This window comes from Thermobia domestica, chromosome 8 (assembly GCF_964235325.1).
Source record: "Thermobia domestica chromosome 8, izTheDome1.hap1.1, whole genome shotgun sequence".
Taxonomy (NCBI): domain Eukaryota; kingdom Metazoa; phylum Arthropoda; class Insecta; order Zygentoma; family Lepismatidae; genus Thermobia; species Thermobia domestica.
In genome coordinates, this window is record NC_137461.1 from 56412663 (window position 1) to 56538729 (window position 126067).

General features: G+C 36.1%; 1 protein-coding gene and 1 long non-coding RNA gene across 4 annotated transcripts; both read left to right on the forward strand.

Annotated features, from left to right (window-relative positions):
• Nucleotides 1–25947: 25947 nt before the first annotated feature.
• On the forward strand, nt 25948–95614 carry LOC145692913 (uncharacterized). Of its 3 annotated transcripts, none has more exons than XM_081768467.1 (19): nt 25948–26050; nt 29651–29732; nt 31338–31512; nt 36339–36514; nt 45077–45294; nt 50578–50718; nt 54440–54704; nt 55433–55684; nt 60122–60271; nt 63462–63697; nt 65583–65759; nt 67688–67841; nt 70415–70642; nt 72028–72155; nt 73887–74058; nt 76177–76335; nt 77190–77353; nt 83383–83515; nt 93770–95614. In XM_081768467.1, the coding sequence occupies exons 2-19, from the start codon at nt 29672–29674 to the stop codon at nt 93832–93834; spliced, it is 3054 nt and encodes a 1017-aa protein (XP_081624593.1). In that variant the 5' UTR covers nt 25948–26050; nt 29651–29671; the 3' UTR covers nt 93835–95614. The 3 variants fall into 3 exon arrangements, with proteins under 3 accessions (XP_081624593.1, XP_081624594.1, XP_081624595.1); XM_081768468.1 differs by lacking the exon at nt 25948–26050 and adding an exon at nt 26118–26147; XM_081768469.1 differs by lacking the exons at nt 25948–26050; nt 29651–29732; nt 45077–45294 and having other exon boundaries at nt 31373–31512.
• Nucleotides 95615–109197: 13583 nt separating this feature from the next.
• On the forward strand, nt 109198–115817 carry LOC145691752 (uncharacterized). The gene is made up of 3 exons (XR_014132532.1): nt 109198–109626; nt 110087–111650; nt 114143–115817. It is a non-coding gene; the product is annotated as an uncharacterized LOC145691752 (long non-coding RNA).
• The last annotated feature ends 10250 nt before the right edge of the window (nt 115818–126067 follow it).

Here is a 126067-nt window from a genome sequence, read left to right on the forward strand (position 1 = left end):
GTTCCGGTTTTCAAAAACCGCTTTGGCGGTTTCGGTTTTGAAAACCGCTTTTGCGGTTTCTTTTCCCCAAAACACCAAAACCGCTTTCGCGGTTTTATTTTTAACTTCTGCAACTTCGGTTTTCAAAATTCGCAAAATTGCTTTTGTGGTTTCGTCAGAAAACTATTTGGCGTCGGTTTAGAAAACAGCTATTGGGTTTTCGTACTTCAAAACCGCATTATGATTTCCGAAAGTACTTTGTCGCGTTCGGTTTTCAGAGTATGTTTGCCGTTCAGCTATTAACAGGGTGATTTGGGATTTCAAAGTTTCATTTTAGTCTTCATTTACTGTCGATTAAATAAAAAAAAAATGCCTTGTTTGTCTAATTTTTCAAGAGCATCGTAAAAATTATATTTACAACACGTAAATTAAAAACAAATGGTCTCTTGCCAGATGATATGTGAGGCGTACGAAATTATTATCAATAGTCAACTGAACATGCAATCTTGCGAAAACGTGTGGTAACACGATTTATGAAAGAGTTTTCTGTGTTTTAAACCACAAGTAATAAAATATATGTAGATTCCTCTGCATGCATTAATACGTTTTGTTTTAAATGGTAGAAAGAGAGAAAAGACGATTCTGAAGGTTGGTTTGGTTTAATTACCGTCGCGTATTTATACCGTTAGGTTAATCATGTAGAGGAAAATGAAAGGATAAATCCGGAAAAAAATGAACTATATAGTGAAATGGGAGAAAGTATCCGTTGCCTTCATTCAAGGCGCAATTCCAGGATTTATCTGGAATGACAGAGGAAAACACAGAAAAAACTCAGTCAAGATGCTCAGTCCCGGGATTTGAATCCATCGCCCTTCTTAACCTCGCATTCTTGCGAAATTAGAGGACAGATGATCAGAGCCGTAGCTAGAGATTTCAGCGCCCGGAGCGAAGTAGAATTCGGCGCCACCTACACTAAGATTTTCTTTCCTCTCTCTCTCTCTCTCTTTTTCATATACGAGAAGCGGCTTTTATTGTTATATTACGTTATTTTTTTTTTTATAAATCTGCTTGGACATATCATTGCAACAGCCAAAACCGATCATTATGTTGTTGTTGTTTTTTTTAAAAAAAAACAAATAACAGCTGTTTTTAAGAAGCGTATTTTGGACTTTTTGTTAAACTTGACAAAACTTTGCTTGGCATACAGATCCACTTGGAGACCAGTTCTGGAAATTTACAGTACAACTATTTGTAACGTTTCATACTATCGATAAGAAATGAAATTTCAATACATAAGAAACCACGAGCTTTTAAAATGTTTGAAATGGATGACAGCAGTAATTTCCAGTAATTGTAAACTATTGTAATTTTATTCTGAATATGACCACATAAATAGCATTTTAATTTCGGTTCTTGTAATATCAGCAATTTAACCGGTTGCATTTGTTAATGATAAACTTTATTTTACTAGTCTTAAAGGTGGCTGGTGAGATATAATTGTTTTAAATGTGCATGTCCTAACATAAGATATAAAAGACGATATAAAAGACACTTTTTAAGAATAAGTATCACGGGGTATTCGACCAACTTCCACGATACAATATGAAAATTCTATTTGAGGATTTCAATACGAAGGTAGGACGACATGATATTTTCAACAGGGGTTATAGGGAAAGAAAGGCTGCAAAAGGAAATTAATGACAACGGCGTTAGTTTCGTGAACTTTGGAACATCAAAAAACCTTATCGTGAAGAGCACAAAATTCCCACATCTCGACGTTCATAAATACACATGGAGCTCACAAGATGGAAGAACACATAATCAAATTGCTCACCTTTTATAGAAGATAGTCTAGCATAATCAGTTTTTCTTCCAGACACATTTTTTGGGGGGCACTGCCCCCTGGAGCTCTGAGAGTGATTATAGACGAGACCAAAATAATACGTCTATAATATAATAATACGAGGGCTATCCAGAAAGTAGATTACGTTTTGGAATAAAAAATCAACAAAGTATAGGAAACAAATTTTATTATATACAGATGAAAGCCACACACAAATACTACTTTTCGACATAGTCACCATTCAAATTAAGGCATTTATCGTAGCGATGTACGAGCTTGGAAATTCCTTCGTCGAAAAATTCGGCCGCCTGCGACTTCAACCACTTCGTTGCTTCTTCTTGCAGCTGTTCGTCGTCATCAAAACAAACTTCGCGAAATTTGTGGAAAACTCAAAGAAAGTTCCGTTATTGTGAACTTTCGATTTTCACGGACTTTAACATCGACTTTTTCGACAAGTTCGGCAGTCACTTTGCTTGGTCTCCCACTTCGATCTTCGTCGTGAACATTGGTTCGGCCATTTTTAAATCTTATGACCCACTGTCGCACTCCACCTTCAGTGATAATGTTGTCCCCATACACTTCACACAGCTGCCGATAGATTTCTATCGGTTTACAGTTTTTTGCTGTCAGAAACCTTATTACTGCACGCACCTCGCAGCTCGCGGGATTTTCAATTAACGCAGACATTTCAAACCGTCACAGTATCTTAACGGAGCACAGCACGAACCTCTCACTAGCACGGCTAGATGCCGACTGAGCTGCGCAACGCTCTGACCCCAAGATGGCCGCGCTAGCCCCGCCCCTAGCGGACACAGACGAAAACGTAATCTACTTTCTGGATAGCCCTCGTAAATAAAATAGTACCACTAGTGTCCCCCAGAATACTTCGTGTGTCCCCCCGAAACATTTTTTCTGAAAGAACGACTGAGCATAATAGATGTTTGCTTGTTCAGAGGACAAGACTGTGACACTGATCACCACTGGCGGCGATTGGACGTTAAAAGTGGGGGGGGGGGGGGGCAAGACATGATCGGGATATTTTATATCAATCGTAGTGTCCATGGTTGTATAACTAATAGGATATCTTTTTCGGTTAAAATAGTGTATATCGTATTTCATATTTTATTAAGTAAATTGACAATAGCAACGCAAGTAGGTACTAACCCCTTGTACTTTTAAACAACGAAGGTGCAAGAAGATATTTGATTCCTTGCACATGAACATCTTAAAATTATGTCTGGAAAATTGTGTGATCAGATAATTTAATTACAAATTTGCAAACAAATAAATAGAGAGGATAATATTAATCATAATAATGAATAATGAGGCTTGTTTTGCAAAAGTTATATTGAAACTGGGAATTAATGATCAACTTAATTTTTAATTCCACACATGTTATTAAATGTATGTCATTACTCTTAGAAAATGAAAGACAGTAAATGCTACAAGCATATGCTACGACAATTAAAAAATACTTGTTTTTGCAGCTTCCCGAAACATGTTCGTTGCCATTAGGTGCACTTTTCGTTTTCTTGGAATACACCAAAACACAATAGGATACTAATATGCCGAAGAGACCTCGCGATCGAGGTCGAGTTTTCAGTCGCGGTCGCACCCTCGATACTGGCACAAACCCATTGAATCAAACGAGTAAGCGCATGCCGAAGATGTACCCTGTATCGCAACCTAGAGGTCGACCGTGATTTTGAATTAGAGGTCGCGAAGATAAACAACCGAGTTTTTTTTTACATCGATGTTCAGCGGAAGCATCGCTGTGGCTCGTATTCTCATTGGTTCTCCCTGAAGCTCTGCACGTAGTAAAGTCTTCATTTGTTTAGAATTTCGTCTGCAGGGGATTGTGTGTGCCTATGCTCGAGAGGTTTTGCTGCAGTATTAAATTCGATTATGAAAGACATATTAACAGAACTAGTGAGGAATGTTCCAGAAATATGGGATAAGAAACTCAAACATTATAATAGGCACGTTTGAAATAGAGAATGGGAGAAAATAGCAACTGAAATGGGAATGTCAGATAAGTTATTCATATTTATATGAGGATTGTACTGTAGCTTATTATTATATAAGGCAGTGGCGGTTAAAGGGAGGGGGCCTTCGGGCTGAAATGTCCGTAAATTGTGAATTTGCTAAAGAAAAAAAACGCTACTGTTAATCATATCTATACTTAAAAACTCCATGTCCTCCCCCTCCCCTCAATTCCGAGATTATACCCTGGCCGGTGAACAATGATTTCTGACAGATCAGCTCGCGAGGACGACTGAAAAGTGCGGTATTGCCATATGCTTCTCGCGCAAGGGGAGAATCCTGGTTGAGGGTAGGACGGGTGAGTGAAAGTTTGGCAATGTGCGGTGGTTACCATGGAGAGGCGACAGGTTCTGAGCCTAAGGCCGTGTCCAAAAGATACAAGTGCACATTTGAAGTACGCTTATTTCCGGAACTGACGTCACCTAGTGTGCGTCAAAAGGTCCAAGTTCACAAGTCTGCGAGTGCATAGTGCGTAGTGTGCGAGGATGTACACTATGTTAATATACTTGTGTGCTTAACATGGCGATATCTAATAAAATGACCTATTAAAATTTTAAAAGCCTTATTTCTAATATTTTTGTTGAGGTGAATTTATTTGTAGCTGATCTAATAATAATTTACTTGATAAATATACAATTTAGTGATATTACAAGTGAAATATAAAAATGTTACACAAATAACAAGCCTATTTACGTTGTTCTCAGCATGCAAAGGGAAAGCAATCAAATAGTTTGTTTAATAATGCTATAAAGACATTTGTGTTCAAATTTTACATGGTTTATGTAGCTTAATTGAGATAATTAGACTATCGGTAATATAGCTATTTGCACGCAAACGAAAAATATTAATTCCGTATGAATTAAAATATTAAGCTCTAGTATAGAATAGCGATAATCTAGATTATTCATTTCTCTATAGCTACAGTTACAGCTGCAGCTGCAAATGTAAATTCGTAGGTAGATAGGCCTAATTTTCTAGTTTTGATTCTAAACAAATTCTATTCAAAGCTACCCTGTTTTCTTGCACTTGTGAGAGACTAATATGCCAATTATCGTTCATTTTGCATTTTTGACAGCTGCCCAAAAGTGAAATACATATCAAAAATGTCTTTCCATACATTTATCAATGATTTCACAAATTCCTCTTGGTAAGTTTTTACTTTGGCCATTTCATTCATTTTTTTTTTTTTTTTTTTTTGGTTCTTCGATTCAGTGATTTGATCTTCCGGTACTGGTTTTGAGAACTTGTCTGTTAGCTCATACATATAGGTTAGTAGCTAGGTTGGTTCCTTTCTGTACCAAAGTTTAATATTTAATTCACATTGTATTGCCGAGCGAGCGTCAGCGAGTGAAGGCGGATTAGAGCCCCGGAGAGCACGTTATTTTCTGTCTCCGTTACGAATCGGTTCATTGAACAATTCATTGAATGAAATGGCCAAAGTAAAGACTAGTCTTCCTCTTAATTCATATCATCCCATTACTGTACCCACTATGAAGCGATTATGAACAAATAATTACTTCCGTATAGTTGAACAATGAGAGCGATTAGATAAGACATACTGTATTTTTTCATAAAACTGTTTCTTAATTTTCATAGCACCCAAGAGTAACATCTAAGGAACTTCATTACTAGCGCAGTATGGTAGAAATAGTCCAATCAGTATACCTGTAACTGGAGCAATACACTAGAACTACGACAACTATGTGTCATATTCCGTACAAGAAGCATTTATACCCAATATGAACTCTCTCCCAAAGTAGTTTTGAGCCATATTGTTATAAATAGCGCTTCCCTCAGTACTTTCGGTGTCCTAACGCTCTTGCAAATTGCCTACTTTCGCTTGCAATAAAATTCCTAAGCTACTTCGCAATAGTGTTGTCAGCGCCCTAACCATCAGTGCTACTGTTCTTCCGGGAATTAATAAATAGAACATCGCCAACAGTTTAGTGGTTTCTATGCTGTTACGAGTTTATTGTGCACATACGACAACACACACACACACAAACATATATATATATATATATATATATATATATATATATATATATATATATATATATATATATATATATATATATATATATATAGGTATTGGATTTACGCTCCGCTTTTGTTAATCTGCGCTTGAAAGTTCCGAAATGACAAATGTTTGCAGGTACGGTTACCCCATATTGTCTATCTGTACGATATATTTATATTTGATATACAGTGGACTCTTTTTAATTCGAAGTCCAAGGGGGCACGAAAAAACTTCGAATTATCCAACAACAATCATTTTCACATAGGCCTATATAACAACAAACAAACCAAACTACTGTGCATCAGAAACATATTCATATGATGTAGACTTTACCTTTAAAGCAGCTTATTATTTGCGTGATCGAATACCGCAAACTAACAAACGACATTGACTCCACATAATTCAAACTCGTGTACAATGGAAAATATATTTACGCACGACACTATAACATACATTGAATAGCCCAAACAATTAAACACCAGTAACAATTTGAATATTCTGTTCTCACTTTTAAGAAGTCGTAAATCTCATTTGCTTAAATTTGATTGTTTTTGTACGGTCAATAAATCTTGAATTTCATGTATTGCGTGCAACACGATATTAATAACATTTGGTTGACTTTATCAATAATTCATGTTAAATTTTCAAGCAATTCTAAAACAAAGTGAGATTGGAACACGTTCTCTATCTTTACTTCTTCCCCACCTCACCTTCATCTTTATCATTACATAGATTTTCTATTTATCTTTTGTATTACTCTTCCCTATGGCTGCAACTGGATAACTGAAAACACGTTAAAACTGTATTTCTCTGTTTACATCTGTCAAACATTAAAAATTTTCAACTGTATTTACTTCGAATTATCCAAAACATAGGTTCAAAAGTTCGATTTATCCACGACTTTTTACTATTGTTTTCAGTACAGTTTTCAAGGGGAATGGACTTCTGTTCGAATTATCCAATATTTCGGATTATCCAAGTTCGAATTAACGAGACTCCACTGTAACTGGAAAATCATCCATCTAAAAAAAAAAAGCATGCTTATTTTTTCTAGTACGCAAAATTCTCCCTTCTTTTGTTAGCAATATTCAATGTTCCACCACTATGAGGCGTTGGAATCAAGTGCGGATCAAAAGCTAATTTGACGAAGTGTACACTATTTAGTGTGCATTCCATTTGTAGACTTCGACTGTGCATCCTCGAAGTGTGCACTATGTACTTTTGGACACGGCCTTAGTTGACCTGCTGTCTTCTGCTCGTTCGCCGTGGCCTTGTGCAAAGCTGTCAGAAATCATCGTTCACTGGCCAGGGTATAATAGAGAAGAGTTTCTACTAAATTCGTTACTGATATAAGGTAAAGAAATACATGTAAAGACGCACGTATCAATAGGGAGGAAACGTCGAAATAATGGAACTGCAGTGATGAAACTTCATTTGCTGAAAATACCTCCTTCATCTCGAAACCTGAAGACATGCCTTTTTTAATTTTACAGGGAAATAATTGCTTGCCTAAGTGTTGAAAGAGGGCATTTTTACACAGAAAATTGAAAAAAATGTAAGTCTTTGATTTATTGATAGAGATGGGCCAAAGATGAGACTCGAATATTTTTGCGAAACAAGAGACGAGACTTTGGCATTCCTCATGTTTCGTCTCGCGTCCATCCCTATTTATAAACTATTTGGTAGTTTCAATTATTCATACCTGTTGTTCTGTATGATTGCGAAACATGTTCGCTTACTCTGAGGGAAGAACATAGACTGAAAGTATTTGAGAACAAGATCCTTAGACGAATATTCGGACCCAACAGAACCGGGAATGAGGAATGGCGTAAACTTCATAACGAGGACCTACATAATTTATACGGTTTACCAAACATTGTTAGGCTCATCAAGTCTAGGAGACTTAGGTGGGCAGATCATATAGCTAGGATGGAAAAAAGTAGAAACGCTTTCAAAGTCTTGACTGGAAGACCAATCGGAAAACGACCATTAGGAAGACCCTGGCGCAGATGGAAGGATAATATTAAGATGAATCTCGCAGAAATAGGAATACAAAGTAGAAACTGGATCTAGTTAGCTAAGGATAGAAGTCAGTGGAGAACTTTTGTGAACGCGGCATTGAATCTCCGGGTTCATAAACCATAGAGTTAGTTAGTTAGTTAATGTCGTTTTGCAGTGGTTTTTATGCAATAATTTCACACGCGTCACAGTAATATTTCTCCTCAAACTGAGAACGTACAGCGAGGGTGCGAACTCTTCGCTATGTGCACCCTTCAGTTATCTAGTCCTAGACATCGAGATAGCAACCGCGACTTAAACCTCGACCTCGATCGCGAGGTATCTTTGGTATGCATTTACCCTAAGAATCACTCCATACTCCAGTTATACAAAATAATCCTAAAATCTAGAATTATGTTGAATTCACTAAGTTTCATTGTATATACACCCGTACACCCCTAAACACACCACTTCACTCGTATATTACACTGCAAAACAATGGAAAAACTAGTTGTTTCTTGTTACTCTCTTCTTAATCAATATTTTTTACTATTAGAAAGAAGAAAATACATTCTAGGAACTGTCGATTTTTGTGCAATTAAAGAATAAGTTGTGAAAGACATCTTTTTTGTACGAAATGTTCTTTCAATTAGTTTCAAAGCGGCTGATTAATATATCAAGCCCTTGTAAGGAGAAGTGAAAGTATGCTGGAATTGTTGTGCTCGAATAGGTTAATTTTTGAGTTTTTTTCGTGACAATTAAAACACAAATCCTGTAGCTTTTTTTAACTCCACGGATACGGCAAATATTATATGGCACCATTTTTTGTATGAACTAGTAATACATACAAAAACTTTACATTTCCAAATGAAACAATTCATTAATGGGTTACTTAAAAAAATATGGGGCAACTGCCCCCTTTGCCCCCCCTAATAGCCGCCCATGACTGATCACTATCTGTTAGCAACAATAGTAAGAGAGAGAGAGAGAGAGAGATTATCTTTGAATAAAGAGAATATTCAACATCTGAAAAAGAAGAGGGTTAGTTTAATGAAATTAGAGAAGAACCAGGCGAGAGGGGAATACCAGATTGAAGTATAATAGATTTCCGTTCTTATTGTGTTTTTCAGATGTAAAGCATCACGGGCAGTAGCCAATGCTGTGCGATATTCCGCGCGGTGTTGCCGGATTTCGGACTCCCCTTTCCCTTCTCGCTCTTCCTCTAGTTAAGATTATTACACATACATTGGCAACATTATTCACAATGTAAATATACTATTCCAGCCAACTCAAAGATTTTTGCTGTGTATCCTAGAAGTATATATAGCAACTGAATAACCTACCTATTAACTTATTCCAGTGGAACTGCTAAACGTTCGTCTTCAACACTACTTTCACTATCGTCTATGTCAATTAATATTTCGCCATTGTCTGAATCTGACTCTTGTAAATTTTTTATTATGAGTTCCAAAAATTGTAAACACAAAAAATAGTTCTTCCAGCTTCACTTCGTAGCACTTTTTTTTTTTTTTAAGAAAATTCCGCACTTGTACTCGGTTTCCTTAAAGACATTGTCAACTATAATTTTGGAGAACAAATGAACTACCACGAAAGAAAGCAACCTAGACACTGATGAATTCTGTTTATGCTAGAACAGAAGTTGCGTTCCTACACACACAATCAGCTCCTTTGCTTCCATGTCTGTTCCTATAATAACATACTCTTATACTTGATGTAGGTCTCACAACAACAATCCATCTGATTCGTAAGCAACACGATATGGTCGAGTTTGTTTTGGGTTACAATAATTTATGACACCACTCAGACGCCTGGTGCTTTTGCATCCCTGCTAGAGGAGTAAAGAAGGAGTACGTAATTGGCCACACATACGTAAGGTATTGAAACGAAGAAAAAAAATCATACTGCGTTTTTTCTGTCGAATAAGGAAGAATCTTGCATGAAGGCAATTTCAAAACAATATTACGAATGTCCCATACCTTCTGTTGTTCTACATGAGCTCCCGCCGGGAATCGAATATATATATATATATATATATATATATATATATATATATATATATATATATATATATATATATATATATATATATATAAAAGAGAACGTACAAAATCCTTTGTCCGCTCATCACGCTAATACGGCTGAACCAATTTCTTTCATTTTTGGGGGGTTATTAGGATTTGGACCCTAGATGGTTTTTATCATATCACTTTAATTTTTAATTACCAGTGTCTTGAGATAATTGACCATTCAAGTGTCCATAACGTACAAATCCTTTGTTATTAGTTCATCATAGGTAAAAATAAACGTATTTATATGCAACCCGCATGACCGTGTCACTCGGCGGGTTAACATAAATGACAGGCGATATAGAGCGGAAAATAGCTTGAATCTTCTGTTTAAAATTTTTTAATTGATTTGCTTATTTTTACAGACACTTTTACAATATGCCAGCACCGGGATGATCGCAGCGAAGCGGGGCGGGTTAACATAAATGACAGGCGATATAATGTTAAGATTTACTGCAATCTTCTATGGTTTTTATCATATCACTTGAAAGCGAAAAAGTAAAAATTATCTAAGTAACAAAGTTTATTGCGTTCCGGGGTGACCGCAGCGAAGCGGGGTGAACGCTGCTAGTATATATATATATATATATATATATATATATATATGAATCAAATTGCAGAGGCTTGTTATTTAATTCGATCGCTTACTATTCTCAAGGGTGTAGAAACGGGGGAAAAGAGGGCCTTGACTTTCCAAACTATTTCCAGCCCCGAAATGAGGGAGGTTCATCTAGTATATGTTTAGTAAACTTATTTAATAGTTAATGCAAATTAGGAACGTTTATAATAAAATACGATTTTTAAAAAAAAGAAAAAAGAAAACATCATCAATACAGTTTGTGTACCTAATTACAAGGACGCTGATTTCTCTGTAAATTGGGGGGGGGGGGGTGCATTCAGATGCAGAAAGCATATATGATGATTTTAAGACAAATTGCATTCAAATTATGCCTAATATTGCACATTTACAAATAAAATGAGGGGCCCTGGCTCCCTCAGTCCCCCCAGGATCTCTCACTACTATATTATTGCATAATAATATCTGAGTTGATATTTTTTCGAGTTTTTTCCCTTTTGTATTTTAACCTACATAAACACAAAGTCGGATAAACAGACTGCTAGAAACAGCATTTGTTTTCTTATGAATACCTTATTGATTTATTTCTTACAATCCGCTTTTCAACTTCAGTACTGTCAAGATCCGTCTTTTGTTAAGGTAGCATCGAGAAAACATAATATGTGTATAGTATACATGGTGAGTTAAAATGCTTTCATATTCTGAAATAGGTCATTTGTTCTGTTTTTAATGTGTGAAAAGCTTTCCTCCCCCTGAAAGTAATGTTCCCCTAGAACAACCTGTTGGTTACACCCCTGATTATCCTTTAATAAAAGTTGAGTTCCATTTCCAAATCGAAGAAAAATCCACTGGAAATTAGACGGGACTCAACGCTCGTTTTACTAATTGTTTTATATGGAAACCTTTCAAAGCATGTATCATGACAACCAGTTGTCATAAAAAGATGCAGTTTTCACGTACGTGTTCGTAATTCTTTCCTCTACTTCGTAAAGTGAGCAGTTAATGTGCTAAATCAATATTTCTAATAAGCGCCTCTGCTATTGTCAAGATTCGCGGTAGCGGGAGAAGTCAGCGTGCAGAACTGCTTGTCGCGAATTGTCAACACCGCTCAAAGCCAATTGGACGCCGCGTAAAGCCAACTCAAGGCCATGCCGCTTCTCATCTGAAATCTGCTTTAGGTTTTGAGAGCACTAATGTTGAGGATACTTGGGTTCAAATTACGGATAACATTAAAATTTCAGCGGGCACGCGGAAATATGTAGGAACAGTGGCGAAGGGTGGTAAGAGGTCCTGAGGCCCGGCCAACCCACTTACTTTCAGAAATATTAATTAATCCTTTTTTTTTTTTTTTTTTTTTTTGCACAGAATGTATGATAATTTTCTAAGTTGAAAAGATATTTTATTGTTCGATAAAGAAATCGTGGTTAGCACCACTGCTGGGATCGAACAGTGTCTCAAGCGACAGTAGAGCTACCACCAGGCTACTCAGAAAACCCCGCGAGAGAACGTGTTGTTAATAACCTGCGAATGAGACCGGCCTCAGCGCAGGACTAGCTCGGGAGAGTAATGCTCCCGGAAGTAGAAACGAGAAACACAGTTCTGATTGGTTGGCGTTATCCACTTCTTGCCACGTTGCATTAAAATAGCAGAAAACAAACGCTTGCTGCTGTCCTTGGTGGCCGAGTGGGCTAGCGCTATATGTTAGTAATGAAAGTCTCTTTTGGTGAGTTCAAACCCGGCCCGAGGAAAGTTTTTTAAAACATTTGTTTAATATTTTTATAGCACTTATTAAATTAAAATAATATGAAAATAATACTTAAAAAAGTGATTTATTTACTTTTGTGCAGATAAATAGTTGTAGTACTTATGCCCTTGTACTCCATGATATAGGGCTCGTTTTGTTCCCCTTGTACTTCATGATATAAATTTTGTGACCAACTTAAAACAACTGGCTAGGATAGCGCGTAGCGCGCGGAAAAAACGTACTTCCGGGAGTATTACTCTCCCGAGCGGGTCGTCTCAGCGCTTACCGACTTTCGTTTCTATATAAAGCGTTTTTCTCGAGATCTTCGATTTCGATTCGATATGTCAAACAAATAAAGATAAAGAGAACGTGGACCCCTTTTCGTACCAACTTTGCTTAATTTTGTGGACTTTAACGCAACGAAATACTGGAACAAGGAAAGGTGTTACTGGTGTTGGGGTTGGAGCAAGCCCTTTATTACAAATTCCCCTTTTACGCAAATCCATACGAAATCAGACTCGTTGTGTTCATTGGAATTGAGGCGAGTGTGTATTTTTGAGATAATGTGACAATTTTCTTACATTTGCAAAAGTGAATGAGAAAAATGCCAGTACATAATATACAGATACATCCTATTAAAGAATTATCTGTGTCAGTGGTCTTTTGAAAATTAATGTGTTATTAAGGAACGAAGACCAACGCCTGTGTTGAAAATAGAACAAACAGAGGGCAAGAGAGTTCTGCGTGCATTGGTAGAAAAAACTATTTGGGAGTTGCTGACATATAAAGAGCAGCGTATGAAAAAATATTTAAATCTGATTCTGTTTATAAGGAGATTCAACTGACATATAAAATAACTTGATTGAATGCTTAAAGACGAAATTTTACAAGCAAAGTTGGTTTCAGTACAAGTAGACGAAATAGCATATGTTTCTTGTGAAGCGCAGGTGTGATAGTCCATCTTCCCAACCCGATCAAGCCCAATTGAAACAATTAAATTGCATCACGGCGAATTAAGATCAACTAACTCACATAGCCTACGTGAATTTCCTTGATTGTCCTTTTTGGAATATGTAGAACTACGAGGCCTGTCTAAAAAGTATCCGACCTTAATTTTTTCCACGCAAAGTAGTGATTCTCAGGCGGCGCCATCGTGCACGGTGGAAGGAGGAACCTTAATGCGCATGCTTGAATTTTTTCACCGCGTTCGCGTGTGCCAGTCGTGAGCGAGCTGGTGGTCGCGAAGTGAGGTGCTGTTGGTAGTGTTCGTCGGATTTAGTGTTTCTCGCAAGATGACTGAACGAATTGAGCAAAGATATGCATCAAATTCTGTCAAAGGCTGGGTGATTCTCAAAGCCAAACAATTCGTAAGATTCAGCAGGTGTTTGGAGAAGATGCGATGGGTGTAACACAAATTAAACAATGGTTCAACCGATTCAAAGATGGCCGCACATCAGTCGAGAGTGAGCAGCGTAGCGGCAGGCCCCAAACTGCTCGGAATGCAGCTGTTGTTGAGCGGGTGCGAAATTTGGTGATGGCAGATCGCCGTTTGACAGTGCGGGAGATTGCAGAAGATGTTGGAGTGAGTAAAGATTCTGCACATGCAATTTTGCGTGACGATTTGAACATGAAACGAGTGGCTGCTAAATTTGTACCCAAGTTGTTGTCTCAGGAACAAAAAGACACCCGTTTTGACGTTGCACAGGACCTTCTGGACACCACCAACACTGATCCTGGGTATCTGAATTCCGTGATAACTGGAGATGAGTCATGGGTGTACGGGTACGACCCAGAAACAAAACAACAATCGTCTCAATGGAAGCATCCCGATTCTCCAAGGCCGAAGAAAGCGCGGCAGGTGCGAAGCAAAATCAAGGTGTTGCTGACTGTTTTCTTCGATGCTCGTGGAATTGTGCATCACGAGTACGCACCGGAAGGACAAACAGTGACAAAGGAGTACTATCAAGATGTTCTTAGGCGACTCCGTGACGCAGTCCGGCGCAAAAGACCAGACATGTGGACAGCGAAGAACTGGCACGTCCATCATGACAACGCCCCAGCACATTCATCCCAATTGATCCACACGTTCTTAGCCAAACATGGAATTACAACCGTTCGCAAACCTCCCTACTCTCCAGACCTGGCTCCTTGTGACTTCTGGTTGTTACCAAAATTGAAGACGCCTCTGAAGGGATCCCGTTTTGAGAGTAGAGAAGACATAATGCGGAACACGACGACTGAGCTGAACAACATTCCAAAAGAAGACTTCCAGCGGTGTTTCCAGCAGTGGAAGGATCGGTGGGCTAAATGTGTGGAAGCACAAGGGGCCTACTTTGAAGGGGATTAGGGTCCCAAATCTGTCAGGTATTCGCAACTATTTTTATGGCCAAAGGTTGGATACTTTTTAGACAGCCCTCGTACTTGACTGTAAACAGTTTCAGGATTACAATAGTGATTTTCTTAGGAAAAGATAACTAGAGAATATTTTAAAACTGTGTCCCACTTTCGACGGTAATCAATTGCGGAATGAACTGACAAACATCTTTTACTACGAAAATCAGTATTTTAGACCTACTAATTTACTTCAATACATCTCATCAAATTGCCTGAAAGAAGTATACCCAGGATGTCTTCGCTTGTTACATGTGTGCTTAAGTATTGCACTTACTACAACACCATGTGAGATAAGCGCATGGGTGCGCTGAAGAAAATTAAAACATTCCGGAGAAATGTAATGAGTAACGATAGACTTAGTGCATTAGCTTCAGTCGCTACAATAATGAACTCCGAAACATATTAGCCAAGGACACAACTTTCAAGAAGAAAATAATATACATATTAATGATAAGAAAAACTGACATTTCGAATTAATATAAAAGATGATATAAGTAATGCAGGTATTATCATCATTATTATTAACATTGGGCCTACCCTCTTGAAACTATCACCCTTCGCCACTGTGTAGGAACAAATCATGGTTCGACCCGGAATGCACCAAACTAACAGACAAGGGAAAATAGGCGAAACTGAGTTGGCTATAAAATCTGAACCATACAACTACACTAAATTTCGTTGATATCAAACGTGAAACTTCCAAAATGTTTAGAAGAGAGAAACGCGATTTTTTAAAGCTGAAATTAATTAACTTGAAGCTGAAGTAAAGTATAAATTAATGAAGTAAAAAATCGAGACATGTTCAAGGGCATCAACGAATTTAAGGAAGGGTATAGCGCGCATATATTAAAGACAGACGACGGAAGAATTCTTACTGATACAGGGAGCATCTTGAATAGATGGAAATATGTGAGGAACGTTTTTTGAAAACTCGATAAAGCACAAATCATCTTTTTACTGGCATTGAATTTTTATTATTACTGTACATAATCTCTATCGAGTTCTAACAAAATGCTCATGATTTATTATTCTATAAACATGGAACATTTCGAGATTTGCCAGTTCTGACTTCACAGCTCGATTGATAGCATAACTAGCATACCTATCCCATATATACCCCCGTTTCTCAAAATTCACTCTATCGAGTTTTGAAAAAACAGTCCTAATATATTTGACGATTTGCTTAACACGCAACCAAAACTAATCTTCGTGGGAAAAGGGAAATGCACAACAGAACCATAAATTTCAGAGCCTAGCCGACCAGAAGTAGAAATTGCTATAAAGAAAGAAATACAAATTTCTGGGTGTAGACGAAATTCGGGCTGAGTTAATTTTAGCTAGAGGAGAAACTTGTGAAAAATTACACAAACTCATTCTCCTTATCTGGAATAAGGAAGATTTGGCACAAGCGTGGAAAGAATCAATCATTGTTCCATTTCACAACAAAGTTGACAAAGTGGATTGTAATAATTATCGAGGCATTTGACTTGTGTCAACATCTTATAAAATCCTCTTAAATATACTATTAGCAAGATTGATCCCATACACGGATGAAATTATTGGAGATTATCAGTGTGGATTTAGACGAAATCAACCAACTATGGACCAGATATTTACCATTTGAAAAATACACCGAAAGAAATGGTAATACAATACGCCGAAAGGCTTACGACTCTCTCAGCAGATAAATATACAATATTCTTGCAGAACTTGGAGTACCGAAAAGCTAGTTAGATTAATTAAGATGTATTTCAACGAATCCCAAAGTAAAGTCCGAGTAGGAAAATTTTTGTCCACGAGCTTCCTTGTCGAGAATGCCCTGAAACAAGGAGATACGTTGTCGACATTATTATTCAACTTTGTTCTGGATAAGGAAAATCAAAGCAACCAGGGCCTAGAGCTGAATAGTATTCACCAGGTTGTGGTATATGCTGATGATGTAAATCTGGTATGTGATAGAAGAACAATAGACAGAAACTAAATACATGGAAGATCACTGGGATTGTAATACTGCAAATTACGGATGCGTCAAAGTATCCAATAACATTTTCGATAAATGGATACTTTCAAGTATTTAGGATCAGTATTAACAGACCAAAATCATATGATCGAAGAAATTAAATGTCGGCTGAAAGCAAGATTCGTTATTATTCAGTTCAAAATATTTTGTCGTCACGAATTCTGTCGAGGAGTTTGAAGCTCAAAATATATAGAACGATAATCATGCCTGTTGTTCTGTATTGTTGCAAAACATAGTCGCTTATTTTAAGTGAAGAACGCAAATTGAAAGCATTTGAGAATAAATTTCCGAGACGAGTATTCGGACCCGAGAGGAACGGCAATCAGGAATGGTGGAGACTTCATAACAAGGAACTGCATAGTTTACACCCTTTACCAAACATTGTTAGAGTCATCAAATCTAGGAGGCTCAGGTGGGCAGGTCGGAAATCCAATCGGAAAACGTCCATTAGGAAGACCTAGACGCAGATGGGAGGACAAAATTAAGATGAATCTCGCAGAATAGAGATACAAAGTAGTAACTGGATTCAGCTGGGTAAGGACAAAAGTGATTGAAGAGGTTTTATGAACCATTGGGTTCCATAGCCCATAGAGTTAGTTCTTTCACGGTAAAAAATATTTTGTGATATACAACGGAAATTCAGAAGGTCTATATTATGTCTGTATGTAGATAGATAAAACAGAAAACAACTGATACATATGCACAGAAAACATATCCTGGCGATACAACTAGTTCATGGAGAAATGATCCCAATAAATTCCTTTAAATTGGAAGCATTTCATGTCAATGGAATTAAACAATCACTGGTAGTACTGAGACTTTGAAAAAGACGAAATTCGTTGGGTTAAGCTTTGACCCTTTTAACCCCTATTTGAATATGCTATTCCGATTGTTTACCTTCATTTTTAATATTCCCTCGCAAACAGCAGCTTCCGTGTGTCTCTTCACTCCTCTTATTTTTTAAACCTTCACTCTCACCATCGTGATTAGTTCGATTGGGTAGAAAAACGTGATTAACTAAGCAAACTCATCACCATCACAACGCTGAACACGTATTTCAGACTTTGATCGTTTCCGATTTTGAAACGGCTTTTGCGCACACTATGTCATTACTCAACACCTTGTGTGTCACATAGTCATTAACAAATCGTATATAATAACTTTCTTTGAGCAATAAGTAAAAACTTGTTGTGACTCCGTGAGCAGAGCGAGCAAGAAAATTTTTAACAAATGTATTTCTTTGTAAATTGACAACAATATAAATTTAATAGCGCGCCAATTCTTTTACGGGGCGCCACGTCGTTAACTTTTTCCAACACTTTTTCTTTCTTCTTGCTCCTTTGTCGCCACCTTCCTACCAGCGCCCGTGGCAACCGCCACGCTCGCCCCCTTAACCGTAGCTATGGCTCTACAGATGACAGCGCCTCATCCAAATAAATGAAAGTATTTGGTCTCTTCAACAACAAATTGTGAGTTGCGGGTTGACTGGTGTCATTAGGAGCTTCTGATTGTTGTGTCTTTATACAGAGTAATCTCGTAAGAGAGAACTTAAGGAAATGAAATGAAATATTTAGTTAAACGTCCAACGATTATACACCAAGGCTAAGGGAGACGGTGATGATGAGAAATGAATGAAACGGTGAAATGAAGGAACTGGAAGGAAACCCGAGAACCCCGAGAAAACCCACGCACACGGTGTTTGTTCACCACAAACCCCACTTACCACGAGCTGGGATCGAACCAGGGCCCACACGCATCAGAGGTGAACACTACCACGAGCCACCATGGCAAAGCTTAAGGAAAGACTTGGCTGAATTGACATTCAATGAGTATATGATTCATCTTGGCAGCAATATCCCGCACTGTTACTCGCCGGTTCTCAAGAATCATTTGCTCAACACGTGCGATAATCACTGGTGTGACTGTAGTCGGGCGAATGTGTCCATGCGCTTCATTTGTCACCAGCTCCCGTCGTTAGCGAAGCTGTTCAAAATATTCGTACACTTTTGTCCGTTGATAATGATGAAAATTCAACTATAGTGCTGGTTAGACTTAACTTGTACAATGGACAATTATTAAATTATATATCTCTAATTACAATTCAATCTTTGATTATATCGCACGTTTATTATTACCAATAACACTTCTACAAGCACTAAACTCTCTCTTAAATTGAGGATAACTTATTCCGTCATCTTATCATAAATTGCTCAGCTCCTAACACCTTAACTTATCTTGAAGTCTTGAAGTTCACCTCCAAAGAGGTGTTTTATACTGGCGCAGATGCTAAATCCGTCTCGCCAACAACACTAGATAGTTGCTTCCATTAAGTTGATCAAAATTTCCACACTTGTTAAGTATCCGGTGAAATAATTACATTATATTGTTATACCTAATTATAGGATTGTCACCATAGATTTGTGGTTAAGGTATTATATTTTATGCATATATGTATATATTGCAAAATGATTACTTTTATTTTTTCCACCGGATTGAAATTTACACCAAGTACAATGTACATAAAGATTAAATTTACATGTTTTTATTGTAGTTTCCAATCTTTTCAATCATTTTTTTTATATATTGACATTATTAATTTATAAGAAAGATATTATAGCTTTATTGATTTTTGCATTATTTGATGACAAAAGATTTTGAATCTTATGTGGGCCAATTCCTTGATATTTCGTGATTACATCAATTAGAATGTTTCTATATTTATTGGTGGAAGAGCAGTTAAAGATAATATGATCTATATCGCCCTTTTCATTCCCACACCAACATCCAGGGGTGTCTTTTTTATTGATTTTATATAATTGAGCTGGGGTTAGTTCCGTATGTAGCCGAAGCTTATAAAGATTTATTATTTCTGAGCGTTTCCAGTGTTTAATTTGATCCCACGGTTTAGTAATTTGTGTATCTGTAATGTTCCAATAATATATACCGGGCCCCATCCTGATTTTTTGTCTATATTGATCTAAGTATATTTTAAATTTTTCTTTGATAATAGGCATAAAATTGTGGTATGGGAGTTTTATATTTGCAGATAAGCCGTCTCGAGCTGCTAGTTTGGATGCTGTATCAGTTAGTTCATTAAAAATTATGTTGTTATGAGCTTTCGTGTATATAAATTGAATTTCTACTCCATGAGAGTTGAGGGAGAGCATGATACTTTTAATTTGTAATTGAAGCCAAGTTGATTGTTTATTCCAATGTATGGAGGATAAGCTGTGCAAAACACTAAGAGCATCAGAGCAAATACAAGCTTTATTAAATCGGTTCGATTTTACATAAAGTAAGGCTTGCCTGATAGCAAATGTTTCTGCTTCATAAATAGATGTGTATGCCGGAAGTTTATATTTTATAGTTTTTTGTTCTTGTGGTATGTAAATAGCTGCACCCACCATGTTTTGAGTTTTTGAACCGTCAGTACAGATTATCATAGTATTTGCTGGAAGTCTGTCAATGTATACTTGCCAAATTGCTGGTACTATCTTGGATGAAAGATCATGCGATAATTTGGTAGGATACCACGGGATTATGGGCGCTGTTCTTGATGAGACAGTGTTGTATGAAACACAGAAGCAGGGTAATAACGGTACTTTTGATATTTGATCTTGTAGATGTCTTAAATTCATATAGGCCTCATAAATCCACGGGAGCCTTTTATAATATGGTAAGTTTTTTGATTCATTATCATTTACCATCTGTTGTAGCTTTTCTATGATCGGTAATCCTGTTACTGCAAGTCGTGAAAGAACAAACTTATAGGCTTGTTGCCTTATTTGTAAATCTATTGGGATGGTGTTGGCTTCTTCTAGTAATGCATTTTTTGGGCAGAAACTTGGTTGTGAGAAAATTAATTTAAGACCTTTATACTGAATGTCAGTTAACAAGTTAATATTATCTTGTGGTATGGGGGATAAAAAAATCGAACCATACATTAATTTCGTTTCTAAACACTGTTTATAAATTGTGTACAAAATTGATGGGTGGGCACCCCATTTTTTGGAATTTAGGCCAATAAATAGTTTAAAGAATTTTGAGGCCTCATTGTTAAGATGTTCTATATGAAGTTGCCATTTTAGCTTTTCATGTAAATGTAAACCTAAATATTTGATATGATGTGTTTGTTTAATAATAGTATCTTTTAATTGAAGATGAATGGGAGGATTATGTTTTTTTTCGTGTACAATTAATGAGACTGGATTTCTGCCAATTTATCGAAAGACCATTTTGATCACTCCAGTTAGTTAAAATTTTAAGTCCCTTTTGCAGGTGTTGTAGACCTGATTGGATGTCATGTGTTTTGACGAAAATAATCAGGTCATCTGCAAAGATATTGAATTGGAGGTGTGTTTCTTGACTTAGAGCATTAATTAAATCTAGAATGTATATATTAAATAGCGTGGGGCTTAATTTACTGCCCTGAGGGATTCCCCGTGAGGTTTCTCTGGGTGTACTAATATAATTTCCAATTTTTATGTAAATTCTTCTGTTTATGAGGAGATTATGGACTATACGAATAAATTTTTGGGGGATGTTGAATTTATTCATGTAAAAAACTAAATTTTCAAGTATAATAGAATCATATGCAGCCGAAAAATCTATTGATAATAATATTAGATATTGACGCGCTTGGAAGGCAGACCAAATATCTATTATTAAATTTCCAAGTGCATCTAATGTTGATAAGTTTTTTTCTAAATCCACATATCGTTTTGGGAAATAGTTGATTGTGTTCAATGAATCAAGTTAATCTGTTTAAAAGTAGCTGTTCAAATACTTTTTGAACGCATGACGCTAATGCGATGGGACGATAACTATCTGCAGAGCCTATAGGCTTTTGAGGTTTTTTTATCGGGACAATGGCATAATTTTTCCAAATATTAGATATATTAGACGTGTTCCAAATATAATTAAAAATATCACACAGACGACTTTTTCCTTTATGAGATAAGTGTATTAAGTGTGTACCGTATTTTGTCTAGACCTGGTGTAGATTTTTTCTTCAAATTTCCTAATACATGATTAAATTCATCTAATGTAAAAGGATCCTCGAGTTTAGTTGGTTCCTTTCCAGTAATATATTGGATTATGACCTTATGACCTTCCGGGAATTGTTAGTATATGGAGGAGTTAATTTTGTATGAAATAGAGGTCCCCATTTATCTACATTCTTCAATGTACCGTATGAAGATATGGAATCAAGAGGTTTCCTATTCCGGAAAAAACGCCAAACATGAGAAGATGAAGTACGAAAATTTAGGCTATTACAAAATTCTTTCCAATATTGACGTTTTTCTGTATTTAAGATTTTTTTGTCTCAGCGTTTATCTTTCTATAATACAGAAAATCTGTTTTTGAATTAGATCTTCTAAATGCACCTAAAGCATTTGTACGTTTGTTAACCCATTTTTGGCAGGTTAGATTCCACCAAGCCGGGAGTGGTGATTTATATATGTACTTTTTCTTGGACTTTGTTTGTGGTTTTTGGCTGTTTATTTGTGAAACATCCGAAGCATGCAAAATTTGTGACATCAAACGTTCTATATCTGTATTTTTTCCCTCTGGGATGACTTTATCAGTTTCATTGGTATATTGTTGCCAATTTATTTTAGTTGAAAGGGGAGGTGAGTAAATTGTACAAAATGTTCTATTGTTGGTGACTGGTAATGATAATTTTTTGTTATTTGTGATTGTGGTAATAATGGGATAGTGATCACTTCCAAAGGTGTCATAAAATACTATCCAATCAGAATGTAAATATTTGTCTTTTTTAATTATAGTTACATCCGGTGCTGAAGGGTTTTCCTTTGTGAGTCTAGTCGGGGTTCCATCATTTAGAATTAAATAATTTGAGTTTTTTAGTGCCGAATTTAGTTCTGATCCCGCAGTATTAGTTCTAATATTACCCCACAATTTAGATTTAGAATTTGCATCTGCTCCAATTAAGTCAAAATTAGTAGTAGAAGTAAATAAAGTTTGCCAGTTTTGTGCGTTTAATATTTTATCGGGAGGACTGTATATATTTACTATTTTATAATTTGGGAGTTCAATAGCTAAAATTTAGGTTGCATAGTGTATATGGGGGAGAGAAATAGGAATATTTTTGTATGAGAGACTTTTGTGTATCCCCACAGCTATCCCCCCATATCCATCAGCTCTTACTTGTTCAATAATATTATAATCAGGTATGTTTATAGGATATTCTGATTTGGACCAAGTTTCTTGTAGTAGTATAATTTGAGGTTGGAAAAGATATAGAAGAAATTTTAAAGCATACCATTTCCCCCGAAAACTTTGCATATTCCATTGAAGAACCGTGAATACATTAGAATCTGTTATATCCATATCGGTTAATCAAAAATTTGGGAAATTTGTTTCATGATCGAATTAACTATGTCATTTGGGGAATCAATGCCAAGTGAAAGTTGTAGTATTTGTTGTATAGCTGCTATTTGTTTTTTTTTTCATAGAAATTTGTTGAGATTTATATAAAGTATTAGATTTTGTTGATTGATTATAATCATCAGGCTGAGAATCAAATAATCGAGTGTTTTCCAATTGTAATGTTGCATGCATTTTATCTTGTTGTTTGTTTGAGAAGTGGTTTGTTGGCTTGTTTATCCTGTTACTATTGATGTTAGTGGAATAGGAGGTATCTCTAACCAATTCCATGTTGCTTTTGAATAAGTTACTGTATGGTTTTTTAGTCGTTTGTATTTGAGGTCGTTTTGAGTTTATGTTAGGATAGGCTTCTTTTCTTTTTTTCCCTGGGGGACCATCTAGGTTATTTGTTTCTAATGTTGCGGAAGGTAAGGTTGTTTCCGTGTTATCCTGGCATGAGGATGAAGGTATAGATTGTGTATTGTTGATTAGAAGAGGTGTACCAACAAAAGATGGATTTATTTTGGATAACACAGCAGTACTATATGGTATTGGTCGAAACGTTGATTTTGGAAGTTGTTCAGAAGCTTCGTTATATGATATATTTTTTGATGCTATAAGGTTCATGATTTGTTTTTGTCTCAACCGTTCCGCACAATTTTGTGCATTAGCCTCATGTGGTTGTAGACAATGTAGACATCTAGGTAAGTTTGAGCAATGCTCCCTATTATGTGCTTCAAGACATTTTCTACATTTAATTTGTTTATCCTTACATTGGGAGGTTAAATGTCCATACCGCCAACATTGTGTGCATTGTCTGATTGCCGGGATGTAAGACTCGACCGGTAATTTTTGGTAATATAAGGCAATATCTAGTGGTAAGGTTTGTGAACCAAAAGTAATTACTAACGTTTGAGTTCGTTTTTTGGTACCATCAGGTAATGTACGATGGATTCGTCTTACTGATATGATTTCTTTTTCCGATTCTATGTCTCTAGTCAAGTCCTGTAATGTGATGTCTTCTTGGACCCCCTTTACTACACCTACGCTAGAGACAGCATGATTTGGCCAGCGGTGGCTCAGTGCGGCGACTACTGTGGGAAACTTGGTTTGGGAGTGAGGGGGATGATGGACGGTAGGGTGGGAGAGTAACAGGTGCGAGCGAGTACACAGTTCGGATAAGCGGTCGTTCGGTTGACCGACATTCGGATAATCGACGCTCCACTGTATATACAGGGTGATCCATTTATCTTGTTACGCTCTACTAACTTTTAAACTAATATACAAGAAAATGCTGAAATTTTGCACCCTTTAAATATCAGAAGCGGGACGAGGTTTGACATACTAGCTAATACTACCAGACTAACAGTGTTGCCAACCCAGTATAAAGTTATATTTTCTCAAATAGCACTACGTCAGGTTATTACAAATTTCAAATCTACATACAAAACGAAAACAAACAATACCGCACTTATTGTTCAGTGTTGCAAACTAAGGATGCTACAGCATCACAAATATCCAAAAACATACTAATTTTAAAGGCCTCTACAACAGTAACTACGCAAGTGAAACGAATGGGGCAATGGACATCTGTATCATGTTAGTGTGGAATATACGATCAGGATATGAGGTATTTCTAATAAACAAAAACAAAGTTACAGGGACGTAAAAATTTGAAGCACGCGATGGAACTCCAGGCATGCGATGCAACGTGTATTGTATTTTAACAGATTTGTTGAATTTGCGGACTGTAGTGCACTGCTATCGTCATAAACTATATTTATCACGGGAGCCTCATTCTGTTCATGGACATCTGGTACCGGCATTATAGTCAATTTAGGCATTTGATATAATTTCTTCGTTTAGATTCCAACTATAAGTTTATAAGATACTGATTAATACAGGTATAAAATATCTCAATCTAAGTGGATGAGATTTGAAATTGAATTTCATGAGTTGAATGTGTAGTAATCTTAAATAGGGACATACCTTATTTTCTATTTAGCCCTGTGATTTGTACAACCAACGAACTATCCCTTTAGCACAGTGCTGCACATATTACCATAATAGTCTTGGAGCAAATAGAAAAAGTTAAAACACAAATATAAATCAATACAATTGTCTCGATTGATAGATGCTTTCACAATTGTTAAAAGGAGTAATTAAAACAGCAAACATTGTTTTTGCTTTGAAATGGAGAAACATGGTTTCACTTATAAAACAGCAAACACGGTTTCGGGTGGCTTTCGCTTTCGAAAAGAGCTTTCGCGGTTTCGGTTTCGAAAACCTCATTTGCAGTTTCGGTTTTAAAAACCGTATTTGCGGTTCGGTTTTGCAAACCACATTTGAGGTTTTCAGTTTCTCAAAAACCGAAAACCGCAAATGTCACAAAATTTCGAAGCACTAATCCATACATCAATCTTATATTTTGTCCTTTTTCCGAATTGCTTTGCGTCAACGCAACGCAAAATTTTGCAGTAGCAGTATGACAACCCAGCCCTCCCCAGAAGTTGGTTCAGTAGAAAATATCTCTAAATACTAATGACTATAACTCTAATTTGTTATATATACAATTGTAAAAATATCTTATTTTAAAAAGGTTTTACGCTAGTATTATAAGACTAATAGCTTTGAGAAATAGGTCTTTTATCAATACTCTGATTGTCTTTTTTTTCTCATATAAATTGTGAATTTACTTTTTTCTTCTCTTACGTCATTATTGGAGAATTCTCATTATAATGTATATTTCACTCCTGGAGCATATATGTACAAGAGATAAAAAAAGAGGACAAATATTGTAAAATATTTGCTTGCGTGCCCTATTGCCATTTTAACCGATTGGATTGCTCATTGGATGTTTTCCTGGTGCATGAAACAATGAGAGCGAGAATCGGTTTAGTTTTACTAACAAGTCACAATCGAGATGCGCAAAGTGTTGCATTTTGAGCGATAAAGGTAAATTAATAAGAAATTGTTATTTATTATTTAAAGGGTTTTTAGTAATCACACTTTTTCAGGATATAAATTGGCTATATGTAAAAACACTTAAAAAGTACATTTTTTTTCTGTAACAAGTTCAACGTAGAACTAGTAGGAAATTTAGTTAACATGTTTCACTTGATGCATTTAAACATTTACTGTGATCATACATTGAGTTGAGTTGATTATGAGTTTAACGTCCCGTTCAGCAGCGAGGCTATATGAGACGTGGACCTACTGATTAAAGGAATCCGAACCACATAGCTCCAGCCGGAAACCCGGTGATCATATATTGATTATATCGTTAGTACAGTGCAGATTGACAAGCTGTCGGCATGAGAAGGATAATAGAAATACAGATTGTAGTTCGTAGGGAAGAGATTGTATTATTACCTCGAGCATAATCCTTCCTTTATTTGCTACTTCAGATTTGTTAGCCCCATTAGTGTACAGATTTAGGGAAGGTTCTAGATTACTGGTCCCCCATGTAGATTAGTAGGTGGTAGGTTTCGTTCTGTATTAATGTTTATGCATTTATCTTATACAGTATTGCCGAGCGAGCCTTAGCGAGTGAAGGCGGGTTAGAGCCCCGCAGGGCACGTTGTTTTCTGTCTTTCTTACTACTGGGATTATAACAATTGCCACAAAATTATTTTCAGCCTTTGTGCCACAGAGTAGAATCTGCATGGTATGGTAATGTAGGCTAGGTTAACCTAGATGAAGTTAATTTCAGTTAGGTTAGGTTAGTTTAGTTTTGTTCTGTTGGATTCTATATCTTTGGACCTACTTTACATCACTTTAATTTTCTTCATTTATAATTATTTTGTTATGTTTATTGTACATATGACTTTACACTCATCCAAAAATCATCTTTTTAAGTGTGGATTTAAATCGTTGGGTAAAATTTACAATACACGCTTCGGCCGATAAGTAGGAACCATTTAAAGGGTGGAGTAGAGTAAGATAGGGATAAGTAGGGCCGTTTAGCAAAGGTAAGTTTGGAGCTATTTCGTTAAAGTTAATTGAGTTTAATTGCAGAAGAAACTTAATTAATTTTTTATTGCTTTGTGATGTTAAAGAAAGACTATTTAAATCCCGGACTGCAGACTTTTCTTGCAGTTAACCAGTTGTTCAATGTTGCATTTACACCTTCTGCACTTACCCTATCTATACACAAAGTTGCAAATATGCCTAGAGAATCGGAAAAATTCAGGTTCTTTCTGCAAACATCGATTCAAATTTTCGTGTCTACCTTAGGACACCAACTGGACTAGATATTATAAAGTTAACCTGAAATGTTTTTAGACCAAAAATATTGACTTATCTAAAAAGTTCTTAAGCTTGTTAATCTTTGGAACGCAAAATACATAATCGTGGTACGTAAAAGTGAAAGATTCCATTTTCAATTCAGAAGGAAGGCTACTGTTGTTATACCTTCACTATCAAGATGGTTCGCTTTTCCAATGTTTGGAAGTTCTATTTCATTCTTTAATTTACTTTCGCTCTCTCTCTCTGCTTTGTGTGTGTGTGGAGTGGAGGGAGGTATTTCGAAGTTTATATCGTTCAGACACTCCATATTCCACTTTCACACTCTGTATTTGACAACTTACACATGTCAGTCAATAATTTACACATCTTCTTCAAAAGTGCCAACAATTGTACGAAGGCTTTGCAGAATATTGTTCTAGTCTTGAGGTTCATCGTGTTAGGTGCGTGAAATTAAATAATGGTGTAATTTTATTTTTTTATATCTCTAAACGTGCATCAAGAATGAAAGATCAGTTCTCATGTATTAACAAACTTTCTACATGAAAAAATAAATTCTTTCTAACGTTGTAAAGAGATGTAGCACGTTTTCAGATTAATATGTTACATATCCCTCTTCCATTTACAGTCATTAATTTTAACCGTAAAATGATTGTTTATAGCCGTCAGCTTGTAACTCTGCACCATTAGTTTTTCTTGACAAATTTTTCTAAGTAGCATGTAGCTTGAGCATACATACTTGTAATGTTATAGAGTTTAACGACCCATGTTATGCATCGAGGTTAGATGAGACGGTGATAACGATTTGGTTGGTAATGATGATGGAATTATGAAAATATGATGAAACGGAAAAGAAACTCCGAGAAAATTCATGCATACCGTGTTCCTATTGATCTGTCATCTTCGGCTGCAATATCAGTATCAAATTTGGGTGGATGCGCACTTCAGATGACCGCACGTTTCAGCTGTGGCGTTTTTTTCTCGTTTTACCCATTTGAACTGCACTATTTCTGTTAATAGTTGCTAGTGGTAAACGTAACAGGTTTAATATTGGGTTCACGTCTACGACACTCTCGATGTCCAGTTACGCGAACTGGATAAGCTCCTCATAACTACGTCCATACTCCATGGTGTCAACATATTCACACCACAACCTACATCAATCTCATCTGCCATTTGCATTCGTTCGATGCTTTTGTGGCTGTCTATATACTTGTGTTAGATAGTGTAGTTTGTATGTATAAACTTGGTATTATTAAGTTATGTTACAACATTCGGTTCTTTTCTAACGTGAAAGTTGCGAACTCACTGGTTCCTGTTCAGTAGGTATATACAGGTTTACAGTATTGACACAGAAACTGTTGTTTCATGTCTACAGTTTGCAGGAGGGATTGGTTTCGTGATTCAGCCAGATGTGTGTGTATTGGGGAGGGGGAAGCTATAGGGAGAAACCAGACTGGTAGCGCTGAGGGTTCGGACATAGGAACAATCGTTTCATAGATTAAAAAATAAAATCTGTACGTTATACGAATAGGAGCTTATATACTATACAAGTTACTACTGAAATTATTATCTAACTAGTCTACTTACAATTAAACGAGTTCAGCGTTCCTCGACTATGCCATTTAGTTTAAAGGAGACGAGTGATAATTAAAGTGAATGATTTTGAAATAATTAATAAGGATGTGGAGGAAACGGAAAAACTCCGGGAAATTCCACGGGCACAGTGTTGTCCACCAACAAACTCACTTGACTTACGATCAAACCAGGGACCCGTAGTACTACAGTTGGACGCTCTACCATTTAGTTTTCCTACTCAACTTGTTAAATAGGAGTTACGGATACTGAATATATTATCGGTGCGAACTGCTTCCTGCATCGCCAAACGAGCAACTTGTGTTGCAAGTTGTAGCCACATCGAACTCTCCAGAACGAGGCTATTTATTGTTTCTTTACTTACTTAACGAAGCATTTGGGCCGAGTCCACGGTGATGAGATGCGTGCTTTGTCGTACTTTTTTAAATAACTCACTAATTAAGATCTTCCGCACTCCGAATCCAATAACTGCTCATTGATTCTTTTAGGTGGTGCCGTAAATGATTCAGTGGTTATCCTCGGAAAGAAACAAGTCATATGCAAACGATTACTATTAGAAATTATCATCTGGTCTTGATACAATAAAACATTACATCAATTTGTCTATGAGTACTCGCTCTGTATTGCATGAACGGATTTCAGTTGCAAATGCTTTGTGCTTTTCATCTATGGCAATTGTATTGCTTAATAACACATATTCTTTATCTTTTATAGAAATAAAAACAGTTTATCATTATGTGGCCAATGCTGCTGGATATGTCGAGAGACGAATGTAGAAGGGTGCTACGGCGCTTAGGTAAGTTGTACACCATCCTAAAGAAAAAAAAATAATAGTATACTCTTTTTCCTTTTTCATTGTGGGACTTTCTATTACTTGATCGTGTATACTTAAAAAAAAAAATGATTTTTACTGCTTTTCATTATTGATCTTTCTAACTATTTTATCTTCTAAAGTCGTTTCGTTTACACTGTATGGTCGTGTGTATGTGTCCAGGAGACCAAAAAAGAACTTAAGAACAAGTTGATGACTCCCATCATGAGTTTTGAACAGATGTAGAACGTTAAAAGTGACGAATTTAGTTCATTGATAGAGATGATATTCTATAAATGATAACTGAAAGTGGTAGAAATAGCCGATTCTGGTTTTAATGTTAGTCACTATATGTTGGTCTAATGGTAATAGATACCGAGAAACGCGATTTCTATAATCAGTTAAGCGTCCCAAGAATATATTCCATCTCCACTCTAATTTCTCTACTGAAGCTAGAAGTGGTATAAATCTACTGCAACTTCTGATTCAATATTAATTGAGGAAATATCACATCATATAAACCAGACTCCTTTACGTGATGTACACGTGATGCTATTACTTGTTACTGTCAGAATCTTTTTTCATTGTGGTGCAAGTAGTTCAGTAATTAAGACTTGTTCTTCATGTTCATGTGGTCCCTGATTTCATGTTTCGAAATCCACGGTTCAACAGCGATCCATGTCTTAAAAGATCCTGATGCTGAAGAGAGACGTTAAACTACTAATTAGTTTATGCTAGTGGCGTATTTAAGATTTTACTTCGTGATTGCTATGCACAACACGAGGAAGTGAAGGGGGGGGGGGGGGCAATTGCCCAGCTAAGTTTGAGAATTAAATATATTTTAATTTATGCATAAATTGAAGTTTTAATGGTCAAGAATTGTAGACTGGTGAATCTTATGTGATATGATACACACAAAAATTTGGCAGTGAATTTAACCTTTTATTCTATTCATCGAAGAAAAAGCAAGCATCCTCTTGCCCTACGTAATTTCCTCGGATAGTTATTCCCCCTTCTAGATTTTAATTCAAACGTTTACGTTTCTTTACAATTAACCAATGTAAATATTCCTTTGCTATAATAACTAAAGTTCCGTTATGTTGACATCCGTGCAAGTTGGTGTAGAACACCAGTTTCGCGTATCAGGTCCTCTTAGTTTTGGTGTTACTGACGACCGCCGATTTGAATCACTATTAACAGCGGTCGAAAATGTGATAGAAGAAACGAAAGAAAGTAACAACAACTAAGAAAAAGAAACAGAAGAGTAGAGTGGACGAAAGAAAGAAAAAAGAACGCAGTTCTTACATGGAATGAAATTTGACAAATACTGTATTATTTCTGAACAAAAAGCAGAAGAAAATAAAAAGTCAATGAAATTCTTAGAAATGATAAGAAGGGTTATTGTTGTACGTGTTGTACGTGAATGCGAAAAAGTAACAAATTTATTTCGGGGTGGGGGCTTAAGTCCGATAGCCCACCTTGAATACGCCACTGGTGTATACTAACAAATATCATAATTTTATTGTCTTAAGTTTTAAGCTAGAAGCTTTATTACAAGAAGTGAGGCTTTTTTAAAAATGTATTTTGTAGAACTTGAAGCATATGGAGCGACTATATCTGCATTGAGAGCCCAAGGTGATCTAACAAAAGAAAAGAGAAAGTTACTTCAAGATCTTGCATCAGCTTTGAGTATTTCGAAGGAAAGGCATCGGGCTGAGATTCGAAGGGCAGTAAACGATGAGAAATTGGCTACTATTGCTGAACAGTAAGTTAAGTTACACATGAATTGTGTATGTTAATTTTATACAGTTACAATTTAAAAACTTATATACTTGTACCGACATGTAGAAGTTTTAAATTAAAAAAAAAGTCTTGAATAATCGTTGTAGGTTTTAATTACAGTCTGGAAAGTATTTATTAGATTTTCTAATTTTATTAATTTATTTTTATATTTTTATTTATTTATTATTTTTGCTTATTAATTTGAGCAGCTGACGAGCTGTTACCTTCTGTGAAACAATGCATAAGAATCTGTCCTGTTTTTGGTCAGGGTGGATTGATTAAATCATTTGAATTTTTAAATAAATATAGTTGATTTAAATTAAATTGCGAAATAAATTAATTTAAAGTGAAAATAAGTGAAATCCCGTATCTGTTCTGTTATTTCGAGTGTGAAAGATAATAATATTATTAATTGTAATATTTTAATTATTATTATTAATACAATGAGCAAGGTTGGCTGGTTTAAACCAGCTGGTTTTTTTTAAAAAAAAACAACTGGTTTAAACAAAAAAAAAAAAAAGTGAAGAAAGAAAAGAAAATATGTTTTAATTCGTGTGAACTTCATGGTGGCGTTTCCACATATCAAACCATCTACATTAGTTTTATCTCCTTTACACCTTTTAATTAAAGCGTCCCGTGTTCAATTCTCGCTCGAACCACAACCCTTCTTTCAAGTGTACACCAAGTAGCGGTTCGGGTGTCACTTTAAGCGTGAATCTTCTCCTTGATAACCTCGGTATTTCATAAGGATGTTAAGCCTAAACATACGAAACGAAACTAAATTGTATATTTATGCTTGCCTGAGTGCCTGTTGTTTTATGAAGCCAAGGTTGCTTAAATATATTGATAGAAATTGGTAAAATTTATCGACTGCCTACGTACCTCCAACATTAGCTTGGATTAAACTTTGTTTTAATTTTATTGAATGATATCTACATACTAAATTTGTAATTTAATACCTGATTTAGCGTACTGATTATGATACGCTGACCTTAACATTTTACATGCAAATATATTTAAAGTAAACAGAATTTTCCGTGGCCTAAGGCGGGAGTTTCCCGATTTATATATAATTATGTGTAATGTGTTTACTTATGTAACTCTTTTTGTCTTTCTGAAATGACTCTTGACAATTATATTAACAAGTAGGCCTACGTTAACATATTTTTATCAGGAGTCCTTCGTGAGTGAATCGGCACTCATCGCATTTGTGGCCAATTAGTCCTGCTTTCGTGTCCAAATGGACAATTTCTCTTGGATGTAAACCGAGAAGCGGTTTGGATTGCGCTTTATGCTTACGTGACCCCTTCCAGCATAACTCTGTTATTGCATAGTAACACCAAGGCGAAACAAACATACTTGTGTCCATATGTAATATAAATACATAGAGCAAATTATTTAAACAAACAAACAAACAAACCAAAAAAAACTAGTTTTAAACCAAAAAACCGGGTTTTTTTTTTTCAATAAAAACCATGGTTTTTTGCCAACCCTGACAATGAGACTCACATGTAAGTACAGCATAGTATGGAAACGAGTGTCATGCAGACGATGATTAGGGAAAATCCTGTTTCGAACGGGTAACTGGGTCCAGCTGTCTTCTCTTCGTAACATATAGTTTGTAACTATTCCAATGGGGAAATCACCATCGACATTTAAGACAAAAATTATTTTATACGTGCGCGTCTGTTTGTTTGATCCCAGATAATTGTGGCGTATATAGAGGGGTCCGATCCCCCTCCGAAACTTATTTTTTTAAAATATATTTTATACCTTTATTCGAAATTTGTGTATTTTACATGTATTTAGTGCCGCAAGCTAGTTCCGATTTTTTTTTTTTAATATGCCCCTGCCAAATATCAGTAACTTTTGTGAAAAAAAAAGTGTCATGATGATAAACGTTGCTGTATTTTTTCCTTAATGCTTAAGAAACATTTCTTGGGATTGAAATAGGTTTACGATTGGGGATTAATTCAAAATTGAACCCCAATATTTTCACTTAAATGGCATAATTAATATTTAATATTAATTCGTAATCTTTTTTGTTCAGTTCGCGACCTTATTATACGTGGAGAAAGATTTGATTTAAATTTTAAAAAAATCAACAAAAATTATTTTTAAAAAATTATGATTTTTTCCACCCTGATTTGATTTATTTGATTCTTCCTTTCTTCAGAACGAAAACCATCCTTCTATGAGCTTTTTCCTTATATTTAGCTAGGATGCGTGCCTTTGGCACAAGAAACATGAATTTGATACCCGGTGGCAACTTATGTATATATGATCCCATATTAAGCTGTACGCGTAGCTAACATCTTTTAGTATGCTGAAATTAATAAGAAGAAATAAAAAAAAAATGTATTAAAACATTTTGTGAGTACGTTTCATAATTTGAATGATGTGTTTATTACGTACAATAATATAAACTTACAAATTTAAAGGTAGCTACAAATGATAAGGAAGACAGGTATTCTTGTCGTTCTGAATGTTGTTGAACAGCTAGCCAAACAAAGTATGTCTCTGGTAATATTTTTCTTTTTAAGCTTCAAAGTAACAAGATGAGGAATGTGTATATGACTTCAATTTGTTCTGATGTTAGTAAACAATCAATGAAAGGATATTGCAGTACTTTTTTGACTAATGATATACCAGTATCATCATCTACTGTCAAATTGAAGTTAACCATCCTTCTATAAGCTTAGAAATTGAAATTCAAATATTCGAATCATTATTAGTACTTGTAACTATTTTGTTTCAAACAGGATATGTAGATAAGGCTGTGGTGGTTTAGTCATAGAGCGCTCACCTCTGGTGCATAAGGTCGCTGGTTTCATCACATTCCGTGCCAAGTGAACTTTGTGGTGGGCAAACACCATGTGCTCGGAGTTCTCCCGTTTCCTTCCACTTTCTTTATTCCACCATCATCATCACCGTTACGCTTAGCCTCGGCACATAATAAAAAAGTATGTTAAACTAAAAAATAAAGTGTAGATTTTCTAAATGTCCTGACAGATATGATTCACAAGCGCAATCCGTTTTGAAAAAGGAAGAAACTCACTAAGTCAATATGGAATCTATATTGGACGTACCTTCATAGTGAACATACTTTCTGTAACTTCATTTCTCCCAATATCGATGTGCAATTTGAAATATGACTAGTAAGTTAAATTGATCAATCTATTTCATGTTTTTTTCTTGCTACTGCCAGAGAAAAATCGCTGTTTAGCTGTTAACTCTTCTTGGATTCATATTTCCATTTATGTCATGACTCTTTTTCTCTGGTCTAGTGGCTAGCAGTGTCCTTTAATGCACCAGGTCTCGGGGTCGATTTCCGATGGGAGAATATAGGACAATAGTTCAGATCCCACTTTAGATTGTAAGTTTCGTCCTATATAGACTCATTGTTGACGCAGGAGGGAAAGTAAAAACTCAGTCAATCAACTATTTGCGTCATAAGTTTGTTGATATGAATGGCTGAAAACCATAACAGTGTAAGTAATATTTTGGTCAAAATTGAGGTAATTTCATAAATGATAAGTGAACTCAAGGAAGTTCATCTGGTTAAAAGAGCTAAGCAGATTAATGTCATTTGCGAGATATATAGTTGTTTATAATCGCGCTTTTCTGAAGAAACTTACGGGATCAGCCAGATTTAAACGGAAAGTAGATTTATGCACTTAAGCAGGTGTGGTTTTCACCCATTCGTGTGATGTTTCTGCTCAATGTCCCAAATAGCAAAACTGATTAACCATAATCTCTTAAGTTTAAATTCAGCATATCTGTAAGAACTACTAGAAATCAGAATTTGCTTGCTTGTTTGAAACTGCTAAACCGTTTAAAATGAATTTTTGAACATAGTTAACACTTAGGTTGACCTGGGTTTTTATCGTTAGACTTTGATTAAAACGTATTTCCTAAGAGGGAACAGGTTCAGATATTCTAAATATTTTTTCACATATTTTCCATAAAGCTATTCTAACCGTGTGAAGAACAGGCATTTCATCTAGTTAAGTATAAAAATACAAAATGACACTAAGTTTTAGGCAGATGAGACAAATCAAAAATTTTACTTTTTCAGCACTATAGAATATGAATAAGGACAAAAGAAGTCAACAGAGATAACGTTATTACACTATGATTTACTAGAACAAATGTGGAAATATCAGAATAAATTCACAGCAGAGAACTTTTTCTTTGTTTTCTTTTATATTGTATAGTTCTTATTTTTACAAATTCTTTAGCATCCGTATGTACACTCACGTCCAAAATTATTGTCGCATATCTATAACTGTCTTCTCCTACGAATAAAATTTGATAATGATTTTGCAGGGTACTTTTAATACTGACACTATGTGTATAATCGGGCAATGTATATTTGTGGTAAATTTCATAGGAAAATAATTATAAATACGAAAATTAGAATGAGTTGCTAAATGGACAAGAAAGTTTTATTTTTGTTTTATTGTTCTTATTTACCGCTTTTTTGATATGAAATTTGCCACATACATGTCTTTGCTGATTATACACGTACTAACATTGTAAGAAATACCGGGCGAGTTCGTTATCAATTTATATTGCTACATCAACATATTTATAGACATGTGACAATAATTTTGGACATGAGTGTACCTATTCGTTAATTTTGTTTTTCTTGTTTTCGAAATTCGAACTTTAAATTTGAATGAGACGCGAAAAATCTACAGTAAATCACATTTCTTAAAATGATATTTTCCAGTGCGATTTTAATAGCACTGGCAATGTGTGATTATATTGAAGTGAAAAGCGTGTCTCATTTTAAATTACTTTCAGCATGGCTGGACCAAATACATCAACAGAATGGGCGATAGAAGGACGAAGACTTATTCCACTAATGCCACGCCTTGTCCCTCAAACTGCTTTCACTGCGTTGGCCAACAATGTTGCAAACATTGCCGCAGCTGAGAATGCCAAACTTCCACTTCCAGCAGCCACAGCGAAGAAGAGTGGTAAACAATTATTCCTTTTTTTGATATGGTGAATAGTACCATTAAAGATGTGAAATTCCCTATTCGTATAACGACAGCATAAAATTCATAAGGTAATATTCGACAAATTTTTCAATAACAGGTTGGAAGGAATAACACGTTTAAATTGTTTTACAAAAGAAACAAAAGTCCTTTTCTTAAACGTTCCGTGACAACTTCACAGTACTGACGATTTCAAGAACAAAAGATTATGGATTTTTCATGTAACTTCTGAACTTCAACTAAGTAGGATCTGGCAATTTTCGATTACAACAAGGAAGTGTTTGTTTGTTTGTTTGCTTTTAGCCTGAAGGTTCTCTCTATGCTGTTTGGCTCACGATGCTCTAAAGTTCATGCTCGAGCCTCCTTTAAGTCGATCTCTAAACTTCAAAATTGCTTTACGCTTCAATGTGTAGAATGCTCAAAGGCTAGGTCTCGACCACTTTGTTATACTATTTTCATAGATTCTTTCGTAAGACAAAGTGATATATACAATCAAATGGAGGGAAGTGAAGTACAAACAATGATAAAGTACGGGTTGAGAAGTCTTACACCAGGCAGATTTATGGAGACGTGATACAGACATTATGTAATACAGAACGTAATACCACTGCATTAAGAAATTGTACTGTCAGTTTTTCTATGTAAATAGTTGTGTGATAATGCAGATCGCTCTGTACATCAAGATCCATATCGTAGAAAGTATCAACATCTATCACATGAAGAGCTAATAAACCATTACAGCGATATCACATGGCAGCATTCAACTGAGCATCCGGATCTCAGCAGATAAACTATTGTTGGGTGCATGTTATCACAAGAGCAGAAAGATTGTCATGCGATTATTCCATTTCACAATTTGCCTCTTCTTCAGGATCCAGTGTTGGGCAAAACCAATTGAAATCAATTGCAATTGATCAATCAATTGAAAGTAATTGCTCTGAAAATTAATTGCAATTGATTTCAATTTGTAATTGACAATTAATTTCAATTACAATTGAATTCAATCATAAAATTTGCAATTAAATTTTCGTCAATTGTTAATTGTTAATTGGTCACCAGGCAATTGAAATTTTTAATTGTTAATTGTCAATCGCAAAGGGTGCAATTGAAAAATTTAATTGTTAATTGCATTTGACGATTGAAACTTTTAATTGTTAATTGCAATTGAAATCAGCAATTAAAAATGAAGACAAGAAGATGTGAGTATATTGTGTTGTCCACTTGTTACTGTTTTACATATTTCAAATAACCTAACCTAAGAAATGCTGGATAACTACCATCCCTTAGCCAACCTGGAAAGAAAGCCGTGAAACTAAGTATTTTTTAAATATATTATGTTTATTGTTCTATCTCCCTCGAAAGAATTCTATATGCCCGTCATGCATATAATAGGAATGGGCACGAGCGAGTTTTCTTTAAAACTCGACTCGACTCTAAACAGACATCTTTGAGCTCGACTCGAGAATTCGGTTCGAAAAATTTCCCCCAACTCCACTCGAATTCGGATCGAGTTTCCATCGAGTCGAGGCAAAACGAGCCAATCCGAGCTAAATCCTTTGTGTAGTCTCAAGTACTACTCTCTTCAAGTATCCTAGATAGACAATATAATTATCAATGATACTACTACTATTACTATAACTAATTATTATTATACCACCGTGTATCTGTATAAACATGGAATATAGGCGGTTTGTATTTGAATACTAAAAATTAGTTGACTGTCGATCTCGGTCATCAAGAAATCTTCAGGAGGCAAGGACATCGGTCACGAGGTTCTAGGTTTGAGTTCAGGAGGAGCAAGTATTCGGGCTCGAGCCAAAAATTGTTAAAAGTTATAGGACTCCAGCCAAACATGTTCAAAACTGCTCGACCGGGGTTTAGGGTTGTCAATGACTCAAGCGGCTCGCTCACAGCTCATTCACTTATCGAGCTGAATCGAGAAGTGAGCCGAGCCAACAGCTCATCCAACCGAGCCAGCTCGAGCCGAACCGAACCGAGCTGATTGCTTACCCCAACTGAGCCGGTTCGAGCCATCGGCTCAGTTAAGCTGACTCGAACCCAGCCTATGGACTCGTTTCAACGGAACTGGTTCGAGCCATTGGCTCCAATCAAGCCGAGTCGATGACTCGCCTCTACCGAGCCGGCTCAAGCCATCGGTTCAATTGAGCCCAGTTGATGGGTCATCCCAACTAAGCCAGCTCAAGCTGTACGCTCAGTTGAACCGAGCCGAGCCGGTTGACACCACTATCCCGGTTGAGCTTCTACTTTGGCTAAAAAAAATTGGACTGTAGAGTTCTCAGCCTTGATGGTAAGAACTATAGTATATACTTATATTGGTGCTCATGGCGTCATTAACTTGCTCCCCGACCAACGAATTTCGAGGTACTTTGTTTTGCATCTTTTGTGTCGCTTTATGCGCCTATTCCCACATTTTGTTCGTCACCGGAAGTGGGTCAAAATGGACCTACAAATATGGCAGAACAAGCTATTGCTGTTCGTCACCAATGAATTTCGAGGTTGTTTCCTTCACATCGTGTTGTGCCGTTTTGTATGTCTACTTCCACGTTTTGTCCGTCATGGGAAGTGGGTTAAAATGGGTCCCCAAGATGGGACGAAAATGAATCACTGTTCCGTCACCAACGAATTTCGAGGTCGCATCGTTTAGTGCCAGTATCTTGCCGTTTTGAGCGCGTATTTTCACGTTTTGTTTGTCACCGGAAGTGGGTCAAAATGGGCTTCCAAGGTGGGACGAAAATGACCAAGAGTTTCACCACTATCGAATTTCGAGGTCGTTAATTTCACATCACGTACCCTTTTATGCATCTATTTCGACGTTTTGTGGGTCACTGGAAGACGGACAAAATGGGCCTCAAATGTGGGACGAAAATGACCCACTGCTCCGCCACTAACGAATTTCGTGGTCCTTCCTTTCGTATCGACTAGTGAATTTTCGTGCCGTTTCGTGCCCCTATTTCCACGTTTTGTGCGTCACCGGAAGTCGGTCAAAATGGGCTTTCAAGATAGGACGAAAATGACCCATTGCTCCGCCACTACCGAATTGCGAGGATCTTCCTTTCGCATCGACTAGTGAATATTCGTGCCGTTTCGTTCCCCTATTTCCACGTTTAGTGCATCATCGGAAGTGGGTCAAAATGGGCTTCCAAGATGGGACGGAAATGACCAAGAGTTCCGCCACTATCGAATTTCGAGGTCATTAATTTCACATCGCGTACCCTTTTGTGCGCTTATTTCGACGTTTTGTGCGTCACTGGAAGACGGTCAAAATGGGCCTCAAAGGTGGGACGAAAATGACCCATTGCTCCGCCACTATCGAATTTCGAGGTCCTTCCTTTCGCATCGACTAGTGATTTTGCGTGTCATTTCGTTCCCCTATTTCCGCGTTTTGTGCGTCACCGGAAGTGTGTCAAAATGATCAGATAAAATATCAATGTAAACAAACTGAACAGCGGGAGAACAATTAAGAAACATTTCTAAAATTGGATATATTTTCTGTGAATATATATCCAACAACGTACATGTGTTTTGATTGGGAAGGCCGATGGGGGCTGAATTTGAACGTAAACACTATCTGGAATGTCACTATATGAATTCGATACAAATATTGTTCATTTTCTACTATTTTTACATGTCCCGGTGAACGCCCCCTCAGACCCTCTTGGTTCGAATTGTGAAGAAAATCTCCTCTAAGCCCCAGCCTATACCGCGAAAACTATGAATGTGACACTAACATATGCCATTTTCTACTATCCTTTACATATCCCGGTAAAAGCCCCTATGATCCTCTGGTTCCAATTTTGAAAAAATGCCTCTGGACCGCAGCCGATGGGGCTGTATTTGGAAGTCAACGCCTGTGGAAGTACCACCATTCATCTCAGCGATAGCGAAAACTATGGATTTGACACTAATATCGGTCATTTTCCATTATTTTTACATGTCTCGCAATTCCCCACTCCCGGTGACTCCCGGCCCGCAAACAATGGTGGCTAAATTTGACAATCATCGCTAATGAAAGTATCACCATTGATCTCAGCGACCGCGAAAACTACGGATTTGACACTAATATCGGTCATTGTGGATTATTTTTACATGTCTCGTGATCCCCTTTATAATGCCCCCCTTCCTTAGCTAATGGGGGCTAAATGTAAAGTAAACGCGGTCTTGAGATTCACCATTGAGCTCAGCGACCCCGAAAACTATGAATTTGACATTAATATCGGTCGCTTTTGATTATTTTTACATGTCTCGGAACTCCCCCCTCTGGTGACCCAAGGCCCGCATACAACGGTGGATGAATTTGAAAAAAATGAAATGAAATCTTTAAGTTTTACGTCCCACGAATATGCCGGTTAGGCTAAAGGAAACGGTGAAGATGAGAAATGAATGAAATGGTGGAATGAAGAAAGTGGGAGGAAACGGGAGAACCCCGAGAAAACCCACGAGCACGATGTTTGTCCACCACAAAGTCCACACGGCGCGAGCTGGGGTAGAACCAGGGATCCCAAGCACCGGAGGTGAACGCTCTACCACCGAGCCACCGTGCCCCCTGGATGAATTTGAAAGTCATCGCTAATGGTAGTGTCACCATTGATCTCAGCAACCGCGAAAACTATGTACAGTGAAACCTGTCTTTAGCGGAATCGAGCGGGACTTGCAAAAATTTCCGTTAAAGTCAGGTTTCCGCTTAGTGGAGGTAGACCTTTCCTTTTTTTAAAAAAAAAAAAAAAAAAAAAAAAAAACATGCTAATAAAGGGGCATACTGAGAAAATATATTGCTGTACGTACATTGTTCGATTACAGTACTTCTTTCTTCTACGAATAAATACACAAAAAAATTAAAATGAATACAAAATATATTATGCACACGTTTTCTTTATTTTTCTAATAGCCAAGCTGGGTTTTCTGTGTACATTGCTGCTTGGCTTTCCGCGTACACTTTAGCCTGAGAAGTTATACTAAGTGAATCAGAATAATTTTTCCGTAAGACAAATTTTTCAGTTCCTTTAAACTTCTGAGAGCATCTTGCTATGTATTTATTCTACACTCTTCTTCGAACTCTGTATCGTATTCCTCTTCTTCCTCTATCTCGTTTTCTTCTTTCCGACATTCCGTATGATTTTTGATAAAGTTGCGGGGATTAAGGACAATTAGTGGGGGTGAATGTGAGTTGTGGTTGGGGAAGGTAAACACTGTCCAGAAATATTTAACAAAACAACTAACATTTTATCGCACAAAGTGTAATGTATATGTCTCACAAAATGTCTAAATATCTTCTAAACGCTGTAGTCCGGAACTCAGAATTTTCCGTTAAATGTTTATTTTTCTTTCCGTTGTCCGCGTAACACAGTTTCCGCTTAATGAAGGGATTTTTTACACGTTTTGTTCTCCAAAATTCATGAGACCGTGAAATATTTCCGTTTAAGACAGTTTTCCGTTTAATAAAGGGTCCGTTGAAGACAGGTTTTACTGTATTTGACACTAATATCAGTCATTTTGGATTACTTTTACGTTTCGCGCCCCCCTTCCCCCGTTAAACCACGGCCCGCAGCCGAATAGAGTGAATTTGGAAGTTAATTCGATCAGAGTTTTACCATTGATCTCAGCGACCGCAAAAACTATGAAATCGGCACTGATATCGGTCATTTTTACTACTTTTACATGTCCCTGTAAACGCCCTCCTGAGACCCCCTATTTTGTCAAAAACGCTTCGCCTTGGTGTGGGACCTGGACCAAAGTATCTTTGACCACAATTTGGTAGCTCTCGGTCAACTTGTCTGGTCTCCAGGCCGGTCTCGGTAAACGTCCCCCTGAGACCTCCCTAGTTCGAAATTTGAAAAAAACTCTTCGTCTTGATCTGGGGCCTAGACCAAGCTACCCATGACCAAATTTTGAAAAGTTTCGGTCCACTCGTCTGGTTTACAGGCCGCACAAAGGTAGACAGACAGACACGAACAAACTCTTTATTTTATTTATATTAGAAAGGTCAGATCCGCCCTTATTGTAATACAGTGATGCTTGAGCGATTGATCGTAGAAATTCAAACTCCGATGAGTGATAATTTCATAGGCTTGTTTTATTACAAGTTTAAACTCTTTAGTCAGTAGAGAAGAGGGCTTGAATCAGGGGTCAGAGTTGATGACAATGGGTTTTGGTAGGTCTGTGGGTCACAGTGGGTGAAAGTGATTCATGGTGGGTGGTGGGTCAGAGTGGGTCACGATGGGTGGTGAGTCAATTGGTCGTGGCTAAAGTTTTCATTGCCCCACGCCCTCTCTGAACTACAGTGTTGAAAATTAATCAGTGAAAATCAATTGCAATTGATCAATCAATTGAAAGTAATTGCTGTGGAAATCAATTGCAATTGAATTAATTACCAATTAATTTCAATTGCAATTGAATTTCTGAATTCAATTGCAATTACTTTCCACTGCAATTACTTTCAATCAATTGATTAATTGCAATTGATTCTCCATTATTAATGGTCAACTGCAATTAACAATTAACCATTACTTACTTCAATTGTTAATTGCAATTAACAATTAAATTTACAAATTAATTGTTAATTGTTAATTCAATTGAAATTTGCCCAACACTGTCAGGATCCTACAACTTTCTGATCCAGACTTGGTACCACATGGATGAAGTTTGGTTCCATCATTTTGGGCTTTGTACGGAACAATACCCCAAATTTGGAAGCATCAATTCTCACAAACACCAAAGAAATATCAGGCACAAGTTTTAGCCCTGAAGATAGTGGATTCAGTTATCTGGAGTGCTTAGACAGGATGTCTACTAAAATTCCAAAATGAAATTTCGTGACTTTTCGTGACCTTTTCTTTACCAAATCATAAGATTTCCTAACATTTTCAAGAGCGAATTTGGCTGCGAATTAGGTCGAATTTCATCCATGCTATAAAAACGTACTTTTCTTGCGATTTGGTAGCGTCTAAAGCCGGTCATAGGCATTTTTGATGGTGAATTTTGACGTTTTATAGAACAAAATTTTCCGATCTGTACTTACATTTGCACAGTTAAAAAAAAAATCGTGACCCAAAAGCTAAATTTAGTGACTTTTTCGTGACTTTCATGACCGTTTTCTGATTTCGTGACTTTCGTGACCGATAGACACCCTGTTAGAGCATAGTACTTGTTAATTGAATATCACGTGATTTTAAGGCCATTATCATGCTGAACTTACATCAAAAGTATGTGATGGCAAAGAAAGGTGGACAATTGCGATATGGCGTTTTGCTTCTCCAGGACAATGTTCCAACCCATACATTTGAAGTAGTACAAGCTGCCATCCGCAAGCAATGTTAAAAGTGTTAAAGCACTTACGACGTTTATCTTACAGTTAGTTCAAAAGACAGACTCCCGGAACATCTCCGCGGCCACAAATTTTCTAACAGTGAAGACTTATGTGGGTTGAATGATTAGGACAGGGAAAACATTCTTTTCGACAGTAGATACAACAAAAGCGCGTAAAGGAAGAAACGAGTAAAACTGTATTGCAGCTAGGTTGACACGAGCTTTTCGGATAGTCCTCATATATACCTAAAAGCATTTTACGAACCGATCGTTATAATTCTGATAATGGACCCAGCCATAAGGGTAAGCAAATTCGGAATTTCACATATTTAATGGGACTTCCCAAGAGTTCGATGTTGATTGTGCCTTGCATTCTATTCAATAGTTATTGTTCCTTTACGTGGGAAGGATAAAACCATTTAAATAGGAATTGGACAATTCATGATTCATTGTTATCTGATATTCTGTATATTAGTTATCTAAAATTACCAAGTTCGTGCGACAACGGTTTCGCACTTGTAGAAGACACACTCACTTGTCAGTAAGAAATGATTGTATTCGTCGCCTGATGTAATGTAGTTGCAAGTGTTTTAAAGTTATATTTTGGAAGTATGTTGCTGTCATAGACTGTCCCAGAATTTTGGAACAGGTGGTAGACAAAATACGAGATCCATAACTTCGTAATTCAAATTCCTTTGAAACTTGAAGAACTATATGCTCTTGCAGTTGAAACTGAATTTACATTAACTATAACCAGTAAACGCATAACAATAATAATAATAAACGTGATACATATATCTTTAGCTATATATAAAGTGATACCAGAGACTTTAGAAACTACTCGCATGTGGTTACTGAATTTCACAAAATTTCACACATTCCTTTTCTTTCCAGAGCTTTTTTCGTTTATGTTTCACTGGAGCATTGAGAGGTGAGAAAGACTAATTTTAAAGAATAGAATTTGGTATTTCTAAATTCGTTTCGCACGCATTCAAAAATTAATTAATGTATCTAAGAGTGAACACTTAAAAGATATCAAATCAGCAGTAATCAATGTATTGATAAATTTTGGTTAAAACAAGCAGGTTTATCTCCTGTAGGACTATTGAATCACCAGAGTTAACATAAGAGCTCTAGTGTGTTTTGTTTTACGTCTCATTCTACAAGCACAAAATGGAGACAAATCGCAAAGATAATAAAATAAATATTTCTCACAAGGATCGGAATCCCCACCACCTAGTATTCCGGAGCCGAGTAAAACTCCACAGCTTGCTTCAAGTCCAACGTCCAACGTGGTGATGTTACCAGCGGGAGTGCCGCTTCCAATGAAGGAAGAGGAAGAGGAAAAAGGACGAAAGCGGCGAAGATCATCTTCTTTGGAACCACCTCTTCCGGCCGCTCGACCACCGTCACCACCAGCAGCTCCACCTCCGAAGGTTTCTTTCATTCTCATTAATTTGATGTCTTAACCATTGACTAATTTGTTGATGCAATTCATGTCAAGAAGAGAAAATACTATTTTTATCTTGCATCGTGGAAATGAAATTCAGAAATGTAGTTTCGAGGTATTCTCTGACCCTTTTATCAATGTGTCTTCTTCCGCTATGCTACCAACTAAAAATGACTTTAGGACTTATCTATCCGTAAAAACTCAAGCTTCAATAGAAAATCTTTGCAAAGAAAAAATAAGTTACATTACACTTACAATACAATGGTGCGTGACTTGACCGGGACTCGAACCCGGGATCTTCGTCGTACGATGCCGATGCGTTAACTATTACACTACCCAGTCCGCTCCCAGAACAGCCATATTCTGTCACTCTTCAGTGTTCTTTCTCTCAGACGTGGCTTGTAGCACAACCTAGCTGTTGTGCTTGGACAATGCAGTGTCCATGTTCAGAACACCGCCACCGATTGTATTGTCATTATTTTCATGAAAGGAGGAAACAGCCGATTTAAACTTATTCGTACATACTGAATCCTGTATAGGTGAAAATTCAGTAGTATATAAAGAGTGACAAGTCCATGACTGGACCAGGACTCGGACTCAGGATCTTCGGGATTCCGTGCGGATGCGTTACCACAATGCTACCCAATCCGCTGACAGAACAGCCATAGTGGTTAACTCATTGGCATGGTATGTGTTTGGGGTCCCTGGTTCGATCCCAGATCGCTCCAAGTGAACTTTGTGGTGGACAAACACCGTGTGCGTGGGTTTCCTTGGGGGTTCTCCCGTTTCCTCCCACTTTCTTCATTTCACCATTTCATTCATTACTCATCATCACCGTCTCCTTTAGCCTAACTGGCATAACCGTGGGACGTAAAACTCAAAGATTTCATTGGCATGGTACGCCGAAGATCTCAGGTTCGAGTCCAGGTCCAGTCATGTTTATCATCGAATTCGCACCTATGGCGGATTTGGTGTGTGAAAATAAATTTAAATCGGTTGTAGAAACAGCATCACATGAAAAGATGTTATAAAGTAATGGCAATCAGGTGTTTCACATCTTGATGTGTTTTCTTCCGAAGTGTCGTTGATTGAAAAATGTCAGAAACGTAGGACTATTTCCACTAACTACATTAGGTTATGAAATCTACAGTATTAATCTAGAATATCCAAGATAAGCTTTGGACTGACTCATATTCACTTCTTTTAGATATCATGTGGTAACATCTCTCTTCCTTGTAACGGTTTTTCATGTGATGCAATTTGTATCCAATCTTTAATCAACATATTTGGAAAGTGTAGATTGAACTAACTTACTTTTTCTTTGCACGTATTTTCTATTAAAGCATAGGCTTTAGGGGTTGGCAGAACCTATAACCATATTATAGGTTAATAGTGTAGCAGAAGAATTCACATTGAGTAAGGAACGACGGAAGCTTCGAAACTGTATATTTTTATTTTTATTTCCGAGGTGCAAGGTATGAATAGATTTTTCTCTTTTCAGTTTTAAATATGTATCCCATAGCTTCATAAGAAAAATTAAATTCATAGCTTGTCTTCTTTAAAAAATTAGTTTGTGTTAGTGTGGTTGGTGTTGCTTGGCGAAGAGATACTCATTCATTATTAGAGCCATTGACTTCTCATTTTCACTTTTCCTTTCTTTTTTCTAGTTTTGCAATTTTACCCTTGTAGGACAATTAGAAAGAAGTACACTAAATGATAATATTTCTGAAGAACTAATTTGGATAACGGGATTATTATTATTATTATTAAAGATATACGAGACTCGTATGTAATTGAAGAGAGTCTCTATCATTCTACCCAGTATACATTTAAGCGCCAACAGTCATGGGATAGAGGTAGTTATCCAGTTGAATTACAGGAACAGAGCGGAAAAACAGTCGTATGGCACGAAGCAGTTTCAGTACTGTCAGTTGGACTTTTATGAGTGCAGTAAAACGTCGTGTACCATGGTGATGGTAACCGATGGTAATTATTGGTTTGAGCACGGAATGATAGTTGATTATAGACAAATCAGGCGTTTGATTTCGGAGGTTGTTCGGACATTGAACTTTTCTCGCTCCACACTGTCGTGGTGGACCGTGAATAGCGCACAGTGGCCGTCCGCGTGTACTGAGTGACCGCGACCAGCGACGTCTGGGTTAACTTGTTCGAGCAAACACAAACAACAGTGCGTGAATGAACAGCACAAATCAATGTATTAGAACGTCTCTCAGTGGAGCGCAATTTGGTCTTCATGAGGTAGCGCAACCGCAGACCAACACCAATGACGCTACTAGCCGCTGACCATCAGCATCTGCATCTAACGTGGGCTCAGGAACCTTCGACGACCGACAACGTGTAGTTTGGTCAGATGAGTCACGTTTCCAGTCAGTACGCGCAGATGATAGCGTCTGGGTATGGCCCAAACGACATGAGATCATGAACCCAAGTTGTCAATAACCCATTCTCCAGGCTGGTGGTGACTTCCAATGGTTTGGGTCCTTTGGTCCGCCTAACCTGACATTAACCAATCATCGCATGTTCAGCTGCTTGGTAACCGTCTCCGGCCCTTATGGACTTAATGTAGCGTGCAACAATAGCATATTTTAGGATAACAATGGACTATATTACCGGGGTGCAATTGTGCGTGACTGGTTTGAGGAGCATCTTGCCACTTTCAACACATGATTTGACGTCCTAGATCTCCGGACATGAATCCTATGGAGCACATACAGGATATCATTGAATAGGCTATTCGTGTCCAGGTTCCTCCAACTACCACCGAGTAGATGGCAGTCGGGGCTACATGATTGTACATCCCTCCAACGGACTACTAGCGACTTTTCTTTTCCCTGTCACGTCGAGTTGTTGCAATTCGCCGTCCTCGAGGAGGTCCCGTACGTTATTAGGTAGATATCCCATGACTTTTGGTACTTAAACGTACACTTGTGTATGTGCCAGTTCCGCGGTAAAACTATCAAATATATTTAAATTATACACGTGGCATATATTTTCTTTGGGACTTCCCAAACTGACGTATGATCTAGAGTTGAAATAAGTCAAGAACAAGAAGATAACGGTGGAGGTGGGATGGAAGTGAATTCAGTCACAACGTGAAAGTTTACGCATATACATAATGCAATTTTTATAAAGCCCTCGGTAATTTTCGTATTTTTCGATTCGATTTATTCGATTTTGATGGAATATAGCTGTATTTTCTTTGAAGCTTCTGTACTACGTTCACTGCATGGAGTTGAAATCGGTCAAAAATAAGATGGCAAATTTACCTTCATCTGAAAAGAAATAATTTCGTAAAATATCAGTTTTTCATGAATATATATATTTTTTCTTTCTTTCTTTCTGTGAAACCTATGAATTATCCTACTACTTGGAGTTCAAATCAATTAGGGCAAGTTGAATTCATTCTGTCTTTGAAAAAAGTTTAATAGCCCCCCTCCCCGGCGTAGTCGCTAACACTCTCGCCTTTGTGCCAGCAGGTCCTGGGTTCGATTTCTGGTGGGAATACTCAGTCGAAAATATGTAAGAGCTTTTAGTCCGGCCATCCTGAATGAGATGTTCCTGAGTTTTCCTCATTCACGCCAGGCAAATGTCGAAACAGTACCTTACATACATGTCCCAGGCCACTTCCTTTTTCCCTTCTTCGGGTAGTATGCTCACTGAGAGACGTCATCCCTCATATATGACGGGCTTAAGGCCATAAATGCCAGTAAAGCCCAGTATAAATAAATACAATAAAAAAGTTTAACAATAACCGTTGTAAAAATTATCCATTTTTCATGAAACCGTGTTGTGCTTTGCTTAACGTTTCCAAATAGGGCATATTGCTTGGGCTTGAAGTCAGTCAGGATGTAGGAGTGAAGTAACCTCTGATTTTAACACAATATTTCAAGATAACTTTTCGTAGAACTTCACGATTTCTAGTTAACATGATAAATATATTCATCTTAGCTCTTAAGGTTCTTATTATTCAGAATTAAAGTATATGAAGAATAAGGATGTTTCTTTCCCTCCACCAAAAAACTTCAATTTATTCTCCTGCAATGCATGGCATCATCAGTTCTACAGAAAATTATTCGGTTTATATCTGACTGATTTGGCAGCGCTGTTGTCACCTGTATAGTTGCCTCAGAAACATGAAACCAGTGTCGTGATCAGTGTGCTGTCTCAGCTTACAGATGCCGAAATGTCGTGTTGGTGCTAGTGAAATGCCACCAAAACTGAACTATTATTCGAAAGGGTACCTTATTGCTCTTTTCCACACAGTTTTCGTACAAGCAAATAGTGAAACAATGTCGGGAAAATGGTTTAATATTAGGAGGACCCACAGTTAAAGATAACTTGGCCAGGGTAAACACAAATGGGACACATACAGAAGCATCGGAAAACGAACGGGACTGTTTGATATTACCATGGAAAATGTCGCCTGAAGTGCTTCGTGAAATTCGTCTACTGGCAGGCTAAGAGGATGCATCATCCTAATGTCACTGGCTCAGAAATTAAATCTAGCACAGTTCACTGTCACCTACAACCTCCTCAGGTGCCGCATTGTCGCAAACTGCAGGAAATATTGTTGGGAGGAGGGGGATCAGAATAGAAGATTATTGTCACATTGAATGATGCTAATATCCGGGCAGTTCCGTACCGGTTCTTCTCTCACAAGGGACGCATCGAGTTTTACTATCTGAAAAAGTTGCTTATAAGGAATCATGATCGTCACCAGATAGTGATACGAAGAAAATTTGAAGGTACATAAAATGGTCTAAAACGTGAAGGTAAATGTTGCCTACTTCCATGACGCTAATTTGTCGAAAAGACGTCACTTGTTTGTACGAACCCAACATGTGCCACCAATTCACATGGACAAAGCATCCACGGATCCAACAAGTATCAGTAATTAACATGGAACCAAATCGTCCATCCATTCCCTCGGGTTTTGTCATGACATGAAATGGGAAATTGTAATTTGATTTCTGGGCATTTGGACTGTTAAAACGATGCGTACAACTTGGCCCTCGTTGCTAATGGAAAGCCTGGAGGGAAAAATGAGATGGAATTCCTGTGTTACAGTTTTTCCTCTTAACCTTATTTACACTCTGCGTACCAAGACGACCCAACCTAAAACTATGTAATTATTCATTTATTATCCTCACGAAAGTAATCACCTCATATTGAATGTTTTCGTTTGGTATGTAGTCTAACATCCCCTAAAGGGAACTGGATTTTTACCGCGTGTTTCTTCGTGTTGTAGATGCCTGCCGTGTCGTCGCCTCAGCCTACAGCAAGAACTGTCAGCATTCCTGTGGGAGTGACTCCAATGAAAATAACTCTGACAACCACATCCACAAGAACTACAACAACTACTACTGCGTCATCAGGAACTACGCAAAAGGTAAAACGAAAAGGAAGGTGTAGTTATTATCCTGTGTAATTTGATTTACATTCGTAAGTCTACTTATGAAGAATATTATCATAATACGAGGGGCATACTGAAAGTCGTGAGCAACATTTTTTCACAACCGTAATCTTTATTTGTAAGTGAAAACAAATATATCTCAATCTACAGATCTTTCTTTCACTTTTCCACATAGTCTCCGTTTTTTTCCCTCACATTTTCCCCATCATTCTGTAAGTTTGAAAATACTCTTGCGGTCGAATTCCGTTCCATTTGCCCGTAAACACTGACTCACTGCTTGCTGAATATCCTTCAGTGTCTTGTATCGATGGCCTCGCATTTGTTCCTTCACAAAACCGAAAAGATGGTAGTCGGAGGGTGCCATGTCGGGGCTGTAGGGAGGATGTAGAAGTGTTTCCCACCCAAATCTGATCTGCTCCGTAGTGGCACGTGCAGTATGCGAACGCGCATTATCCTATTGAAGAATGATCTTCTCTCTAGGACGCTTATCACGCAAGGCACGACGGAGCTTCAAAAGTGTCTGGATGTAGCGAGCAGAATTTATTTTTTGTCGAGGATCAAGAAAGTCAACCAGAATGCAACCCTGTACATCCCAGAAGACGCTTCCCATAACTTTCCAGACCGATTACACTGTCTTCGCTTTCTTCTTCGGTGGCGAATTCAAGTGGTGCCATTCCGTACTCTATCGTTTTGTTTCAGGTTCATAATGATGGAACCAGCTTTCATCTCCAGTCCTAATACTCGTCAAAAAGTCATCATCTTTATGTCGAAATCTCTGAAGAAGGGTTTGGTCAATGGTTAGTCTCTGACGGTTTGGTCCTCGGTTAATAAACGTGGAACCCAATGGGCACAAACCTTCCGATAACCTAAGCTGTGAATCATTTCTTACACCGCACTATGTCCAACACCTAGTTTTGCAGTGATTTCATTCACAGTGATACGCCTATCTCCTCTAATCAGCTCATCAACACTTACCTTGTTCCGTTCCGTGGAGGCAGTTGAGGGGCGCCCGCTGCGAGGCTCATATTCGATACTCGTGTTTCCTTATTAAAATGTTTCATCCACCTCCTAACACTGCTGGTACCCATGTACACATCTTTATAGGCGCGCTGCAGTCTGCGGTGAATTTCAGAATCTTGCTTGTGACCACGTGGTAGCAACAAACAACGTCAACGCCTGGAAAGAAAGAAAAAACAAAAGGTCTGTAGATTGAGATGATATACTTGGTTTCACTTACAACTAAAGATTATGGTTGTGAAAACATGTTGATCACGACTTTCAGTATGTCTCTCATAGTTAATCCATTTATCTTGCACGTCTGAAGGGATTATAGTGTACATCATTCAAGACGATTCTAATGGCACAGACTTTAAACACATGAACAGGCTACCTCCCGGTGTTGCTAGATGTTACTATGTAATCTTTGGCGCGCGTGGAGAGAATTAGTCTAATTGATGAGGCATGTATTCATTTTAATAGGTACATAACGAACAGGTTTGATCCTCCAGAAATTCGCAAATTACGTAATATACCATTATAATAAACCAAAGATGAATATTTCTTTCGCCTCTTATTAAGAGAATTAAGTTGTTTATTCAAGGAAGTGCAATAATAAATTTACGTTTTCCACATACCACAGAGTAAACGTTAACATTGTAAAATGTATAATTTAGGGTGATAGGAAGCTCTTTAAAATTGTATTGTATATTGACGAAAAAGGAATTGGTTACTAGGTTTTTAGAAAGTTGTTACAGTGACTCGAAATAAATACGTGGTGGTTCTTTTTTTTTTTTTTTTTTTTTTTTTTTTTCAATTATGTACATGATAGTCGTAGTTTATTATAGTTTAGAATAAGGTCATATAACAAGAGTATTTTGCTATAGCGGAAACAAATGCATTTGAATAATTTTTAATACCCATTAGGTAAACTGGGCCTAACATGGATAAATGTAATCTAAATAAGGAATGGCAATATCATTATAGATAGCTTTATTGATTTTATTACTTATCTCAGTAACAGTTATATATATTTCTGAAAAGATTGACGTAAAATTTTGACAAATATAGTAAATTTACTTCAGTGAATTGGCAACTCTTAGCGAAGTGAATAAATACAAGGAATATGATTTTTATGTTTATCCTATGTAACAACTTAGGTTCTAAATTTGTCTTGCATAAAAGCTCTAAAGAATGGGACAAAAGCAAGTGGCTAAAATTATTAGCTTTATAAATATATAGAAGAGAACAGAACTATCGGTAAATTTATACATTTAAAACATATATTCTTCGTTGCTATAACTCATTTCAATAAATGCTTTCCCTTGTGTTCTCTTCTACTAGACTGAGCAGATTCTGTTCAACAGAGTTCTATTGCATATCAATAATACCATCCTGTAGAATGAAATAAATATTAAAATTCACCTGTAATGTGTTCTGGAAATCCTGAAAGGTTTGTTATATTCCTGATATGATTTCGGAGACCAATTCTCGTGCATTCAACAGTTAGACAGGAATGAAGAGCTTCATCTTAACTTTTTTTAAAAAATATTTTATTCAGTTTAGTTTCTTTTCCACACAAAACTGAAATTAGTAATTAGTTGTTGAAACATGTGTATTTTGGTACTTCTGAGTTGTGAGTTGTGTGTGCGTTTGTAGTGATATCTAACATTTCAATAATTTATTGCCGATTTTAGTTTTTCTTGTGGGAAAAGGATTAGCTTAAAATAATAATAATAATAATAATAATAATAATAATAATAATAATAATAATAAAAGTGAAGCCGAAGCTCCTCACCACTATTTAGCTGTCAAAGACAACAGGGTTTGTGACCAAAATCATACTAGGAATATGACAATCCTTTTAGGATTCCCAGGGCACATTATGAAGATGCCCAACCCAAAAGAGCAAAAGCACGAAGAAATTAAGTGTCGACTGAAAGCAGGGAATTCGTGTTATTACTTAGTTCAAAATCTTTTGTCGTCGCGAATTCTGTAGAGAAATTTGAAGCGTAAAATATACAAAACATGATAATCATGCCTGTTGTGCTGTATGGTTGCAAAACATGGTCGCTTATTTTAAGGAAAGAAGGCAGAATGAAAGTATGTGGGAATAAAATTCTGAGACGAATATTCGAACCTAAGAGGGACGGGAATGGGGAATGACGGAAACTTCATAACGAGGAACTGCATATTTTATACCGGTTACCAAACATTGTTAGAGTCATCAAGTCTCGGACGCTCAGGTGGGCAGATCTTGTAACAGAATTAAAGTAGAAACGCTTTCAAAATTTCAATTGGAAATCCAATCAGAAAACGACTATTAGGAAGGCCTAGGCGCAAATGGGGGGACAATATTAAGATGGATCTCGCAGAAATAGGAATATAAAATAGAAACTGGATCCAGTTGGCTAAGGGCAGAAGTTAGTGGAGAGCTTTCGTGAACGCGGCATTGAACCTCCGGGTTCTTTATGCTATAGACTTACTTAGTTAGGGCACATTATAAATGAATGTTAGTGAATCTTAATGAAATTTGCCAGATTGTACATAACGATTAGTTATGAGGAATCATTTATCCTATTTCGGTGGTAGGTTTTTCTGTGTTACTTCAGTATATTAGCTTGTATATTTATTTTTCCGAAAAATCGTAAACTGATAATAAAGTTTGATAATGTTTTGCCGTTCTCTCTTCCTTTCCCAGGTAATAATTGTTTCCAGCACAAATTCATCCGGTTCGCCCAGTATTTTACAAAGATCTCTGAGTGTTCCCATTGTAAAAACAGTTTCTGCAACAGGTTCTACAGCAACTTTGTCCCAGAACCGTGGGACTTCACTTATTATTAATAGTAGTTCGCAAGGTGCCCCTGGTGGTGTAAGTCAGCAAACAGGAAGTGGATCGATAGGAAATATTGTAACTATTTCTACTGGGAACCCTTCAGCAGGAGGAAATATTACTGCCACGACAGGTAATTGAATTACTATGACATTGCCATTAGTAGACGTATTTATTACATTGGTAGTAACGGTTAAAATAGTTGAGAAAATTTCTCTTTATTCTCTAAATATTCTTTTCAACGTTATTTTTAAACTCACCACGATGCAGTCCTTAAGTTAATTTAAGATACTAAGCTAATACTTGCCTAAAACTCATCTTAAGTTACATTTACCACTTCACTTGTTATGACTTGGTACTTTCGGTCAAATTCCTGACCTTTATCAAATTTAGGAGGGATAAGAAAATGGAATTAAAAGGATTGTGTAAAGTATATAAATGTGTATGCACACAGGAGTCTTTTTAAAATACTAATCTGTTGCTCATTCTAACGTAAACAAAACACTATACGAGGTGAGGAGGGGAAGTGGGTATAAGTATGCAGTAGAACAGCAAATGCTTGAACACATTTTATTAAATTTTACTACTTGTAATTAAATGAATAAATTATTTGCAACGTGAAATTACCCATTGTTTGTACATGATCACAACAGATTTCTTTTCCATGAGTCTGACCATAGTATTTTAAGTCGTAAAATGTCGTTTTGGTTCTATAGTATTAATAGTATAATACTTTCTTAACATATTATTTCTACATTTGCATAATCATTAGTTCCTTGATTGTGGAATACAGATACGACATTTCTTGAAGATACGACATTTCTTGGAGAGTATAGTGATATATTGTCTCTCATTAATCAGTTTCCATAGGAGGAGTGCCCACTACGGCGTACATTACATCTCAAGGAGGAATTCCCAAAATTCGCCCAAAAGCTATTCCTCAGCCAGCGAAGCCGCGTCCTCGTACTGGCTCTATTGTGATTCCATTGACCCCTCATCAGCAGCAAAGTATGAGCACTTCGCAGGGTCTCGCCAATATTTCTAATGTGCAAGGAGTACACTTGAAGACTGTGCAACCTGGAAAACCCAACTTGCAAATTAAACAGGAAGGAAGTAAGTATTGTTTTTAGTGTACTGTGAATATTATTAATTCTAGTGATAACATGCTTTAAATCCAGTTTGTAGAGTAATTATCGGCGTTGAACTGTTTTGCAACCAAACTCATATGCTATTCTGTTTTCCACCCAAACTGTGATCTAACTCCTGGTAAATATGCTCATGCAGTGTTGCATATTTGTAAAGAGGTTTGCCTCAACACTTCCTATTGTTTGGTTTCTGATTAACAGTATAATTACATGCGATAAATACATAAGGTTTTATGTATGATATAAATTGCTTTGGAAAAATGGGATACTGCAACAAACTGATTTACCACAAAGTTCAATATCAAATAACTAACTGGTTTTACAGAATAGAATCAAATGAAATAATGCGTGTAAGATAAAGTAAGTGTTGGTATACTTAATTTTTAAGCTAATTATACCGACCACACAGGCAAGTTCGCAGTAGTAGACTATACTCTTAATTGATTATATGTTCTAAAATTATTTCAGAAGTACCCTGAAAGAATCTGATTTTTCCCTCAAAGTGTCAACTTTTTTCTTGTAGCATATCTAGAAAACGATATTTGGTTGTGCACTGAACACAGTTTATTGAAACAGATGGAACAAATTGGAAGATAATTCGTTGTGACAAGTAGGATCGTGAAATTCCAGCAAACATGAATCCCGAAATTGGAAGTCTTAGAGCTAAACACATGGAAAATATTGCAAAAAAGACGTCTAAAAAAATCTATATTTGAAAACATTGGATGTTAAATGGCGGTTAAATACCAAAAGCGAGAAAGTTGATTCGTTGATCCGCGGAGTTTGTGTATGATAAGATTGTCCAGTACTGCGATCCCCAAAAGATCATCTTCATTATTTAATTCTGAACAATCATAGGAATAAGAAAATATAACAGATAGGAGTATCAATCCTTAATCTACTTTCGGTGTTAATGAACAACTAGCATTTTCGCTTCGCGATTGGAAAGTCTTCGGTTTGAAACCTGCATCCGGCCATTCTTACTTAAAGTCGATCTCATTACGCAAATGCTGGAACTAACCTATGTAATTTGTGGACTTAAGCGGATTAGTGAAGAAACTTTTATAATCTGTTAAATTTTTCTCACTGTTCTTTGGGGAATACTAATGCTGTGTTAAAAATTATACTTTCTGAAAGCGTTTTATGATCTGTTTACAACCGAATTAAATAAAGGCATACCTATCTGTTTTATGCTATCATAATTTGTTTTGAGGGATATTACGACTTAGTTGATTCTGTAGATATCTATGAAGTCTCACGTTCATGAAAAGACACTTGTTGAAGACACACGCGTATGAAAAGACACTTATATTCAAGTTGCCAAGTACAATGATACCCCAACATCGGACCTTTCAAAACACCTGAAAAATACAACATAATATCGATAAGGTGAAATTAATCAAAAAAAACTAATCCAATGTTCTCGGGATAGCTATGAAGATGTTACCGCTGTATGGTAACGAAAGCTCAGCACAGCAACATTTACTCTGGCAGCGATCCCGAGAACATTGGATTAATAGTAGACGCCAGCAAAACTTCAAGATCATCGTGATCAAAAAAATGTAAATATCCATAGAAAGACAAGTACACGAGCCTTTTTTTTATACGAACTAAGGGGTCAAAACTAAATTTGGACATGGGCACTTCAGGCAAAAATTGGAATAACATTCGTGATACTTTTGCCGTTGTTACTAACCACTAAAGAAGAATAAGAAGGAAGATTTAATGTGTGTATTCTGTGCAGCAGCTGGATCTTATTATTTATAAGTGTAATCATTTAATTTCTATCTGTGTACACTATTGCTCAATGGGCATGAGAAATTTGCTGCCGTGTATCAGAAGTATTTGTGTCTAAATCATAAAATTTGGCGATAGATGAATCAGGATCTGAGATAATACAAATGATATATATATATATATATATATATATATATATATATATATATATATATATATATATATATATATATATATATATATATATATATATATATTTGGTCTAGGAATTAATTCGTGCGGTTGGTACGCACACATTGAAGCTGTAGTACAAACACAAAATACATAAATACCTTAAGAAAAATATTGTCCATCGCTAGCCACCACTTTCGCCCATCTGTCAGGCAATGTACGGATTCCGTGGCGAAAGAAGTCCTCATCCTTGGAAGCGATCCAGTCAGAGACCCATGTTTCGATATCTTCTGAAGAAGTAAACCGCTGTCCAATCAAATCGTTGTTCATGCAATCGAACAAGTAGTAGTCCGAAGGAGCAACGTCTGGTGAATACGGCGGGTGGGGTAAAACTTCCCATCCGACATTTTCTAAATAGGTTTTGACCGGTTTTGCGACATGTGGGCGAGCGTTATCATGTTGAACAATAAGTTTATCATGTCTGTTCTCCCATTCTGGTCGTGTTCTGGCCAGAGCTTGCTTCAAACGCATTAATTGTCGTCGATAACGTTCTCCATTCATAGTTTCACCCGGTTGCAGCAGCTCATAGTACACCACACCTTTCATATCCCACCATATGCACAGCATAACCTTTGCCCAGTGAATATCTCGTTTTGGTTGTGATGGACCTGGTTCACCTGGTTTCACCCAGGCCTTTTTTTGTTTAGGGTTCTCGTAATGGATCCACTTCTCATCACCCGTAATAATTCGATGCAGAAACCCCTTTCTGCTCTGTCGTTGAAGCAGCAATTCGCAAATGGTTTTTCGTCTTTCAACGTCTCTGTCTTTCAATTCATGTGGAACCCAATGTGACATTTTTTGAATCATTCCCATGGCTTTCAAGCGTTTGGAGACTGTTGTTTGATCAACGCCTAATGCTGCTGCAAGTTGTTCCTGCGTTTGACACGAATCCTGCTCGAGCAATGCTGTCAATTCTTCGTCTTGAAATTTTTTTGGCTGTCCAGCTCGCTCTTGGTCTGCCAAGCCGAAATCACCACTTCTAAACCGTGCAAACCACTTCTGACACGTTCGCTCAGCTAGAGCATGGTCACCATACACTTCCACCAAAATACGATGACTTTCAGTCGCACTTTTCTGCATGTTAAAGTAATGCAGCAGGACACCCCGCAAAAACACTTTATCAGGCACAAATTGCGCCATTTTCACTTAACTACAAACTGGTGTTGTTGACGCTTTAATCCACTGCCCTATACTACGAACGATACGCGATGACAGGGGTTTGCAACACATGTGTGGATACACGGAACTGTGGGACGCTCCGTTCGTTGCGCAATCTCTTGTCCACCCGCACGAATTAATTCCTAGACCAAATATATATAATTATAATTCTTAAAATAGACTCGCAAAAAAATACTTTGCTACAGATAGTGCATAGTATAAACAAAAGTGTGTAAGGTGATGCAGCATGTGTAATGTATTAGTTTTGGTTGACATATGTAGACATACGGGGTTAATGCAGTGACATAAATTAATAAGGAATGCAAGTTTTTCATGTTTTGTCGTTCTGTATACTTCGTTAATATGTTGACGTTTAAAAAGTCAAAATATATATTTTGAAAAATGTATACGACGGTCTTTGTACTGCCTTGTGTTATCAATAGTCGCTCAGTATGAGTGTATATGTAGACCTCGTCGTTGCTGTTCCAACGAGCAAAAATTGGACATACGAAGCCATCGTAAACAAGTTTTGTTGAGAGCTTTTGTGATTCGGATCCTACATTAAACTGTAGGTCCATGTTTCCTCGTTTGCTAAATTCCTAATCAACCAACCAACTGCAACATGTTTATGAAGGGCATTTTCATTAATTTAAGTCACCTTTATTATGTGTACTATAATTGTCATTCTTCTGTCAGAGATATATTTGACTTTCTCAACAAATTCTTTTCTTCATTTACGCTGTTATCGTTGTTTCTGTTCCAATATAACTTTCCTTCTCCTCTTACATCCATTTATTTTGTGCTTTTATTTTTATTTATTTATTTATTATTTATTTATTTATTTTTTTCACAAAGACTTATATGCCTATTCTTCCTTGTATGACGTCTATCAATTCTTCTACGCGACATGTATGAGATAAGATGTTCACTGCTGCAAATCTCTGTTCCTTTTTCATGTCAATTTGTTTCCAAAAGTCAGGTCCTACATCCGAGGGTTCGTATAAGTTCGGAAACCCCTATCGGCTCGTCAGGCCAGACGTAAGAAAACCTTTGCCCTTTCTTCCCTTGTGAGTTATCCATCTGTCGCCAAGAAGCGTCTGCGTTGATTTTCACAGTTCCTATAACTTATTAAAAATTATTTCCTTGTCTTTTCACTTTTGGTAATGAATTTTACATAGCGCCATTGAAATGATGAGATGGATCTTTTCCTTTATTCTTTCAATGGAGCTGTGTAGAATGAGACACTTTAAAAATATTTCTTCTTTTTTCTTTCTTGCAGCAAGTATGAAAATAATGCCTATATCAAACGTTCCTGGAGCCACAAAAATTCTCCCGAAACCTAGTTTCTCATCGAGTGGGCCTTCACCCGTTTACGTAATGACCACATCATCATCTAATGTGTCGATGGTGACTCGGACAGTGTCTTCAGGTAAATATAAGATGTGTCAGTGGATTTTTGAAAACAGTTATGTTCATTAACAAAACATTTATGTATTTCTAACTTTACTCTTTCTAATTTTATCTATGTCTAACCGAATTTGCATAATATCTATTTTTGAGTTAGCCTTTCCCGCTGGTTTATTTGGCTAACGGGTGTCCCTTTAGTGGTCCTAGTCCAGGGTTCTATTCCCGGTGGTAGAGCGCAAAAGATTAATTTCACAATAATTCACTTCCATTATTTATCCATCCCCTTTACTTAAAGAGCATATAATGTGGGACGTTAAACTAATATTAAAAAAAATCATTTTATTTCATTTCTGTTTTTAAATTCTAGTTAGTCTTTATTAGTTGAGGAGGGATTCTCGTGTATACTTTTGTTTGTAATTAGTTAAGTTCGAAAAAATATTTAAATCATCTTAAATAAATTAGACAAATTAGTTTCGTTTCATATTGTAGAACTACGGTGAACTCCCAAACTATGCGAATTTAATACTAAACCGGAAGTGCTCGAGCTCTAACTTTCGGTTGCAATAGGTAGATAATATCGGAAATAAAACCTGTTCGTTGGATGCGGAATCCATATCAAAAATAGTTTCTCGCTATTTCTTATAATTGCTATTGTAAAGAAATCAATGTTGAAACCGGAAGTTTTACTATTTTTACTCCTTTTGGTTTCAAATGAAATGGAATGAAATCTTTGTAAGTTTTACGTCCGACGCTTATGCCGGCTAGGCTAAGGGAGACTATGATTATGAGAAATGAATGAAATGGTGGCATGAAGAAAGTGGCGGAAAACAGGAGGACTCCGAGAAAAACCATAGACACGGTGTTTTGTCCACTACAAAGTTCACTTGGCGCGAGCTGAGATCGAACCAAGAACCCCACGCACCAGAGATGAACGCTCTACCACTGAGCGATGTCGGCCCTACTTTCTCAGTGCAGTAGAGGAGACAACCTATTTTGAAGGTATTGAATCCATGTTAGAATACTGCTTCTCACTATCTGTGACCGTTTTTCTCTAAGACGATCAACATTGAAACCAGAAGTGATTGATTTCTGTCAATTCCGGTTTGAATAGAAGGATTAAATCCATACCGAAAAGCTACTTTTCGCCATCATTTCTCGCTCTTTGGAGATTTTGATGCGAGCGGTCCCTGGTTCGATTCCCGGAGAGGACACAGTCGAAAAGGTGTAACAGACCAGAGTTTTTTTTATGGATTTCCTTCATTTACACAGCCTTCCCGGATAGTGTGATTACCAAGGGACGACAACCATCATGCGTAATGATCTGAAGGCAATAGATGCTGGTAATCCCCAGAAATATGAATAAATAAATAAAATTAAATCTGTGGAGATTAATATTGATTTTGATATTGGAAGTGGCAGTGGATTTGTATCATTTCCGATTTTAATAGAGAGATAAGGGTAGAAATTAGATCCATTCTTGGGGCAGTGAACCGACTCCAGAAAACTAATAGCTTTCGCTATTTACGAGGTATATGACATAGTCAGTCCAGAACTGATGTCTTGAGCATTTCACTGTCATTGAAACGCTTGGATGCAAGCCTTTTTTTTTTTTTTTTAGATGAAGAAAGAAATAGCTGGAGGCAAGGTCGGGGCTGTAAAGGGGATGATTGAATAGTTTCCACTGGAATTTTTGAATTGTCTCAACAGTACAAGCAGCTGTGTGTGGGCAGACGTTGTCATTGATCAGAACAATTCCACAACGTAGTATTCCTCTCCGCCGATTTTGGTTGGCACATCGCAGATTATTCAGAGTTTGACAGTAATTGTTCTTCCTGGTTCCAAAAATTTCATAAGAGTCAAACCCTTTTGGTCCCAAAACACGATTGCCATGATTTTGTGAACTGACGTTTGTTTGAATTTCTTCGCTTCAGGGGAACCAGAGTACCGCCATTGCATTGACTGCTGCTTTTACTCCCCAGAGTACGATATTCAAGTTTCATTCCCCATTACTACGTGAAATAAAGAGGTCATCCCCATCCTCCCCCCAACGGGCTAAAAGTCACATACAGGGGTCATTTTTCGCTCTTTGTGAGCGTCTTTCAGCATTATTAGCACTTACCTCGCACAGTTTGTAATAACTTATCTTGTCTGTCACAGTTCGATACACTGTTTTCGCAGATAATTTTGGAAACTCTTTGGCGAGTTCAGTTATTGTAAGCCGGTGATTGGATCAGACTTTCTTTTCAACCTGTTCCACCAGAATGTCCGTCTGAACACTAGGCCTTTCGCTACGTTCATCGTCATTTGAATCCCCTTCCCAAAACTGTCTGCACTATTGCCTGATCTTTTCTTCACTATTACTGTCGGTCCGTAAATGGCACCAGTTTCCGATGAATGTCAGCTACATTCTGTCCTTTGGCGTTCAGAAACCCTATGACAGATCTCACTTCATATTTGGTGGGATTTTGTATTACGGTAGCTATTTCACTTTACTCTCACACTCGCACCACTCAGACGATTCTCTCTCTGTTGCAAGTACAGAATACGAGGGCATGCTCCTACACATACTGAACTTCATAAGTGTTGCCAGCTCCGCATAAAAAATATCAGCATTTCTTTTTCGCTCGTATTGCTGCTTTTACTGTATGGTGATCAATTTTGGAACCAGAAGTGGTTGAGTTCTGCTACGTCCGGTTTAAATAGAAGGTCTTAGGAGGAGATTGAACCTCTTCTTGGGAAGTTGAATCGATTCCAAAACATCGCTTCGTGGTATTGTTATCGTCAGTATTTGCTCTGATAACTGTAAGCCGTCCTATAAGACTTCATATACTTATGCACAGCATAGTTTGGAAGTCTAAACATCATAAAATTATTATTTTTCATGTTGTTCATTTTCCTGGAACTTATCGTGTATATGCTTTGTAAGATATTTGAACCGTACACATGTGATTACGTACCTTTTCTGCATAAGTGAAGAGATTCAAGGAAGAAGTTAGGAAATGCATATGTTAGAAAGAAGTGACACGTGAATATCTGTACAATCTAATCAGAAATTTAAAATTATTCTTAAGTGAAGATAATATATATGTAATATTACTTTATCGTAGTATTTATAGATATAGTACAGAGTTTCCAAAAGGATATGGGATGCTGTTTGTAAAAACATACGGTAATATATTTAATGTGAATGTATTTATTCTATAATATTCCAGGTGCTGGTCCTCGAGTGGTAACTGTAAGTGCTGGTCCAATGCCTCGCACTAGCACAACGCACATCCGTCCTGCATCATCGACTATTCTGTCTATGAATTCCAAACCGCTACAGACTGTACATATCACTCCACAGAGCCAGACTGGGATACGACCAGGGATGGGAAAGCCTAATGTGATTGTTGTTCAGAAGGGATCTAGCTTGAATCGTGGGGTTACTCTGTCACAAGGAGGCAAAGTTAGTGAAAAAAACTTCTTTTTCTGACACAAATTTGTTGCCAACAGGTTTATTATTTATTTTTTATTATTATTATTATTATTATTATTATTATTATTGTAATTGTAATTGTGGGCTTAAGTTTAAATAATAGTTTTAGAATGCATAGAATTCATACTTATGGTTGCACTTACTTGTACTGTCATGCGCAGATGTCTTTATCTTACCTTTACTGTTCGGTTCGAAAAGGGCCGCGGTGGCTCAGTGGTAGATTGTTCACCTCTGGTGCATGGGGTACTTGGTTCGATCCCAGCTCGTGCCGAGTGAACTTTGTGGTGGACAAATACCGTGTGCGTGGGTTTTCTCGAGGTTCTTCAATTTTCTCTCATTTTTTTTTCATTCCACCATTTCATTCATTTCTCATCATCACCGTCTCCTTTAGCCTAGCCGGCATAACCGTGGGACGTAAAACTGAAAGATTTCATTTTTCGGTTCAATTAATGTTCGTGCGATGTGAGTAAATTATGCAGAACATGTAGTTCACATGAAAATCATGCATAGAATGTTAGTTGGAATGCCTTGAGAAAGCGATACATTTCAGCGTGAACTTGCGGCGTTTTCTTTACAATAGAAAGAGCTTGCTAGAATATTTAGGTACGTCATTATTGAAGAATGAAAATGGAAAGCTACGTGTTTACTTTTCACTCGGACTAAGATATTAGGTCTCCCGCATTTCATGAATTATTGACAGCGGGTGTTGCCAAAGTATTTGTAAAATGTTCATGGAAACTAATCCAAGTGAACTAAAAATGTCGTAGTCAACTTATACGAAAGCATGTTTAGGAATTACAGTCCGGAAAAAAATTGACAAATATGGTTAGACAGTTGTAATTATTTAAGAAGAAAGCACAATACATAGAAACGTTTTATCTTTTTATACGAGGGAAGTCAAAAAGTAAAGGGTTTAGCAATTTCTCGCACTAGAGTTTGGTCACACTGCTAGTATCCAGCGTTGAATTAGTGTCGTCTGCAACACTTCTATGCAACGTGTCACTCTTATTCCCGCGTTAGTCGTTGGAGTGTAGCAGACTGTTAAACATAGCAGCCCATTGTCGATCTGCACCAAGGAGGAAATGAGGGTAGTGACGAGATCTACGAATGGATAGAACGTTTCAAACAAGGAAGAACTTCTTTATGTGACGAGGAAAGATCGGGCAGGCCTTTGACGTCAACGACTGAGGACAATTTGGAAGTCGTTGATGGTATGCTGATGGAAAACAGACGAATCACAGTGGACTAAATCGCCAATACTTTACATCAGTCAGCGTATTCCATCATCACGAATTTTCGAAATTTTCGGTAAGTGTGTGCAAGGTGGGCCCCGAAAGAATTGCAACCGATGCAGAAATCATTGATGCGGTGCAAAATTGGTTACAGGTGCACCCGAAAAACGTCTTTCCGACGGAATCAAAAACCTTGTAAAACGTTGGGAAACCATGTTATGAAGTGCAGGAAGATTATGTAGAAAAATAATGTACGTTTCAATTTTTTCAAATTAGAATAAATGTACCTTTTCTCGAAAGTCCATTTACTTTTTGACTTCCTCTCGTAGTTACGAATTTTTGTTCCTAAAATACATATTTTTCTTTTGTTTCAAGCTATGATAAACTTTTAATTTCTAGTTGACAATTTGGTAAAAATGGAATAAGCAAATAAATAAATAAATAAATAGGTAATAAGGAACTATTTTTAAAAAATTAAAGCAATTACATTTTTAAATGGATGTAGATAAAAAACAAGCTATTATTTATTTTGTAAAATTAGATTTCTTCCAGCCCTAATGTAAAAAAAAATATGAGAGATTCTTTGTTTATTATTAATAATATTAAGGATATATAATTTACAGGAAGTGATGGGTAAAGTAATAATGGGCAAACCTTACCAAGGTAGCATTCAACAGCCATCAGTGGCTACCTTAACAGTACAGAAACCTGCAACATCCACTCCAACGATCCATGCAGGAAGTACGATTCAAGGAAGCAGCGTTGCTCAGGCATTGAATCTTCCTATGTCCTCTACACAGGTAGGTTAAACCTATATTTTGCATTCATAATAACTCAACGTATTTAGTGAATAATAAATGTGTTAAGGTATGTAGGGTATAATAATCGCCCAAATGAAACGTAAGATTAGTTACTGAAATTTATACCTTTCATTCACAGAGTGTGTACATTATAGTTCTGTGAAAAATGAATTGTCTTTACCTATTCATTTCTACTATAAAACATTTCTAGTATAAAACTTACATCACTATAATTTCGTGTCTGTGTGATTTCAATATTTTTTATTATTTCGGCGTAAATTCGGCGACGTGATAACGAAGGTGGAACGATTTTTAAAAATATTTATTTTATAATGAGCAGGCAGATCAGAAAGACAATAAAGATTTTGAATATTTTAACAAATATGTTACTCTTTAACTTATTCCATCTTCTCAAGATTAAAATTGGCGAATAAAATAAAGTTGTAGAATACTTAAATATATTATAGAATCCTTCTCCCGTAACCAATTACATAGTTATTATAGTAGAAAAATCATGATTGTCAAAAGTTTGTCGAAGTATAAATAGCATGGTATTGACACGTAGTAACCCTAACCTTGAATTTTAATCAGACAACCATTATTGGCATGTTGAAATTATATAGTAAAACAGCCTGTCACAGAGAGAAGCCTTATAGAAATAGCTTAAATGATCTTCCCAAAAACCGAAGCGTACCACAGAAAGAATACAGTAAATGCCATTTCCATTAAAGTAAATGCAAACTACTTACATTAGATTCGTGTTGCTGAGAGCAGTCATTCTCGCTGTTTATTTAAACCTTTGAAAGTCAATATCTTCGAATAATTTTCTCAGTGATCTTTACAAATGTAAAGGCGTGGACCATCAGTTTGACAATTCAGACTGAATTTCGAAACACTAGCTGAGTCTCATTTCGGATATCATTTGTAATTTTTTCCTTAGTTTATATAGTACATGTTTACTGATTTTCAACTGGTCTTAACCTTGTTTTTTTGTTTTCTATAAAAGTATGGAACTCTTATTTTAATTCCGTGAAGTTTGTTTTTCTGTTTTCACTTTTACATAATGTTCTTGCCAATGTTTTGGTACTGGACCAGGCCGTGAAAAAAAGGTTTTTTACCACCAGTATTTTCTGTCTTAAAATATTATGTTCGCTTTCCTGTTCAGTTTCGGCTGAGAGAGCACGCTTCGTATCACAATGACTTTTTTTAAAAAATCCTTTTTTTTATCATTTATTACCATACAAAAATACCAATTTTGTTGTGGAAAATAAAGGATATACAAGAATCGTATATCAACAGCACGGATGCGAGTAATTTGTATAACCAGGTCATATTACTCGATAATATATATATCGGTGTCTGCAATGATTTGTTTAGAGAAAATAAAACATGCATGTTGGCAACATTTGCTCGTCTTACACCCAGCGTCTTTCCTGCTTAGCGTGGCTGTGTGCCATATTGATTATTTTGATTCCCAATATCTGGTTAGTGTCACAAAGAAATATGGCCAGCGTAGTTATCAATAGTAGTGTCATAGTTTTATGACGTCTTAGGATTTTTATTATTATAGACAAGCTTCTATAACGCTGTATCGTTCCATAACCTTTGTAAGTACTTATCTGTAGTATTTCTTCCAAACGTTAATGTTAGTCTTTATATTTTCGTTATTTTGAAAATGGTAAACAAAAGATGGATTTCACTCGGACGCTGTCATGCTTTTGGACGCCTATTTTCAATTTATTGTCATGTTTAGTTATTTTTTTATTAATGCTTTTAGTATTATGTATAGTGGGTAAAGAAAGTTGATGCCCTATTATCTCATTAAATTTAAGGTATTCTTCTTATTTTGTCTATTTCTTACGATTAAGATGATGAGGTTCTGGTGTAATGGGACATGTATTCTACTGATGATGTGGAATTTGTTTCAGGGTAACGTAATTGTTTTGGATTTAAGTCAGGAGCAACTGAGCAAAAATACTGTGTTAACTGAAATTCTTCAAGCTTCTGGCATTTTAGGGGAAGGAGTAACGGTCTCGGAAAGTGAAGCTCCATCGTCTTCGAATGGCGGTCCTCCCAAAAGTAGTAAGTTATTTATTTTGTGTAAACTAGGAGCTAAGTGTGGAATTACGTATACGTGTAATATTAATTTTTGTACTATGTTTAAAGTATAAATGAGGAGGGTTTACCTTAGAATCACGTCGCTAAGAGTTTTTGCTGTACTGTTTCAATCACTGTTTATTATTATTATTATTATTATTATTATTATTATTATTATTATTATTATTATTATTATTATTATTATTATTATTATTATTATTATTATTAAGTACAATTTATATGCTTAAATTATTTTAATTTTATTAGTATTAATTTTAATATATAAATATTTAATTAATATTGTACAGCTACATTCAAAAATTAAAAACCTACAATTCTCTCTCTCTCTCTCTCTCTTCGAATAAGTTCTAAAGTTAATTAATTTAAGGGCATTGGCAAGGGCGCCGATTTCTCTGTAACTTTGGGATAGGGGGACATTCAGATGTGTGTTTGGTTGCAGACAAGAGTTTAAGAAGGCATATATGAGGATTTTAAGACAAATTGAATTCAAATGTGACAAATATTGTATTTTCTTAAAAAAAAATATATAATAATACATATAACAATAAAAATACACCAGCAAACCCGCATGTCCTGCGCTTGCGCTGGACACTATCGTTGTCTGAATGATTGAACACGATACAAAATTAAAAATATTTATGGCTAGCAAATTAGTTTTAATAACACGTTAATAATATCTTTAATTAAGAATTTCTCGATAATTACTCGAAGTTAAGACGTTGTCGAATCTAAGACGCACCCCGATTTCGCTGGGTTAAATTAAGGAAAAATAGTAATGTGTTCCGTTTTTACTATTATTAAAGTGCTCTTTGATATTGGTCATTTTCGGTGATTTTTATATATCCCTCTCCCCTCCCCATGTTGCGGGGCATGATAAAAATTATCCCAGGCCCGAATGTGATGTATGTTGAAAATTTGATCGAGTTCGGTTGGGTGGTTTAAGAGTCTATTTATTTTTATATATTAATCTCCCCTTCCCATTTCCCTCCCGTAGGTTCTACCATCAAAGTCAAAATATTAAAAAAAAAAAAAAAAAAAAAAAAAAAATCCAGGCTTGCACGTCATCTATGTTGAAAATTTGATAGAGATCGGTCAGGTGGTTCAAGAATTATTAAGTTTTGTTTATGTATATATCTCCCATTCCCTCCTCCTACCCTAAGTTCTACCGTCAAAGGGATATGATAAAAACCACCCCAGGTCCGAACCTCGTCTATGTTGATAATTTAAGATCGATTCTGTGGTTTAAGCGTGATGAATTCACAAAGAGTCACTTTTATTTTTATTTTTACATAAATGTCCCCCCTTTCCCTTCCCTACATTGTGCCGTCAAAGTAAAATGATGGAAACATCCCAGGTCCAAACCTTATCTATGTTGAAAGTTTGATCGAGATAGGTCGGGTGGTTCAAGAGTTATTAAGTTCTATTAATTTCCTTAGATTTACCCTCCTCTCTCCTAAGTTCTACCAACAAAATGAAACAATAAAAATCCTCCCAGGTTCAAACTTCATCCATGTTGAAAATTTCATTGAGATGGATCGGGTGATTCAAGAGTTATTAATTCACGAACATTTTTTTAGAGGCAGTTAATGAAAACTTCAAATTATTTGTCTGTAGCTAAACTCTATATATAAATTGTTGCTAAGGTACCTGAGGTTTCTGAAACATGGGTATTTGGATAGGGCACATACTAGTTCTTAAGTGAAGTCTTGACCCGACTACTATAGACCCCATAGTTTTGGAGCTATGGACCTTTAAAGTTAATTTTTTCATGTTTTCGGCAGCCTATAACTCTGAAAGAAAGCATTTATGCACCCACGTTGGTTTATACTTGTCGTCTTATCTTGGTGTCAGGAATCACCTCCCAAACGTTGTCGGTGTTGTTTTGGAACTCCCTATATACCTAGGTATATATATATATATATATATATATATATATATATATATATATATCGGGTGTTCTATAAATTACGCCCACAAACTACAGAGCGCTATTCTTCAGATCAAAACAAAACGAAAATACTATATAAATATATACTCTCCGCTGCCTCTTCCAGCCTCTATGGGAACTCAAACATTTCATTATGTGGCAACGTCGTATATTAACTTGGAACAATTAGCATTACTCCACAAATCCATTAAATAATGTTAGTTACATCGGTTGTTACGTTAATAAGTGGTGCTAGTGTCAACGTGTATCGACTTGACTTCCATGTGGAAAGCATCAATGTAACTATTTGATGGATTGGTAGATCTAATCTATGGTTCTTTAAGTGCGACATTACCACATAGTGCGATTCGCGTCTCCAGACGAAGACCTAAAGAGTATACAATTCTATAAATTTTTCACTTTAGTTTGACTTGTAAAATAGTACTCTAAATAGTATTCCGTGGGCGCCATTTTTAAAACACCGGATGTATGTATTTGTAAAGAGCGTATACACAACCGATTTTGTGTTACAGTTTTTATTGACCAGAGTGTACAATTACTTTATAAGATGAGCGAAATGTCTACAGCAGTTATGTTGTTCTGTTTGTAGGTTTTTCAAATAATGAATGGATTCAGATAGATTCCGAAGAAAAGCAGCAAACTCACGTTTCAACGGAAATAGCAAGTTCCGTAGTAAATGAACCAGCCAACAGCGACGACCAGACTGATAAAACTCCAACAAATGTCAGTGAAGCCACATCCCAGCAGCCAGCACAAATTTCCTTACCTGAGGTCATGCTTCCTATTGACTTGGAAGAAGGGCAAGTTGTCACTTTAGGTAATTATGCTACATTTTTATGTTATCTACTTCCACATCGTTATTCTTACTAAGTAAATAAAAATATAAATAAGTTTTTTTTAAAAAAAATAGAAATAAGTTATAGTTGAAGTTCTTTTTCCACTTGTTAAGTGACTAAAATTTAGGAAATATTTTAGTATTTCCTCTGTTTTTTGGTAAGCTTTCCGAGAAGTACGTACATTATAATTCCTAAAGTTGAACACCCATTTATGTCAATGTGCTTCTATTTCATATCCTTTTCTACAGCCCAAGAAACCTTGTAAGGTAAGTCCTTGTATCTTGGAAACATATGTTAGTTAATTTCTTTTTGAGATCGATTCCCAGTGGAGGCAATCGGTCAGAAGGGTGTAAAAGCCTTTTCAGGCTAATCATCCAGAGCAAGGTTTTTCCTCATTCTCATCAGGCAATGCCAAAATGGGACCTAACATAAGGTTCCAGGTCGCTTCCTTCCTTCCCCATTTCACTGGGTTGTGAGAGTATCAAGGGACGTCCTCTGTTATACATGACGGCTAAAAAGCTGTAGATGCCGAAAGCCCAGAAATTTAATGTCTAATTATTATTATTATTATTATTATTATTATTATTATTATTATTATTATTATTATTATTATTATTATTATTATTATTATTATTATTATTATTATTATTTAATCTACTGTAGTGTCCACTTAAAGGAGTTCTGCTCTGTAAGGATAAAGATTGTAGTAGAATTAAAATACGTAAACATATGAACTAGGATCACTAAAAGCCAAATATCAGTTTCGAAGGTAAGATACTGTGCTTTGAGGTTATCGTGGAATTTCGTATACCCCAGAATTCTGCAGGAAATAGAATTTCATATTATTACAATTACTAGTGGCACACACGTAAACATTTTGTGAATAAGAATATATCTGTTTCCCTGTTACAACAGGGTGTTAACACAAGTTTAAATTTAAAAACGGAAGTTGTTTTTAGTTTACTATTCTGTTCTTTTAAAGTTATGTTGATTATATACTAGGTCCACCTACAGGGCTGTCAGATTTTTCAGGATTAGGAAGGTGTAAAATAAACTTTAAGGATTTTTGATGAGCAAGTTTTTTTTTTCCCCTTTCTTTCTTTACACAAGTGTTTCACAAATATGAAAATGTTGTACCTAAACAGAAGTGAAGAAACATAAAGCAGCAACCGTATAAGAGAAATGAGAGAAGCTAGTGCAAAAAGGTTAGATACATAGAATTTCCGAACATCTAAATCTCGTAACAACAATTCTTTTGATTTATAAGTAAATTCTCAAGCTATATGAATATTTACAGTACAAATATCAACCATCAATTGCACTGTGGAAAACGCAGGATTAACTTTGAATATTGTTTTATTTGCAGAAGAAGCTGTTGAACTTCTGGGTCAAACAAATTCAGAAGAAGCTAAAGCGCTTTTGAAGCAGGCAGGGATCGAAGTGACAGAGTCCCTTAGTGGGCCCGAACAGGTTCAGGAAACTGTTTCCACTCAGGTACATCAATTTACATAATGTCATTGAAGAGCTAGTTTATAATAATAATAATAATAATAATAATAATAATAATAATAATAATAATAATAATAATAATAATAATAATGAATTTTTAGGAGGCCAGGGCCTACCAGCAGGCTTGTGCCACTCATGCCTTTGGGATGATGTATGGTCAGCACATCTATTTCTCTCACCGTTAATGCTGATTTTCTAGATTGGAGTTCACAACTTCTTTCTTTGAAGTAGCTCCCCAAGTGTCCTCATGTCACTGGATGGACGGTGCTACTATCTGGTGATTGGATTGGGAGTTTAGCGTCCCTTTCAGCACCGAGGCTATATGACACATGGACCTACAGCTTAACGTAGGATCCGAAACATATGATTCCTACCGGGAAAGCCACCATTTTGGTGAGTTCGAACGGTCATCCATTTTTCCTCTGACCAGATCTGGCACTGCTTGACTTCGTTGATCTCACGAGAGGCAGTATTGTAGTGTGCCTAGAGCGTTGCCTAATAATTAGCTACTGAAGTTATACTGAAGCACTGAAGTCCCGTCTCAGTTTCTTGAAGTTTATTTCTTAGGTAAGTACTTCGGGCTTCTTGATGAACAAGTTAGTGATCAGGTAGTCAAAGGCCCGTCTCTCACAATAGCATTTATTTAGCATTTGTGCATCACATATCCAACAAAAACGAATACAATCTGCTGCTGCTCCTGTTATTAATGGGCTTCTCCGTTATAGCATTTCTGTTAATATCGTTCTATTGCAGTTACTTCTAACTTGATGTGCTATGACTTCACAGTTCATTTCTGTCATTCTTAATAAACAGGAAAAACAGGAAGACGTAAAGAATAGACTAAGCCATCGATTGTTGACAGAACAATGGTGTGGCAGATGTGGACATCACTAACTGATTTGATGGTTTTTGAAAGTTTCAACTCATATATTCATGATTTTTCTTGCACTGCTACACTTTGGCTCCCTGCCCTCCTGAATTGTTGTTTTTTCTTTGTCCATGCTCCGATCGTTAAAGGCATTCTCTAACGCCATGCATCAGCTAGTTGAGAAATACTATTTTGTTGTGCTTTTGGAGAGTTCAAGAATTGTGGTTGTTAACATACAAATTCAATGATTATTTGTAACCGTTCATTAGGATCTAATATAATATTCAAAAGCTATCGTTGGAAAAAGTTCATAGTTAAGTATGAAAGCATTTTCACTTGATATTTTTAGCTTAAAAAAAGCTAGAGAAAATTATGTAGTAATCCTTACATTTTAATATTTTTAATATATCAGTTTCACTTTCCATTCACAGTTCAGCGCTGCAATCAAGCAAATGATGCCATGACAAAATTTTAGGAGAATAGACATGTTCTTGTTTTAATATTTAATATACTACAGAGCGCATCACGTGACATGCTATAATTGTGCGTGTATAATATAGTAGCATGTGTATTTAAGATAGATGCTCATATATTATTCGGTAGAAGATAATGATATTATTATTATTATTATTATTATTATTATTATTATTATTATTATTATTATTATTATTATTATTATTATTTTAAGGCATTTTCTATTCCTTGAAAATGAGCTAGACTTGTATATTGATATCTAAAATTTTGAGACGTAATTAAATATTCATTATATATGTTAAGTTAAACATACTCTGCTCTCGAAACTTTACACACTTGTAGAACTCGAAACTTTCACAGTTGTTTTCTTTGAGGGCCCCATTGAGAATACCGTCACTCAGGTTGTTCAACAAGCTGAGATAAGTTCTGAAACTCTGGTAGTCTCATCTCAACCAACTGTTGTCCATTCAACTGAAGTGCCTGCAATAACTGTTCAAATCCCAAATCCTAGAATGGAAGTAATAGGCGGAATGGATTCACAAGCAAGTAAGTAATATTATTCGTTCAGTACATAAATGTAAATTTAATTTATTTTGTAAAGAAATAGCACATTATGATTGGAAGCAATTGATCTTGATCATAAACAAAAGCTCGGTTTCGTAATCCCAAATGTCATTTTAAAAGAAACAAAGTGTGGACGAATAGAATGAAGACAGTATTACAATTTTTAACTATACTTTCTTATTTCTAGCGGAAAATAGCTGACAAGTTATTGTTTTCAAAATTCTTTTGTATGTTCATAAGTTTAAAATATGTTCTGTTATATGCTAAGCTACATACAATATAGATAAGTCAGAATTTTGTAAAAAAAAAAAAAAAAAAAAAAAAAAAAAAAAAAGAGCCAAATATCAAAATTCGATATTTGTTTCGCATTATTCTTGCAAGTATTCATATAATGATTGATGTACAAAGATGGTTATCAAAGTAGTGGAAACCCCTATAGTTTGCAACACGTAAGATGTATGCGGTGGTGGTCTAATGGTTAGCGCGTGCTCAGTGCTGAAGAGGAACGCTAAACTTGAACAAACAACAACTACAGTGTGTGAGATGATCATGACGTTTGTAGTACCTCATGCTGAGTAGAACAGAGGCGTGTGTTAGAGGGGCAGGCAATGATGATCAAAATGGGAGGAGCTAGTGTTAGGTGTGTCGCGAAGAATAGTATCCAAGGTAATGACAGTATACAGAACTCACTGCAAAACAACATTGGCGAAGGGTAATAGTGAACGAAAGAGAAACCTTAGTGACAGAGAGTATTGATTGTTGAAGAGAATTGTCAGCAAGTACCATAGAGTGAATCGGAACCGAACTGATCATTACTTCGATACAATATAATACGACAACCTTAGTTCGACGCAAGCTGCTTAACCTGAATATCCGCAACTGGGTTGCAATTTTCAATTATACTTTAACATGACGAAAGTGGTGCTAAAACCATCGCCGATAATTGGAAACGCGCAATATGATCCAACGAGTCTTCTTTCTCCTATTTCCAACAACAGGCCGTACTATGTATAGCCCAAAGGAGGTGATACTCCAAACTGTCTCCTGCACCATGAAACATGACGGTGGCTCTGCAATACAGCGAGCCGCGATTTCCTTATATTCCGCTCCCAGAATGCATTACTGTTAATGATTATGTAGACATTTTAGGTGACCAGGGAGACCATTGAACGCATTTCTGTGGTTCGGATTCCACTTAAAACTGAAGCTCCATGTCTCACAGCCTTGATGCTCAAAAGGGATGCTAAAATTCAATAAATAAACAAACTAACACGCTGCTGGAGTTAAGACATGGCTTCATGAACATTGAGATAAATTACAATACTTCTTGTGGTCCATCAAATTCCCAAGCATCAATGTTATTGAATACTTATGATCAGTTTTGGGACTTGGAGTTCGATACAAATATCTTCCTCCACCCTTCTTGACGGAACTCAATGCTTCACTACATGGCGACTAGTACAATATTCCTGTGGAAAACAGTCTTGACTTACAGCTGCTCTGGAAGCTAATCCTAGTCCCACGCCATATTAATAAGGTAAGTTGTATTTTTGTCAGCGTTTATATTATTTTGATAACCATCTATGTATAAATCTCTCGGGCATGAAGCCGACTTGCTATGGATTTTAAATTGAAGATTGTAGTCGATATATATCGAGAATCGTCTTTCATTAAGTAAGTCTTGAATTGTTCTCTCAACGCATGGTGAACTTTGTACTGGCAGTACGAACCGTTTTTTCCTAGTGGTCGTCCATCCAAACGTTGGGCAAACTTGCTATTCTTAATGATTTTACGAAAGCAGTAGTCTAACGCGGTTTTGATGTTGGCTTTTGTAAGTGATATATTTGGGATAAATATTAGCTCTTAATAGTTCTATATTGTATTTGATCGTAGTATTCCGTACTGTTTCAACTCCATATGTAATTTTTCAAAGCCACAGTTTTCAGATTTCCTTTTTCCTTTTCTTCTCTAAAATCGAATTATTTAAATAATATTATTTCCGGTAGATACAGAGTTGTCTTTACGCTATTAAGTAGATGTAGTTTGGAACGTAATTTTATACTGTTCTTTTATGTAGCAATAGTTGTTTGTTTCGGATAGGTAAAAGGCATGAACAGAAGGTAGAAGTCAGGGAAGAGCCTAAAACTTCAGTGAGAGTTGTGTCCAGTTCCACAAGTAACACAGTTGATATCTTCAGCACGGCTTTGGCATCAGCTAACATTAATTTGGACTCTTTTCAATACGTGGAAGAAGAGATAGGTAAGCATTTTTCTTACATCCATTGTTACATAGGACACTATTTGATATCTGGTTGTTGTGCGGAAACTTTTATTCCATTGTATCTTTAGTTTTCCGTTGTACGTAGTGAAATATGTAATTCATAAGTAGCTTCCGAGTTGCTTCGATGTTGAGCGGAGAATTCAAATAGCTTTCCAATTGCTTCACGATGTTGAGCCAAAAATTCAAGTAGCTCTCAAATTGCTACACGATGCTGAGCCGAGAATTTAGGTAGCTTTCCAGTGTTGAGCCGAAAATTCAAGTAGTTCCCCAATTGCTTTAACCATCTCGCTAAACGAGGGCACAAATTGTAATCATATTTTTACTAGTTCCATCGAACTTCTTGTTTCTGCACCTGTTAAATAACCTGTTATTTCACCTTGTAGACAAATGTATATTATTAATGATAAAATTAGTATAACTCCACTGTGACAACTTAGATTATTCATTGATCTATGTCATGTTTTGTGTTCGTCTTTTCTGTAAGAACGATGGAAGAAGCTTTTATCTTCTTTTTATATATATGTAGACTACAAATACGTCTGAATGCATTATATGCTAGTTTGAAAGTAAGAAACGCTATGATTAACATTGATAAGCTTTTCAGCAACATATCTATACATTTCTTGAGAACGTTTTCATTTTGATTTTGGTTTTATTTATTACGATGGCGCACATCATTAGTATCCAGTGTTGTCAAGCAGTAGATAAAGGATTTTGAATTGTAGTTAACACAATTTGTATGTCCATTTGTGTTAGATCGTATATTGGTTCATTGCTTGTTTTACGTGATTATATTTAGAGGTACTCACAAAATAATATTCATCTGTTTATAGGAGGATCAAACTCGGGACAAGAAGAGAAATCTCAGCAGGAAAACAAAGCAACCGATGTCTCTGCAACAATCGAGTTATCCAATGCACCAGAGTCGCCGAAATCAGTTTCTGTTGAAAATGTTCTAGAAACTGTTGCTACTGTTGCTATTGAGAAGCCGAAGGAGGTAAGCAAGGATCGACTACGACTTTCTGTATTCATGTTGAAACAGTTTCTCAAGAACTCATTACGAGCAAGTGATCACTTATATATACACATTTTTTTTTCTAGGAGAAAAAGTGCCGGTACTCACCATAAATGTATTATTACAGCAACTTCCACACTTTTAACATATCGTCCGATAAACCCTTGTCTCTAGATCGCTTCTTGATTTTGGTATCAACCGCTGGATCACGACTTCGTAGCAGTAATGAGTCCATATGTTTGCTAGGTTAACTTTGAGAGGCGTTCCTACTTTCTCCATAAAAATCAGTGTAGAATTTGTCTACAAGCATAGATTATCTTATTTCAATTATGGCGAAAGTTTACTTTAAAGGAAATCATATATCCGGGACTTTATTCTCGTGAAGATAGCCACGAAAACTATGAACTCTGTCATTTAAACAAAATTTTAGCGACTGCGAAAGAAACATCGAAGTCTAAGCAAGAAAAAGTAATTAGCAGGTACTGCAAATTATGTATTATATTACTTTTTAAATGCATATAAGAGGCCCATCCAGAAATTAACTTTCCCATGCGTCTCATAGTTAGGAAACCATATGTTGCGCGAAGCGACCGCGTACACGTGAGAGAGTAAGCTTCTAGCATGGCACATGCACCAGCGGAACTTCCCTACTGGTCTCATTAGCGTCGTGGTAGTGGTTGAAGATGGACCTCCCTAATCCAGCTCCCGCCGCGTGTGAAGTGCGAGAGCAGTGATAAAGTGCCTAACCAACTGACTCCAGAGCAAAAAGCAAAGCGCACGGGGTCAGTATTGACATTTTTGCAACGATGCCACGATCAGGGAGAAGAGTTTCTGGAACAGATCATCACAGGGGATGAAACGTGGGTTGCTTACAGGACTCATCATGTTCATTTTGGCGTCCTGCTGCAAATTGTCTACACCAGCAACACACCATCTGCTTGCTTATGATGTTAGGCTCATAGACCTGATACAACTGACGATGGATTTAAGTGTTCGCTATGCCCTGTGCATTCAGAAACTTTATCACTGCTCGCACTTCACACACGGCGGGAGCTGGAATAGGAACATCCATTTTCAACCATTGGCACGACGTTACTGAAAGCACTAGGGAAGTTCCACTGGCGCATGCGCCATGCTAGGACCTTACTCTCTCACGTGCACACAGTCGCTTCGCGCAACATACGGTTTCCTAACTATGAGACGTGTGGGAAAGTTACTTTCTGGATGCGCCTCGTAATCTCTATATACAGATGTAAAACGTCTTAGGACAGTAGAAAATAAAAACTACGCGACGAACAGGATGAAATATTCCTACACATGTTATAGGCGAAGGGAAAAATACCATAAACCATACCGCGTTTTTGGCACCCATGTTTAAATCTGCCATCGTGAATTCAACTTCAAAATTTCAGATGGGAAGGGATTGTACATCACTTAGCACTAAAATTTCTCAGGAATTCATGTCTGTGGTTGATTTCTTGTCTAGTTCTAACAATTTCGAGATTTCTAATGGTTTTCCGTTATTTTTCGTTTCAGGTTCACTGATTGAAGGCAATCCTCACGAAAGGTGAACGCATAGAGATTGTTTTGATGTCGTATGAACGAAGTGAGAGTTTTCGCAAATAATTTTAACCATCGCCATCGTGAAAGGATTCTACCTCACCCAACACAGCTGCTACCTTCCTGTCCAAATTTCTGGTTTACAGAAGCTGTTGAAGACAGGACCTAGACGGGTAGAGCTAAGACGGCTACGGACAAAACAACAATATTAGTGTTGGCGTGTTTTCACAAAAGTTTTCGAAGGAGCACACGCTGTGTCCATGGAAAATGGCGTGAGTCGTGCCTCCATAAGGAGAATCTTAAAAATAAACATGCACCCGCATGTTGCAGTTATAGCCGAATCTGACTAAAGACGATCATTTTGTGAACGGACGCCAACACTTCTGTTGCTGTTCTTCATCCGTAACCGTTTTAGATCTTCTCTCCGGGGCCTTTTTCAACAGCTCTTGTATTCCTGAATGTGGAGAGGAGGATGGTATAGGATTCCTTTTAGGTTGGCCATGATTGCAACCATCTACAGTGACTTCCACACTTCGTTCACCCAACATCACAACAATCTCTATCCATTCAGCTTTCATGAGAACCATAGTAAATGCACCTGAAACGAAAAATAACGGAAAAACCATTTAAACTCTCAAATATCGCTAGAGGTAGACAAAAATCAACGATGCATGATACGAATTCGTGAGCAAATTTTAGTGGTAGGTGATGAGTCACACACTCCTTCACATTTGAAATTTTGAAGTTGAATTCAAAATAGCGTATTTAAAGATGGCCACCGGAAACGTGGTGTGGTCTGTGGCATTTTTCCCCTTGCACATAACATATGTAGGAGCATTTCATTCCTGTTAGTCACGTAGTATTTATTTTATTCTACTGTCTTACGACTTTTGGTTCACCCTGTATGAAAGAAATCCTGAGAGAGGGAATAAATAACTGAGAGACTGATCAACGCCCAGGTTAAATCGCTTAAGGTGAAATATTCAAATTTGGACAGTGCATAGGATATGTGACGTAAGATACCACTAAGGAAGAATTTTTCGAAATTATTGTCTCGGAATCTCTGAAGGTTCAGTATTTGGACAATTAAATACGTGTTTAAACATTTTCTCATATTTGATCTAGAAAAGAAAAGATGGTGGAAATAAAAAGTGACGAGATTACAATTATTATTATAAGAATCCATAACTCAGAGAATGTCTTAAGGTTAGGGACTTTTTTTTTTTAATTTTTCATTTAAAATAATAAGACACGTATTTCAGCATTTCGTTATATTTTATTAAAATTACAAGGGTTGCTGGAAAAGTTTATGCAGCCAATATGAAAAAAAGAAACGCGAAGTTCTGTAAATACCTCGATTGTTTTTCAAAGTCTACCTTTAAGATCGACACACTTTTGCATAAATTCATACCAATTTTGAAAGCATTTTTTCCACTCTAAGGCTGCTGCCTCAGAAACCACTCTTTGCAGTGCAATCAACTGCTGCTTCAGGCGACACAAATTGCTCCCCTTGCGTCTGATTTTTAATGTGTAGGAACAAAAAGAAGTCATTAGAGGATAAGTCAAATGAATACGGACAGTGAGTTATTAATTCGACATTTTTAGTGGACAAGAAGTGAACAGTTTGATGTGCTGAGTGGAAACTGGCGTTGTTGTGTAGAATGATGCGATGATTTAAGTTTGTTTTATGCAATTTATTGATTAAATTGTTGTATACCACTCATCATTTACAGTCCTTTGATCTTTTGAAACTATTGTTACTAAATGTCCGGTATAATCGAAGAAACAAGCAATCATTTGCTTGGGAGCACTCCACGAACAAACAACTTTTGTTGGTTCCGGGTCATTTTGAAACATCCAAACAGTGGATTGCTGTTTACTTTCGAGTTCATATAAATAGTTGCAAGTTTCGTCCCTTGTAACGATATAGTACGCCAAATTTCACTTACCTCGTTTGAATGTTCTGAGCATTTCTTTACACCAATTAATACGAGCTTGTTTTTGAGCTTCGGCCAAGCTTGAAAGTTTGATGTCATCGTTCTCACGATGTCACATGCTAATCTCTCTCTCTCTCTCTCTCTCTCTCTCTCTCTCTCTCAATCAATCAATCAGTGACGATATCAACATTACTGGCAACAGCAGATGTGGATGAACGATCTTCCCGATCATCTACACTGAAAAATGTGCGAGCACTCTATAATTCGGAAAACCAATTGTACACAGTCCTACTGGATGCTGTTTCATCCACAAAAACCAAATGAAGTCGTTTGATGCATTGTTTCGGTGTTAAACTACATTTGAGATAATAATAATAAAAATCATTTCTCGAAATTTATCACCAGAAATTTCTATTTTTCTTCTTCAAACTACTACAAATTTCTGTGAAAATAAACTAATTGACTTAAGAAACAATCAAAGATGATTTAGACATAGAAAGATTTGTTCGTCCAAATTTTATAATAGCGGAACATTAGTGCCACTGTTAGTAGTTTGCAGAAGCTTTTCTAGTAGCCTCCGTATTATGTTAGGTTCATATTATAATAAGATGGCCATATCTCGGAATCCCTTAAGGTTGGAGATATGAAATTTTGTGTTTGGATCCTTCATTTAAAACAATTAAATATATGTTTAATGTTTATGGGTATTTGTCCTAGAAGAGAAGAAAAAAGATGTAAGAAGAAAAACGGATGGGGGTTGCAATTAGACTTCCAAACTATGCTATATGTAAGTGTCGGCTTGGTTCATCCGTCTGTCGACAAATATCAGAGCAAAAAGGTTAACAGATATCGAGATGCGGGTTTTTGCAATCGATTCAATATACCAAGAATAGGTTCCATCTCCTCTGTTAACCTTCTATTCAAACCAGAACTGTTTCAAATTAGTCATTTCCGGTTTCAACGTTTATCGCTATATAGCGAAAACGGTAATCAGTAGCGAGAACTGTTTTTTGCAAAGGATTCAGCACCTCAAAGAAACATACCAGGACTATCTACAAACGCTATCAAAACCGGAAGTGGTTCAAATTCAGTATTACTTTCGGTTTCAATACTGATTTCCATAGATAAATTCTATCTCCTTCGTTAACCCTTTATTTAAACCAGAAGTGGTTCAAATTAACTATTTCCGGTTTCAACATTTATCGCAATACAACAAAAATGGTAATGAATAGCAGAAAGCTGTTTTCTGCAGTCGATTCAGGGTCGAAAGAGAACGTATTGTCACACCCGCAACACTACCGAAACCGAAAGTGATTGAAATTTTACTATTACTTTGGGTTTCAATACTGATTTTCAGAGCAGAAACGGTAAGAGACATCGAGATTTTTTTTTTTTCAATCGAGTCAGCGTCCAAAAGAATGAATTCTATCTCGATTAACCCTTTACTCAAACCGAAAGTGGTTCATATAAAACATTTCTGGTTTCAACATTTATCGCAATAGAACAAAAATGGCAATAGATAATGACAAGTGTTTTCTGCAGTTAATTCAGGTTTCTCAAGACAATATATCGTGACAACCCGCAACACTCTACGAAAACCGGAAGTGGTTGAAATATACCAACGTTTCCGGTTTCAATACTAATTTCCATAGAAAGAAACGGTAAAAGATGTCGAGATGCGTTTTTTTTCTTTCTTTGAAATAGATCCTGCGTGCCAAGAAGAGGTTACATCTCCTCTGTTAGCCCTCTAAACAAATCAGAAGTGGTTCAAATTAACCATTTCCGGTTTCATCATTTGTCCTCATAGATCTAAAATTATAATAGTTAGCAACAAGCGATTTTCTGTAATCGATTCAGGGTTTCAAGTGGCAGATGGCTGAAACTCTGCACAGTTGCCAACTCCATGTATTAAAATTACCACTCTTTCCTCTATAACAGACGAAACTCCAGAAATATCGGCCTTGTAACCTTAGTTTCTGATCCTCCCTCGTAGTACTGGTACTGCGTACCACCAGAAAGAAAAGTACTGCTAATATCAGGTAGACTTTATGATATAGCATATTCTACTGCAACGTAGTTTTTTTCTTTATTTATTTTCAGTTAACTCTTAGATTAATTAATTAATTAAATAAATAAATGTCGATACTTGACAAGCACATGCTATTCGAAAGATAAAATACAAAAATAAATTTAGCCTTTGTCTCTTATGTACAATAAGAAATTTTGTATAGGGAGAAAAAGATCCACAGATTTATTTATTTAATTAACTGCAGATTGGTTAGTCATTCTATATTAAAACAAACAATATAATGAAAAAATAAATCAATGAACTCAGAAATTACGGTACTGAACAACACATTTGTGTATGAAGTTTCAAAACGAAAATTGTTGTGAAAAATAATAGCAAATATTGACAAGCAGTCTACTGCGTTAGAAATGTTCAATTAGGGTTAGTTTAGGCGTGTTATAAATAAGAATGTAAGTTTTCTTAAAGTTTCTCATGTTTTTTTGTAGGGTACTGAAGTGTCAATTGTAAGTGTGGAAACGAAGGATGTTAGTCCAGAACTTGATAGTGCTGTTCCGCCATATCTTAAACCTGGAACTACAACAGAAGGTACGGCGGTGACGGTGGAACCAAATAATATGGGTAAGTTATTATATCATAGTACTTCTTGTGTGTAAATATTAGTGTTTTGAATATTGTACAGTTTTCATTGTAATCAGAAGGTTCCAACTTCAGTTTCCAATGCTTAATTTCTTTACTATATTTTTGCTCTTGGGAAATATGAAAGAATTGTTTTCTTAATCCATGGAGAAATAAATACTAAACATTCTGTAGGCTGCTATAAGTCCGGTACGTAGGTAACACGCTGGTTCAGTGGTAGAGCGCGTACCTCTGGTGCAAGGGGTTTCTGATTCGATTCCATATGAGTTTGAGGTGGACGTCGTGTATTATTCTTTCTCGGGATCTCCATTTCCTCCCACCCATCAATAATTTTCATCCCATCAGTAATTTCATAATCACTTACTCTCAGTAACCATCCGTCTCCTTTAGCTTAAAGGACAACCGTAGGACGTTAAAGGTTTCATTTCAAATCTGGTACTTATTCGAAAGCCGATGAATAATGCACATAGTAAGTTCATTTTATTCGATATGGGTGAAAAACTATAAATTGCTTATGTAGATATAGTCAGCTCAAACGTTGACTGCATCATACTAGTGTATGTGTTTTGGATTTCATGTACATAGTTAGTATATAGGTATCTGTATAGTTTCTGTAATTTTTACTGATGCACTGTGATCCTACGTGTTCAACAATTAAATTTCACGATATTAGATAATAAAATTTAGATCAAAGCTAGCAGTTTCTCCAAGATATCAGGTGAATATTTTTTGGATTAAGCAAAAACAGGAGATGGTTACAGCAAAGCAACAGAGATATCTTTTTTTTTTTATTTAAAAAAAAAAGAAAAGAAAGAAAGAAAAAAGAAATCCTGCATCTAGGTAAGCAAATTATAGTTTTCATTCCTCATTTTACGTTACATTACCGTAATGTAGAAGTTCATGTGTTGGTGAGTTCTTTCCAGGTTCCTCAATGTTTCATTGAATTATGTTCAACATGTGAGAATTCAGAACAACTTTTACAGAGATTTTTCTCCTCTGAACATAACATGTCCCGAATCTTCACAGTAAACATCCAAGGTTTCAAAATCTCACATGTAACAAAGTTCATAAAGTTGAGGTGAGGTGATTGTAGTGTCCATTTATCAGTTCTCTCTCACTTAATCTGGCACCTGGGAAATATATCATTAAACCAGTGACGTACAGAAAACAGCCATTACGTGTATTGTCTGTCCGTCTTCTAAACTACCACAAACAAAACAACGTTTCGGACATTTTTACTCTTAAACAAATGTGTTCGTCACTAAAAGGATAATTTTACTTTAAAACAGCCATAAAAATTAAAACATAAAAAATTAAAACAACACCGACAACATTTGGGAGGTGATTCCTGACACCAAGATACGACAAAAAGTATAGACCAACCTGGGTCCACAAGTGCTTCCTTTCGGGGTTATAGGCTGCCAAAAACATGAAAGAATGAACTTTAAACGTCCATAGCTCCAAATCTATGGGACCTACCGTAGTCGGGTCAAGACTTCACTTAAAAACTAGTACAGCACATACTAGTTCCTAAGTGAAGTCTTGACCCTCCGCCGTAAATCCCATAGATTTGGAGCTATGAACGTTTAAAGTTCATTTTTTCATGTTTTCGACAGCTTATAACTCCGAAAGGAAACATTTGTGCACCCAGGTTGGTCTATACTTTTTGTCTTATCTTAGTGTCAGGAATCACCTTCCAAACGTTGTCGGTGTTGTTTTGAAACACCCTATATATATATAATATGTAAAATACTGCAGTGATGTGTACTTAATAAGACATGTAAACATCCATATAATTGATTTCCTTTGGCTTCATTTCAATTGTGGAGGTGTGCGTTCTCTTTTAAGTTGGATTGATGACTAACTCATTGTTCTGCAAGACTATGGTGGAAGAAACACGGAATGTTTTTACGTACTAATGAAACACTTGTGTGTGAAATGTATTGACCGCTATAATCATTAGGTGCTTATGAGATTTTAAGAAAGAAAATAATAATTTTAAAAATCACTACCAATCTTCTGTCACAATTTTCTGCATGTCCCAGATACCTTGGAAAATTACGTGGATTATTTGCTCCTTTCTCTGTGTGAGCGTGGGAGTGAAACATAATCAAGATTTCAAATAGCAGGATACAAATATTTTGTTGTGCACTGTTTAGAAGTACGAGGAATAGCGACTAGACTATAGTTTCGTATGTTTATTTATGACCTGAAACATAATTATATACGGAACGAATGAATAGAAAACAAACTGATATAAATGTAGAACTTTTCTTGATCTGGAGGGGAGATAGGTCTTCATTGCATAGTAATGTAGTTACCAACAAAAATACATACTTACCGTATAGAAAGCACAATACTAAAATTGAGGAATATATTTTATCTACGTCAAATAAAACCGTACTTAAGTCAATTTTTCTCTATAAAATTGTTTGTACGCATACGTATATAATTACAGTAGGAAGTCGAAAATTCAAACTAATTGAGACCACAGGTAGTTCGGATTTTTGAAAATGACCAAGAAAATACCTCAGTTGCGTGGAGTCCTGGGTTCGATACCAGCTCCCGCCAAGTGAACTTTGTGGTGGATAAACACAGTGTGCGTAGGTTTCCTCGGGGTTCTCTCGTTTCCACCCACTTCATTCCACCATTTCATTCATTTTTCATCATCACCGTCTCCTTTAGTATAGCCGGCATAACCGTGGGACGTAAAACTCAAAGATCTCGAATGTAAATTGAGGGTTTGGGTACAAAACCTCGCGGCCAGAATCTCGCGGCGACAACCTCGCGGACCAAAACCTCGCCTGGCCAAAACCTCGCGGCCAAAATCTCGCTGGGCCGAAACCTCGCCTGGCTAAAACCTCGCCGCCCAAAACCTCACGGGACAAAATCTCGCCTGGCCAAAACCTCGCCGCCCAAAACATCGCGGGCCAAAATCTCGCGGGGCCAAAACCTCGTCTGGCCAAAACCTCGCCACCCAAAACCTCGCGGGCCCAAATCTCGCCGGGCCAAAACCTCGCGCCCCAAAATATTGCCATACCCAAAATCTCGCCTGACCAAAATGTAAATGTTCCAACGGATGATAAGGATGACGGTATAAAAGACGCTGTTTCAGAAGAAGTATCACGGGTATTTGACCAAGTCCCGCGATACCATATGAAAATTCTATTTCTGTATTATAGGATTTCAATGTGAAGGTAGAGCGACAGGATGTTTTTAAACTGGTTATAGGGAAAGAAAGACTGCATAAGGAAAGTAATGACAACTAACGGGGTTTGTTTCGTGAACTTTGGAACGTCCAAGAACTTAAAATGTTAAAAAAAATTTAATAATATTTATGAAAGTATGAAATAATATATGAGTTTTTACGACGTCCCTTGATTATGTCCTGTAGGTTAAAGGAGACGTAGATGACCAGGATGAAGGAAATGATCGAATAAAGAAAGTAGGAGGAAACGGGAATAACCTGAGAAAGCCCACGCACACGATGTTTTGTATATTATTATTATTATTATTATTATTATTATTATTATTATTATTATTATTATTATTATTATTATTATTATTTGTAATGTGGAATTGCATATTAAGAAACTCATTGGGTAATTTTTAAGGAAAAGTTTCATTCGCGGCGAGGTTTTGGCCACGCGATGTTTTGGCCCGGCGAGAGTTTGGGCGGCGAGGTTTTGGCAACGCGAGGTTTTGGCCCGGCGAGATTTTTTCCCGCGAGGTTTTGGCCGGAGATGTTTCGGCCGCGAGATTTTGTCCGTATCCCAAATTGAGTAGTAGTTCTGAAACCACTTTAAACATTAGGTGCTGTCCCATTCAGCTTGGGTGCTGGAGAGAGACACTAAACACAAATCAGTCCAAACCAATAACACACTGCATTACTGAAATATAAATCGTTCTGTAATAATTTTTAATGAATCTATTGTGAATACGCTAGTTACTGGCACATGTTTTGAGATAGGAGAGACTCTCCAGTACCGAATAAGGAAAGCATTGTGCTATGGTACGGCTGTTTCTCTTATGTACTGTTTCACTATATAATATTAAAATAAACATTCATAATTTGATTTCAGCTTTGGGTCTATGCTTTAATTAGGGTCTATATTTCTTGTTCTCTTTTCTGTAAACAAGCGCTCCAGCACAGATAACTTTGGCACTACAACCCTGTTTATTGGGAATAAAGTCTATTATTGTGGCCTGTGTCCACTGTGCCTTTTGATCAATGTCAATTAAAACATGATTCCGAGAGAGCATGAAACGGGAGTTCAGCAGATAATTTCAAAAGGAGGATCGGAGATTTGACCAGATGATTTCAAATTCTCAGTATTTCAAAAGGAAGATGGGGGTTATTATAACTCAAATACAGTAACCAGTTTTACAGCAAAACCAGAACAATGTAACACAGCAAGCGTAAATGTCGCCCTTGAACTCGATTAAACATTATAGTAATAGAATAGTAAGTACTGTATAAATAGTAACTGGTTTAGCAAAACAAAGAAAAAAGTTCTATAATAGACGCAATCATCCTCATCGGCTCTCATCCGACCGGTCGTCGGCATCGGACAAACATTGTACATGAAGAGAGCTAATGAACTTTTATTTTCTTTTGGATGACTCCAAGTCTACGCCAGAGGATAAAGGTCTTAGTATCGTTATAACTAAAACACTTTTTTTAGCTGGCATGCATTCAAAATTGTGTGAAAATTTTCGTTTTACTTATATTTTCATATTAAGGTGTCCCCCCCTACAGATTTTGGTGGGAGAGAAATGGAAGCATAAAACTTTTGGTGGGGGGGAAATTCCCCCCGTCCCCCCCAGGATTTCGCACCCTGGTTCGGATTATCGACGTCCTACTGTATATAATAAAATTAACAGAATTACCTTTTAGTGCACATTTTTCTTTCTTTCTTTTTAGAATCAGTTTCCATTTCACTGATTTCTGAAATCTTCATCAGCGGCTTACGGTTTTAGAAGAAACACGAATTGCTTTTTGTGTAATATCATGAGTTGCTGAAGAAGCTTTCAGACATTAGTGAACTCAAAATTAATCCTTAAAAAGAATAAGGAAGAAAACAGCATGCGTTAAAAGGTAATTCTGTTAATCTACACTCATATAAAAAAGAGTAGAAGACACTCATCATCGCTCAACCCACACTAGGTAGAAACGTGAAATTTGTACTCAATGCTCCTTTTGTTCAGGAAGCAAGATATAAGGACAGAAGTTTGAAAATGTATATCCCAAGGAGGGTTCAGTTTTTTCTGCCAAGAATGGTGTATTTCACGAATCCCAAAAGTTACAGATGAAACTTGTTACTTAACCTCTTTATTAAAAATAAAGGAACTTGTGTTTTAACGTTTCTAAAAATTCCGCTCCTAAGGTATCAAAGAGTCAATTTCAATAATATTGAAGAATAATATTGAAGTTTACCTTTATTCACCAAGTGCCGAATTGTAGGGATTCACTTAACTTGGAGACGTAAAATTCGGGGTATAAACTCTTAAGTAAAAATAATGGAACATATATTTCAGTCTTCTCAAAAATACCGCTTTTAAGAGAGGAAAGGGGTTCATTTCAGTAATATCCAAATTTCCTTTTCTTTATTTATTGAAAAAAGTGTCCAGTGTGAGGATTCGCTTAAGTTGAAAATGTGAAATTTGGAATACGTGTTTCATCGTTTTCAAAAATTCCGCTCCTAAAAGGGGGAAAGGAAGTTAATTTCTATAACAGGGTGTCTATCGGTCACGAAAGTCATGAAGAAGTCACGAAATCAGAAAACGGCCATGAAAGTCAAGAAAAAGTCACAAAATTTAGCTTGTCACGATTTTTTTTTTTTTTTTTTTTTTTTCTTTTAATCTGTACGAATATAAGTACAGACTGGAAAGTTTTATTGTATAAAACGTCAAAATTCACTACGAAAAATGTCTGTTGTCGGCTTTAGACGCTACCAAATCGCAAGCAAAGCACGCTTCTATCGCATGCATGAAAATTCGGCCTAACACTTATAGGAACACATGTTCATTATAACGTAAAGGTACACATGCGGTCATTTTGACCGTGTATGCATTTTTAATTTTTTTTTTTTTTTTTTTTTTTTTTTTTTTTTTTTTTTTACCTATTTTACTATTTAAAAACATCGTAAAGCAATAAAAAGATTAAAGAACATTTAAAGTAACAAACAAAGATTATTAGACATGTCTGATAATAAATGTATTGCAATTTTGAAACTTTTACAAAAGCAAGAACTTGTTATTGAAAATTATCAAACATTGATATATTATATACTGGTGTAAAGTAAAGTTCACAAACTCCCTCAGTTTCTTTGCTCACACTCACACACATTCTTCAGCACAGTCTGTACATACTCTTCTATCACATTATCCATATTTTGCGAGGTTGCACTTGATGCATTTGTGCTATCTTGATGCATTTTCTATCATTTCTTGGTGGACATTTCTCACATGTTTTCCTTTTCTGGAATCGATCATCAGGCACGCATTCAATCTGGGGAGAAGTATTGTTTTGCGATATTCTGCGTGGTGATAGGGGCGGGAGAGCCAGGAGGGTATTGTGAACGACGAGCGCCAAAATGAACCAGTGTTGCCAATATCAGAACGTAAAAATGCCTATCGGTCAAATTGACCGATGTGTACTTATAAGTGCTAATTCACATTTAAATTCGCTCTTGAGACTGTCCTTCAACTGGCATGATTGAGCAGTGGCGATGCAAGTCGCATCGCATCGCCGAAACCACGTACGCATCTAACCAGTTTATTCAACTATGAGAAGATACCAACCTTTTATCGCTTCAAGAAACAACCTTTGAAAGTAGAAATAAGATAAAGATAAGCGCTGAAGAATATAGTTACTGTTATTGTTTGTTGAATGTAACGAAATTTTATGGCTTGGTAAAGAAAAGCTCACGAAAAAGTCACGGAATTTAATTTTGGAATTTTAGTAGACACCCTGTATAATCAATATTGAAATTTCACTTCATTTATTCACAAGGTGCCAAATTTGGGGATTCGTTTAAGTTGGAGGTGAGGGAATTCGTTATATAAACACTCAAACACATAAATAAAAGTAATAAAACACTTGTTTTATTATATAATTAAACATAAGTTAGTTCATTCGTATCTAATTTATTTAAAAACTACTAGCAGAATATCCGTTCTTCTCACGGGGAGAATACGTTTCCTTTTGAACATAGAGCACAAATGGGGGCTGAATTTGGATTTAAACGGCATCGAAAGTGTCACCGTTCATCTTAGCGACTCCGAAAACTATGGATTCAACACTAATATCGGTCATTTTCGATCATTTTACATACATACATATACATACATATACCTTCCCCAAGTTGCGGGTTGAATTTGGATTTACCCCCCGAAAGATGGAAATGAGACATAAAAATGGTTAAAAGATTGTAAACAAGGATAAAATGAAAGAACTTATGTTGAAAATGCATTAGAAACTATTAAAATGTAGTACACAAGTCTCCTGTTACGTGCACATGATGGAGAAAGGTGATTTCGTTACACCGCCATATGACGTTAGTATTAGTTATTAAATTTCCTGCTACTCATCGACAGCTCACACAAGATTCAATATTTTTTTTTCCTTTATATATATATATATATATAAATTGATCGCACCAAAATTTTACTTGGAGTTTCTTTTTCAGACGTTCCAAATTTGTTGGATTGTATATTCATATTATTTCCTGTTTTATATAACATTTTTATTCTCTTTACATCATGAATATTATTTTTGAAATGGTACTTAAGCGGTACTTTTCAATTTTTCACCCCTAGTAATATTATGATTACTGCGGATGGCAAAAGAAACAAACAAGCTCGGGAATCGAACTTGAGATCCATTCAGCATCTGTGCACTGAGAGCTTCGCCAATAGCAACCTGAATGCATATAAAGCTATCCGCACACAAATGCTGTTACAATGCAAATTGTTATGTGATCCAAACAAAACGAAGTTTTGTTCCAAACAACCGCAATAAACCACAGTATGAAGAGTTATATTGAAAGCAATAACTTCAGCAATTTGACTTCATTTTAAAAATAACATAATATGAAACCTAGTGTGCACATAACGAGCACCGAGGAAATATTCTGAATTAAATACGCATACGGTTTAAGTCACTGTATTTATATCTTTGATAATCGTAATCTACATACTTATTATATTTAGAGGGTAAAAAAAGAATGTAGACTAAATAATTGAATAGTTTTTATGTAGGTCTAACTAATTGGCTGCCATCTTCAGCAATATGCGTCGTTCGTCTTGCTTCTCAGACGAAGCACTGCCTACGGGTCTAGATCTCAGGCGTAAAAAATAATCTCGAAACCCTAGTCTGCACGTGTATGATCATTGGCTGAAGCATTATCATGACGTATAAGCAAAATGTATGAGAGTATGTTATCGCTCCGGTTCCCACGGATGAGGTTCAAGCGTTAACAAAGAGTTATTGTTATGTAAAATGAAAGAAAATGCAAAAATGAAAACTAAATGCACTTCTATAAGTCTATTGCACAAAATAAAATAAATGTTCTAAAAATTGGTTCATAATAAAGATTACTATATTATTCATTCAATCTCACATTTATATTTTTTTCGCGTTTTTTCTTTCTTCAGAAATATATACACACTAAGTTTCACCTCATACAAACTAGTGTTTTATATATAGTTCGTAAAATAATTGCCGTTTAGGCTTTTTAAATATATGATTTACTCGTCATAATAATTATATATTATAAAATTCTTTTTTATATATAATATTATTATTATTATTGATTTGTTCTTTCTCAGGAAGAGATTCGTAATGACTCGAAATGTAAAGGTAAGTGTTCATTGAACATAGAGAGATTGGTACATTGAATTTTTTAGTTAGAAACAGCTCCAGCAGTTTTTTACAGCATATAAGAAGGTGTAAATATACATGTTTCTGATCGATTGTACAGTCCGCAGCAAAAACCTGCAACATGAGCATGTAAGTTTATTGTAAAACTACGCCTAACAGCGCAGGGAATCGACATAACGTCTGAGTGGCACGAATCACGCTAGGAGAAACCTCGGCGTCCTCCCCTGCACATTTATTTTGGAACAAAAGACTTCGTCGTTTCACAATAAACTTACATGCTCATGTTGCAGGTTTTTGCCGCGGACTGTACAGAATAACTTGTAATTCTTACTCTTCTATGCCATCCAGGTCACTTTTTTTTGGTGTGGGGGAGGAAGACTAGATCAAAATTTATTGTCTTTCATAAGGAAAAATGTTGAACGAGTATGATATCTTGTTGTCCCACTTGTCGAAAGAAGCATACTATAAGAAACTGATAAAGGAAAAGACTAGATGTTGTGAATATGGATCTTAGTATACTTAAACACTGCGTAAAATAACAATGGAGTTAGGTCACAAGTGAGGTGTAAAGATGTAAATATAGTGTTTCATAATCAACATGTTTGAATCTTTTTTCTGATTATTGTTATGTACTTTACTGTGTGACGTTGACAGTATTCTTTGTTATGTATGATGGTTAAACTTATTGAGAAGATAATGAAAGCATCTTTACTATAGTCTTTGTGTGTGTACAGTTTTTTTTCTTCTTTAATATTTGATTCCTTTGTTTCCAAAATAAGGATGAAGTTTAAAGGGCGTGGGGAGTTAAGTAATTTTTTTTAAAGGTAAGCTCTATTAAAACATGTAGAGTTTTATGAGTGTTGCTTGAAGATTACTTGATAATGTGAAGTTAATCAATCATTATGCTACCGTTATGCTTATTTTTATTCTGAAAATCGGATTATCCAACAGCAATATTTATGTTCTATTCAATTCTGGATATGTTTTCATATAAGTCGACTTCAGAACTTCTCATGTTGTGTTGGATAACTACAATTTACACAATAAAAATTGATACAGTGGTTGGCAAAATTGAATATTTAACGGTGATTTTCTTTATGAAGTCGTCTTAAACACAACACTCAAGAGGATTCGTATCTCATAGTGGTGGTAAACTAAATATTTTCATTTCTCATTACTTTTCCTACATTAAACTTCATCCTTACTTCACGAATAAGTCTGTCGAATATAGTCAAAAATACTGAAGAAATTATTTCCAAAAGAGAAGATGTAAAGAGATTGGTTTGATTAAATTTAATATATTAATGGTAATTTTGTAAATCATGGCCTGATAAAATATCTTTGTTTTTCAGATACCACCAATATGCATATAGAAGACTTTACGTCACAGAAGGTAGAAGGACAGGATATTACATAAGTGAAATACTTTAAAAAAATGTTTCTATGTAGGTTAAAGTCATAGACAGGTTGGCTCCTAAAGAGTATGGTTGAAGTAAAATGATATTTTCATGCCAAATATCAACTTCATATATATATATATTTAAAGAGCTGTATTGATCTTAAGTATCCATTTGATTTGTTTTTGAGTTTAGCGTCCCTTTCAACAGCGAGACTATATAAAACATGGACCAACAGCTTAACGTGAGATCCGAACCACATGAATTCACGCCGAGAATTGAACTCGGCTGTCCTACGCCAAAGGCGCGTACGGTAACCACTTAGCCACGAGGGATCTCTTGAAGTATCCAGTGCTGCATAAGTGTAATATTCTTTGATTTATTTACAGATGTTCAAGAGTATAATTCGTAAGTGTTTCACTTAATTTGTTCACTATCGAGAACGTCGCTGGTGTAGCACTTATTAATATTGTAAATGTTAAGGCTATTTCCTAAATTCTTATTATCCCAGGAAATAAATGTTGAAGTCCAAATGATGTCTTCATTAAGGTAATTAATTCAGTATCTGACCGAAGATTAAGACAAGATATCAAGATTTCCATGATTTTGAAATGTAAACTAAGCATTCCATACAAGATATGGAAGTAATTATTTGATTGAATAAACCGATAAGATACTGGAATGGGAAAATAATACTAGTAATGATGATATGATACTGTGAATTGACAGTCATAAAATAATTTTCTATGTGTCAAAATCAATTCGTTTATTCTTTAAGAGCTTTTTAGATGAGAAGAACCACTGCTGACGACCAAGTTTAGCTTCTCTTCGCGTTATATGCTTGACGTAGTATTCATATTAATTAACCAAAGGGCATAATATTTTTGAGTTTGGATTATCAATAGAGATGTATTTATTGTAGGCTATTATTAAGTTAGGAAATCAAGAAATATAATATTTGGCGAAATGGAAAGTATAACATTTGAGTAGCAAGAATTTAATGCCAGTGAAATAATATAGGAAGAAAAAAACTAGCTAGGAAGTTACTTTTAAGTGCAATAAGTTTAGATTAAGAGAAAGGGCATTTTGACATAAGTTTAAAGGTGATATTATATCGTTGTATAAACGTTATTATTTTCGTTATCATTGTATGTGTGTGTGTATATATATATATGTGTGATTCAAGTTGATAAAAATAAGTCTATATTCATCTTTTCGAGTCATAATGAAAGAATAGGCTTACCATTTATAAGAAATCCTCACATCATCTTAAAAAAAAAAGTAAGCTTTAATTGTTCTAGATTGTATTTAGTTGTTTTCTTTCCTGTTTTAGTAAAACTAGATTAATTATTTCTTTCAAGTTACATATACGCATATTAAATGCACATTTAACCGATATTATGAGTTATTATATGTTGATTGTGATGCGTATTTTCGTAATTGTTTTGCTGTACATGTATTATTTCTTACTGAGAATATATAGCAAAAATCAACAGTAAACTAATGTCTTGTCTTTAATTGCTTCAAATACTGGAATGCATTTTCGCTTCTTGCAGCAGAAATTAGTTATAGAAATACATAAAAATTTGGATATTGTATACTTATTGTTGAGGAATCATATTTTCACTCCAAAATATAGTATTCCTTTTTACGTGTGCTTTGTCTTGAGTCAAAATGATAGTTCTTTAGTTAGAATTTCATAGCTATTCTAACTAAAATAATAGTGTAGATTCTTTATCCAATGAAGCATGTTTCGGGGCAGAAAATGTAATCACAGCTAAAGTAGTCACTACTTCAACATTTATATATATATATATATATTTTTTTTTTCTTTCTATCTGTACTTTTTCAGTATTTCAGTATGGTTACTGTAATAAGATACCTTAAAATAATATGCACCTGACATATTTCGATTTTTGTTTAGTCTGTACATGAAGTGTTCCTTATAGGTTTTTAATGTGTATAAGTTTGAGAACGAAGTGTCAAGATGTTGAATCATGAAAAGTGGGAATATTGGGCTACATATGCATGCGTATGTAAATACCGTATGAATCTCTAACTATATGTTTAACTAGAACTTTTACGTATTGATAGGTAATAACCTTGTAAGTCTTACGGTATGAAGATTATGATGTATTTATATCATATATGATGTATTATATTGTAGCCGTTTGCATTGGAAACAATTTTTTTTTTTTTCAATGTTATTTTAATAGGAGCTGTACTACCATGAGCAAAATAAATGACGCGTCTCTTTATTCTGAAGTTTTTTGAAAATATCTCCATTTTCTTTATATGTTCGAAATTTCGGAAGGTTTCCCCAGCAGGACAGGTTAATAACAAACCCGTTTTTAATATTTGTGTTAGATATTAGCTTAAAATAAATAAATTAGAAGCAAAAAACATTAAATCGACAGAAATCTCGAGAATTACCAACTCTGCTAAAGTGGGAAATTTTTAAGAACGCGAGGGAATTCTGCAGTTCAACACAAAGCAGCGACATCTATGTCATTGAGAGAGACGTGGATTAGATCTACAAACGAAACTTTTAACGAAACATTTCTAATGTGTCTTATTACATGCATTATCAGCGAACTCCAAATATATGAATCTATGCTAAGTATTAACGTATAGATAGAGCAAATAGTGGAAATTACCTATGGAAAAAGACGAATTCTTAGCACAATCGTAATGAAAAATCGTCTTTACCGTAGAACAGGTGCAGTTCACGTAAGAAAACAAGTAGCTCAGTTAGTTAAAGCAACTAGTCTGTATGCCGAAGGTATTGGGTTCGAACCCCATGGAAGTGCCGTTGTAATTTTTATTACTGTGGTTATTTTATTTATTTTTTATGTGGGAAAAAATCAAATTGTAACATATGTGTAAAACTCATGACGATACCAAAAAAAAAAAAAAAAAAAAAAAAAGTCGTTCTCGCACTTGCATTAGTGTCTCTAATTTTTGTTTGCAAACAGTTTCGTAATAATTTCCCCTGTGCTCACTACATGCTCACTGGTGCATAACGAATGTTTTCCAGTAAATGTTAATTCTAATTTGGAGAATTTTATAAAGTTTCACAATGTTTCTCGCTTGATAGTCTTCTATCTACTTTTTTGGACACTTTGATAACAGATTTCCCTATTAAATGTTTAATTTCCCCTATATATATTTAATTACAGAAAGTTTTACATGTATTTGTCTTAAATTGAAATTGTTTTGAATTTACCACATGAGGTAAGTAGCCCGAAGGAGGAGAACTGAAGTAACTGATATAGTAACGTAAACGCAACCTATTGTAGAATTATTATGCTTCTTAACTTCAGCACATAATCTTTACGTTGGTCAGACAGAGAAAAACCCTGTTTTTTCCTCTCCTATGACCACTCATCTTAAAGCTCTACATGTAATGATTCGTGTCACATAATTTCGGCTCTCCAAAGACATTTATTATTATTATTATTATTATTATTATTATTATTATTATTATTATTATTATTATTATTATTATTATTATTATTATTATTATTATTATTATTCCTGAATATGCCACCCTTACATAATGTAACTTAAGATATCTTGGTTTAAAGTGCTTTCTTTAGTAATAATTTCAGCAACCATGTAACAAAATTTAAAATGTATGAGGGGGCACGAAGTTTTATTTCCCCCCCCTCTTTTCAGCACCGTCCCAACAGAAAGTATATAATTTCTGACAAGCAGAGTAGACAAAATGAATAAGAAATATATTTAAAGTAACCTTGCCTCTTTCGTGAATGGAATATCACGTAACATTTTTTATTCTACTGAAGACGACCCTAGGCCGTTATGGTTAGGTAACAAAAGTTGCTGTGACCAACTGAGTTTCGATTTCTTACGCGAAAGAAGTCTGTTATATTACGAGGTATGCTTTTCATTAGTAAAACTGTTCGAAGTAATACGAACATGGCTCAAGAACAGAGACGGAACTCAATTACCACTCGACTGACCTTGAGGCCAAATCACCAAAGAGTAGCTATAAACGCATTCAATAAGTTGTTGTTCAGCATGCATTTCTGTGGAGTTCTGTTCAGTATTCCTATCTGCCAATCACGCTTGTTTGTAAGAGTAATATTTTACAAACCTAACCTTTCGATAGAGCACAATATCAAAAGAATAAAAGGGAAGGAATTCTTGCCCTTGTGAACGTTGGATACCACCATGTGCAATGAAACTGTCGCGTCTCCTTGAAGTGATATTTTATCGAAAATAACTCTTTTCCCTTTATATATCCGAAGTTTTTGAGGGTTTCAAAATGAGGAAACGTTACTGACAAACAAGGACGCATTTAGGGGTGGGTACAGGGGGTCCGGACCCCCTCTGAAATCCCAACTTTTCTGTAAATTTAGCCTAATTTTTGGGATTATCTTTTAAAATTTTATTATAATTTATCCTAATATTGAAGTAGGGCCCCTTCCGAAATAAATTACTGTATACGTGCCTGCTGACAATTTTCAATATATTCGTTAAATAATAAAGTAAAATAATTAAATTAGGAGCAAAAAGCTTCAACACGGGCTAACTTTTGTCCACTGCCAATATTGTTAGAAGGGATATTAATAGCAAAAACTGCTAGTCAATGCTGAACCTTGAAACTTCACCCCGAACAGCAAGCCTATTATTGAGAACTACATATGAAACATTTTATCAAAACTTATCTAGCTTTTATCTGGCATGAAATTATTATATACACTAAAATGCACTATCCTAAAATGTGTATCTGAACATTGCCCTACGTATCTACGAAGCAATGAAAATTTTTTATCGAAATATTTGGGCAGGAAACTCTAACAGCCAGCCATTTTATTTAAATCGTAATAAACCCTGTAACCGTGCGTTAACGTGAAGACAAAGCTTGGTCCATTGGTAATGTGTTGGAAGAATGAAAACTCAATGTTCGTAGGTTCGAATTTATCCACTCACCAGAACATTTTATTCTTATGTGTAACGATGAAATAAGAAAGAAAAAATGTATAACCGTTAAGACAAAACTTCAACCAAGTCTGAAGAGAACAATACTAAAATAGTAACACAATGACGTCAACCAAGAATTATTTCATGTAGCGTTTGGACGAAATTACAACTGTCAACAAGTAAAAACAGGCTGATAGGCGTAATGTAGTCTAGACTTCTGAATGCATTTACTTTCTCAAAACTTCCGTCTCGTTATTGGTATGCCGTTAGTCATGGTAAAACCTTTCAATTGGAAGTGAAATGACAAACTAAAACAGTTTTAAATCAATAAATGTCTATGTGTAAAAGTAGGTGTCTCTTATCTGTAGTTCTGAGTTCCTTTTACTTTGAAGTGACAAATGAGAGAAGAAAGTATGGTGATCGAAAAAAAAAATCAAATTTGAGATTTCAACGAATTTACACGTATTATAGCCCCTAATACCGAAAAAGTTATTTTTTGATACATGTCCATCTGTTCGTCCGTCCGTTCGCTACACTTTTCTGTGCACTCGCCTAGAGGCCAACCGTTCAACTTATCTGCACCAAATTTTAGTTTAAGATTTTCATAGTATTTCCTATAGTTTCTTTTATTTCCCTCCTACTCCCAAAACAAGGGTAGTTTCCTGTACGATGAAAATAGAAAAAAATATATTTTCTAATAACTGGCTCTAACGATTTTGTTTTCTTTCTTTTTTTTATAAATCAATATTTAATTAGCAACCCTATTTTGTGGTATAAGGCATTTATCTGAGAAAAATCTACAAGGGGTAGTTTATACTTAGGGGTGAGTTTTTTCTCAGTGATTTTCTCAAAATGGACAGAAGTGTTTTCGTTCATATTTCATAAATAAATATTTCATTAATAACTTAACAATATGGCATAAATAACTCGTTTGTCCTAAAAAAAATGCGAGGGGTAGTTTATTCTTGGTGGAGTGTGTTGTCTGGGTGATTTTCTCAAAAATGACTCAAAAGAGTTTATTCGTATTTCAAAAATACATATTTCGTTAATAACCGAACAATATGGCAAAACTCGTTTGTCCTGAAAAAAAAAATATACGAGGGGTAGTTTACTCTTGGGGGTGTTTTTCCTCCACGGTTTTCTCTAAAATGAATCAAGCAATTTTGTTCGTACTCAGAAATAAATATTTCATTAAAAACCTAATAATATGGATTAACTCGCTTGCCCTGAAAGAATCCTCAAGAGATAGTTTATTCGGGGAGTTATTTTTCCTTCACGATTTTCTCAAAACTTACGTGGACAATTTTATTGATAATTCATAAATAAATATTTCATTAATAACTCTATATTTTAGTATAAGTCATTTCTATGAAAAACAATTACGACGGATAGATTATTTTGGGGGTCAAGGTTTTTCCCAATTGTCTCGAACGACAGGCGATTTTGTTCAAATTTCGCAAATAAATATTTCATTAATAAGCAAAAGTATATCTTAACTCATTGTTCGAAACAATTCACAAGAGGTAGGTTACTTCTGACGTGTTCTTTTTGAACGACTTTCTCGAAAATGACTCATTTGATTTTTTCATATTTCATAAACAATTATTACATTAATTGCTCTATTATATGTCTAATGAAAATGTGCTCAAAGTGTGAGTTAGTTTTGTAGTGTGGATTTTCTTCAATCGAAGTTTTTTATTCGATAATCTGACATTCGATGTATTTGAATAATATGATTTTTTTTCGTATTATCCAAATACACACTTCAGTAACAACTGCGGCCTAACACAGTTAAGAAATTGAATTGAAAAAGTTTAGTGCGGTGGCACTGTAATTGAATATTTTTTGGTAAACACCCTAGCTTTTTGTGGTAAACTCAGGCTTTTCTTTTTCGAGCGACAAAAGAGAGAAGAAAAAATGGTGATTGTGAAAATAGTATATCAAATTCAGATTTCAACGGATTTACATACTTCATGGCGTCTACATACCGGAAATGTGATTTTTCGATACCCGTCCTTCCGGTCCGTCCGTTCGGTACACTTTTCTGTGCACTCGCCTAGAGGCCATACCGTTCAACGTATCTACACCAAATTTTAAACTTAGGGTTTACATAGTATTCCTACAGGAGATTTTCCCATTTTTTTCCTACCGCCTAAAATAAGTGTGGTTTACTAACAGCCGAAAATCGAAAAAAGCTATTTTCTCCAAAATGGTTTTAACAATTTTGTTTATTTTTCATTAATCAATATTTAATTAACAACCCTATATTGCAGTATCAGATATTTCTCTTAGAAAAATTTACGAGGGGTAGTTTATTCTTGGAGGTGACTTTTTCTCGATGATGTTCTCAGAAAGGACACTGGCAAATTTTCTACACACTTCATAAACAAATATTTAACCTTGCAGCATGGTATAAGTCAATTGACCTGTAGTAGCTTATTCTTGGAGTTGAATTTATTTCCAGTGAGTTTCTCAAACACGACCAGTTGGCAACCCTGTATCTCGACAACGAAGCTGAACTCGAAAACTGCAAGAGGGCTATTTGTCTCCTTTTGATGTCACGAATCATCTCCCGAAGTTTGTGGACATCTTTCAGGTTCACCCTTAATGAAGCTTCTTTTCGAAAAGTTAACTATTAACTTTAGACATTGTTTATTTTTTTTAAAAAATCACAAATGCCGTTATTAATTTTAAGGCAGAGAGCTACTTTTGAGAGAATAGATCTTTAAAAATAATTTTAAAACTTAGACTTTTGTTTTCGAGACATTCCAGACAAGACGAGACATTTTAAAAGCTATCTCGTGTCCAAAACATTTGTTACGTCTTCTTTTGGATGTCACAAAGCGCGTCTCGTCTCTTTCTCGAGACACGTCTTATCTCGTGCGCATTCGTTAACACTTGGGAAGGATTATCTTTCTACTCAAAGCATTGTTTTTATAATGGCTGCATATTTATGATAATTGCCGTCAACATAAATTACAGTTCTTTCAGTTGAATTAATTGTTTATTATTATTATTGAAATTAAAATTAAATGGAATATCTAGTTTAACGTTGCACGATTATGCACCTACGCTAAGGGAGAATGATGATGAATGAAATGATGAAATGAAGAAAGTGGGAGGAAAATGGAAAATTCCAAGAAAACACATACCCATGCACACGGTATTTGTCTACCTCAAATTTCACTTGGCGCGAAGTGGAGTCGAGCCACGGATCCCATGAATGCTCTATTATTATTATTATTATTATTATTATTATTATTATTATTATTATTATTATTATTATTATTAATATAATAATAATAATAATAATAATAATAATAATAATAATAATAATAATAATAATAATAATAATAATAATAATAATAATAATAATAATAATAATAATTGAAGTGAGCTTAACGAGTTTCAACCGTCCGACTCAACCAATGTTTGGGTGCCTGTTCGTTCGTCTACTCCATGACAACTTTTCATAAAAGACATTTCCTTTTAATGAAACTAGTAAGTGCCTTTTAGCTTTGAGAAGTAAGTATGCTTGGAATTTGAAATCTGCAAAATATAAGAGGTAAAATTAACCAAATGGTGCAAGTTTACACTAATGTATACAAAACAATTTTGCAATATCAATTACGTGAATCTTGTCCCATAAAGAAGCCGAAACCCCTACACCGAAGAGCCCTCCGAGATTTGATAATTGTCCACAAGGACTGAAATTGTCATTTGAAGCCAAGACTTTAATATGAAGCCAATAATTTCTTTAAAATAGACGAAAAATTCGAAAGTTATAAGCATTTTCATATTTTTGCCTTTTCCCATAATGGAGCCGTAGCACACTATACTGATGAGCCCCCCGGACTCCAGGATTTGATCATTCTCCATCGGACTGAAATTGCCATTTGGAACCAACACTTTAATACAAAGCCCAACAATTCTTCAAAATAGACGAAGAATTCGAACGTTAAAAACATTTTAATATTTTTGCCTTTTCTCATAAGGGGCCCGTATTAGCCTACACTGAAGAGCCCCACGAAATTTGATCCTTGACCACTGGGACTGAAATTTTCATTTGAAACCAAAACTTTAATATGAAGCCAAAAATTAAACTTTTACATCAATTTAAACTGACTGGGTTCCAGTTCACCCCACTATTATGTTTAGTTTAGTTAAGTGGTAATTTGTGACAGCTTCACATCATCAAAAGAATCTTTCACTACCCCCCTCCCAGAAGTTTGTGCTGGATCCGCCACTGGATTCAATAGACATTTTTCCTATTCTTTTTATAACCTTGTTGGGGCTCCCTCGTACAAATAAAGAAGCTTTAATATTACAATCAAGGGGCGCTATATATTAGGTATTTCTTTAGTTACCTACCCCTAACCGCACAGGGCCATCTTTGGTAGAATAAAAAAAATGCTACGTGATATTCCAATCATGAAAGGGGAGAGGATGCTGTAAATATATTTCTTATTCATTTTGTCTACCCTGCTTATGAGAAATTACTTTCTGTTGGAAGGGTACTGAAATGAGAGGGGCAAAATAAAACGCCGTACCCCCTCCTACATGGTTGTTCAAATAATTACTAAAGAAAGCATTTTAGACTAAGATATCTAAGATTTAAACTAAGAAACTAAGATATCCTTACATTATGTAAGGATGGCATATTCAGGATTATTATTATTATTATTATTATTATTATTATTATTATTATTATTATTATTATTATTATTATTATTATTATTATTATTATTATTATTATTATTATATGAATGTTTTTGGAGCACCGAAATTTTGTGAGACGAACAATGGAATGTAGAGGTTTAAGATGGGTGGTCATAGGGAGGAAAAACCAGAATTTTTTTCTGTCTGACTCTCTAACGTGAAGATTATGTGCTGATGGCAAGAAGTATCATCATTCTACAATAGGTAGCTTTTACGTAGAATATCAATTACTTGAATTTTCCTCCTTCGAGCTACTTATCTCATGTGGTAAATTCAAAACAATTTCAATTTAATACAAATACATTGTAAAACTTTTCCGTAATTAAACATCTAGGGAAAATTAAACACTTAATAGGGAAATCTGTTATCAAAATATCCAAACAAGTAGATAGAAGACTATCTAGTGAGAAATATTGTGAAACTTTATAAAATTCTCCAAATTAGGATTAACATTTACTGGGAAACAACGCGCCAGCGAGCATTACGTATAGTGAGCAGTGAGCACAGGGGAAATAATTACTAAACTTTTTGCAAACAAAATTAGGGATGCTAATGCGACTGCGACAACGACATTTTTTTCTTTTTTTGGTATCGTCATGAGTTTTACACATATGTTACAATTTGATTCTTTCCCACATAAAAAAATAAATAAAATAACCATAATAATAAAAATGACAACGTCACTTCCATCTGGATTCGAACCCGCTACCTTCGGCATACAGACTAGTTGCTTTAACTAACTGAGCTATTTGTTTTCTTACGTGAACTGACCCTGTTCTACGGTAAAGACGATTTTTCATTACGGTCGCGCTACCAATTCGTCCTTTTCCATAGACAATTTCCACTTTTTGCTCTATCTTTACGTTAATACTTGGCATAGATTCATATATTTGGAGTTTGCAGATAATGCACGAAATAAGACATATTAGAAAAATTTCGTTAAAAGTTTCGTTTGTAGATTTTATCCACATTTCTCTCAGTGACATAGATGTCGCTGCTTCGTGTTGAACTGCAGAATTCCCTCGCGTTCTTGAAAATTTCCCACTTTAGCAGAGTTGGTAATTCTCGAGATTTCTGTCGATTTAATGTTTTTTGCTTCTAATTTATTTATTTTAAGCTAATATCTAACACAAATATTAAAAACAGGTTTGTTATTAACCCGTCCTGCTGGGGAAACCTTCCGAAATTTCGAACATATAAAGAAAACAGAGATATTTTCAAAAAATTTCAAAATAAAGAGACGCGTCATTTATTTTGCTCATGGTAGTACATCTCTCATGTTTTGTTGGTTTAGGATTCGTCCAAATAACTTTTTTTTTTGTGTGTGTGTAAATTATTATAAAAGAAAGAAGTAAACTTAAGATTTTAATAATATCCACTTCAGTATTACAAAATAAAATGGTGTGACTTTCTGAGATAGTGTTTACAGTTAAAAAATGCTATATGATGATACTGTGAGAACGTAACATGCGTATATCATATTACGCTGACCATAGTTATTATTATTGGAAGTAATGAGAAAGAGAAGCCATATTTGTGGAAGTAATTTAAAAAATGCACAAAGCGTTATGAAATACATTAATATTCTATCGTTAAGATTTTTCTAGTAGAACGGAAATTTGTATGAGCAAACTCTTTGTATGTATTCAAAGTATCTTTCGTTAGTGTTTTCACTTTCTAATTGAGTTACATTTGTATATCATTCTGTACCTAAAAGCATAATTTCAGAAAGATGTGATGAGAAGAACATTAACTAAATATATTTATATATTATAACTAAATACATTTACCATGTTTTCTCTGTCCATTTTTCTAATATCGTATTCCATACTGTTGTTTTCATAGATATGTTGCTTAAAAATTGTATGTATCTTTGTACATATATATATATATATGTTTTTATTTAGCCTCAGTTGTGTTCTGTAAATTGATTAAGTATTATCTAGATAAATCGGTTTCTAAGATATATTATCAAGATGATGATTTTATGATTAAATAGCTTATGAAGCTGTGTATTCAGTAGTGATGTATTGTTTGAAAGCATTCTAATTTTGTTGTTATATCACCAAATATGGGACAGATTTCATATCCATCGATATCTAATGCTAATTTCAGAGCAGTTATTATTAATATATATTGAAAATTTATTTGATACAGATAGGAAATGTTTGAACACTCTAAAAAAATGCTGTAAAAACATTGAGCCAGTGAAGATTCTGCTAACTAATTTTTTTGCATAAAATGTATTATCTATTCTTTGTATTCTTTACTCTAATGTAAAATCATGTTATAGTTGACGAACGTAGAGGAAAATTTGTAAGAAAACTGTATAAATACAAAGATATTGTAAAGCAGGTTGTTTTTCTTTCTTCCAAACAGTGACGTGGTTGAGTGTGTCGGGTCGGTGAGTTGTTGTCCTCAATGTTGAAAGTATGTCAGTTGCATTGGGAATGTAGAATTCAGCGTTACTTAGCCTTTGAGGTTAAGTGATTGAGTAGAATATTAGTTAACAGTTCATATATTTCACAGTAGAAATATATGAGAATGTGTTAATAAATAAGGAAAATTTAAAACTATTTTAAAAATAGTTCACTCCAAAATCATTAAGATAGTTTCCGGTGTAATTACTCCTTGCTTCCACACATTTATTCTACCGCTTACAGCTTTTTTAATACTTAGAATCATGTATAATTTTTTTTTTTTTTTTTTTTTTTTTTAATGTCGTATATCTAATTAAGCTGATACTGAGAGACTATTTAAGTGTTAATCAGCGAGAGCATTTTGTTTAAAATTCAGGCTCCTTCCTGTGCAGCACACGAACAAGAGAATTTCACCAATGCGATTCACGTGACTTCAACAGTGTTGCCACTTCCAATGTAAATAAACCGACAAGAGGGGAGTTTTTTAAACACTCATCAGAGAGGAGTAGTTAGTTCACTGGTTTGTACTCCTGTACACTCATTTTAGATAAAACCATTAATAAAAAAGAAAACAATGTAGCATGTAGCGGTACCTCTTGTTTTTGAACAGTTTCTATAAAGTATTTGTAATTATTTAAAATGAACCGTAAACAAATGGTTTATGATAATGTATACCTATATTAGCATTACAATTGTCACTGACTTATGTGTATTCGAAACAAACGCAAACAAATCTAATATGTATATAATGCTCTGTATCTCAATAATTGTAAGAGCTATCGTCTAACGAGCTTTAGACTTGGAGTCAGAATGCTTGAGTTATTTGACCATTTTAAATATCACTTGCTATTTAAATATCCTCCATTGGCTGTCTATTCTGTACATAATGACTTTCTGTCCGTTGTCTGTAACGTTCGGTATCTCGAAAAAAACAAAGTACCCGGAAAAGAACTCATTCGGATTCAGACAGAGGTGACGCATTACAGAGTTAACTAGTATTGAAAATATCTTTACCAGAATTCTGTTGAGCTGTGGGGGCAATGTATGTAGTGTTACAAGATGTGACACTTTCATTGTCCTACATACATAGGATTCCAACTACTTTTTGATGCATTTTCCGTGTCAAGGATCTTGATTTTAATTTGAAACTCTGCTCTTGATTATTTCTTCCCAGTCATATTTTTAAAAAAGTATGGTTAATTGCTACCAGGGGTAAAAGTGGATCTGAAAAGGTAGGGAGACGCATGACATCATGCCGTTCCCCTTGCCTATCTCTCCCCATTGTAATTTTCTTAGGAAGTGGGGGACGCCATAGATATTTTCTAGAAGTGGGTGGACGATGTCCCCCCGCGTTTCCCCTCACTTTTACCCCCCCCCTAATTGCTACCCTCTTACATATCTAAAAGCCTTGTAGGTGCCCTAGGAAAATTATCAAGGGTCTCTATGGTGGGGAAACGTTTACTTCAACTAACAAGCGAAGTTTCAAATTTAAAATATACCTATGGGGACACCGCAATCTAGTGGTTAAAGCGTTGGACTCATGTTCGAGTAGTCCCGTGTTCCATTCCCGGTCGATGATTCCCAATTTTCGGCGTCCGCCCAGCGTCGTGAGGCAAACTGAGGAGTTACGTGAAAACAAGACGTGACGGCCAATAGAAAGCTCCTGATCACCTGTTAAGGGCAGGACGTCGCAGCGCACAGACCACGTGCTTGCCGCTAGGTTGAACGTAGTTCAGCCGGTCGCTAGCGGATGGCGCTGGAGTAGGCTTAGGCTCAAAAATGGACCGTTACGCCAAGCGGTTTGATTTGGTTATACCTATAATTTATACAAGAACAACGGTTTTTAATCAATGTCTTGAAGGTCAGAAGTACCGAATAAGATTTAAAAATAACTACTGAATTTTGAGGCAGCTTGCAAACATCATAATATCCGTTTATTGTATCAACCTTTAAGCCTAAGAATTAAAATAACAAACCTGCTTTTATGAGTAGAAAGCCTCTTAAGGAGGATGAACAGCTAGGATTCCCTGAATATCTTAACTGTTTTCTTTTCCTTTTATATATACGTATATATATATATATACGTATATATATATATATATATATATATATATATATATATATATATATATATATATATATATATAAACAAAATAGGAGTATTTAACTATGAATCAATTCAAAGCTGAGCAGTACTAACATACCAATAACATATACGACACTTTGAAATACAAAGAATTGTGACATTTTCACTTCATGAACCTAATTCTACTTTAAGCTCATAGTTTGGGCTATATCTGCTTATGACCTAGCATTTTATAATAATAATAATAATAATAAAAGTAGTATTAACATTGAGAGGATGGTGAAGCAGGGAACTATTGCTGTATTGATTATTTACTTACTTTAATGTAATTCACGCTTCATGTTTGTTCTTTGTAGATCAATGAGTTGGTCGTTCATTTGAAATTAAACGTCCATTTCAGCATCAAGGCTATAGGAGAGGTAGAACTGTAGCTTAATGTGGGATTTGAACCACATGAATTTGTTCTGGCTGTCGAGTCTCCCTCGCTAAAGATGTGTACGTTAGCCATATGATCATAAGAAGACTGGGTAGGATGTAAGTGAAAATCCCAATGATCACAACGATAGTAGTCATATAATATCATATTATACAAACATTATTTCATAGCCAACGTAACTCGAATTCGTGACTTCGTCCTATACTCATCAGTCACAGTCTCAGACTACTCGACTAGACACGTTGCAGTGTTGTAAAGTTGTAACTGTAGTGCACAATTACTTTGCTCATAAAATTATTCTTGGGAACACATAAAAGCACATAATATTCGTTGCAATCTTTTTGATATGACACTACCAACTAGTAGGCAACACTTGCTTTCCTAATCTTGTCTGGCAGCTACAATGCTCCAGCCTGATATACACGCTTGTCCCGAGCTGCGAGCGAATGGTGATAGCGCCTGGGAGCACTTTCCTGATGGACAATGGACTATTCCTATATAAGAAAATATTATTTAAGATTTTTACTGTTCTTTTTGTAAGTAGTTTCTCTTACTGGCGTAGTTAAATGTTAGTTACATTTCTTTACAGCAGATGACAGCAGTAATCAATGCTACGACGTGGTTTTACGTTATAAACAGCTGGAAACGCTCAAAAGGGGATTTCGTGCCGTAATCCAAGATACAAAAGGTTAATTGAAAATTATTATTGTCTGAACAAAATCGCGTTTTAATGCAATCTGAGCAAGATGCTTTTGATATAGAGCGCAGACAATTACGCAACGTGTTTTGAATGTTTGATAGTCCCTAAACTTCTTCGCCTCTTTGGGCCTATATTTAAAAACACTCCTTAAGGCTACCTTAACTCAAGGATTCCTTGAGAAGCCTCCCTTGACTGAAATCGGTATTTATAATCCATCCTTGATATCAAGGAACCCTTGAGTTCAAGGAAGCCTTAAGGAAAATCTCTCCTTGACTCAAGGTAGCTATCAACCAACCTTAAGCCTTCCTTGAGTTCTTTAACAGCATAGACATTCGTTTACTGGCATGGAAGTAAATGATTTTGTTGAATGTGTCATTATGTGGAAGAACAAATATTTTAAAAAATATATTACTTTGCGATGACTATTGATGCGTCAAGACATACGAGGCACATGGAACATCCACTGGAGCTGTATAACGATAATCAATTCTTTGATAGATACAGGTAAGTCAACTATGCATCTTGATTTTAACTTTTATGCTAATTTTAATAACAGTAACATTGTGGCAAAAATAACAAATATTAATAGTACATACAGTATGAGTAGTTCCACTCATTTTCCTTTACTTTTCTGGTAGTTTTTACAGTTGTATTCTCTATGGATCGTAGATCCTATTCTCGTTGGACACTTTTCACTTCGGACCTTTCGTTTTAACTATTTTGTCACATTTTTTTGAACCAGGAGACATTCACTTCATGGCGTTCTATTCCATGTTTAAATTGCTCTAATCATAATTTTCATTTAGCCATGTGTAAAAAAAAAAATCCAAATATAATTTATAGTTTCAAGTTTACAGCAAACTTCTTAACACAATACCTACATATTATTTTAAAAATTAACTGCAATAACAAAATAGGTTAGGATGGTTTAGGTTAGAATAACTTAATTTATTAATTTTCACAGTAGATCCTTGTAATACATCTAGTGCAAGATACAATAACATAAGAACCATGCGCATGGGTGCTGCACAAGATTAAGACAGAAAATCATGCAATTCACCAAGGAACATGAAGAGAAAGGGAAGTAGAGCCTTATATATAGTCTATTACCAAAATTCATTACTTGTGTAAACAAATCTTATACTTGATAATGGTTTGTGTTTGTGTAAAATTATATTGGCAGAAGAAAATTATTTACGTGCTCAACTTGTATCTCAGTATATCGGCACGTTCGTATCATTAGATTAAGAATGTAGTGTTTTGTTCTCTTTAGGCAAAAAGTATAATGCAATTTTGTTACAGAAGGGAAACAGACACTAATTACATAAAATGTAAAATATTTACTATTTGCTACCGAAGTAGACACAAGATTAGGTTAGGTAGGCATTAATTGTACACAATGTAAAATTTTCACAATTTGGTATTATTTCAGATTAAGTATACATGTTTGAATTCATTAATTATGACTTCTTTGGGTCAGGAAATGGATCTTGTAAATTGTTTCTTATGGAGGGAATTGCATTCATATGTGTAGATTAACTTTAGAGGGACTTAAACATTATATGGCATACCTTGTGCAGACATGCCGTAAGAACGACAGTTCAAAAATCAAAAATCAATTTGTGCTAGATAGCCTTTACAAAGCACGAATGCTATCTAAATGAGTCAGGGCAGGGCGAAAGTAATGGCCTCGCTCTGTGGCACGGGGCTACGTCCGAATGGAGCAGGCGCGTCAGTGACGGTTGGTAGTTTTTGAAGCTTTGGTTTGCTCCATACCCTTGTACGTCACATATACGCTGCTCGTCTTAAGTGTCATTTACCATTGTAATATTCCTCGTTTTTCATGAAATTTTCAGCAGAGATACAGGGACCTTCACAGAATACACCTGTGTAGGAGTAATGTTACGGAAATTATGAGGGGCGGAAATTATATATAAAGGCCTATTCGGTTTTCCATATCCCCGCGCCTGGTTATTTCCGTAACATCTCTCCTGCACATGTGTATTGTACAAAGGTTCATGTACTCAAAAACCGGTCTCGCTTCCATTGTTCATATATTCGCCCTGGCCATTTCTGTAGTATGACTTCTACGCAGAAGTAGAATTTCATTTTGAAGTTTGAAATAAAACTACAGTAACCTAACCTAACTACTAACACCACACGTACTTTCCTGCTCCAAACTGGTCATGGCCTGTCTTCCACCTTTAAAGTCCGCGAACACGCTCATTTGATTTTCAAGTATTAACTGGAAATGTTTAGGTTAGGTTTTATTTCTGTTGATCATAGGTTTATTACACAAAGTGTGTCGATTTTAGTTTTAGTTTCAAACTGTATTTATTTCTCGTTTCAGGTTTTCGTTTTAAGCTGTATTCTTTTCTCGTTCCAGGTTTTCGAAAGTAATATTTCTGAGATAAATTTTTCCATTACTGGAAGACGATTTAGAAAATATTATTTTGCCGGTACGTTCACTACCAGCAATTCTGAAAGTACTCAAGGTTTTAAGATTCTATGTGAATGGGAACTATCAGGTAGGCGCTATTTTCTTTGAAGCACATAACATGAGAATTAAAAAAATGTAGTCTGCCATTTTCACTATGTTTTCTTCAAGAACTAGTTTAATATTTTATTGCTCAATATTACCAGTAGTAAAATCATGTTTCTCTTTCATTATTTTCAGACCATACTATTATATACTGGGTTACACTTCGTATAATAGAAAATATAGAACTTTGTAGTCCCCAATAAAATGTTACATCACCAAACACACGATACAATTTCGATTATTTAATGGTGTTGAACATTTCACAGCAAAATTTTATTTGTCACATAAACAGTAGGTACCAGCGATTATGTGATTCTATTTTAATGGCGAATTATACAAAAAAGGTTTATGTTCTTATCTTTGTCTTATCTTTCCTAATAATCAACATTTCATTCTTTTCCATAATTTTCTTGAAAGTTTTGCAGCTGAAAACCACGATTCAGTGGTAGATATCAAAGATTATCTCTGATGAATCAATCGCATAATTCGCAATACTCTTTGTTAATATGAAAGTCACTTTCGTAATTAATTTATATCATACTTTTAGAAAATAGTTAGAACAAAAATAACAACAAAATAAATCAATTTATTCATGGTTCCATGATTTTCAACAAGATAAAGAACTATACAAGTTGTTAAAGAAAAGAATATACACGTAGGTATAGATGGTGATCAGAAAAATGGAAACACCTGTAGTTGGCAACACGTCAGATGTATGGGTTGGCAGTGGTGTCATGGCGCCCGCAGCGCCGAACCGCTGGTGGTGGTGTGTTAGGTAGGTCTCCATACTACGTCAGGCGCAGTGAAACAGCAGTGTCCAGTAGCAGACGGAGGTAGTGTAAAATGGGAGACCTCTCAGATTTTCAAAGGGGGCAAATTGTTGGTGCGCGGTTATGTGGAGTGAGTGTGACGGCAGTGGCTATTGTGTTAGGTGTGTCGCGTGGGACAGTGTCGAAGGTGATGACAGCGTACACAACACACGGGAAAACCACATCGGGGAAGCGGAACAGTGGGCGGAAGAAAATCATGAGTGACAGGTCACGCCGGGTATTAAAGCGCATTGTCACGCAGAACCGTCGTGCCACTGTGGAGCAAGTGACGGAGGAACTCAATCAGCACTTCCCCCACCCTGTTTCGTCAATCACAGTGCGCCGCGAATTACATGACATGAACTTACGGGGTCGTGTTGTACGGGCTAAACCGCTCATCAGGAACCATAACGCTTTCGCACGCCGCAAATGGTGCCGCGACCATGCAACTTGGACCCCTTGAGGACTGGAAACGTGTGATATGGTCGGATGAGTCATCCTTCACCCTATTCCCAACCACGGGCCGTGTTTAAGTGTGGAGAACGCCCAAAGAAGCTTATGATCTGCAGTGTCTCCGCCCAACTGTGAAACATGGCGGCGGCTCGGTGATGCTGTGGGCCGCAATATCATGGTTTTCATTGGATCATGTGGTCACACTTAGCGGACGAATCACTGTCAACGATTATGTCGCAATTTTAGGAGACCACTTGCATCCTATGGTCCGGATGTTGTTCCCGGACAATGAAGCCATCTTCCAGGATGATAATGCACCCAGTCACACAGCTGAGGTTGTTGCAGCGTGGTTTGAGGAACATCGGGTTGAAGTTCAACACCTCCCCTGGCCCGCCCAATCCCCAGATCTCAACATAATTGAACATATGTGGTCCGTCTTGGAAACACGACTCCGGCGACGATTTCCACCTCCATCCTCTCTCACAGAACTAGCGGATGCCCTGCACGAGGAATGGTGTAAAATTCCATTTGCTACCATTCACGACCTCTATGCCTCCATCTCACGTCGCATCAAGACTGTTCTGAAGGCCAAAGGTGGCCCGACACCATATTAATCTGGTAAGTTGCAATTTTGTTCAGGTGTTTCCATTTTTCTGATCACCATCTGTATTTCTTCCTATCAACAATCCGCGAAATGATGTCAAGATTATACCTTCGGGTTCTTGTTCGGATTTTAGCAAACTCTCTTTCTAGAATAATAAAACTAGTTTACTCTCCCATTGCATCTTCATAATTGATAATTGATAAAATTATGTAGGTGAGTCTTAGCTACAGCATTTGGTGTAAAATAATATAAGAAAGTTAATTATTATTTTCATTTTCTGATTAATTTAATTTAAGACAGATAATAAACAAAACAACTGTAAATTAGGGTTGTTAAACTTAACGGCAGTGAGGCTGCTCCAAAAGGGATTTTATTGAAAATTAGCTGAACTTTTACCATTTTTCATCTCATTCCTACAATCAAAAGTAAACACAAATGTGACTTTCCATAATTATAGGTAGCGTTGTTTCACACGGGAAAGGTGCATCTGAAAAATTTTCAGTTTTACCTTCTGAATAAATTTTGAAGTCGATAAATTAGCAAAAAAGATTCCAATAAGAATATTCCTGATTTTTTTTTTTAATGTAACGTATTTCTATGCTTGTTTTACAGATACATATTGAAGATAACCAATTTCATGAGCCACTCAACAATTTGCCAGATTGTGAGGAAAGTATCATCAGTTTTTGCTCGTCGCCTGATATACGTGATTAATTCCCCATTTCTGATTGTTTGAGGACAGTTCAAGTTCAATTTCATCAAATGGCTAGTTTTCCTATAGTTATAGGATATATTGACTGTAGATATATTTCAAAACGAAATCCTCGCAGGAAAAGCACTGAAACATTTAGAATCAAGAAATGCATCTTTAGTGTTAACGTACAAGTGGTGAGTGGCCCAAATAAAATGGACAACAGAAAATATTACTTAAGAAGAAATATTGGAAACGGTTAGCTGTTCTTACACAGAGACCAAAACGTTTAGAACAGAGGAGTGTCCATGTGTATGTGTCATACAAAGGCTTCAACATATTGATGTTTGTGCGTGAGTATTATGTAAAAACCAGGAACGTTCTCTGTCACCGGATCCACCTCGTGACAATGATTCTTCTAATGACTGATCAGTTTGTATTACTAATTTGATTGTAGCCTTATTCCATCTTTATCCCTGTGTATTCATACTATGATAACTATTTTGAAAGTAAGCATAGAGCAAATATCTGTGATATTGCAGCGCCAAATATTCTAACAAACAATGTGAAGTTTTAATATCGGTTGTTGATTACTATATTCTTAAGAAATTTACCACAGTAAATAAACTTCTCTCAGTATATTTATAACTATTTGTTGTTCGAAAGTTTATTTTTTATAACTTCATGCAGAGCAAACATTGTCGTACAAACCATTGCTACTCACAATGTCCATGCTTGGTTACTCGGCGCCTATATTGTTTTTTTTAATGATTGTCAGACGTTTTCATAGGACGGTAATATATATGTTCAATACCTTTTCAATATTGCTTTCACTGCAATCAATTGTAAAATCTATTCTTTAAAAATTGCAAAGTAGGCTTCATTGTAACCAAACGTCACAAACTTTAACATTTTGTTCTACTGTATACGGCCAAAAAAACAGAACTGAAATGACATCGTTGACATTTATTTATTTATTGTACAACATAATGAAACATAAGAAAGGTTGGCAAATGGATGTCAACTAAATGTTACTCAACACATAAATTTACAAGGAAGCATTTTTGTACATCGTGTGTTCAAAATGTTGAACATTATGTCGCACATATGTTTTATAGCGGTCCTGTAGATCGAAGAACATGTTGGTGAACACGGTTTGGTGTAATGACAAAGCAAATGACCGAATCTTTTCTCTTAACTCCGGTATGGTGGTAAGAAGTTATCTGTTAGGAAAATTGAATCCTTCAGTATACCCCGTATGTACGCATCTCGAGTCATGATGAGGTGAGGGGAGTGGGAAGGATATGAAAAATCCGTTCCACAGGAAATCAAACGATGTCCAAACACTTTTGAGCAGAAGGGTAAGTGACTCACTTGCAGTGTGGGCAATAGCTTCGTCTTGTTGCATCAATTGTTGTTAAAGACAGATTTTTCGTGTGGTAAAAGCCGCACAAATCATGCAAGACAGGGTCAATAATCAACTGTCGATTGATGTGGCAATCAAAGTACATGGCTCTTCATCACTGAACCATATGTTACTTATGAAATCTTCATCTTCATATGCCATAGGTAACACTCCAGAGCAATACAGTAGACGTCCACGCTAATATCTTACAGTAAAACGCTGCCTCACACCTTATGAGCGGAAATATTGCTCGAAACTAAGTACCTTCTCCTTTGTTGTGAGCAACATTATCTTCGCACCAATTGCAAACTACGCTAGTCCACACACAACAGAGCACACATGTGGCACACACAGCTCATACCACATTGCATCTGAGCGCCACCCGTACGCGAATTTCAGTACTGTTTATTTTGCCGCATACTATACATAAAATGAACTAGTTCCCTGAGTTTCAAAGTCAGGGAAATACTATTATTATAATTTAGTTAGAAAAGTGAGATTCTACTCAATAACGTTTACTTCTAGGTGTTTTTACCTTATTTCTAATAGTTTAAGTTATCCGTCACAAAGCAAATATAATGACACCATGTTTAAAGATGGCGACACTATATAAAATTTGTACTAACCAAAGATACTTTTGCCATTCATTATAGTTTGATCAGAATGAGGTTTCTATCTCAATTCTGTGAGGAGTTATAATTGTTTAAATTTCATATCATTAACCTTAAAGAATTCCGAAATGTGGACATCTGAGTATAAGAAATTAAAAAGCCCCACTCCTTTTTCTTCTCCCTTCTTTTCTTCTCTTCTACGACAAATATGAAAAAAAATTATCACCTATTTAGTTATTTTGAATGATGGGTCCATACACTCAATTTCATGTCTATACCATTAAAGGAATCCGAGATATGTTTCAAAACTCTCTTTTTTTCCTCCCAGGATAAATACGAAAAAAACGCTGAAACATGTAATAAAGTATTTTAAATAAAAAGTCCAAATACCAAACTTTATGCCTTTAACGTTAAGGGACTCCGAGACATGGCCATCTTATCATAATATGGAACTTTTATGATAGGAATTGTAATCCCACAGGTTTTGTTTCTTGTTCACTTCATTTTCTTCCTTTCTAGGTGAAATATTAAAAGAAAAATGCTAAAGCACATGACTTATTATTTTAAGTGAGAAGTGCAAATACTAAATTTTATGTCCCTAACCTTAATAGATTCGAGTTATGGATTCCTTATAATAATTATAATCCCCATTCCTTTTTATTCCCAACCTCTTTTCTATTTTTCTAAATCAAATATGGAAAAAAGAAAACACTGAAATGCGTATCTAGTTATTTAAAGTGAGAAGTCCAAATACAAAATTTCAGGCCTCTAATCTTAAGAGATTCTGAGATATGGGCTTGGGCATATTATTACTGCGTCATCCCATAAGCAATGTCATATATTTGCACCGTGTGGAAAACAACGATAACACTACCGTTAGTTAGGAAAATAGTCTCCATCGGACTCCACAACACTCTGCCACCTGTCAACCGGTTGTTGAATCCACCGCTGAAAGAAATCAACAGTCCTGTAGGCAAATAACTGGGTCACAGTTCGTCGCATGCCATCCTTATCTAGCAATGTTCACCTGAAAGGTGGTTTTACAGGCTGCTAAAAAGATAGTTGTCTGTTGGTGCAAGATGTGGTGAAAACGCCGCATGGGGATTTTCTTCCAAACACATTTTTCGATCTTATCACAGTCTTCCTTGCCGTGAGTGGGCGCGGAAGAGCACACCTTGCCAAGAACCGGAGTAAGACGTTTCTTCAACAATGCAGTCCGTATGGGTTCAAGTTACTGACACTAGTCACCTGCATTGATTGGATCTTATTACGTGGCAATAACTCAAAATGGATTATACCATGGATATCCCACCAAAAATTCAATACTTCACAGGGATGGAGGTCCTGTTTTGGCCCAGTTCCTGTGGCCATCCCCTCTTTAGGTACTCACTGACGTTTACGTGTAATGTTAAGGTGAGGCCTAACTTTTTATTCCCTGTCACAATTCTGTCCAGAAATGGCTCATGTCTTTGACAGATGAAAAGGAACTGTAAATGTCACTAACTGCTGCTTCTGTTGAGGCGTTAGTGCATGGGATACTCATTTACCGAGTTTTCACACGTACTTAAGGTCCTGCAGATGGCGATGAACGGTCGAAATAGGTAACATGGAGTTCCCTCCCAGTTGTACAACAGTATACATTGAATTTGCCTTCACTGCTGTTCGCAAGGATTCTTGCTCAGCTGCACAGATGTCCCTTCTCGTTGCTCATCGGTGAGGCTAGTATCCCAAGACTTCCGCATATCCAAACAATGCTAACTATATACGAAATTGATGTTTCGTGTCGCTACGCTGACTGATATCCCTCGTGTAATTCATCCAACATAATATGCCGCATGTGATCCGGTCCTCCGACGCTGCCATAATCAAACACAAGCAACAAATCGTTCTTCTTCTGGATGCTTGCCGTCGGTGGGGTGCTGACTGCCACAGCCAATTATTGGTACTGATTGCCACGACTGGCGCTAATTGCCAATATCAAGGTGCTGACTGCCACGATGGCGTGCTGACTACCACGAGCCTGAGAGAAAGTTGCTAGACGTAACATTACCAGACGCCAAGAAGCATGAAAGAAACTAGATGATCCTTAGGATCGTGTTGTTCAGACCAACACCTAACAAAGGTAAACAGGTCTCTGTATGTACACTCATGTCCAAAATTATTGTCACATGATTATAAATATGTTGTTCTAGTAATATAATTTGATAACGAATTCGCCCGGTATTTCTTATAATGTTAGTATGTGTATAATCGGCAAAGACAAGTATGTGGTAAATTTCATGTCAAAAGAGCAGTAAATAAGAAATAAAACGAATTTCTTGTCCATTTAGTTACATTTTATTTTACTCTATGATTTTCGTATTTATAATTCTTTTCCTATGAAATTTATTACAAATATAAATTTCCTGATTATACACATAATATAAGTATTAAAAGTACTCTGCAAAATTATCAAATTATATTCTTACAAGAAGACAGTTATCGATATGCGACAATAATTTTGGACATGAGTGTAAGTACTTTCAGTATTGTCAGGGAGCGGTGCGTACAAAATTGGTACGATTTATGTATTCTCACTTGAACTCCCTATGTCAGCATGAACTGTGTACAGCTGTGCAAATTGTTTCGAGCAGCTCTTCAAAGTTCCATTAAAAAAAAAAAAAAAAAAAAAAAAAAAAAACGCTGCTAGCTGTACCTCACAAGGGAAGTTCAGGAGAAAGCACTCGCCTGCAGAGAAACTAAGTATGCCATTTGAAGTCCCAATTCATGCTGATTATAACAAGCTAATAAAATTCCTGTACGGTTGAGAACGGTTCGAGATATTCAACTTGGAAGTTTATATGAGAAAATTAGGATATACGCATTTATACGCATTAAGTCAACATAATTAGTAACGAATATTGCCATACGAATTGAAAGCTATCGGAAGTAACAGAAAAAAAGTTTCGCAATAATTAACGGGTTTGTTAGATACAATTAGACATTACATTGTTCACAATAATCAAAGGTTAGAGATGAAAATTGATCACTGTTGTTCCTCTGTTTTATGAAGAAATGACGCAGGTAAAATACTCCCTTGCACCATGAACATTTTATATGTGCAATTGTTGCATCTGTCAAGAGAACAGTTCGCAGAACCAAAGCGAAAAGCAAATTCGACAAGTGATTCAAAAGTTATAGGCCTATAATTTGTTCGTAACCTGCTTTGCAGAACGCAAACTGAAACAATCCAATGTATCACGGTGTCGGAAGTGATTCGTATGGACACGAACTTTATTTGATTGTTTCGTTGGTACATTATAACGTCCAGATGAAGAAGTTTCATACTATGTACAAATCTCTTGCCATAATCTTTGATTGATCGGAATCAAAACACATCAAATGGTTGCACAAATCGTGTGCAATTCTTTGGTATCTTCTCAACCATGAGGTCTTTGCCATCCGTCATGCAACTCGTAATGGACAATTTGTCTGTGAATGGACCCCAGTGATCAAGCAATAGCAAGTTCAAACCATCAGGCTTCGCCATGGGTGAGAATACTTAACGCATTGAAACGTGCATACACTCATTTTCTCATATAAATTTCCAAGCTGAATATCTCGAACAGTTCTCAACGTACAGGAGTTTTATTACCTGTTATAATCAGCATGAATTGGTCCTTCAAATGACATGCTTATTTCTCTGCAGGCGAGTGCTTCTCCCAAACTTCTCTTGTCAGTTGGCTTCAGACCATCATATCCATTAAATAATACAATGAAACAATTAATATAAACAATGAAATGTGCAAATTGTACATATAACAGAAAAGGCAATTCCTTTATAAACATCCAAGTGTATGTCGTTCCACTTAGTGAGCAACTTTGTAACTTATAGGATGCCACATAGATTTGCTGTGATGATTACTAAATTAATCCCTACTAAATTAATTAATAGTCATAAATTTAGTATGAGGGATTAATTCCTCTCTTTCCAAATACAGTTTCTCCCAGGCTCGTGGCAGTCAGCACGCCGTCGTGGCAGTCAGCACCTTCATATTTGCAATCAGCGGCAATCGTGGCAGTCAGCACCAATAATTGGCTGTGGCAGTCAGCTAGAGACCTGCACGGGCCGAAATTTTCGGCCCGAGCCCAATCCAGCCCGAACGCACCTAGGCCCGGCCCAGCCCGGGCCCGAAAAGTTTAGGAGATTTTCGGCCCGAGCCCGGCCCGGCCCGATAAGTTTTTTAAAATTCTTGGCCCAAGCCCGGCCCGGGCCCGATAAATTTTAAAAGTTTTTGACCCGACCCCGGCCCGATAAATTTTTTAAAGTACTCAAATAATTAATAGTACTAAATTTGACCTGACCTCAGAGACCTTTTCTAAACTCTGATTTACAACCTGACGCTTGCCTCCCGAATGGTACCATTGCCTCCTAGAACTTTGCCTGTCATCGAGAGAACAAAAACTTCATTCCCTGTAACAAAAATCTAACTTAATTGATTTTTAGCATAAAGTGAAGATGGCAATATTGTTTAGCGACAGGCAAAACATTCCCACCCCTTCTTGTTATATTTTGAGTTCAGTGAAGGTCAAGGTCAAAGCTCAATTTACCGCATAATACCTGCAATCCTCTATACTGAAAGTGGAGCTGCTAAGAAACACAAACTGTAAATAACTGTTGCATTCTTTGTAACATTTTTCACGGACACATTTCTTCAACGTTTGGCTTTATTCCAATTATCGTTTAACGAAAGTCAATAATTATTAAAGAATTGCAATTGATTGGCCCCAGACCAGCCTGACCTGAAGAGAAATCGGTGTCGGCCAGCCCAAGCCCGGCCCGGCCCAAAGAAATAACAGTGTCGGCCCGCCCAAGCCCGGCCCGGCCCAAAGAAATAACATAGTCGGCCCGGCCCGTGCAGGTCTCTACAGTCAGCACCCGTGGCAACCAGCACCTAACCCTTGCCGTCATTTCACGTGCCGTCTACTTCACTAGCCACATGCCGTCTACTTCACTAGTCTGTCGTCAGATGGCGTTATTATAGCAGTCATCGAAAACACGACATTATTTATGGGATAAGCTGTTAAAATAATTGTAATTCTCGTCGTTTTTCCTTCTCAACCATTTACTTCCCTTCTAGGTCAAGTATCGAAAAAACGCTTAAACATGTGACTAATTATTTTCAATGAAAATTTCGTATGACAAATTTCATGTCACTAAACTTAAGAGATTTCTTGATATGGGGACCTTATTTCAAAAATTGTAATTCCTAAATCTTTTTCGTTCTCAGCACTTTATTTTCCCTTCTAGATAAAATATCAAACAAATCTGAAACACGTGTCTAATTATTTTAAATGAGAAGTTCACATAGCAAATTTTATGTTTCTAACCTTCAGATATTGCAAGATGTTTTAGTATCATTTCTTTACTCTATTTCTCCCTCTTTTCATCGAATTTTCAAAAATTTTGCCTTATCGGTACCTTATGTCACATGTATATACCCGGGGCACGGTGGCTCAGGGGTAGAGCACTCGCTTAACTCTGGTGCGTGTGGTTCCTGGTTCCTGGTTCGACTCCCTGCCAATTAAGATTGTAAAGAAAAACATCGTTTTAATGGGTTTTCTTACGGTGCTCCCGTTTCCTCCTGTATTCTCATTCCACCAATTCTTCTATCATCATTCATTTGCCTTTATTATCCCTCTCCCTTAGCCTAAAGGGTATAATCGTGGAACGTTAAACTGAAAGATTTCATTTCACTGTCATTTCTATGCACTCTGAAAATTGGAAGTTTCGAGGTTAAGCGGTTTGGCCTGGGTGTTGATTAGTCAGTCTGTAGCTCAGGATTACTTGTTATACAAGGTGATACTTTATAGGGTTTAAAACTTCAATCAGTTATAATTTTGTATTGGAACCACAAACAGACTTAGTTTATATGTCATTATGCTGCAAAACAAGTTTTTTTTTTTTTTTTTTTGACAAATCCATTTTGGCTCAATGTGTGCACCTGCGGTCATCCTGGACACATTCCAACCAAAGTCACTTTCCTGCCATATAGTAGCTAGCATTTCGGGAGTAACGTCCGCGATGGTTGTTGTGATGCGATGTTTCAGTTCATTAACATTATCAGGTAGGGGAGGGGTGTACATTTTATCTTTCACAAACCCCCACAGAAAGAAGTCAAGTGGCGTTTAATCTATAGACCGTGGCGGCCAGGCAATTGATCCACTAGGACCTATACACTGATCTGGGAAACGCTGATCAAGAAATTCTCTTATGTCTATCAGGTAGTGCGGCGGGGCGCCATCTTGTTGCCACCATAAGCGGCCATCGTGGTCATTTTTATCTAACTGTGGAACAACGAAGTTCTGGAGCATATCAAGATAGGCGATGCCGGTGATGGTGCACTCAGCAAAGAAGAATGGTCCATACACCTTTCCTCTGGACACAGCGCAAAACACGTCACACTTTAGCGCTCAAACACGAAGCAGCTCCACGTGCGCGTGAGGATTTTTCGTGGCCCACAATTGTGTGTGTTAACTCGGCCGGAAAGGTGAAAAGTTGATTCATTACTGAATACCACATTGTTCAAGAATGACTTATCACCATTAATGCGATCCAACATGGTAACACAGAATTCATGTCGGGTATGTTTATCCCCTTCACTCAGTGTTTGAACCAAGGACAGTGTGTATGACTTCATGGACAAACGTCTACGCAATACGAGCCAAACAGTGGTCTGAGGGATATCAGTTTCTTGTAATGCACATCGTGTAGATTTTCGAGGACTGTGGACAAAACTGCTTCTACCACATCGTCAGTGACGGGTGAGCGCCCTGGAGCCTTTGTGTGTCGCACAGAACAACGTGTTTCAACAAATGTCTGGTGCCATTTGTACACTGTTGGTCTGCTGGGTGGTTCCTTGCTATATTGTATGCGAAACTTACGCTGTACACTCGTTGCTGACTTCGTTCCTTCAAACCAAAATACGCATTTAGTTCACCAGCGAAAGTCTCCATTTTCAACGACTGACCAGTGGCGCCGCGTGTGGTCACCTCCGCAACTACTCATATAGCCTCGCTGTTCAAAGGGACGTTAAACTCAAAATCAACTCAACCACTTATTTTCAGGGGTAAGGGAACCTGTGTCCACCCTGTATATTTTGATAATGATTTGTTTGCAGTGCGGATATATAACTTATTTATATGTGATGATGTTCATGTGCAGTTAGGCCTATCTAGTAAGCCTAACCGAACACGGGAAGTCCCTGTTTAAATATTTACTCCAGCACACATAAGAAATTTGATAGTTGTAATACCATATTTTATACAACTGAAAACACGGGAAAACATATTGCATATGGTTTTTAAAAACTTTAGAATGAAAAAAAAACACGGAGAACGAACCTCTGAACAACAAAACCAGTTTTCAACTATTTTATTAACATGTTACTTATTTTCGAGTTATTTACGGCAAACTGCAAGATTTGCAGTAGTTTGATTTTGTCGGGAAAAATCTTTTTAAATATGTAACAGTGTTCGCTTTACTAGGTCTCTACTTATTTAAATATTAGGTTGGGCTGCCAAACTCCAATTCTAGATGCACATATTGTTGTTGTTGATATTAAACAAGAATGGAAAGTTGCAAGCAACAAATCATTGAGGAAACATAGTAGTTTCAAAGGAATAATTTACAAAATGCGAATTTCGTACTTCTTTTATTTTATGAATGCTCATTGGCTGTTGGCTATGACCTCATCACTTCTATGACGTCTTTCCTTGAGTCTACCTTGAAATCAACCTTCGATAAGGAACAGTCGAGGAAGGTTCATAAATGTGGATTTTTTTCAAGTGGTCCTTGAACTTCAAGGAGCACTTATCCGAGGAAGCCTTAAAGTCAAGTCAAGGAACAGTTCAAGGAATGTTTATAAATATGGGCCTTATTTTGAATATCAATGTATGTCATGGGTCGGTCATTGTCTTATAGTAACGTAACAAATAGCTTCGATGTTGGTGTTCCCATTAAACCATAATCAATAATATTTGTATGTTGGATACCTAACTAACGTTCGACAATATACTTTGGTATCGATTTCTTAGAGGCCTTTTGAGAACGTATTTTACTGTTGTTTCAAAAAGTCAATAAAATCAAGGGAGAACGGGTCAACATGCTAATTGAAAGTAACTTAAAAAAAAAAAAAAGAAAGAAAGAAAGAAAGAAAAGAAAAGAAAAAGAAAAAGAAAGAAAGAAAAGAAAAAAGGAAGCGATGAAACTGTTTAATGCTTTTTGTGTGCTGTCTTGATTAAGCTTTTCCCATTCGTATTAGGTATGCTATATATATTCCAAGACACTTCGTGATCTATATAGACGAGCTTTCTTCGTATATTTCAAAGCTTTTTCCTTCTCAGAACTTGGAAGAAATTTATAACAACTAATGATCGGATTCATGTTGAAAAGTGTAAAATGGAAAGCAAGCGATTGTTGTTTCATTCCACTGCTTGTTGGTCAACATCTACTATAGTGTTTTCAAAACTAGAAACAAATTGACGTTTGGAGAAGCACATGGTAGGCTGTTGCCGTTTCTTGCACATCCCGTTGAGTCATCAGCTGGAACTGTCCTGTGAGTCTTAACGAAAAGGAAAATCTCTAAATATTAGTTTCTTTGGATGGATGAAAGAATATGTTTGTCGTCCCAGTTTATGCGTTTTGGGGGGGGCAGTGCATGTGTTTTTTTTCTTTCTTTTTCTTTTCAAAACACTTCCACGCACAAAGAAACGAAAGACGCTTCTTTCCTTCTGAAAACACGTGTTTACTATTCAGCGACAACATTGAAATGTTGAGGTCTGTTGCCAAGGAAACCCTCCACCCACTATTGCTAAAATGACGTTTATGATTCGACCTTCGCTGAGGGACCGCTATAACTATGTAACGTAGATTTCCTTCTTCAAAACAAATCTACATGTGTTTTTGAGCTGTCTGTTTTTGTTTCTAGTGTTGAAAGCACTTTAGTATGATGAATGTAGCTGTTTGTAAATACATAATTAATGACTGATGTTAGTGTTTACAAAATGTAGTCCCATGAACGTTCAAGTAAAATTCCTTAGCCGAGAAAGGACACCGAAAAGAAAATAAAGTATGATTCCCAGGTGTTAAAAGGTGTGTGGTCAGTTCAACTTTCCGAAAGCGTTGTGATAGACATAGTGTCAATAGCGGATCTAAAAGGTAAAAACTGGAGGGTTAGCCAGAACCCAGACTATGGCAGATATATCAGTTTAAAATTTTTCAAGGGTCCTGCAGGATGTTACGACTAGATTGGACGTTGATATTGTGGATGTCAAGTATTGTTTTACCCATTGCATAAGAGAAAAACTGCAACTGAAACTGTATCTAATGTTTCAAATATTTTCCAATGAAGAATAAGAGCCATCGCTTACTATAAACTTTCAGAAATATATAAATAACAGTTTCATTTTTTTGTCACTCTAAATCTGGGGGCCTAGGCCCCTCGGCCCCGAGCTAAATGCGCCACTGTATGGCGTACCTCAATATGTTGTGTAGAGTAAAATGCCATTTTGAAGACTTTTCTGTCATAATGATCTACTAATTTCACCAAGGGCTTTTCATGAGCACATAGATGCCATAATTTCACATAAAAAATGTTTGGAAAATATTTGGATTCTAGAATCTCTAGATCTCAAATTCATCGATTTTCTTTTTACGAGGATATATAAAACAGTAGTAGTTTTAATAAATATTATTTCATTATATTTTACTATATATATATACCTATATTTCATTTTATTATAAATACTTTTGTACAAAATTGATCAAGAAATGTTATTATCATCCCGTA

Excerpts from the sequence above, each read along its gene's own strand:
- LOC145692913 (XM_081768467.1), top strand. The coding sequence starts at position 29,672 with ATGTGGCCAATGCTGCTGGATATGTCGAGAGACGAATGTAGAAGGGTG. Across the intron at positions 65,760-67,687 it reads TTCCTATGTCCTCTACACAG|GGTAACGTAATTGTTTTGGA; the intron begins GTAGGTTAAACC and ends AATTTGTTTCAG. Across the intron at positions 76,336-77,189 it reads ATACGTGGAAGAAGAGATAG|GAGGATCAAACTCGGGACAA; the intron begins GTAAGCATTTTT and ends ATCTGTTTATAG.